General features: G+C 41.1%; 1 protein-coding gene across 2 annotated transcripts; it reads right to left on the reverse strand.

Annotated features, from left to right (window-relative positions):
* Window positions 1-30,358: 30,358 nt before the first annotated feature.
* PARP6 (poly(ADP-ribose) polymerase family member 6) lies at window positions 30,359-102,129 on the reverse strand. 2 transcript variants are annotated; one of them, XM_089671405.1, is made up of 23 exons: window positions 101,340-102,129; window positions 99,181-99,313; window positions 82,657-82,734; window positions 75,453-75,547; window positions 74,609-74,669; window positions 73,525-73,615; window positions 73,125-73,191; window positions 72,434-72,583; window positions 70,920-71,097; window positions 66,499-66,552; window positions 66,206-66,301; window positions 65,994-66,086; window positions 65,774-65,899; window positions 63,848-63,913; window positions 63,704-63,771; window positions 59,613-59,661; window positions 58,091-58,200; window positions 54,419-54,491; window positions 54,069-54,138; window positions 53,047-53,126; window positions 48,634-48,697; window positions 40,826-40,910; window positions 30,359-30,835 (listed from the first exon to the last, which is right to left on the reverse strand). In XM_089671405.1, exons 2-23 carry the CDS (start codon window positions 99,181-99,183, stop codon window positions 30,733-30,735), a joined length of 1,860 nt encoding a protein of 619 aa, XP_089527531.1. In that variant the 5' UTR covers window positions 99,184-99,313; window positions 101,340-102,129; the 3' UTR covers window positions 30,359-30,732. The 2 variants fall into 2 exon arrangements, with proteins under 2 accessions (XP_089527531.1, XP_089527530.1); XM_089671404.1 differs by having other exon boundaries at window positions 58,091-58,203.
* Between the last annotated feature and the right edge of the window lie 22,094 nt (window positions 102,130-124,223).

Here is a 124,223-nt window from a genome sequence, read left to right on the forward strand (position 1 = left end):
TTATCTACTACAAATCTGAAATTGAGCTGTCCTTCAAAGAAGCTTGGTCCGAGGTACCTGGAACCATTTACAATTAAGAGAAGGATTAACCCTGTGACTTTTGAATGAATGCTACCAAAGAATATGAAGATCCATCTGGTATTCCATGTCTCCCTATTAAAACCAACAATACCAAGTTTATTTCCGGGTCAAGATCCGGAAACTCCTGCTCCACTGTTGGTCGAAGGTAATGAAGAATATGAGGTGGAGGCTATCCTGGATTGTAGAAAGAGGGGTGGTCAGACCCAGTTCCTCATCAAATGGAAAGGCTACGGTCCAGAGGATAATTCCTGGGAACCGTCCACTAATGTCCATGCTCCACGATTAGTTCGAGCTTACCTTCATCCTCATCCTGAAAAACAAGCTTTAGTAGGCATCCGGAGGTTGCCCCTAAGCGGGGGGGGGGGCAATGTAAGGGAATCCCGGTGAGACGATTGGCGAATAGAAGTGTGCATGCGCACAAAATGTGCGATCGCGCACATGCACGTTGAAGATTGGCACCAGACGGACTATTTAAAAAGTGCCTCTGCCTGTGCTGAGTGCTGACTGGTCTTCAGCTGTTCCCCGTTTCCTGCTCGTTCCTGTGTGATTTCCTTGTTGCTGACCCGGCTTGTTCCTGACCTGACTCTTGATTACTCTCCTGCTTGATACTTGTTCCTGACTTTGGCTCTGCTCCTGACTTTGGCTTGCTTATGATTTGGTACCTCGCTGTCTGCCCGTTGATGAACCCGGCTATACCTATGACATTGCTCCTGTCTCCCATTCCAGCTTCCTGCCTTGCTCTGGTGCTCACCTGGCAACCTACCATACCAGCTCTGCATATCACTACTGTTCCTGAATCGGAGGTTCATCAGTCTTCCAAAGTCTCCAACTGCAAGAGCTGTAAACAACATCTGCTGGCGCTCTTGTCCCCCTGGTCCCTAGACACCCTCTGTTCCACTTCCAGTGGGGTCAGGGCTAGTGACACAAGTGAGGCCGACCTCGTCATTTCAGTCTCCAATCAGGTACGTGACACTGTCATATCAGAATGTACATTTGTTCATGCAAAGATGACAGCCTTAGGTGCTCCGCCATGCAAATTCTACTTTAGTTTTCTTTCTTGAAATCTAATATGACTATGTGATTCATGTTGTGTGGCGATATCTGTTGACTCAGTGAACAGATATAAATTATATACCTTTTTGATGTGGTCTTCCAAATGATTACCCAATCCATATGTTGATAAAGTGGAGGACTTGAACCAGAGGGGTGGTTCGCCAATTGCAATGGCAAACAATGTAGCTCCAAAGGCATACCAATCTACAACTTCGTTGTTGGGCTTCCCAGCATAGGTCTGTCAAGAAAAGAGAGATGATACCTGTAAGCTGTGCAATATTACACAAATTATCATAGCAGGCACCAACTACAATAGTAACAATCTTTATATGTGATCAAATCTATTATAAAGCCTGCTCTTCTGAATGTTACAGTGAAGGCTTGGCTATTTTTGCGAGGGAGGGGGGCAGTAAAAACAAGAGGATGAGGTGTGTTTTTACCACCCCTTTAGGCTGCAAAGGCAGCCGGATCAGGGTGTACATATGCTGCAAGCACAGCAAAAATTATACCCCCTGGTACCACCACCAACTACAAATCATTCAAGTGAATGGTCCCATACCACAACTGCCCAGAGCGGTGGTGCAACGTTATAGACATGACAAACAGAGTTAGAACAGGCAGTGAAGAGATAACATAATGCCTCTTCACCACCTGTCAAACATCTCTGAAAAGTTATCCACAACAGATTGCTTATCAGAGATGCAGCAATGTTAGCCAAACATCTAAATGTTGCCTTAGTAAAGGCTCCTTAAGATATTGTGTTAAATATTTAACTGAAGAAGCATTATATGGGAAAAACTTACTTTACCTTACTATGCATCTCAGTTACTAGATTGCTAGTCCACATGATAAGAGAAGCACCCCCACTCCTACTAATATAAACAGTGCTGACATAGGAAGTAGGACTAACATGTAAACAAATAAAAAGTGCTGCGCTATAACCTAGCATATGCCCAAAACCTAAATAGTCAATATATAAATGTGAAAAAATAAATATGAAAAATAAACACCCGACAGAGCCTACCTCTTGGGCTATGAACACAGTATCAGTGTAAAGTGTATAAAAGCTAAATAACCCTGTGTAAAATACATAAACAAGGTGAAAACAATAAAGTATAAACAAAAAATGAACACCTGGCTGACGCCTGTATTAACAATATAGTAAACACCCAGCCGACCAATAATTCTTAGTCGTGCAGGTGAATATAGGTGCTTAGCATGAATGAACAATGACAAAGCAAATAAATAATATAACATATAATGTAACAAAGTGATCAAATTAAGTGAAAATTAAGGTGATCAATACACCATAACAGTCCCATGTAATTATAATAAGTCCCACTCCCACTTGAGTGGAGCATATGCATGGAGCCTTACAAACCACTTTGCAGCTGGATGACTTACCACATTGGATATAAACTTAACTGTTTAGGTGGTCCTTTGAACTACAGTTTTTGATAAATCTTGTTGATTAAAGCCTAACTCCATCTTTATTGTCCCTTTTAATGTCCCCTTTATCCCAGTCTTAGTCTGTAGGGTTCAACATTAGGTTGGCCCACCCTTTGCAGCTATAACAGCTTCAACTCTTCTGGGAAGGCTGTCCACAAGGTTTAGGAGTGTGTCTATGGGAATGTTTGATCATTTTTCCAGAAGCGCATTTTTGAGGTCAGGTACTGATGTCAGACGAGAAGGCCTGGCTCACAGTTTCTGCTATAATTCATCCCAAAGGTGCTCTATCGGGTTGAGGTCAGGACTCTGTACAAGCCAGTCAAGTTCCTCCACCCCAAACTCGCTCATCCATGTCTTTATGGACCTTGCTTTGTGCACTGGTTATGTTGGAACAGGAAAGGGCCATCCCTAAACTGTTCACACAGTTGGGAGTATGAAATTGTCCAAAATGTCTTTGTATCCTGACGTCTTAAGAGCTCCTTCCACTAGAAGGCCAAGCCCAACTCCTGAAAAACAACCCCACACCATAATTCCCCCCCACCAAACTTTACACTTGGCACAATGCAGTCAGACAAGTACCGTTCTCCTGGCAACCACCAAACCCAGACATGTCCATCGGATTGCCAGAGTATGATTTGTCACTCCAGAGAACACGTCTCCACTGCTCTAGAGTCCAGTGGTGACATGCTTTACACCACTGTATCTGATGTTTTGCATTGCACTTATTGATGTAAGGCTTGGATGCAATCGCTCGCCCATGGAAACCCATTCCATGAAGCTCTCTACACACTGTTGTGCTAATCTGAAGGCCACACAAAGTTGTGAGGTCTTTAGCTATTGACATTTTACATGACCTACCACTTTGTGGTTGAGTTGCTGTTGTTCCCAGTTTCTTCCACTTTGTTATAATACCACTAACAGTTGAACGTGGAATATTTAGTAGCAAGGAAATTTCATGGATGGACTTATTGCACAGGTGGCAACCTATCATGGTACCTTTCTTGAATTCACTGAGCTCCTGAGAGTGACACATTCTTTCACAAATGTTTTTAGAAGCAGTCTGTATGCCTAGGTGCTTGATTGTATACACCTGTGATCATAAAGGTGATTGCAACAACTCAATACAATGATTTGGAGGGGTGTCCCAATACTTTTGGCAATATAGTGTATATGTGGTGTGCATTGTATTCTCCCCAGATTTACAATAATATAGAGCTAGAGGTGTTTTTAACGTTCTGCCAAAATACGAAATGTGCCTGTAATTTAAGGCAATGGTCATTTCTGAGAACGTAATACTTCAGGAAAAAGATTTATATTTATACCTTATACCGCCAGTTTAGATAGTATTGAATGAGAAAAGGATATTCAATGACCTCCTCAAGATCCTTCTTCTCCATATCCACTTGGTATTCCTTCAGCCATCTTGATGCGTTTAAGGGCCATTTTCTGTTTGGTTGCTCGGTCTTTTTACCAGATACACCTATATTTGACAAAGAGAAACAGAGATATTACACTATCTGAAATATAAGTTGATAGTTCCTTATACTATGGTTATGTAGATGATGATATATGAAGGTGAACAGAGATGTTACTATATTAGGGGTATTGTTTTCCTGCAATAATATCAGTGATATATGGGTGGTATTCTTGTCTAAATGCAGATTCATTCATATGCAAATACAGGTGAAACTCGAAAAATTAGAATATCGTGCAAAAGTTCATTTATTTCAGTAATGCAACTTAAAAGTCGAAACTAATATATGAGATAGACTCATTACATGCAAAGCAAGATAGTTCAAGCCGTGATTTGTCATAATTGTGATGATTATAGCTTACAGCTCATGAAAACCCCAAATCCACAATTTCAGAAAATTAGAATATTACATGCAATCAATAAAACAAGGATTATACATAGAACAATATCGGACCTCTGAAAAGTATAAGCATGCATATGTACTCAGTACTTGGTTTGGGCCCCTTTTGCAGCAATTACTGCTTCAATGCGGCGTGGCATGGAAGCTATCAGCCTGTGGCACTACTGAGGTATTATGGAAGACCAGGATGCTTCAATAGCGGCCTTCAGCTCTTCTGCATTGTTCGGTCTCATGTCTCTCATCTTTCTCTTGGCAATGCCCCATAGATTCTCTATGGGGTTCAGGTCAGGCGAGTTTGCCGGCCAATCAAGCACAGTAATCCCACGGTCATTGAACCGGGTTTTGGTGCTTTTGGCAGTGTTGGCAGGTGCCAAGTCCTGCTGGAAAATGAAGTCAGCATCCCCATAAAGCTAGTCTGTGGAAGGAAGCATGAAGTGCTCCAAAATCTCCTGGTAGACGGCTGCGTTTACCCTGGACTTAATGAAGCACAGTGGACCAACAACAGCAGATGACATGGCTCCCCAAATCAACACAGACTGTGGAAACTTCACACTGGACTTCAAGAATCTTGCAGTGTGTGCCTCTCCATTCTTCCTCCATACTCTGGGTCCTTGGTTTCCAAATGAGATGCAAAAGTTGCTCTCATCAGAAAAGAGGACTTTGGACCACTGAGCAACAGACCAAGTCTGTTTTTCTTTAGCCCAGGTAAGACGCTTCTGACGTTGTTTGTTGTTCAAGCGGCTTGACAAGAGGAATAAAACATTTGAAGCCCATGTCCAGGATCCGTCTGTGTGTGGTGGCTCTTGATGCATTGACTCCAGCCTCAGTCCACTCCTTGTGAAAGTCTCCAACACTTTTGAATGGCCTTTTCCTGACAATCCTCTCCAGGCTGCGGTCATCCCTGCTGCTTGTGCACCTTTTTCTTCCACACTTTTCCCTTTCAAATAACTTTCTATTAATGTGCTTTGGGAACATCCAACTTCTTTTGAAATTACCTTTTGAGGCTTTCCCTTCTTATGGAGGGTGTCAATGATGGTTTTCTGCACAACTGTCAGGTCAGCAGTCTTTCCCATCATTGTGATTCCTACTGAACCAGACTGAGAGACCATTTAAAGGCTCAGGAACCCTTTGCAGGTGTTATGGCTTAATTAGCTGATTAGAGTGGGACACTTTGAGCCTAGAATATTGCACCTTTTCACAATATTCTAATTTTCTGAGATTGTTGATTTGGGGTTTTCATGAGCTGTAAGCCATAATCATCACAATTATGACAAATCACGGCTTGAACTATGTTGCTTTGCATGTAATGAGTCTATCTCATATATTAGTTTCACCTTTTAAGTTTCATTACTGAAATAAATGAACTTTTGCACGATATTCTAATTTTTAGAGTTTCACCTGTATATTATGCAAATATAATAACCTTTTTACATATAATTTTTGCAATAGAATAGTGGTCTCCAAACTGTAGTCTAAGGACCAGATATGACCCTTTGCTACTGTTTATCTGGCCCTTGGGCCACTGGACATCAACAGTGGAGTGTAATTCCTTCTGCTGACACCAACAATGAGATACTTTTCCTCCCACTGACACCAACGATGGGGCACTGTTCCTCCAACTGGACACCAACACTGACCACAGACACCAATGATGGGGCACTGGTACGAATGATGGAACACTATTCCTCCCACTACTACAAAGCACTTTTTCTTCCACTGGACACCAACATTGGGGTATAATTCCTCCAATTGACACCAATGATGCTGCACTCTTCCCTCCACTGACACCAACAATGGGGCATAATTCACACCAGTGACTTGGCATTATTCCTTCCATTGACACCAATGATGGGGAGCTATTCCTCCCACTAATACCAATGATGGGGCACAATTCCTTCCTAACTGACAACATGCACTATGATTTTATTTTTAACGCCCACAAACACAAAGAGTGAGGCATTGGTTACTTACCAGTGATGCAGGGAAGTTTTCTATTCCGACTGGCCACAATCTCCCACCACCTAAAGTCTAAAAGACAGTAAAGTGGCCTTTGTTTAGAAAGCTTGGAGACCCCAAGGATAGAAGATTGCTAATCTAGTGCGACAGGCAAGATATTTCCTTCTATAAGTCTTTGGGGAACATTTATCCTCAGTACTGACAAGCAGGATCCACTGACTGCTGGACCAAGGCCACTCAGGTTAGTAACATTCTCTACTCAGTTTCTATGAAAGCAGTATATAAGATCATGGTATTTTGATGGTTCTTGGAGCCCCTTCATGCTATTGCAGTATTGTGCACTGCCTTAACATCTGTTATGCTGTGTGATAATTTTCTTCACATTAAGGCAGCCTGTTTATTTGAAAAGGCTGTCAAAGCATCAGAATTCACTAAAAGACACGCCTTGCTTTTTTTTTTAATGCAAGGGACCCATTCATGGTAGGGAATTACCATATGTTGCAGTGTGCTTAGTGAAGCTGTATTGTGGTGACATTCAGCCTGGCACCATAGCACATCAGCATGCATATGCCATGCAATAGTGTGAATGCGTTGTTGCAACAGTAGAGTGTACAGCAATAGTGCGCACGGGTCCTTACTCTTGGCTAGGCTTATTTGTGCAAACAGTAACACCACAATATCTGTGCTAAAATAAAACATCATAACAAACTTGACAAAATTTCAAAATATAACGTTAGCTGCCGGGAGAAGGACCAACATATGTGTCCCTATAACACAAAGCAACTGCAGCTCTAATAAAAAAAAGTCCTTAAGCATAATATGAATAGAAAAGTGCAGCAATGATAACAAGACTTCTCCAGAAGGTATCCTCTAGCATGGTGTTCAAAAGGAAGTCCCAAGGCGCAATTGTGCCAATTCCCAATCGAATTTCCACACCATAAGTGAAACTTCCATGAGAATCAAAATGGAACACTGCCATCCCATTTAAATCCAAAGCTTACCAGAAGGTAAGTATGGTTCAGTCCCCATACAGGATTAACAAATGGGCAGCAACCACTTCATCTGTCTTCAAATGCCATATTTGGTAACCAACAACTGCAATAGTGCAGATTACCCAATGCTTTCTTTATGCTTAAAACCACATATAAAACCGTTCTGAGGATGCAGAGTATTCAAAATAGGCCGTTGCTTGCATAACTCATGGTGGGCGTACAGGTGTTACTGTCCAGAAACTCCTTCCTTAGTGTTTTATCCTAATAGGACGTCCTTAGGGGCTCTGGATGCTGCTTTCACATTGCTCCATAGGAATGCTAAAGAGTGGATGGAAACAATCAGCCAGTAAGGAATACCAGACCCCACCACATAGCTTATTCAGTGCACTACCATCAAGTGGAAAAAATAAGTACAAAGGAACAAGGCATATGTAAACAGAATATTTGCCATCAAACTCCCCCACAGTGGTCAACAAGCATTATATGAAAATGGCATAATTATTGCCAAGCTGCAAATGACACAGACAGCCAGCTCTGTTAAAGTATAACTAAAGGCAACACTTCTTTGTGTAGTTTTGGATAGAGCAGAGAAGGATGAGAACATCTGTCTGTTTTGATTGCGGTCTGTGCCCATATTAGGGAGATTCATCCTTTCTCCATTATCATTGGGTAAAAGTCAAAGTCAAAGAAAATCCCAGATTTTGGGTTGACACCAGTACAGTAACAGAATAGAAATCTTCCAAAGGTAAAATTAGTTCTGGTGACATCCTGGGATTCCCTCACTGGAGAGATTTAATCTCACATCCTGCTTCCTGGCTATGGGGTTATGACCCTCGACTGTATCCAAAATGAAAAAAAAAAGTTTTGCTTTTCTTATACTTTTACCACTAGCCTACAGGGCACTTATACCCCCTTCCTGCCCAGGCCAATTTTCAGCTTTCAGCACTGTACCACTCTGAATGACAATTGCGCGGTCATGCAACACTGTACCCATATGAAATTTTTATAATTTTTTTGAGACAGGGCTTTCTTTTTGTGGTATTTAGTCACCTCTGGGTTTTTATTTTTTGCTAAACAAACCAAAAACAACTGAAAATTTTGATAAAAAACAGGTTTTTCCTTAGTTTTTGTTATAAAATGTTGTAAATAAGTGATTTTTCTCCTTCACTGATGTGCACTAATGAGGCTGCAGTGATGGGCACTGATAGGCTGCACTGATGGGCACTGATGAGGAGGCACTAGTAGGTGGCACTGATGGGCATTGACAGGCATCACTGATGGGCACTGAAAGGCAGCACTCATATATGGCACTGATAGGTGGCACTGATAGGAGGCACCTAATAAAGTGGCTGGTGAGTGTATGTATGTAGATACAGTATATATATTGTGACAGTGTGGCGATCTGTCACCCTGGATTCTCAACAAGGCAGGTTGAGGGGCTCCAGGGTAAGTGTTTGATACGGAGGAAAGTGGCTTTTCACTTTCCTCCTTTGTTTGTAAGGTCTGTTTTGGGATCTGGAGCCTGGAGATTTCAAAGAGATCTGGGAGGGATGAAATCTCCAATCCTGGGACCAGGTTTTGGGAATGGCCATTACACTGATTGCACAGGTGTGCGCGGCTCTTTTGTAGGGTCAGGACCAGGGTTCTGGGCTCCACCCTGGCAGCTAGGAGTCAGCAGGGCTCCACCCCGGCAGCTAGGAGTCAGCAGGGCTCCACCCCGGCAGCTAGGAGTCAGCAGGGCTCCACCCTGGCAGACGGGAGGTCTCTGCCTTGGAGTCAGGTGGAAGCCAGACTAGCTGTGTGCTAGTGGCTATAATTTGGGAAGAGTCTGCAGAAGACTGACATTGAACTGTGTGTAAGCCAGGAGGCTGAATCTTTGTTTTGTTGGTGGATACCCCTGCGTGGGAAGCATTATGTTTGAACTTTCTTGTAAATAAAAGTGGGCTAAAAAGGCCCTGAAAAAGAAAGCGAGTAGCTGTTTGCGTTTCAAAGCTCTACCACGTTGAAGCGAGTTCCCACTATATATATATATATATATATATATATATATATATATATATATACATACACAGTGCTCAGAATAAATGAATAAATGAGTACACCCTTTTTAACCACTTGACCTTCAGAGGATTTACCCCCTTAATGACCAGGCCTCTTTTTGCTACTCGGCGCTGCACTAATTCAACTGATAATTGCGTGGTCATACAATGCTGCACCCAAACAAAATTTACGTCCTTTTTTTCACACAAATAGAGCTTTCTTTTGGTGGTATTTGATCGCCTGTGCGCTTTTTATTTTTCACGCAATAAACAAAAAAAGGCCAAAAATTTTTAAGAAAAACAATATATTTTACTTTCAGCTATAAAAAATATATAGTAAACTCAAAGTTGGTTATAAATTTAGGCCAAAATGTATTCTGCTACATGTTTTTGGTAAAAACAATCCCAATGAGTGTATATTGATTGCTTTGTGTGAAAGTTATAGCGTCTACAAACTATGGTATAAATACTGCAATTTACGTCATTTTTTTGCTATACAGCGCTGCGCTAGTTTAACGGACAATTGCACGGTCATGCAATACAGTACATAAATTAAATTTACATCATTTTTTTCCCCACAAATTGAGCTTTCTTTCGGTGGTATTTGATCGCCTATGCGGTTTTTATTTTTTGCGCTATAAAAAAAAGGCTGACAATTTTGAGGGGAAAAAACAATATTTTGGACTTTTTGCTATAAAACATGTCCAGTAAAAAAAAATTTAAAAATCAAATTTAGTCATAAATTTCTGCCAAAATGAATTCTGCGACATGTCTTAGCTAAAAAAAAACCCCAATACGTGTAAATTAATTGGTTTACGTGAAAGTTATAGCATTTACAAATGGCGGGAAAGATACTGGGATTTTTAGTTTTTTTTTATACTAATAATGGCGGCGATCAGCGACTTATGGCGGCGATCAGTGACTTATGGCGGGACTGCAGCGGACATTCTGACATTGGGGGGTACTGACTTGGGGTCACTGACATCCCCAGTGACACCAATACAGTGATCAGTGCAAAAAAAAAAACACTGACACTGTACTAATGGCACTGGGGAGGAAGGGGTTAAGTTTATTATTCGGGAAAGGGTTAACTGTGTGAGGGGAGTGTTTTACTAGGGGGCGGGGGTGTGTACTGCAGGGAACACCGCTGATCGGGAGAGAGAAACTCTTCTGTCCCGATCAGCGTGTCCTGGAGCTGTCAGGGAACTGACAGAAAGCACAGCAGCTGTGCTCTCTGTCAGCAATTGCCGCCGATCGCCGGGACATAGCCAGTAACGACCGGCTGTGACCCGGCAACTGACATCCGCGACTGTGATCGGCGGGACAGGTAGGTCGGCGGCGCGCCTCGCACGCGCCCCCTACCTGTTTACAAAACACACGTTTTAAAACGTGCTTTTGCCCAGCCGTGCCGCCCTGCCGCCGTATTTATACAGTGGCTATGCGGCATGTGGTTAAAAAATAAGATTTGAAACAATATCTCAATGAACACAAGAAAAATTTCCAAAATTTGCTGTAGAGATTTGTAAATAGTTCCAGGAACTAGTCCTCGGTTTCTCGGATCCATTGGGCATCCCATACACCCATCCAAGTTTAAATTCCCCTAATAAAACCCAAAAGCCCAAGCTTAATGACTGATTTCCTTTTCTATAGGCTCTACAGTGTGGATTCAGTTTATTTATACCCATAAATATTGTACCTCTAGGATCTTTGGTATGAAAATGTGCACAATGCATAGACAGACTGACTCCTTTAAAGCTCTTTCTCATGTTGCATATATGCTCCTCCAGTCCCAAGCTAACATTTAGTGCCCGTGTGGTCCTCCTCACGTTCTGTAGGCCCCAGGTACACTGGAAAAAATATACAACATGAGTGGAACTGCATGTATTAAACTCTGATATATTATAATTTTTATTCATTTGATTAGAACTAAGAGACCTCCTTTTCTGATTTGATTTTCCTCATTTACACATGGTACATCATTTATTTTACAGAAAAAAAAACTTTCAGGTTGCCAAAAAAAGAGGTTTTGATAGGAAGGTTCTATAACATTTGGGGCTAGCATGTCCCTCAAACTGGGGGCTTTCCTAATCAAAACTTGGAGACCATCTGGCAACAATGGCAATAGTACCTTGTCACCTTTTAAAAATAGGCCAATGTTTCATACTAAGCCTTTTAATCTGTCGGTGCTACATAGAGAAAAATGTAATAAAAGCACAGCCAAGGTTTTTCATATTATGAACCTTGTGTGCCTGATTCTATCCAAAATGTGACCTATATGTGGGAATCACAACTGAATATTTACACCTAGAGCTGAGCACTTGCCTCTCCGTGCACAGAACACAACAGTCCCTAACACTTAATTTCTATTCTGACTTCATAAAATACATAAATAAAGATTGGCAAACAGAAAATTTTTAGCTCCTACAGGTACTTGTAGGTGTTGAAAAATTGTAGAGGAGACAAGAACACTCAGAATAAAGCTCTGAGCAAGAACATATACATAACTGTTCACACCTTGTAAATCAAACTGGCAGTGTTAGTCTCTCTCCTCCTCAAATATAAGCTGTTCCCTGCAAGTCCTGAGAAAACATAGCACAAAAGAAAAAAATCACACTTAACTCCATCAACTATATATATATATATATATATATATATATATATATATATATATATATAATGCTCAAATGTTATTTCTTTTGAGTTTTTGTTTAACCACATTTATTGGTGGGGAGTTGGAGGGGTTCCTTTTTTTTCTTTTATGCTATATTTTCTCAGGACTTACAGGGAACAGCTTATATTTGAGGAGGGGGGAGACAAACACTGCCAGTTTGATTAGCATGATGGAGATGGACAGTTATATATATGTTCTTGCTTGGGGCTTTAGCCTGAGTAGTCTTGTCTCCCTTTTCCATTTTTTCAACACCTACACATACCTGTAGGAACTAAAACGTTTTCAGTCTACTAGTCTTTATCTATGTATTTTTTTAACTGATAATAAAAGTTATGTTTTAGGGCCTGGTGGGTATTGTGCGCAGACAAGCACACAGCTCTTGGTGTCATTTTTCAATTTTTATCCATAAGTACTATTTCTCTATCCAAGCTTTGCACTACTGAAATATCCCTAATCAATTTCTCCACCTTATACCTATTTCCATAAATCACTGTTTCAGCAGCCTTTTCCTGAAAATCAGTGATCTTCGTAAAGCTGCGCTTAATGCAAACAAATTGGTCTTTGGGCAGAGCTGTTTTGGACTAGTTGATATTTAATATGGCCACTAGATGGCACTTTGACTTTTGGTATTTGTTATGTAAGATTTTACAAACTCCAAGCAAGCTTTCGTGTGTTTTGCATTGAAGAAAGGTTTCTATCTATCACTCTGCCATAAAGCCCAGATAATGTAGGTGGAGGGCTGCAGTGATGGTTGTCCTTCTGGAACCTTGGCCCACCTCCACACAAGACATCTGGAGCTCAGTAAGAATAACCATCGGGTTCTTGGTCGCCTCTCTTACTAAGGCCCGTCTCTCCCGATTGCTCAGTTTGGCCAAGCAACCAGCTCTTGGTTAAGCCAAACTTCTTCCTTTCGAGAATTATGGATGACACTGTGCTCTTGGAAACCTTCAGTGCAGCAGACATTTTTTGTAGCCTTTGCTAGATCTGTGCCTTGCCTATAATCTTTTCTCTGAGCTCTGCAGGTAGTTGTCCGATCAATGTCCGATCAATTTAATTTATTACAGGTGGACTCCAATCAAGGTATAGAAACATCTCAGCATGATGAAGAGAAAAAAATGTCAAGTGTTGTTGCAAAGGGTCTGAATACTATGTCCAATGTGATATTTCAGTTTTTTATGATATTTTTAGTTTTTTTGCAAACTAAATCTAAAAATCTAATCTAAAATTCGATTTTCATTTTGTCACTTAACAAAACTGAAAACAGAAGGGGAGAGAGAGAGAGAGAGAGAGAGAGAGAGAGAGAGAGAGATTGGGCTACCTGTGTCATTTGCAGCTTGGCAATGATTGTGTTTTTTAATATGTTGCTTTTTCATCACTGGGTGACCACAAACCCAATTTACATATGCCTCGTTCCTTTATACTTATTTTTTTCCACTACATAGCAGCATATTGGATAAGCTATGGGGCAAGGTCTGGTATTCCTTAATGGCCAATTGTTTCCATCCACCCATTAACATTCATAAGGTGTAATGCGAGAACAGCACTTGAGGATGTACTATTGAGACAAAACGCATAGGGCTGAGATTCTGGATGCTGATGTCATGACACACATTGAGAGTCACACAAGTAGCAGCATATTTTGAATACTCTGCACACTCGGAAGTGTTCTATATGTGGTTTTTTAAAATGCAGTTTTAAAGAAGAAATACAGGATGGGCAAAATATCATCCATTAATACAGCCAACTACACAAAACAGTTAATAAAATATTCAAAAACCTTGCCGTTTAGGAGAAAAGTCTAATGGAATTTTCATGATGTCATTTCTGCAATTCAAAAAAAACAGCATCTGCCTGGCTGAGGAGGAGGTGTACCAGGAGGGATGACATCACATCCTCTCCTCTCTCTACACAGTAAAAGGAAACTACAGTTCCCATCATGCACAGGGAATTGTAGTGAATGTGGGTGGGTGCACTAGGCCAGTACATGGTGTATGTGTACTTGCCCTCTTCATCAGAAAACATGCCCACATATTCTCCAGCTGCCACTGCTGTCCTCACATGTGATCACTCACCCTCCAGTCACAACAGAATAGGAACTAATTGCCTTGACATTCTGTTTTTAATCTCGGAATAAGTATGGCCACATGCCCAGAATTAGATTGTTTATCTGATGTGGGCTTCTCTGCTTAACAGAGAGGCTGTTAGGTAAATTTAGTTGGTATTCTGCTGAACAGAGTTATCACGTACTTGGTGATGAAGGCCAGTGGAGAGAGGGCTTCCCTTGCGGATAAGTTCCAGACTCCCCTGAGAGTGGGACAGCGGGAGTCAGGCCCAAAGTTGCACAGGTCGCCTGTAGGAGTGCTGGTTGGTGGTCCACCCAGAAGCACAGCTGATGTACAGAGATAGGTCTGCAGACAGGTGGCGCCTGTGCGAGATATGCAAGCCCTTTCGGGATTTAAAGATTTACTGGATAGCCGGTTCAAGCCAAGGTCAGGTACCAGGTGGGAATTAAGCAGACGTAGTCAGATGGGATAGCCAAGGTCAGACACAGAGGATCAAGAGAGAGAGTATCCATAAGCCAAGCTGAGGTCAGAACAGGGGTTAAGCAGAGTAGATAGGTCCAAGAGCAAGCCAAGTTGGTATCAGGAAATCACAGGTCACAATAACACAGGAAACAGGAACAAGGCACGGGGAGCTAGAGATCATCCAGCAACTTGAAGAAGTGATGAGCCTCCTTATAAAGGCCATCTGGCACCAAACTGAGGCTGATGTGTGCTTCTGCGGCCATGCAGAGTACTGGCAGAAATGCCACATCTTCCAGAACTTCTGCTGTGGACAAGACCCTGACAAGAGTGCTGTAATTGATTAGTCAGGTCTGCTCATGATGCTCTGGTGTTGTTTGAGTTTGGAAGCTATGAGAGACTTGTGGTAATGAATAAGTGCTGTCCTTAGCGTGAAACACATTTACCTGCCAGTCCTCCACTGTATTTCCACTGTCTGTATTGGTTTTATTCAAGCTTAATTAATTGGAATGTTTGGAGTGCAGCCGATCGGGCCTTTTCTGTTCTTTCCAGAACATTATTATTGTTATACAGTTTTTATATAGCGCCAAAAAGGTTTGCTCAGCGCTGTACATTATAGTGGGGGACAGAACATGAGACAATACAGCAACAAACAATACACGAGGGGTTCAAGGGCCCTGCTCTTTCGAGCTTACAATCTAGGAGGGAGGGGATAGTGGCACAGGAGGAAGTGGCTGTCGGGGATGGAGTGGTAGGAGGAGTGGAGGAGATCGGCAGTTAGGTGAGGGTGGGGTAGGCTTCCCTGAGAGATGGGTTTTCAGGGTGCACCTAAAGGTGAGGAGGGAAGGTGACAGTCTGATGGATTGGGGTAGTGAGTTCCAGAGGATGGGGGAAGTCTTGGAGAAATCCTGCAGTTGGGCGTGGGAGGTGGAAACCAGGGAGCTAGAAAGTAGGAGGTCTTGTGAGGAGCAAAGATTACAGGTTGGGTGGTATTTGGGTATCAGGTCGGTGAGGTAGTTTGGGGCAGCGTTATGAATGGCTTTGTATGTCAGTGTTAGTAGTTTGAATTTGATGTGTTGGGCAATCGGGAGCCAATGGAGGGAATGACAGAGGGGGGTGGCAGAAGAGGAGCGGTTGGTAAAGTGGATGAGTCTGGCCGCTGAGTTCACGATAGACTGAAGCGGGGATAGTCTGTGATGAGGTAGGCCGGTGAGAAGGGAGTTGCAGTAGTCCAGACGTGAGATAATAAGGGAGTGAATGGGTTGTTTAGTAGTGTCTGGGGTTAGGAACGTACGTATTTTGGAGATGTTGCGGAGGTGGAGCCTGCATGAGCTTGCTAGCGATTGGACATGGGGTTGGAAGGACAAGTTTGAATCTAGAGTGATACCTAGGACTTTGGCTTGTGGGGTGGGACTGATGGTGGTGTTGTTGGTCGTGATGGAGAGGGTGGGGGCTGGGGGGAAAATTAGGAGCTCGGTTTTGGAAAGGTTCAGTTTGAGGAAGTGGAGCGACATCCAGTCTGATATGTCATTCAGCAGGTGGGTGATACGGGTGGAGACTGAAGGGGTGAGTTGAGGGGTGGAGAGGTAAATTTGTGTGTCATCAGCGTAGAGGTGATAGTTGAAGCCGTGGGAGTGTATCAGTTTGCCGAGGGAGGTGGTGTAGATGTAGAAGAGAAGGGGCCCGAGGACAGAGCCTTGGGGGACCCCAACAGAGAGGGGGAGAGAGGGGAAGGTGGTAGCGTTATAGGTAACGCTGAAGGAGAGTTGGGAGAGATAGGAGGAGAGCCAGGACAGAGCGGAGTCTCTGATACCAAGGGAGTGTAGTTTATCAAGGAGGAGGGGGTGGTCAACTATGTCGAAGGCCACGGAGTGGTCAAGGAGTAAGAGGACTGAGTAGTGGCCATTAGCTTTGGCAGTTAGCAGGTCATTAGTGATTCTGAGTAGGACGGTTTCGGTGGAGTGTAGGGGATGGAAGCCAGACTGTAGTAGATCGAGGAGGTTGTTGTCAGTAAGGTGGGCGCTTAGGCGATTGTAGACTAAGTGCTCAAGGAGCTTGGAAGTGAATGGCAGTAGGGAGATGGGTCTAAGGTTGTTCAGGTCAGTGGGGTCATAGGTAGGGGCTAAGCAAATGAACAGCATGAATATGGATGCAGTCCTGGCCAATTGCTGGGAGAGTGCCCCATTGCATGCTGGGAGAGGTATTTATGCTCCGAGAGCACATGGGTTCTGGGTCTTTCCCTGGAGAGGATTACACCAAGCCAGGCTTGCCTCGCCTGGCACTTGCTGCCATGTGGCCTCATGTGGCTGACCTGAGGGCATACAGTTAGGAAAAGTGACCTTGGTTCTACAGTAAGCTGACTGAGGAGAACCGTCTGCTAATCACTGGAGAGAGTTGTCTGGAAGTTTGGAAGGAGGCTGCTATTCTGTCCTTGGCCTTGTGAGTACAGACACTGAGAGATCTTGGGGACTGTGTGTTGATAGTCAGCATGGGTCTGAGAAAAAGGGAACACTGGCTGGTGTTCTGAAGAGCTTGTCAGTTGTGCCCAGCCCAGGAGGGGAGGATGATTCTTCAGTGCTGCCATGCTGCCTGGAGAGTTTGCACTGTCACTTCTAAACGCAGACGCCAACCGGGCTTCTGTATTTAGAAGTGACAGCACAGCAGCCAGTGAGAGGAAAACACAGGGCTAGCGCCGACTTTCCGGCCCATAGCCTGCTTCTAGATGGTGTCACCCCCCATGGCGGGTGTCTTTCGGGTGTAGTGCACACCCTCCACACTCCCTAGCGACACCACTGGAGCTTGTTTAACTATTGCTACTGCATGGGACTTTGCTCAGTTTCTGCTGGTTTTGGACTGTTACAGTCTGCCGTAAAAGCCCTGTACCTGAGGAGTTTTGCCCTGCTGCTACTACTACTACTGCTAAAGGGACTTTGCTCACTCCTAAACTACTTGTTGCTACAGTCTAAAGAGAAGTCTGCTATCTGCTTTCAGCCAGGACTTCAAAGGGCTTAATGAAGAGTTAAATGTCGTCAGTTGGGAAAATTTCTAATTTTGGAGTATCCCACTAAATTTCCAGTCCCTATCCCCAGTTCTACAGTTAAACTCCAAAAACAACATCCCCTATACTGGTCATTGAAGACAACAAGCAAAGGTGTGTGTTTACCTGGTTGTGGAAAATACTTTGTGCCTGACTGCAGGGCAAAGCACAGGGAGATCTGGGCAAAAAAAAGAATATAAGCGGCTCCTTCAGGGGTATTGTTACATTTGTGTAAAATTAATTTTAAAAGAGAAGTATTGGCTGATTAAAAAAAAACAAAAAAAAAAAAACTTAAACTCACCTAGGTGGAGGCAGCATCGATCCGGCTCTGCATAGAGAACTGAGTGATCAAAGACCGCGATAGATCAGCTCTAAGCAGAGAGCCAGGACTGTCAGTCTCCGACTCTCTGCTCTGCCCCTCCAGCGCTCACTAGAACACTGGGCTGTGCAGGGGGCAGGAGGGGATGCTCAGGCTCTCAAGAGATTGCTGAGAGGCTGAACTAGGTGCCAGTCCAGGGTTTTGGGTGGATTCTGACCATATCGCTGTCGGCTGAAAACGGATCACAGGAGTGCAGAACTAACTGCACTTCTGTGATCCATAGGAGAAGTATAGCCAGAAAAGATGTGATTTATACTTCTTTCATTTTCTGTATTTTCCAAAAACTTGTGGCAAAAACTCCTTATGCCTCTCAGATACAGTGGAGTGTTTGCATTCCAAAATGGGGTCCTTTTTTGAGTGTTTCCACTGTCCTGGTGTTCCAGGAACTCCAAAAATGTGATAGGCAGCCCGGAAATTAGACATAATTTATGTGTAATTTATGTTCCTTGAAAGCCCAAAGGTGCTCATTGAATTTTGGGCCCCTCTATGCATCTAGGCTGTGAAAAAGTCTCATATGTGGTATCCCCATACTTGGGAGGCATGGTAGAATGTGTTTTGAGGTGTAGTTCCAAGTATGCCTATGCCATGTGTGAGACATATCTTGTTAAAAAAAGACAGCTTTGTGGAAAAAAAAATTGCCTCATTTCTTTATTTTCTAAAAATTGTATTTGTACTGTGTCCTGGCATTTAGGGCCTCAAAAAATTAGATAGGCAGTAAGTACATCAGGAATAATCAATTTTCAAATATACTGTATGTACCATAGCTTTTAGACTCTAACTTTCACACAGACTAAATACAATACACTGATTTGGGTTATTTTTACCAAAGAAATGTAGCAATATAAATTTTGGCCTAAATTTATGAAAACAAATTACTTATTTGCAAAATTTTATAACTGAAAATAAGAAAAACATGTTTTTTTAAAAAAAAAATTCAGTCTTTTTCATTTATTATTTATTTAGTAACATATAAAAAACACATTCATGATTAAATATTACCAAAAGAAAATTAACTGTCTACAAAAAACTCCCTAAAAATGTAATTTGGGTACAGTGTTGCTTCATTGAGTAATTGTCATTCAAAGTGTAACAGCACTGAAAACTGATATTGTGTCTGATATTAAGGTGGTTAAAAGTTAATAATATGTTAATAATGACAATAAATTGACAACAACTTGAATGGGGTCTATTTATAAAAAAAAATGTTTTGCAAATGTTTCAGCATTTGCACAGTCACTGCAAATAATTCCCATAATGTGTCTAATATGTTTATTTCCTATGATCTTCAACTCCATCTAGTGGCCATAATGCAGTATTGTCCTGATTAACGTGTTTTGGGAAAATAACTAATTTGGCCACTAAATTAGGCTGATGAACATAGGAAATAAACATATTTGATGTATTACAGGGGCATTTGCACAGCCACTTTTTTTTATAAATTGACCCATTAGTGTACTTTATGTTGCTTATACACTACTCCCATTTTTTGCTGCATTTCTAGGAACCTGAACATTCATCCTTACACAGGACGTATGACAGTTTTTAACCATAAGGATTACTAGAAGTCTACAGAGTATATAGACTGGTGCCTAAAGATATCACTTTTTATCTATGCCTTCTATTTTGCAAAACATAGCTAGTACTTTCTTACGTTTTGTGAGTATAGCTCAATTTATAATCCTCATACACATGAAAACCATGACATGTAAGCAAGTATGAGCAATATTTAGGTGACAGTGAAAATGACTCAGCAGGGGGCAGATGAATAAAGGAAAACAATTATAAATGTTAAAACACAAGTAAGTGAACATAGACATAGTGACATCTACCTGATATGTCATGTTCCTAGAATGCAAGTGATGAACACCTGTGAGGACCGGAGGCCCTCATCATCTTCTTTTGGATACTGGAAAATCAGATCCCCATATAATCCCTTCCACTCCCAGCAATATTTCTTTTTTGCTAGTGTCCTTAAGTTATGGATGTGTCCTTTGTGCTGAGTGATCACTAGTTTCCTATAGAAGGTTTCTGAGTGATTTCTTTCCAGTACCAGGTGTACACCAGGATCTTGGTATAATGGCAAAAAATTCCAGGTTGGTACAGTAGGCAAGCCATTGGGACCATACCTGGTCGCTGCCAATTAGAAGATATGGGGCCGGCCTGTTAGCCACACATGGGAAGGTCCAGGTAAGTGGTGATCTGCACAGGTGTTACTCAGCCCAACTGAAGAGTACTCAGTTGGAAATAGAAACACAAAGACAGTTTTTAACAGGAGTAGATTGAAGGAAAGTCTGGGAGGTTGCACTAAAGCACATATCCACTTTATTGTATAGAAAAGCAGCTTTAAAACACCATACTGTATGCCAGTGTGGGGGGGGGGTCAGGGGGGGGGGGAGGGTTCACGCATATCGCGCTAACCTCAATGCTTAAATCATAACCCACAGTTTTTAACAAGTTCTTTTTTTTTTTAAAGTCCCTTGTTAAACATCCATTGTAAATTATGTCATCCAGAGACGTACCCCTTACTCACATGGGGGGGGGCAGAATCTGGGTGCTCCCTTATTGCTAAAGGGGGGCTTTCAGATTCCGATTCTCCACCTGCAGACCCCCACAACCACCAGGTCAAGGCTGTGGGAAAGAGGCCCTTGTCCTCATAGGAACAAGGTACTTTGCCAGCCCCCCTGGCATTGTACCCCCTTCATGTTGAGGGCATGTGGCCTGGAATGATTCAGGGGTGGGGCACACAGTCATCCCCCCCTTTACTAATCTGCCGGGCTGCATAAGGGTCTGGTATGAGAAATGGTTTGGGGGGGGGGGAAGGGACCTCACACCATTTTTGTTTTTGTGTGGGTGCCCCCTTATTGGATTGTGGGGAACCTAAAAACCTTTTATCTTTTATTTTTTACTGTTGGCTCTTTTGTTTAATTTCAGTGGGTGCCTAGGGTGGCATTTTTCAGTGGGGCAGCACCTCCCCCCAGAAGAAGGGACATGTGCTCCATGCGAACCAAGTGGGATCCGAGAAAGGCTGTGCGCTGCTTAATGGTGTATGTAGAGCCTGACTCTCATTCCCGGGGATGTCCAGAGATGAAGATGAGTGTCTTTCTCTCTATGGCTGGGGGGGGGGGGGGGTTGTGGAAGGCTCTCCCATGTGGGGGACAGGGGTGTTGTTGGTCAATGTCAGGCTTTCTCCATGAGAGGGGCAAGGGGGGGGGTTGGTGTTGGTCGGTGTCCATGGGGGCAGACGATGTTTGTGTTGCCTAGGGCAGCACAAAACCTAAATACACCAATGATTATACAGCTAAAATATTGTGCCATTTAAAGGAATACTGCATCAGGTAATGTAGAAATGGTTTTTAATGAATTGACAATGTTTTTGAGAAATACCACATTCGCTATTTTACTGCGATTCTTTGAGCAGTATTTTAGTTTTAGTGAATTGAGCCCTCTATCTCCAACCTATAGAAAATGAGAGGAGAGAGGGATATCAATTTTACCTCTCCATGCTCCATAATCAGGAAATAACAAATATGTTAGTAGAAATGAAGAGTTGTCGCACTTATGGGTTGCAGATGGCTCAATGACAAACTGCCCTACAAAAGAAAAAAACTGCTGATGTGAGCAGGTCATCATCCTAGTTTTCTTCACCGGTATTTCCTGTCCTGTTAAAAAACTTCAACAGCTACAGAAAAGGAAAACATATTGTAGGACAAAAACTATGCATAGCATTGAGCAACTATGTACATAACTCTTTTGTTGCCTTGCAGTATTCCTGTTTAAAGTGACACTGAACAATATTATTTGTGAAAAATAATCCATACACATCCACTGCTTAATGCCACTGTAATCTATTTTTCATGAAATCATTTCTGTTTTTCTGCCTTCTTGTATTATCGTCCATGAACTCCTGAACCTCTCCTTTTCCCTCCTCACTTCCATTTATTTGAAGTGAGCAGTGCATGATAATTGTGAGCATGTGCACTGCTCTATCCACACTGAAACATCCCAATGTTCATAGTCCATAGTTCCTAGTCCATCTTGGGAGTGAGCAAGAGAGAGTGGCTGTATTCCTATATACAGTGGGACCATGGAGAATAAACACAGCCACCCTCTAGCAGGGAGTCAGATCACAGCAGCAAAAAAAAAAAAGGCTGAGAGCAACAGAAGGTACTTTTTTGAGTTAAAAATACATACTTGAATAGAATTTTTTTAAGTCAGAATTTAGTGTCACGTAAAAAAATGCCTCTTGCGATGAGAACCTTAATTACCCTTGTAGAGAGAACTTGGAATATGCAACTGTGGGCGTTCCTAGTCCTAAGATCTGTCAAATGGCAAACTGAAAAATGAGTCATAGAGTTCTTGTCCAAATAATTGACCCTAAACCACCGCTAAACTTGGTCTGGGCATCTATGCTTCAAAAAACCCTGGTCATGGAAGGCGTAAACTATAATGTAAAGAGCCACTAGATGGCGGCAAGAAACAAAAGAATGAACTAATGAGCTTGTGTCTACTTCTTCAAGTCAAGCATCTATGTACTGTATATTTCTGTAGGAACAGGGGCGGACTGACCATTTGGAAACTCGGGCACTGCCCGAGGGCTCAGGGTCAGTAGGGGGCCCCATGAGATGCCCCTGGTACCTTTTTCATAGGCTTTTTTGAGTTTGGGCAAGGACACAGGGGCCCCATGATCCCCTATTGCCCGAGGGCCCCATAAGTTGTCAGTCCGCCCCTGTGTAGGAATTAAGTAAAAAACATAGAAGTAACCTTTTTAAGAGAAACACACAGGGGATAACATTGTTGACCACATTCTGAAAAATGTTAGCTGCCTGGCTGTTTTGCCTAAAGGGGAACTCTGGGGAAAAACAGTTTGGGCCATTTGCTGTGTTAGCTCTATTGATGCCTGTCCCACATTTGGCTGCTACTCTGTTTGGTAAAGTGATTACTTTCATTCAGCCCCCACACAACTGTAGTTTCTGAAGATTCAGCGCTGAGACTTGTAGTTCTGGCTGCAGCACATGACTTTCTATGATTGGAGGAAGGTTGGATAAACACCACAACATCATGGACTTGTTATTGAATCTTCAGTTTACACTTCAATCCTGCATACCAATCTACCAATGGGAACCTGTCAGAGTGGAAACAGTTTCATTACAATGTTGTTTTTTGAAGTTTGTCATCCATATCCTTGATTCATACAGTTGCAAGAAAAAGTATGTGAACCCCTTGGGATTACGTGGAGTTTTGCATGAATTGGGCATAAAATGTGCTCTGAACGTCATCTAAGTCACAACAATAGAAGAACACTGTCTGCTGAACATAATACTACACAAACATTAGATGTTGCCATGGTTTAATTGCACATAACATGTAAACATTCACAGTGCAGGGAGGAAAAAGTATGTGAGGCCCTAGCTTAATGACTTCTCCCAGAGCTAATTGGAGCCAGGAGTGAGCCAACCTTGACTCCAATCAGTGTGATGATATTGGATGTGTTGCTGACAGCTGTCCTGCCCTTAAAAAACACACACCTGTTTTGGGTTTACTGGTTTCAAGAAGCACTGTCTGATGTGAACCATGCCTCGCAGAAAAGAGCTCTCAGAAGACCTACGATCAAGAATTGTTGACTTGCATGAAGCTAGAAAGGGTTACAAAAGTATCTCCAAAAGCCTTGATGTTCATGTGTCCACGGTAAGACAGACTGTCTACAAATGGAGAAAGTTTAGCACTGTTGCTACTCTCCCTAGGCGTGGTCGTCCTGTAAAAATGACTGCAAGAGCACAGCGCAGAATGCTGCATGAGGTAAAGAAGAATCCCAGAGTGTCAGCTAAACACCTACAGAAATCTCTGGCACATGCTAACATTTTTGTTGACACATCTACAATAAGGAAAACATTAAACAAGAATGGAGTACATGGGAAGACACCACGGAGGAAGCCATTGCTGTCCAAAAAGAATATTGCAGCACGTTTGAAGTCTGCAAAAGAGCACCTGGATGTTCCACAGCACTACTGGCAAAATATACTGTGGGCAGATGAAACCAAGATTGAGTTGTTTGGGAAGAACACACAACACTATGTGTGGAGAAAAAAAGGCACAGCACAGCAACATCAAAACCTCATCCCCACTGTAAAACATGGCGGAGGGAGCATCATAGTTTGGGGCTGCTTTGCTGCCTCAGGGCCTGGACGGATTGTTGTCATTGATGGGAAAATGAATTCCAGAGTTTATCAAGACATTTTGCAGGAAAACGTACGACCATCTGTCCGCCAACTGAAGCTCCGCAGAGGATGGGTGATGCAACAGGACAATGACCCAAAGCATACAAGTAATTCAACAAAACAATGGCTGCAACAGCACAGAATACGCCTTCTGGAGTGGCCCAGTCAGAGTCCTGACCTCAACCCGATTGAAATGTTGTGGCATGACCTTAAGAGAGCGATTCACACCAGACATCCCAAGAATATTGCTACACTGAAACAGTTTTGTGAAGAGGAGTTGTCCAAAATTACTCCAGATCGTTGTGCAGGTCTGATCTGCAACTACAGGAAACGTTTGGTTGAGGTTATTGCTGCCAAAGGAGAGTCAACCAGTTATTAAGTCCAAAGGTTCACATACTTTTTCCTCCCTGCACGGTGAATGTTTACATGTTATGTGCAATTAAACCATGGCAACATGTAATGTTTGTGTAGTATTATGTTCAGCAGACTGTGTTCTTCTATTGTTGTGACTTAGATGACGTTCAGAGCACATTTTATGCCCAATTCATGCAAAACTCCACGTAATCCCAAGGGGTTCACATACTTTTTCCTCCCTGCACTGTGAATGTTTACATGTTATGTGCAATTAAACCACGGCAACATCTAATGTTTGTGTAATATTATGTTCAGCAGACTGTGTTCTTCTATTGTTGTGACTTAGATGACGTTCAGAGCACATTTTATGCCCAATTCATGCAAAACTCTATGTAATCCCAAGGGGTTCACATACTTTTTCTTGCAACTGTACATAGGGATTTCACTGGGTGTTACATATCGGGGACTCATTAAGTGGTAAACCAAGGATGAGGATGACACCCCCCAAAGAGTGCATACATGCCTCTCAAGTTTATTAGATGGAAATAGTCAACTAAGGTGTTTGCTACATGTGGCACAGTGGAAGCAAGCATGTGTTAAAGTGGAACATAAAAAATGATAAAAATTAAGCAGACTGTCACTAGCATTAACAGAGTATTGTTTGTTTTTCTGTCACCCCTGTAACATAACTTTAATACCTGTTAAAGTTGAACTAAACCCTCCTTTGCTTTACAGCGAGGGAAGCTGCCATCTTAGCCTCTGTTTCATCTCCAGTTGCTATGGTGCTGCACATGTGATCAGTTATGACTCCGACAATTTGATGGCTGGACAAGTCAGTTAAGGCCTCAAGTGCAGAAAAACTGATGGAAACTGATGTGCAGATTTCACTTGCAGAGACACGAGTTTACATCAGTTTTCATGCGTGATTTAGTGAGGTTGTTTAGACGTTGCAGATTCCTGTGCAGAAAAAAATTGCACATGATACTAGGATTGTGGTGTGAACAGGGCACACAGAGAACGATTGTTTTCCCTGTGCCCTTGCAGAACTCATATACAGAAAAACTCAAGTCTCTGTAGATGGTGTGATTGAGGCCCAAGGCTTCATTTCTACCATGGTGCAGAGACATGAGTTTTTCTGCATGTGTTCTGCAAGGGCACAATGTATGAATGTAACGGTCTTGGGAATGAGATACAGCTAGTAGATCTGTTATTTTTCCATTTCCTTTAACAGGTCATACTGTCCAGCAAAAGGATGGAAATTACGGGTGTCAGGACAAACCATATTACACTGGGCAGGTGTGCGTAAAACAGTTAGCTTTTATTCATGCGTTGAAAGCTTTTATTTATCAATAAAGTTTTTAAAGGATCTTTAAGCAAAAGGACAGCATATATGCAACTCACTTTTATTGCTGTCATGTTTATGGAGACCAATCTCAAGTACCAGGAGACTGTCACAATGGTGTAAATCAGGGGTGTCAAACTGGTGGCACTCCAGCTGTTGTGAAACTACAAGTCCCATCATGCGTCTGCCTTTGGGAGTCATGCTTGTAACTGTCAATCTTGCAATGTCTCATGGGACTTGTAGTTTGGCAACATCTGGAGGGCCACCAGTTTGACACCCATGGTGTAAATAGATTAGAAATTCAATATTGGACTTGAACACTGCTTAGTCACTGTCAATGTGACATTCTGATTGGAGACAGACAATCTCTAAGATTATCTAATATATTTCCATAGCTTTTTCAGAAGTGGGCATCTGCCCAAATAAGGGAGGACAACTCCAATACATTATGTACATCTCTGGATCCAACCTCAAGTTCAGTATTTGTATATGAACTGCTAAAACTGCCCAGATGCTATAAATACAGATTGCCAATACATTACAAGAGACTTTCAGCAGCTGACTATGTTGCAAGAGACGGTCTGAGACTACCTACACATTACAAAGGCTATATGCAGTCAGTGGTGTACTTAGGTTTTGTACTGCCCTAGGCAACACAAAAATTGTCTGCCCCCACAGACACCGACCAACACAACCCCCCCTTCCCCCTCCCGCAGAGAGAGCCTGACATTGACTAACAACACCTGGGAGCCTTCCACAACCTCCCACCCCCCACGGTGATAGAGAGACACTCATCTTCACACCTCTGGACATCCCCCGCAACATGAGCCAGGCACTACATACACCATCAAGCAGACCATAGCTTCTCTCGAATCCCACCCGGTTCCAATGGCGTGTCCCTTCTTCCACCCCTTCTTCTGGGGGCAGGTGCTGCCCCCCTTGATAAATGTTGCCCTAGGCAAGTGCCTTGTTTGCCTTGTGGTAAATACACCCCTGTATGCAGTACAATAGTTTTTTCATGTTTTTATTGATAAATTTGTTCAAGATGAATTCCTGGATAAGTTAATGTGCAGCTCAGTGTACATTCTAAAGAAGACTGTCAGCATGCCTGTAGGTTTATTTTATTGCAGAAGAGACATTGCAAGTCTCTTCCGCAATAAAGAGCCTGTCTTTTCTTAATTTAGGACTTAAAGTGGAGCTCCACACAAAAGGGAGCCTTTTCCCTCTTGCCGTTAAGGATTGGCACCTTTGAGGAGCGGGGGGGGGGGGAAGGTTGACAGGTACCCGCTCCCACTTCCGCCCAAGGCAATTGGAAGCGGAATTTGTCCTCCCCCTCCCTCCCCGTAGTCTTCTGGGACATGTGACAGGGACCATTCACAAAGCGCAGCGCTACTCACGCATGCGCAGTGGGCACCCAGCTGTAAAGCCGCAAACTGTAACAGCCAGGTGACAACACTGAAGATGCTGGTGCCAGGGAGAGAAGACGGCCGGTGAAACCAGCCATGGCGAAGACACCGCTGGACTGAGGGACAGGTAAGTGTCTGTATTTTAAAAGTCAGCAGCTACAGTTTTTGTAGCTGCTGACTTTTGTTTTTTTTTATTAAACTGGAACTCCACTTTAAGTTCAGCTTTAACTGAACAAGCTGAAGGTAGAAGCTGATTGGTTGCCATTCACAGCTGCTCCAGTTTTGACACATTCACCAGGAGTATTTACTTGTACTTGTCTTATGAAGAAAAAAACCATAGTATGCAGGGCAGGATTTATACTTCCTGCTCATTGGCCAACTACCCGCTCCTACCGCATACTACTGCCCCTGGCTCTGTGCATAGAGTAACTGCTGGATCTGCAATAGTGAGTGGGCATCATCGCTAATGTTGGCACCCAGCAGCCTTTACACCAGAGCACTGAAGAAAGCAATTGCTGAGTGTCCTTCAGTTTGTTTTTGATTACCATTGACCTTTCCTGCTGATTCTACCTGTTTCTCCTGGCTGTTAAAGATTTCGGCTTGTTTCCTTGACATTGTTTTCACTTCCTTATCTGGTTCTACGTTGCTTGGGTGTTCTTGACCCCAGTTTGTAACCTTACTTGCCTCCTGTCCTGCCTCTGGACTTTGACCTCCTCATTGTGACCATGGCTTGAATTCTTCACTTATTGCCTTCTGCCTTGAACTTACTTGCCTGGCTCTTACTGGCTTTGGTTGTTTCCTGAACCCTGTTTTTCTCTTCCTCGATTTACTGATCTGCAAAGGAAATCTAGTCCCTGTAACATGCTCTAGCACCTTGGTCTTCCTGCGCTCGGTTCCTTCCTTGGTGGTCCTCAGTCCTTTGTTCTACACATCTGGCAACAGCACAGATTGGAAACTGCCTCCCTGCCCTCACAATCTCTGTCACTGCATTCAGTCCCCTCATCTACTCAGTCACTACCAGGTACCAGGTCACTAGTGTTTGAACATAGAGGAGTAACAATATTTAGTCACAGTCAACAACAGGATGTGCGGATGGATGTGTGCCATTTTTGCAGTTGTTCCATTACTTTTACATTTTTCCCTTACAGCTTTCAGAGTCTGTGAAAGACCCCCCCCCCCCCCCCCCCCAACCATACATTTTCTGAACACATAGGACCAGTAGAATAAAAAGGAAGGTGCCACTAATTTTTTTTTAGGCCCTGTGATCTTTGGGCAAATTTTTATCAAAACAATATTTTCACTAAAAATACACTAAAATCATTATTAGTAGACACATACATGGCGAAATTTACAAAATTCCTGCCAAATTCCTACTAGATATAAAAGCTAAAACTGTATTGATTTAATAAATAACAAATACTTGTACAATTCAAATTGTGCCTTTTTGTGAAATAGTGAAAACTGGAGCACAAAACTGTAAATAAAAACAACTTACTCTAAAAATCTGGAGGTGTTCATTTTTCACTTACAGCTTTCAGAGTTTATAAAAGACCCCCCCCCCCCCACAACCATACATTTTCTGAAAGCACATGACCTGTAGAATGAAAAAAAGTGCAATGATTTTTTAGGCCCCGCAATAGCTGTGCATATTAATCAAATCACTATTTTCACAAAAAATACGCTGAAATCATTATTATTCGACATAAACACAACATAACTTACAAAATTCCTGCTAAATTCCTACTAAGGCCTCGTTCACATGGGGCGTACTAAAGTTTATTCCCATGGAGTGCCATGGCGATGCTCACAATCAGACATCCATGTAGGTGTGGTTGCACAACCCTGAATATAGACAGTGTGAGGTCAGGGACATCCACCCTGACCCACATGTATGTCAAATTGGGAGCAACTACTGTGTTTGTGCAGTTGCTACATTGCAAATGACATCAATGGGATTACCTGCACAGGGATGCACAGAATACCCGTGCATCCCTGTGCAGGTAAACATGGCCTTGCGGGGCGCATGCTGTAGTATGCCTTGTGTGAACAAGACTTTACAATGTTTTTATTTTATGTTATTTTTATACAATTTTATTTTTAATATTTTTCACTTTTTTTGGGGGGGGGTAGCTTTGGTGAGATATCTGAGCTCTAAACAGATCCTTAATTTCTCTTTTTTTGAGACAGAGAAAGGGGCTGAATTCATAGAGTTCTCAGTCCCTTTCTCTGCAGCTTTGACTGCACTGCATATTAACGAATATAAGTCTCCAGAGACTCCTATTTATTCACAAACTGAAACATAGTAAACACGGTTTACTATGCTGTAGCGATGAATGAACACAGCAGCGACCGTGCAGACTGGGCATCAAAAGGGTTAATGTTCAGTTACATCTGATGGGTATTTTTATCATAATATTTACTAATGGAAGGGAAGCAGTGCTTGCTTTAATTTTTTTTATATATGTATATAATTTAAAAAGAAAAACTAGTTTATGTAATACTATGTAATAATGTCATCCGATGTTCTTTTTATTTGTTGCTGACCTGAGTGTTAAAGGTTTCTTTCTTGAGTGCTATTTTAGACTATGGAAGGAACAAGCACACACTATAATTACTTTTTGAAATGTAGTGTAATTTCTGCCTTTGAAGCACAACAACTATTAGAAGACCCAGAATGGATTGAAATGGACATGTTTTTGAATGCCATAGGATAGCTGAACATCACTGTTTACCCTATACCTCCCTTCATGATCATCATGTATCCATTACTGATGTATTTTCCCTGAAAGTGAAGCATGAGGGCACGCACCATGCAACTAAAACTATCCAGATTCCACAAACACTGAAATAAAAGCTAAAAAGCGATGGTCAGTCTAACCAGTAATATGGGGCATGAAATGACATTTAACATTGCCTGTATGGTCCAGATGAAAAGTTTTCCTTCCCCCATTTAACTTCCATTAGTACAATAATGGAATCAACTCCAAATAAAATTTTCATGTCTTTTTTTTTAATTTTTAAACTTTTTGATTTTCTTTTTGTTAAACAAAGAGTTGTAAATGAGAAATGTTCAGAGTAGGGATAAAGCGAGGGAAAGGGATAGCACTGTCACAGGGCAGAGTCTGTATATTTCAGGTAATTGTTCCAGTTCGTCGACATCTCCACACAGAACAATATCTTACTGAATCCTGGAGAGCCTGATCAGTGCAAGACCCTCATCTCCACATCAAAGAGGGTCACAGAGGATGCCCAATCTCCTTCATGTGAAGCAAGAAAGAGACCAACATTTGCCCCATGATCTTGGTCCTAGAGAGGACAGACTGTTCCCCTCTGTAGCAGCTATAATCCTGAGGTAATATCCCTCATCCGCTGTACACCTGGGTTCCAATCACTCTCATGATCTCCTTTTGGATCTTGGGGTCCTGAGTGTTAATGTTGGCATCGCCCACCTGGCCATCTTCATACCTTAAATGAGAGAGGCATTTTTAGAATTGGAACAGTAACTTGAGTACAGCACAAATGGTAATCATATATTATACAAGACAGTTTGTAGATTCGGGAGGACAGTGCAAGAGGCAATGGTAATATATAAATAAAAGAAACCTGTAAAAGCCAATCAGACTTCACCTTTAAAGCCATCTGAGAACAGTAATCTGATAGCTGCCTGCTTGTTGTGGGATACGAATTTTGGGATGATTTTGGGAATTCTTTTTGAATCTTTGGGAATATTAACTACTAAACGCAAATGATGATTACTTAAACCCCTTGTTTCTATACGCATATTGATGTAACGTTTTTTAATTTGAAGTTCAAGAGTTGCATAATAGTAGAACTCAGAAAACAGTTGTACTACGGGGAATTCTACCACTGCTCATCTCAAGGACCCCATTGAGCTACAAAGCCAGGCACTCTCCAAAAGGAGATCACTAAAGGGGACCACATAGCCGTATGAAGCAGAAGGTCCAAGAGCAAAGTGGAGACAAGAGACGGGAACCTTCTAAAGCAGTGTTTCTCAACCTTTTTTTTAAGTTGTGGCACCCTTTAAAATGTAATGTTAAAAAAATGTAAATGTTACTTATCAATGGTAACCTGATCCTGGGACAACTACCTTGATGAAATTAACTTCAGAAACCCTCATCACATTAGAGTCCCCCATCACATCAGATACCTCCCCATACATCACAGCCCCCCCATGGGAAAGTCCTCCAATACTAAAGTCCTCTCAGCACATCAAAGCCCCCCCCAATCACACAACCAATCCCCCATCACAGATTCTCCCAATCATACTGTCCCCTCTTCACATTAGAGCCCTACATTTTGGCTCGAGCAGCATAGCAGGGGGCAGGCAGTAAAATAAGTTTGGAGCAAGTGGACATCTATCCTCTCCTAAATGCCTGCATACCACCTGGCCTGGATCAGTGTTATGTGTTGCCACCAAAACCACAGTAATGAATGATGCCAAACATTGTGGTCCTAGAGCGTCACTGGATGTTATGGTGCTGGAAGCCAGCCCACCTGCACCATGGCAACTTTTGACACTAACCCAGGGCAAACTGGGTCTCATGCATGTAGCAGCCCTGGGGTGTCCAAATGGCACCCCAGTTGAGAAACACTGTTCTAAAGGATAGCATTCCTGTGCCCACATAAAAAACCTGGCAGTAAGGACTTTTTCTCTGTAACATTAGTGTACAGAGCTCCCTAAAGTCACTGTTTTGACTAAATATTGTTGCCTTGTGCACTGTCAGCTAATATCTCCAGAGTGTCTCCTGGATGTTGGTTCCTCAATAGGACACTGACTTTTTACATCAGATCAGACACACCCCTACCCTAGCAACATTCCGTGACACTGTGATGCTTAAACACTATTCATTGTCCCACAACCATCACAGGCACTGATTAGGATCATGTTACTACAAGCTGGGAAGAACAGTGAGGCATCCACATGTGCCTACATCACTTTCCCAAACCCCTAACCAGAGGAATCCCATAGAATCTCATCTCATAAGGGCAACTAGCAACTTAAACTGTATGTTAGATTTTCTATTGTAAAGAATGCTTCTCTAGCTCTCACCCGCAGGGCTTATGTATAGCTATGCCAGTGGTGGGCAACCTTTTTTTTCAACTGAGCCAAATCTCGCCAAAACCACGATTGAAATTTATTTTGAGAGCCACATTTTTAAAACTGAAAATACATCTCCCATATAGTAATTCATCCCCCATAGTAATTCATCCCCCATAGAGTAATTCATCCCCCATATAGTAATTCATCCCCCATAGTAATTCATCCCCCATATAGCAATTCATCCCCCATATAGCAATTCATCCCCCATATAGTAATTCATCCCCCATAGTAATTCATCCCCCATATAGTAATTCATCCCCCATATAGTAATTCATCCCCCATAGTAATTCATCCCCCATAGTAATTCATCCCCCCATAGTAATTCATCCCCCCATAGTACTTCATCCCCCATAGTAATTCATCCCCCATATAGTAATTCATCCCCCCATAGTAATTCATCCCCCCCATAGTAATTCATCCCCCATATAGTAATTCATCCCCCATATAGTAATTCATCCCCCATAGTAATTCATCCCCCATATAGTAATTCATCCCCCATAGTAATTCATCCCCCATATAGTAATTCATCCCCCATATAGTAATTCATCCCCCATATAGTAATTCATCCCCCATAGTAATTCATCTCCCATATAGTAATTCATCTCCCATATAGTAATTCATCCCCCATATAGTAAGTCCCCCCCCATATAGTAAGTCCCCCCCCATATAGTAAGTCCCCCCATATAGTAAGTCCCCCCCCATATAGTAAGTCCCCCATATAGTAAGTCCCCCCCCATATAGTAATTCATCCCCCATATAGTAAGTCCCCCCCCATATAGTAAGTCCCCCATATAGAAATTCATCCCCCATATAGTAAGTCCCCCCTGTGTCAATTCACTTACCTTTGCTCCGCGCGTTCCTCTCGTCGTGCTTCCCGCGCCGTTCTGGTCTTCAGGGCGGACTGTGAGAGGAGAGGAGTTCGTCACGCTGCCCCGCCTACATCCTGGCTGCCCCGCCTACATCCTGACAGCTGCAGAGTCCTGACTTTTGGGGCGGCCGCCCGAGAGGAGGGAGGGGAGCGGGCGGCCGTCCGAGAGGAGGGAGGGGAGGTGAGGGGGCGGCCGCCCGGCACACGCCCATCCGAGAGGAGGGAGAGGAGGGAGGGGAGCGGGCGCCCGGCACACAGAAGAGCCGCATTTAAGCTTGTAAAGAGCCGCATGTGGCTCGCGAGCCGCGGCTTGCCGACCACTGAGCTATGCCAACCTCTTCATGGGGTATTGGGAGGAGGAATCAATATGGAACAACAACCCATATCGGGGCAATCTGGCCCTGTACGCCAGATATATAGACGATATCTTAATCATTTGGCAAGGGTCAGACGAGGATCTGGATGGGTTTCTTGCACACTGCCAAAATAACCCCTTTGGAATCGGCTTCACACATGTGGTGGATGCCAACAGACTGGTATTCCTAGATCTTGAATTACGGACAGACTCTGATGGCAACATCTGCTCTAAAACGCATTTTAAGCCTAGCACAGGCAATTCTTACTTGCACGCTAGTAGCCATCACCACCCGAAATGGATCCGAAATGTCCCTTTTGGTCAGTATTGCAGGTTGAGAAGAACATGCACCACCAGAGGTTGACTATGAGGAACAGAGCGCCATCTTGAGGACCATGTTCCAAGAAAAAGGCTACAGTGAGGTCCACATCGAGGAAGCATACCAGAAGTATTGGGGCCAATATGAAGAGAGTCCACTGCATATACCACACACAGCTGCCAAGAAAGCCACTAAAGACCCCAACAATAGATTTAATAACCAGGTCAGGTTTTGCACCAGGTTCAATACTAAAGCCTTTGACATACAGCGAAGCATTCAAAAGCATTGGAAAATTCTTAAGCAGGACCCAGTCCTTGGTCAGAGTCTTGCCCCCAGACCCGAAAATTGTGTTCAGGAAACCTAGGTATCTCAGGAGTCACATAGCACCCAGTAGAATTAAGAAGCCTTTTGCTGGTGCCAGCAATACGGTCAATCCTTGGTCTGCCCTGTTTGATCAAAGGGGCAGTTTCAAATGAGGTGTGAGCAATTGTGGAACCTGCAAATACATGTGCCACAGAAAGAAAGAGGTGGCTGGCACCAATGGCCGTACATATAAGATTAAGCAGTTCATCAACTGTGGCACTTCCTTTGTGATTTATTGGCTTATCTGCCCCTGTGGCCTCCTATATGTTGGTAGAACCATGCATCCCTTGAGAGTCAGGTATGGCGAACACAAATCTAACATCATTAATCACAAGGAGAGCAATATAGGCAAATACAAATATTCCGTACCACGGCACTTTTGGGAGGCACACAGTGGTGATCCATCAGGCATGAAAGTATTTGGGATTGAATCCATCACAGGAGATTCAGATGGTGGAAGAAAGTTCACCCACTGGGCTTAATGAAGATCTTGAGATACATGGGGTCATTCACTGACCCCCCGTTATGCATAGGTACCTTCTGCTGAGCTGTACATGTTCCCTAGAGTCCTACTCTCATCCTTTTTGTCTCTCTCCCAAACCCCCTCCCCTCCTTTTTTTTCTCTCTCTCTCTCCCCCCCCCCCCCCCCCCTCTTTGTGGCTAGTTCCATCATTTCCCTTGTGACCTATAGTGGGTATACCATCCACTACAGATGTATGCTTTAAATATATTAATTTTCATCAGCTATGATTACTATAGTATCATCAGTATAGCTACCATTACCCTGCATCCTTACACATTAGGTTGCTCACTTCACATTTATTATGTCACCCTTAGGCGCATGCGTTCGACCGCATTCCCAGGCTCCTGTGTCTATGGGTCATTCATTGGTCACCCATTTTTTCATTCAGTTTCCATATATGTGTGTGTATGTTTATGTATGTATGTATATACATGTTTTTTTACAAGAAAGCAGTTACTCATATGGACGTGTTACACACACATGTGCGCACGCATGTGCTCTAGTGATGCAAGTGCTTGTTCCATAACACCTTTGACATCTATATAATTCTTATATATAACACACACATATATATCTTTTACACATTTTTTATATAATTATTAATTTTTTATTTTTTTTTCTTTATTTCCTATATATTTATATTTCTTATGCTTCCATGTTTATGCATACACACGTATACCATACACTATACCAATTTTACCAGATATTATACTATATTGTAACAATACTTATTTCATTTTATTTTATTTAAACGTTGTGAACCATATTAAGAGGTTTTTTGTAACGTTTTATATCAACATTTATGTTTATACTAGTGATTTATCTCATTTGTCCCTGTATATAGTATCACATATGCATATCCATCCATGGTGCACCGCATTGCCACACGTGCCTAAGTTTCATCACATATGACTATACTAGAATGATAGTACACACCCTGTAGGCTGCATTTCTATGAATTAATTAAGTGTCTCTGCTGGGTTTCAGATCTACTCTCTAAATTAAATCCATGTCCCATGGTTGTCTATGGCAAGCAGAGCACTAGGCAGCTTCGTAGCATCGTTCATCCATCCATCCATCACCAGGGAAGGATTTTTAATATTTAATATATATGTGTAACTTTCTACTTATTTATTTTTCATTTGCACACTTCTGATGGTTCATATGATTTTATGATTGTCACTAGTTTTAATGGTTTTATTTATACATATATATTTATATATGTGTTGATAGATCTTTTGTGTTTACTTATACTATGTAAATTGCCCCTGTGACTCCTCCACCTGTATAGGGGAGTGTCCAGGACGGCCCATGTGACCTTTGGTTCAACTAGTAGTGAGCATATAAAAGAGGGAGCAGACATTTGGTCAGTTGGCTCTGAGGAAGAGGCAAGTCCTTGAAACGCGTCAGCCTATTGGATGTCTACACTCCCCATTGCGGACTGTTACTCAGTGCGGTGTTGACCCAGCTGTTCTTTATGATGTGCCTTGATTATATTGTCATTTGTGAGTACAACACCTACTTTAATTTTTATTAAACATTTTTTATGGTAATGCACTAGGCCTGTGCGCCCTCTGTTTTTTCTTTCCTCATTCAGTATATTTGGATTCCCCCGGTCTATTTGATGGCAGCAAGGTGTGCATGTTCCAGGACATTCTTAATGTGGTTGTAGCCTGCATCGAGTCTATCCCCAAGCGCAGGAGCATTTGTGTTTGCAGGCATCCACATGTGCCTACATCACTTTCCCAAACCCCTAACCAGAGGAATCCCATAGAATCTCATCTCATAAGGGCAACTAGCAACTTAAACTGTATATTAGATTTTCTATTGTAAAGAATGCTTCTCTAGCTCTCACCCTTAGGGCTTATGTGTACTTCTGTAGCTGACAGAGCCCTTTTTCACCCCTCACTTTGTGGCCATTACCACATGGCTGGGTGTCCCAGCTCATTGGCCACTATCTACTTTATATACAAAGCTGCTTCACAGCAATTTTCTGGTCTATTTCAATTGGAAGAGTAACCTTGTTTTCTTCATCACATGCATGAGAGTTCCTCACACAAGAAAGTTAGTATAGTATTTGTATACAGCCATGATTTCCTTGATGCAAAATCCATAAATCTTACACATAATGTGTTTTAGCCTACATGACATGTGAGATGCCCACTTGCTTGAAAACCTGTTTGCACTACACAGTGGCACTTTAGCTTTAAACAGTGGTGAGTGGGGGGAGGGGTGGAGATAGGGTACACTCTGGACTGAAGTATTCTCCTATGGCTTGCCCTCTCCAATTGATAGCATCTGCAGGCCAATTATATGGAATTAAGCTATAGACACTAAACTTCATTGCTCACTATCCCAATACCCTTGGTGGGGAAAAAAGAAATGATAGAATATTGCAGATGTCATTGTAGACATATTGCAGATGTTCGGTTCCCGCATGTGCAATTGGTCCCTCCCCTGCATTTGTGTCATTGCAAATAATAAAGTGAAATATCTAATTTTTCTTGTGTTATGCTTATGTGTTTATGTTTGACATGTTTTAAGTTTCATGAATACACAGAGTGCAGTATCTCCTACTTCACAAGATAAATATCTGAACCTTGGAAGGTCATTAGTTTCCTTTTACTGGTACATTGGTGTGGGATTGACGACCTGATAATGCTCTTCTCTACGGTGTCTCCTAAAACACAGTAATTTAACTACTCTCTTTCATCACAAAATGACTCAATACTCTGAGTAAAAAGTAAAAAAAAACTCTACATGAACTTCACAAAGAGTACGTGCAAGATGTTTGTTTTCTGCAGCAAACTCATTTTAAAAGTAACTCAATTCCTAGATAATCAAACTACAGATTCCTAACTGTCTCCACACCACCAAAACCACATACACAACTAAAGGGGACTCAGTCCTTTATTCTGGGCCCTTATATTTTACCCTTGCTAACATATACTGTACTTCAATAACTACAAATAGGTACCCTACCAATGCAAAAAACTGGAATGCTAATAATAGAAGATAACCTAAACATCCCTCTCAATTCCTTACTGGACACCTCCACGGGGGCTTCCTCTATCCCCCACAGAGCGCTGTATCAAATCAAGAAACACATCTCTACACTTTTGTTCCATGACACTTCCCCATGACACAGAAACAAATGAAACCCAGCAATACCCAAAGTCCTTATGGATTACCCGTCAAGTATTACAAAAGTCTGGAAAAAGCACCGAGTCTTCATTTTGTTACAGACTGCAAGTATCTCCCTGGTCAACCCATCTCCCCCTACCTATTAAAAGCACACAGTATTGTATTGCAGGACAGTATTGTCCAAAGAAGAGAAGAATCCCACTCAAGTATCCAATTACAGGACCATTTCACTTCTCAATGTAGATATACTGTATATGACAAGATTTTAGCAATTTACATCCTACTGTTCTTTTCTTCCTTAATCTCGTAAACACAAGCAGAGTTTCCCCAACGAAAGAAAGCATGATAACATGTTTTTCTGTCAATGGATGCCAAGAAGGCATTTGACAGTTTGGCCTGGGATTACATGGAGGCACTTTAAGTTTGAGTGGGCCTTAAACAAAGTATGGGCAAAAACATTTTATCACTACTGTATATTCAATCCCTGAAGTAAGAATGAAGTTGAAAAGTCACCTTCCTGAAACCTTTGTGTTCCAAAACGGGACTCGTCTGGGGTGCCCCCTATTCCCCTGAATAAATATAATCACTTTGAAGTCGCTCCTTAGGCATCTACTGTAAATGTCAATCCCAAAATATAAGGCTTCACCTTAGTCCAGACAGAATATACTGTAAACTTTGCTTCTGATGTTTTTCTGTTTGTTTGTTTTTAATTCCCACACCACGCTGTCCAATCTAATTTTGGGCATTACTGGAAGAACCCAAGATTATATCTAATTGAAAAACAACTATGTTAAATCTTTTGCACTTAGCATAACTCTATCCCAAGATGTGGTATTATGGCAACAAGCTTTCCTGTTTGTGTGGTAATCTGGCATGATTACCTACCTAGTTCCCTTATGATTTAACAAAATTACATTGAACTCCTTCAAGACACACAATATATTCAGGAGGCATGAGACAAAATATACTCCTCTTGGTTTGGGATATCAACCATCCTAAAGATGAACATTCTAACCTTTCTACTCTACATCTTTCAGATTATTCCAATACTACCCTTAGATTAAACCTTACCCATCTGACATTATCAAAACATGAAGGGGAATTTGGTCTTCTACATTCATGTAATTATTTTTGGGATAGTCAGCTGAAACATTCATTTTGCATAAAAAGAGTGGGTAGGTTCTTGAACAAGCCATTGTGGGTTGATACGTACAATCCATGACATGGTTTCACTCAAACAATCCCACTGATCTACCCAAGACCACCTCATAGATTCTACTTTAAAGTGCTTATCTGGCATCTTTAGGTCCCTTACTACCTCCTCAGTAGCAGGCCCTCTCACACCTATATGCATGAGTCCAGATTTTGAACTGGGCACATCCCCAAACATCTTAAAGGCCTACTAGCCACACACAAATTCTAGCATACAAGTTCTTCAACAATTCAATCTTTTGTGACAGAGCTACCTTGACTGACAAAAAAAACTTGCAGGCCAAATCCCCCAATTGACCTACTTTCAAATATGCCATTTTTTGAACAGCTCTAAAGCTTGCCATGTGTTCACAGGACCACTCATTCCTCTGGAATCTCAGATGACCCCCCAAAGATGTTTAATCTCCACCCTGTATTCTAACATGTTTGCTACTCATAACCCCTTACCCAACACTGGACCATCCTATAGGGCATGGGAAAAGGTCTGGCTCTTGTGCTGACAGAAGTGGACAGGGGTAACATTAACCTCACCATCTACAAAAGGTCTAAATGCCACCCAGGATAATGGCAAGTTATGCTTGCGATCGAATAGAACCCATCTGTTGTACAAAAATTCTTACCCTTGCTCTCTGACTGATGGTGGCGATATACCACTGTAGAAGGTGCTTGCTGATATGGTGACACTGCCCAAATGTCTTCACCCACTGGAAGACTGTCCTCAGCATTATTTAAGCAACCATAACCAGCAACACCCCAGACTTCACTTCAGCACAATACCTGCTTCACCTGCTCCATCACACCACTGCTCTGCAATCTTTTACCCTGCACATGATTAATGTGGTGAGAATGTGCATGCCCTTGTACTGGTTAGGGAGATTCACCCCCTCTAATTATTCTGTTGTTTACTTTTATCACTGAGAAATTTCACTCTGAGAAAGAAAAAAAATCACAAATTACACCAGAACAGGAATAGAGGGGAACTCTTACAATAGGGATACTAGTTCTGGTGGCCCTGGTGATAACCAGAGATTCCCTCACTGGAAGGGTATCCTCTCACTTCCTGTCTTATCTATTTGACAGGAAGTGAAATGAAATCTCCCCAATTGGACACACATGGCAAAATCAAAACTGACATGGGTTATAACTCTTATTTTACATGATGTAAAAAAAGGTTTTGCTTTTAGTCCTATTTTAAAGAGAGGGCATTTCTTGCAACCAGAAAACACCCTGACAGCTATAGGGATTTGGCTAACAACATTTAGGTTGTTTCCCCTCAAATGATGCCAGTAAAGTTGTCAATGTAATTATTTGTTGGCATATTTAAATTATACATGTCGTGTCGCTAAATAAATGCAGTTAAGGCAACAATGGAATCTGAGTTATCAAGAAGTCTGTATCATTTCATATGTAAGTTTCGAAAGAGGTGACATGTTGTAAAGAAATATTTTAATTCTACCACATATAGCCACCTAAAATACCAAAGTTCTAGGAAAGAACACATGCATCATTAATACTTAATATTGTATATGGCATAGATATAGCTACTTACACAAAGAAAAATCGTGTGCAGACATGGTCAGACACTGGGCACACCCAAATATTCCCATGCTTCTGCAGATCCTTTGATGTTATTACTATGAAAAAGCATAATAATTTTATGATCAGGATAAATCAAGAAACTTAGTAACATCTGAAAGAATGTTTAACTAGACAGGCTGTTCTGAACATCAGAAAGGTAATTCAGACATGTGACAAAGAGGCAGACATACTGACAATGAGAACACAAAGGTGCAAGGCTTGCCAGAATTCCTTTAATAAAGAGGAAACTGACTTAAAATGGAAAGTATATAGAATGTTCAATTGCTGCATACTTTGTGTTAATCAGTGTTTACCAAGGGTTTTTCAAGCATTTTTTAGCATTTTGTGGAGCAGAATTGTGCATTTTTACAGCTTTTGGCAGGCGTTTTTCAGCTAAAAGGTGCTGCTGAAAAAGAGGCAGAGAGCTGCTGTTTGAGCAGCAAATGCGCAACAAAACGTTTGAAAAAAAACGCTCAAAAAAAGCTGTGCTTTTTCATGCTTTTCAGGCATTTCCATTGAAGTCTATGGGGATAAACACTCAATTCTGCCTGAAAAGTAGCTTATGTACTTTACTGAGCAACAGGAAAAATGCTACAAGTGATAGGGCGCTCAGGGCTATTGCAAACAATAAGTTTTTGCTTGTTGAGCATTTTCAAGCTTCAAACTACCAACTGCAAAACGCTCAAGTGTGAACAGGGCCTAAAACGTATCTATTGTCAACAAATAAACTCATATTTTCATTTTCACATTGCATTTATAGTCTACTCTTATTAATCTGAATAATCTTGAATTTTGAAAATGTATTTTTTTAAAATCCCCGCACATTTACCTCTGTAAAGTAAGTGACACATACTCACTATGCCCTGTGAGTAGGCACTGCTGAGTCACACATTTCATAGAGCCTGCCTTCTGAACTACAGAGGTACTGAGAGGAGGAGTTTCAGGAGGCGGAGTCAGTACAGGAATCAATGCTTGCATCCAGCAAGCTACCATGGGATATGTAGTCCTTAGAAGGGTTTTTTTCTCAGACAATAGGTGCAGGAACTCTCCCTTTCTAAGTCACCCCTTGTCTCCACCCCCTAGCCACCTACAGGCAATGTTCCTTGGCTCCACCCCCTCCCAGTACCACCCTTTTGGAGAATACAGAATCAAGTATCACTTTGTGCTGCTAAGTAATTTGCATGGAAAAGCAGAAAAAATAGATTCCCTGCAGCCAGCATCAATAGACCCCCTTAAGTAACAATGGACCCCCCCCCCCTCCACCCCCAGAAACAATGGATCTCCCCTCAGCCAGCATAAATAGACCCTCCAGCAACCAGCTAAAATAGACTCCTCTCTCAACAGTAGATCCATCCTATCAACAAATGACCCCCCCCCAGCAGCAATAGATCCAACACCAGAATCAATAGCCCTCCCCAGCACAATATACCCCCTGCAACAGTAAAAACCCCAGCAGCCAGCATCAATAAGACCCTCCAGAACACTCCAGCATCCCTTGCCATAACATAAATTCAGTGCTGGAACTGTGTTCCCCCCGCGTTCCTGCTGAAAAGAAGCCTTGGTCCTTAGAAATTGAAAGTAAGCAAAGATATTCAGTGGTGAAGCTGCAGGGAATCCAGGAAGTTGTGGAAGGAGATGGCCAGCAGACAGGCAGCACTCATAACATGAAAGCAGATTTTTCAAGTAAGTTTAAATGTGTCAAATATAACTATTGTTTGTAATGCTATTATTATGATGATGCAGGAGGTATAGATATAGAGGAGGTATAGATATAGAGAAGGTATGGATATAGAGAAGGTATAGTTATAGAGAAGGTATAGATATAGAGAAGGTATAGATATAGAGGGGGTATAGATATAGAGGGGGTATAGATGTAGAGGGGGTATAGATGTAGAGGGGGTATAGATATAGAGGAGGTATAGATATAGAGAAGGTATGGATATAGAGAAGGTATAGATATAGAGGGGGTATAGATGTAGAGGAGGTATAGATATAGAGGGGGTATAGATTTATAGAGAGGGTATAGATATAGAGAAGGTATAGATATAGAGGGGGTATAGATATAGAGGAGGTATAGATACAAAGGGGGTATAGATACAGAGGAGGTATAGATACAGAGGGAGTATAGATACAGAGGAGGTATATAGATATAGAGGGGGTATAGATATAGAGGAGGTATAGATATAGAGGGGGTATAGATACAAAGTGGGTATAGATATAGATCACCTTTAGTCTGGGTTCACGCTAATGCGGTACGGGAAACGTTGTGAATCCTGTGCGCTTCCTGCACCACATTGCAGTCGCATGGCGTTCATGCTATCTTGTGTAGGTGTCAATGTAAATTAATGACACCCCAAAACAGATTGCAAAACGCAATGTGATTGCCAGAAATCGCATCACATAGGTGAGAACATCCATGTGATGCGATTTACGTGCGGGTAAAAAAAGTATCCTGCCCCTTTTTGGTGCGGATGAGATTTGAGCCATACAAAATGTATGGCTCAAATCGCACCACACAGACATTGCATGTCATTACATGCGGTGTACCGCACCTAATTAGTGTGGACCCAGTTTTAAGGTAATTTCTGATACAACTTTTACACTTTCACAAGCTTGCTCTTCCATATTTGATACTGTATTAAAGAGACACTGCCGATGATATATGTATCCTAACGACAATATCTCTTAAAAATAAACAGGTATTATGCTTAATACTCTCTTTCAGAGTTACAAGCGTCTTTACAATCTTCAGCATTCAACATTTCTAGGTGCGTCAGATGCCTGCGTATCATTGCTACCCACTGTTGTTTCCATGCTGGCTGCCATGTCATTAATGTGTCTTTGTAGGTGTGGATGTACACACTAATGACAGCAGCTGGGAGTAAAAGACAGAACATAGCGGAGAGATGCAGTCATTTGACACACCTGGAAGTGTTGGATACTGAAGACTCTGTATCGCTGGAAGAGAGTGCAGAAAGGATGGCAATGATAAGCATAAGGCTCCTTGCACATTGTGCAGTGCATCTCTCCTGGTGTTTTAGTGTTCCCAGGAGGGATAGTTTCATCATCCAGTCCCCCTGCATACAGCCATTCAAAGTCTATGGTAGGCTGCAGATGGCTGAATGCTGTACCAAGTGGTACCGATGATTAGGGTCCAGGAAAGATCTCAGAACGAACAGGTCCCTAAACGCCAGTACCACTCAATACAGCATTCAGCCCTGTCCAGCCACAGTCTGCCACAGACTTTGGCAGGCTGTCTGTAGTGGGGCTGGACGCAGAACCTGTCCCTCCCAGGCGCAACAAAGCACCGGGAGGGACGCAGTGTAGCTGAACAACTCAGTATGTAAGGGGGCGAATACATGAATTTTGCAGACAGTTTGTTTTTTTTCCAATCACTTCATGATTACAATGCTTATTTTTAAACCCTCAAGCACAATGCCCTGTTCCATAAAATTAATTAAATTGACTCTGTCATTAGAAAAGCATGGGGCTGCCATTGCTGGCCATTTTTTTGAAAATGCTACTGTCCTATCTGTGTCTGGTTTCAATACTTTTGAGTCTCAGATGCAGAAAAAGCATGCTGTAAATGGAAACATGTCAGAATTACTTATCTGTATATCTCCTAGATTGTAAGCTCTAAGGAGCAGGGCCCTCTGTTTCCTCTTGTACCAAATTGTATTGTAACTGTAATGTCTACCTTCATTTTGTAAAGTGCTGCGCAAACTGTTGGCGCTAAATAAATCCTGTATAATAATAATAATATTCTGTATATCATCATTGTATTGATCTATTGGCAGTTCACTGCAACTGCACCTGTTTTAATTATTCCTTTAAACAAGAATAGGAAGTGTCTTGTTAATAAAGATTTACCATCTGCCACTGCACCTGAATAAAACCATTCTCCCTTTGATACACATATGCCTGTAAATTCATTCATTGTATTTCTTAAAGTCACATATATAACTAGATCATAATTCAATATATTTACTGTGATTTGTAAGTAGCTGTTTGCACGAAATGTGTTCATTTTATGCAATTATGAGAGACATGTTTACAAGCATAATGTAACTTCAGTTTATGTAATTGAATTGCGGTTTTACAAAACTATTCACAGAAGTAAATTCAGTTTTGGAATGAAACACAATTCTGTTTCTGTCAGTTTTGTTAGCTAGCTGTTGGTTAACCGTTATTAGGACTAGAACAGTATACTTTTATAAGACTCAGAAAGCACTGAAGCCAAAGTATATGCATGACATCCAGGGAACTAGCATACCCAAAGGAGAAGTCAACAATGACAAGCCTCATTATTTTCTCATGACAGAGTCAGTTTAACGTTGTAGTAGAGAACTGGGAATGCATGTTACAAGTTCTCAGATCTGAATGTACATCTCAAAAATTGGATATAGAATAATAATAATGTTAACAAACACATACTGATGCAACTAAATTTTCTCTGGACATCTAAGATTCAATGGCCTCTGGTTTCAAAATGGTATTTCATGGATTGGCTACTAGAGGGAGATATCAGTGGCACAGTGCAATTACTCTGTCATTCTCTTAACAACTGTTTGAAATAATATATTGGCCACACAGGGAGTACTAACGACATATAGACTTACTATGTGAAAAGCAGCAGTAAAGCAAAGCCACTGTATAAAACTGCAAAGCAGGAAGGGCCTACAAATATAATAAGCAAACATGGCGGCCCCATGTATTTGTATTATAATGATTTCTACATCGAAAACCAAGCTTTTTAAAACATTAACACCTACTGATAAGATTTTGTTCTTTTTTCATCAATCTATACTCTCTTATACAAGTTTATCTAAAAAAATGTAAATACTATACATTCCTTTTTTAATTATAAAGAAAACCTGAAGGTTTGCCATTTCTAGCAAGAGTTGATCACTTGAAGTGGCTCAATTTTACTGTGCAGAGAGAGAGAGCGAGCGATTGTTCTATTCAGGATGTATCTGCAATGTAATTTTTATATGCTGTATTTACATGGTATTATCTGTACATACACAGTATTCATTTTCCAATGTCGGCCTAACTCTAAGACAATATATTTTTTTTATATTTTTTCTATAACGTAAGTTGTAATTTCAGAAACTTTGGGAAACAAGACCAAATATCTCTCTTCAATTCTTTACTTCTAGTTTTGGATAGAGTGAGAAAAGATACAAACTCTTCAGGTTTTTATTACTATCTGGGATTTTGCAATGGTGGCCATACAGGTAACAATCTGATTAAAAAAACTGGACAATGATTAAATCTATTAATTATCGGGGTTATAGGGGTCTTTTTCTAAATAAATTGCATAGCAATTTGCCCAGTGAAAGTGCATGCACTTTGTTTTGTGTGAATGGGGGCAAAAACAAATGTTATTAGGCTATTTTCTGTGTTGGTGGATTACTTTTCAATTTGTCAAAGCAGAAAATACAACCTTTGGCCACTAGATACAAAATTTCTATGATACTTTGTGCCATCTAATGACCAAATGTGGTATCTTCCATTCTAAATCAATAAACACAGCCCTTTTTTTTGCCCAGATTCGCACACAACGAATGTACCTGCACTTTCACGGGGCAAATTGCTGTTTTTTTATAAATACACTCCATATTGTGCCCTCATTGGATTTTGAGCACACCCTGCTTGGTCTAGATGGGAGGGGGGTCTCCAAAACTTTCAGTGCGGAGGTTACATCATATATTTTACAAATATTCACAGGCAAAAAATAAAAATCAGTTTCACAGATAAATCAAATTTAAATAAATTAATACGTTTTGATTTTTTTTTTATATTTAGAATTATAAGTAGAAAAAAATGTCAGTAAAACAAAGCAAAGCATATCCAAATGAACTTGAGTTCCCATCAGAGCCACCTTACATCAAATCTCCATCAAATCTCCATCAAAGTCTCCCTTATATGACAGTCGACACCATAATCCCCTCTTACAACAAAGGGCAGGGTAAAATCTTGCAGTGGGCCACATTTGGCCCACTGGCCCCAGTTTGGTGATTCCAATCGTAGATAGATCAATATGATAGTTAAGTGTATGGCACATTGGGGGAGACTTACCAAAATTGGTTCACTTGGAATCTGGTGCATTTGTGCATGGTAACCAGTCAGCTTCTAACCTCAGCTCATTCAATTAAGCTTTGGCAATAAAACCTGGAAGCTGATTGGTTTCAATACAGAAGTGCACCTACTTTTGCACTCTCAAGCTTTAGTAAATAAATCTCACTGAATGATGTTTTCTGTCTTCTAATCGTATTTTTGTTCCAGGCAATAAATCAATTGACAATACAATTATATATAAAATTGTTATATGTATGGCCGCCATTAACAAGACATACTCTCACTGTCTTTCCTGCTGACAACAGCTTCACCAGGCAGGAAATGAGGTAAAGTCTGCAACTGGGACACAGACAGAAAACAAATCTGACATCTACTCTTCTCCTACTTTACTTAAAGGCTAAGTTCACTTTTTGGAACATGTTACATGTTCCACCCATATTGAGAGTAGAACATGTAATTTATTACAGCTCCAGTCATCAATTTCCCCTCACTCCCCCACCCTTCCTGGTGTGACAGCGGGTAGGGAATTTTCTCCCCACACCCGCTGTCACAATTTAACATTGGGGCTCCGCCCACAAGGCCACATCTTTCATTCGCAGTTTCCTGTGAATGAATTAACTATAACTACCATCAAACACTGCGGTTGGCGGCTTGTAGTTCTGAATGAACTGTGAGGGTGCTGATGAGCACTCTTGTAGTTCATTCACTAGCCCTGCAGCTTTCAACAGACAGCTCGTATGAAGGTATAGGCACAAAGATTGTCCGCAGAAGCCTGACCATTGTACCACTGATCCACTGATTACAGATGCAATGCTTTTCAGGCTCCTGCAGTAAAAAATAATAAATGCTCATTTGTTTCCTGCAAAAATATGTTCATTTATTATTTTTTTCTTGAACATTGAATTTATCCTTAAAAGTGTTTTTTTTTATTTTGGATAGAGTAAGCAGGATTCTGTGTCTTATAAGGAAGATTTTCTTTCACTTCTTGTCCCATCAGAGAGAGTGAGAGGAAATCCCTCCATAGTGACGGAATCCCGGTATGTTACCAGAACTAGTGTCCCCATTGGAATATTTCCCCTCTATTACTGTTCTGGTGTCAACCCAAAATTTTGATGTTAGTGATAAACAGGGCAAGGATAACGGGGCCACAGACGGCTATAAAACCCGACAGGTGTCCTAATGCCTCTTCACTCTATCCAGAATGAAAAATAAAAGTTTTGCCTTTAGGTACAATAAAAAAAAAAACATTTTATTTCTGTCCATGTTGTTGCAGGAGAGCTCCCCTCATTTCATGTCTAGTAAAATGTCATCAGTACAGGAAGTGAGGGAGAATCTCTCTAATGGTGCTGTGGAAAGCAGTAAAAACCTGACAGGGGTTCTCTTCCCCACTATATCCAAAACTAAGACATAAAGGTTCTGGCTAGACATACACTTTACAGCATAACAGTTGTGGCAGGGAAATCTTAAGAAAAGTTGACTAGCTCCCATGGCAAGCAAATTCCTTGTGTCTTTTTCCTGTGAAATGAAGTATAGAACCCGGTGGTGACTTTAGGCACCTGCTGCACCTTTCTCCAGATCTTTGTTTAGTTTCTATGCATCAACCATTATGTACACTGCAACACAGCTTTCAAACCTTTTTCTTATTTCACTTATACAATTAATTTGAACCACAAAACGCAATTAAATAGATTCAGTTACCTTCACACAGTGCAATACAATTGAGATTCCGACTCTGCAAAAAACGGGACTGGAGACATCGAGTCTAATAGAGAGAGAAAGCAGAAACATAGAATGACAGATGTCTACTGTTGCAATTGTAAGTTACTTGGGTGGAACACTGAATTTTTTTTTAAATGACTGTCTACATTGAGATTCCAGTCTGTACTGTTGATTTAGATTTCATTTTGCTTATATCTATGGACAACTCTGTATGCTTTTGTTACTTTCTTTTAATAAAAAGTTTTGATTATGGAAAAAAAAAGCATGACAGATGTCAGAAATGACAATCATCATGGCAACTGACAGAGAGAGTGATATGGGCACACCAGCTAGCATGCCTGCTGTGCCAGACTGATGGCATAGGGGGTGATGATGGTTGTGTTTTCTGTAACATCTTTTGTTGAACAGAGTTTAAAAGAAATGAAACAAAAATTAGCTCTCCAAGTGGCGCATCTGTGTTTTTTACAGATTAAGCACTTGAAGGGTCATTTTTTTCAACTTCAAGTGTTGAATCTGTGTAAAAATAAACAACACATATTTGGCACTGTTCCATAAACAATGAGGCCTGGTTCACACCTGGGGTTGCACAGTAGCGATTCCTGTGTGGTGCGATTTTGCAGCCATTCATGTAAATGGCCCTTAAATCATGCCAAAATGCAGAAAAAGTCGTGTATGCACTACTTTTAAAAACATACTGCACCATATCACATGGTACTGCAGTATGTGATTTGATGCTTGCAAACCCATTGCGTTTGCGATCTCTGGAGTACTGGTAAAGTGTTACTAAACCCAGGTCCCTGCATTCACTATATCTGGTCTTCCACAGTACACACAACATAGAAATGCAATTATTTTAGTAAATACAAACTGCTAAATAGCTTTTCTCATCAGCAGTTAAAGCAGTCTTGTGACTTCTATCAGTGTCCAGCAGAGCACTGGTTTAAGTTTGTAGGAGGAGCTTTCATTCTCCCCTGATTGTCCTATGGGGCTGCATAACCCCTGACCCTTTGTCTGTACAGCACTGATTGATCCTGTGTTGATCACATGCACTCTCCCTAGATTTAAAAAAAAAAACCTCTCTAGCCATACACACCAAATTGAGCATGTACAGCTTGCGCCCAAGGCTCTGTTCTATGAGCAGATGAATTGGGACAGTAGAAGAAGGGGAGGATCAGAGAACACAGGATCAAACAGCCTTTTTACATAATGTGCAGGATTAACCCCTTAGGTTCCACAGTGAGTATAACAAGCATGTTTTACTGCATATACAGACTGATTTTATTGTTGTAGATTTAGTGACACTTTAAAATTACATTGGCACCTGCATGCAGAGTGCAAGGGCGGTATGTTCAAATCGCCTTTGTCACACTGCTTTCTGGAGTGATCTGGCCCTGTTACCATTTTCATTGCAAAATGCAGTTTTTCGCCAATCCTGACAAATATGAATATAAAAATGTGCAGAAAATGTAACACTTATCTTGTTTTAAACAGGAATATGCTAAAGTAACTAAATGCTAAAGTTCTCACTGAAGATGGCAGTAATGAATCTGTGTCTCTTGATGTACAGTAAACAGCTTTAGAAACATACCGTATCCTCATATCCTCATAGAAACATACCGCATATACCATAACTAAGAAATAATGTACTTCCATACATACAACTTTTATAACAGTCAAATCGGTACATTTATCCACCAATAAAATCACTGTTACACACATTTGTACCCATGCCTATGCAGCCATCCAGTCACTTGCCTTATATACATCATAGCAATACAACTGAAAGCTACATTTAAATTGTGTTTAGCATGTTTCTGAACCATATTAGAAGGGTATCTACATCCCAAAACCGAAATGTCATATAATATATATATGCAACTTATTATTCCTTAATTGAGATAACTGCATTAGTCCCTTTATTTAAAGTTTTGGCTTTATCTTCACCTAGTGACCCTGCCAGTAACATTATTCTTGTTCTTTATTGGAAAATAAATGCTTAAGGCTCCATGTACACGGGACACTTTTGAACGATGGAAACTGACTGCTGGAAAACGTAGGTTAAAAAAAGTCTGTTTAGCTGAATTTGCATACCGCGTTTATGCGCGTTTGCATTTAGAAGCGTTTTTTAAAGATACCCTCAGGAGACCTTCCAAAATGACCAGAATGCACTGCAAAACAGTCAAAAATTAACTATTTCAGACATTTTGAGAGAAATAGAGAGAGCAAAAGCAGAGAGAGCAGTATTTGTTGAGATTAGCTGTCTTTTTTTTCCGTGGTGTTTGGATGTGTTCCAGCTCATTCCTGTGCAGAAATTATTGCAGAAGTGTCTAACATATTTTCTTTCATGCGAAACATCAAAGTATGGTGTACCAGGTCCATATGAGTACCGGGAAAACGCTTTGCATGCATTTTCATGATGAAAAAAGGCTCTGGACAGCATCTGGAAATGGAAGAATTAAAAAAAATTTCCAAAGGCAAATGCTTATAAATGCGGTTAACGCGGTGTTTGGTGTTTGAAACGCTGATAAAATCTACTCCTGAACGCAAGTTTGGTGCGTTAAAAAAAATGACTGTAAACTCAACTGCCTGTAAAAGACCATGTGTGCATGGACACATAGGAAAACATTAGGGAGAGTTCAGGGGCTGCTGAAAAAAACGCAGAAAAGCTCCTAAACGTGAGTTTATCAGCTGCAGTGTACATGGAGCCTTACTGTAAAAAAATTGTAGTGGCCTACATTTTTTTTTCTATGCATTCTGGGGGTGAGATTTGTCTCGGATGAATCAATCACATCTATGGACTGGTAAGCTACATAGTAAGTAAGTCAGGTTGAAAAAAAAGACAAAGAGTACACTAGTTCAACCATTAAAAAAAAAATAAACCAAAAAAATACAAAAACCCCATATACAGAATTATATACCCACAGCTACAATACAATACATTTTGTTCTTTAGATCTTTTTTTAACACATATTTTATTTCAACATTTCTCTGTTTATTACTTTCAAGGAATGAACAACCTCGGCTAATTAAAAATTATTGTGAAAAAAATCCGTAAATGTGGAATTATTGTGTTTGAAAAACAAAGCCTTATATCACATGAAGTATCATATACTCATTATAACATTCTTGTTTCTAATTGTACTGCATATGATACTATTGAAAAGCACACAAAGTGGGTCATAAGTACCGTAGTCAAAGACACAAGAAATAAACAAAACAAGAAATAAAATATAACTTGTAAAAAGCTTGTTTAAAATATGAGAACTTACAGCATTACTTGCTTATTTTATTACATGCATACTAAAAACGGTGCAGAATAACTCTTAAGATCTTAGTAGCAAAATATATTATTCTGAACCCCCAGTGTTTATTCACACAGCTGTATTATGGTACAGCACACCTAAAATGAAATATTTAAAACCTAGTTATTTCAGTTTTACAATCTAAAATAAAATAGTTCCTGCAGCCGAATTTGCTTCAGTGACAGATATCTTCCGTTTCAGGGCCGGTTCACACTAGGATACGCAGAGGAACAGAATGAGCTTTCCTCTGCAATACACATGCCGTTTAGTGCAGTGTGATTGAAACCCATTCATTTTGAATGGGCTCAAATCGCACTGCACCACACCAAAAGTAGTGCATGCGCTGCTTTTGGAAATCTGATTGCATGGTACTTCTGTATCATGCGATCTGGTGCAGACAAGTGCACTGCATTTGCGACCTGCATTTGAAGTGCAGTTACCTTAACATCGAGAGAGGGAAACGCATATGGAACTTGGGTTTCCTGAACCGCTTTCTGGTGTGAATGGGGCCTCAATCAGTTTTTCTATATGTGTTGAATGTGTTAATGCATGTCAATGAATTCTCCGGTACAATTTAGCGAACATAGCTTAAAGTGGAGTTCCAGCCGTTTTTGTGTTTATTAAAAGTCAGCAGCTACAAAAACTGTAGCTGCTGACTTTTAATGAACACACACTTACCTGTCCCGGGGTCCAGCGATGTACTCACCCGCGCTGTCCCTTCTCTCCTTCTGTCCTCCATGGCACCGACATCTCTACTGTGGGCACCAAGCTGTGACAACTTATGGCTTCACAGCCTGGTGCCCACTGCGCATGCACGAGTCTTGCCATGCCTCCTGATTGATTCGGCAGTCTCCCGCAACCTGTGAAAGTTCCCAGGAGACTGCGGGAGCAAGGAGGGGGCCAAACGTCCGGCTCACTTTGCCACAGCAAACTGAGCTGGAAGTGGGAGCAGATACCTGTCAAAACCAGGTACCTGCTCCCCTCTCCCCCCCAAAAGGTGCCAAATATGGCAGTGGAGGGGGGGGGAGGAGGTAAATAAGCAGAACTTCCATTTTTGAGTGTGGAACTCTGCTTTAAGTTAAAGTAATACCTGAGGAATTGTGTTCATCCTATTGTATCTCTGTACCAGCTCATCCTTGGATGGCATCCGATGTTGCCCCTTCCCCATACCTATTGGGATAAAAAGAAAAGAAAACTCTATAACCTGGTACATAAATAAAAATGGGAATAAATATTTGTACGGTCTGACATAATAACAATTTCACACAGTCTACAAGGCTGATTTTACTAATAGTAAACCATATAAAATTATATTTTGATTATTTAGTAATGTAGTTTTTGACTCTGCTGTGGAGTAGCAGTCTATTTTTTAGGTTTGGTCAGGCTGACCTCAGCCAATCCCTAGGAGTAGGGGAATTCAGGAGGTGGCTTGGGAAATGTTAAATGTTTGGCAGACTTGTTCAGCAGTGTTTTTCTCCTGGGACTGCTGTCTTTGGGAGGCAGCCAGTATGTACTATTGAGAAGAGTTGCTGTTGGGCCTCAGCACTTGCTTGGCTGAAGGCCCGAAGGAAGTTTGACTAAAGGATCTTTGCTGAAGGGTAACCCCTGTGGAGGCTGGTCTGGAAAAGGATCCTTTTATTCCCTCACTGGAGAGGCTGGGTGACAGACAGCTGACCTTGGACATTGTGAGTAGGACCTTGATCTAAAACTCCAGGTGTGCTTGTGCTTTGGGGAGTGAATGCCAGAGGTTGCTATATGGACTAGGACTGCTCATATAGAGTCTCAGATTAGCTGGCTATTCCCTCTGTCTCCAGGAAAAGCTGCTGCTAAAGGATTTGTGCTTGAGAACCTGTCCTCCTGTACATGTACTGTGTTTTGGAGTATCTTGCAGCCTCCCCAGCACTGCAATAAATCTACTAAAAGACACCCCTAGACTGAGCCTGTGTTTATCAGTGTGCTTGGAGCTGGGCACTGGGCCTGGCAGCCTATGAACAGGGTAAGGGAGACCTGGGTCATTTCTAGTGGCCCCTCCAGGGATGAACACTACATATTCATTAGGCCTTAGAAAATCATATAATTTATATGGCTTTTTGGTACACTCTAGATAATTACCTGAGTATCCAAAAGAAATACTGGAGATGGGACTAAGGTAGATTCCTTTCCCGTATGCTGCTCCATGCAACTAAAGAGACAAATGATAACACAGTCAGAGGCCCCTAATGCCATACACTATCAATACTACCATGCATGGTTAGCAGATATTGTACTTATTAATTGTCTTTAAATAGTCTCTTTGTATGAACAGAAAAATACCCCATTTATCTACACCATTGAGTTAAAAAAATTATTGGACCCCATTTAGTATAAAAGTGATTTAAATATAAATCTTAACTCTTCTGTGAAGCCTCCTGATGACCCAAAATAATGGCCCACATGAGAGATCACAGTTTAGGGAAACCTACCTGCAGTTTAGTGTAGGATGCATTTACTAGCCCATTCCTCAGAATAGAGTGCCAGTTCTCAATATGAGAGCCGCTAGTGGAAAAGATAGAGATCCAGTTATCTTTGCAACATATATAGTAAAATAAATTGAACATTTTTCCATCGTTTTATGTCAGCTGCCCCTCCTTCCCCAATACCCATCTATACACACAGTACTGGATCAATATTGCTGTGAAGTTCCGGGGGAGATTACAGTAAACCACTGTGCCATTATAATTGTGACAGACAAAAGGACTGAATAAGGCTGAAGAGTAAGTACACATTACTTGTACTCAGGGGTGGACTGACAACTCATGGGGCCCCCGGGCAATAGGGGATCATGGGACCCCTTTGTACTTGTTCAAACTCAAAAAAGTCTATGAAAAAGGTACCAGGGGCATCTCATGGGGCCCCCTACTGAACCCGGGCCCTCAGGCAGTGCCCAAGTTTCCAAATGGTCAGTCCGCCCCTGCTTGTACTTCACAAACACTCTCACATATTGCCTCAGTTGTTGAAAAATTGGATCATTCCCATATTGCCCATCTAGAGCTAGGGTGTTTTTTTTTAGATGAACATAAATAAATGCTTTACCTTTTTAAGCACTTTAGACAGAAATTAGGCAAAGCAGTGTCTTTAAATGAAATTAAAATGTTGACATGAATTCATGTGTGTAAGAAAATATCCATTGCAATCTATTTTCAAGCATGTTAATTGCACCTTGGGATCTTGCCTACACGTCTGTGAAGTACAGCATAAAAGATACATGTGATCACTTCCATCCTAAATGCATAGAACAAGGGATTTCTTTTTACTTTAATGACAATGGGCAGACCCATGCAAATAATTACATTAGATTATTTCCTATTAAACTGTGCACTTCAAAATCGCTGGGTTATAACAGAGAGTCAGCAATATGGAGATGCATGCAGTCTGAAGCTGTATGTAAGTTGAGTAAATCACTCTCCATTGAGTTGTTTGGATCTGTTGGACACAGGAGTATAAATGGACAATTTGCATAACCCATCCTGCTATCCTTAAAGCTGTATTAAGCACCAAAAGCAAACATTTATATTTCAGTTTATCAGTTCTTTGATGTAATGGCTGCATTAGTTTTCTTTTTTTTCAGGCTTTCTTTTCTTTCTTTTAACCTGGTGATCAGGATAGTAAATATGTTTTTCTGGTACCAAATAAACTTTATTGCAGCAACAAGTCACATGCAAATGTAGGTGCTGATGTGTAAAGAGTAAATAAAGAAACCAAGATCTATAAGGCCTCATGTACACTGTAGCTGATAAACTCACGTTTAGGAGCTGTTCAGCGTATTTTTCAGCAGCCCCTGAACTCACCCTAATATCTTCCTATGTGTCCATGTACACATCATTGTTTACAGTCGTTTACAGGCAGTTGAGCGTACAGTTGTTTTTTTTTAATGCAAAAAACTTGCGTTCAGCAGTAGATTTTATCAGCGTTTAAAAAGCAAAACGCTTGTAAATGCGGCTAAGCGTGTTTATAGGCGTTTGCGTTTGAAAAAATTTTATTAACTCTTCCATTTCCAGATGCTGTCCAGAGCTTTTTTTCATCGTGAAAAATGCATGCAAAGTGTTTTGCATTAAAACAAATATTTTAGACACTGCTGCAATCATTTCTGCACAGAAATGAGCTGGAACACACCCAAACACCACAAAAAAATAAAAGACAGCTAATCTCAACAAATACTGCTCTCTCTGCTTCTGCTCTCTCTATTTCTCTCAAAATGTCTGAAATAGTTAATTCTTTACTGTTTTTCAGTGCTTTCTAGCAATTTTGGAAGGTCTCCTGAGGTTATCTTAAAAAACCCCTTCTAAACGCAAATGTGCATAAACGTGGTATGCAAACGTGGCTAAACAGGTGTTTTTTAATCTATGTTTTCCAGCAGTCAGTTTCCATCGTTCAGAAGTGTCCCGTGTACATGGGGCCTAAAAGTTTATTGTATACCCATGCAGGGGCTGTGTGATTAACCATAACACAAGTTTTGAGAGTGCATACATCCAAATACATTTGGAGATCAAAACAATGCTGGAGTGAAGCATTTGAACTCGGAAAGTTGAGTAATTTTTTACTTTATATTTTTGCAAAGAAAAAAAACTGCACTAAACCACTTTAATCTAAAAAGGGTGGTAAACTCTTACATATACCCAGTGAAGTGACTAGCCTCAGGTGATACACAGAGATGAAACAAATCCTCCTACATAAGTTATACCTGTTTATCTATAGTCTTCTCTACATCTGTTCAAGTCCAAAGCTTGTCTGAGAGTCCAGAAAAAAAGGGGACAGAGAGCTGAAATTACACACTGCCAAGCTTGGTGAGGAGAGCTCTGAGAGCTGATTGGAGGGAAGGGACACACACCCCTCCACACAGCTCACAGGAACAAGGTTGAGGCTGACAATCTGCTGGAGCTCTTTCCTCATCATCACTTTTATCTTGGTGTCAGGAAAATTTGTCAGAAATGACTTATGCTGATAGAGGAATGAAGCAGCAGACAGAAATGACTCTTATAATGACTCTTATATAGATATTGAGACAAGTACGCACTATAGAGGGATATGTTTTGTTCATGTTTCATGTCTTTCATGTCTGAGTTTTACCACCACTTTAAGATTCAGAGTCTGAATTGTACAAGTTGTGGGAGGGTATTCTGTAGTACTGAATTTCGTTGGAAAAGACAGAGAGTAGAGGAAGTGGAACCAAGCAGCAAGTGGATCATGGAAAGGGTAAGTCTGTTTTTCAAAATAACAAGCTATTCTGCTGATGTAGCAGTTGCAGGGTTGAGACAAACAATTTGGTATGTAAAACTTTTATCCCAAAAGGAACAAAACTTTTTCTGTAACTGCTTATGAAGTGTTAGCTAGAGTTCAACTTCAATTTGTTAGTGTATCTAAATCTGTTGCATCTACCAACCGCCCCCCTCCAGATTAATAATAATACTGTCCACAGGTGCCTCCCTACTCCTTCCTCCTGAGTGGGGCACTCTAATACAGGAGGTGTGTTACAAGCCAGATCACCAGGTGAAAACAGAGGTGAAAAAGAATACTAATGCAGGCATCACATCCAATGATTGGTAAGCTGTGATATATCACATTTTTGGTTTGGGGTTTAATTCTGTTTTGAAAAGTAAACCTATTGGTTCTGAATTTGTGGTGGTATTAATGACATATACTTGCACTCTCCTTGAAGAATGCAATGTTTAACTTTACAGTTTTTTTTACTGGAGGACTTTTTGTTTTTTTTTGTTTTTTGGTCCACCTCACCATAACTATTTATAGCTATTTTTTTGCTCTCTACATATCTGTGTTTATAAGTTTTAAAGCAACTTGTATTTAGGACTCATTGGTGTTCCTTTCCATAGTCATAAGCTGTTCTGTCCCTCACTCTTCCTTTGCCTAGCAACCATTCTTTGTAACAATACAATTCATTGCACCCACTCTACTTTTCATACTTCAGTGGAGCTGTCATGTCTGGTATCCACCAAATTTACTTTTGTTCTTCCTTCTCATCCTAATTTGCTACACATTCTCATAATCTCTTTGTGTGACACATATTTAACTATTTCAGCTCCCTCCCCTTCCAACCCAACCATTTTTGCCCCCACCACATGTCCCAATTTGTCTCTCACTGAAAGGCGAATGTGCTTCCGTAGAGTTTCTTGGCAGTTCGGAATCGGGCCTCCTTGGCTGGGGGGCTACTGAGCAGCAAAAACTGATGAGAGGTGTGCATGAACTTCAGCTGCTATCACAGGATTAAGGCAGAGAGAATGGATATGAGGGAAAGAAGGTACGATACACAGGTGTAAAATGAGGGCGTTTGTAAAAAATGTGAGCAAAGAAAAGACCAGAAAAAGAGCAACAATAGCAAGAAAAAAAAAATCAAGATCATCCAATTACAAAAATCAAGAAAAAGGTGAAAAGGGTAAAGCAGATACATATGGGATAGGAAAACAAAGATAAAAACATATTGTAATTTTGTACATGGGAATGGTTTAAATAAATAAAAAAAGCGAGTATAATAATTGATGAAAAATGAAACAAAATAGAGAAGGTAAAAAGGAGAGAGATAAGAAAGAGAGTAAAATCTGTGCAGCATATGATGTACAACGTAAAACACACTATATAATTTCATTTTTTATAAGAGATGCTTTTATCAATTTCTTGCCTTAGTAGGCATTTTCATTATATAACCATTTACTGTAGACTTTACATATGTATAGTTTCTGGTGCCAGTGTCAGAGTTGTAAGCACATACAACACTGGGGTCCTTGGTTCAAATTTTGGCAAGGACACTATCTGCATTAAGTTTGCATGTTCTCCCACTGTTCACATGTGACACCTCCCATACTCCAAAGACATGCTGACAGGTTAATTGGCTCTTATCTAAATTGGCTTTTGCATGTGTGTACGCATTCTGTATGCCAGTCACAAGATGAGCAACTGAGGAATGTTAAGGAAAGATTTGGCAACCTATCTCCTAAAAAAAATTGCCAAAAAAATTCTATGGAAAAAGGCTTTCAAGTGTATCAGACATGGTGCCCACACATTAGCCATGAGGCTGATAAGACTGAACAGATATATACACACACAGAACTTTCACTATAAAACATTTAGAGATTATATTAATATCTACTTTCCAAATTTTATTGGTTGCTTTCCATCAGTCCATTCGTCAAAACAAAATGCTTTATTTCTATCCTTTACCCAATATTGCACCTTACAACTATCACATGTCCTCATTTGTCACATTAACTTTAGAGATCTTCTATGAGCTCTGGAGACCTGGATTCTGATATATCTCAAAAAAATCAATAGAAGGACTAAGATCTAAGCTGACTTAATCTTCTAAGCATCATCACACATATTTGATTAAGCCAGCTTCCTTGCCTTATTTCCACTTACATCTCCATTATTCGGGAAGGATAGAAGTCTGGTCACTCAATGAATGCATCTAACTGTGTATATAGTCACCGATTTACAGCTCCTATTACCAATCTACCCTCTTGGCACAAAGTGGAAGTTTAGTTCTTGGCAGCATGAGTTTAACATGTACATATAATTTAATACTTATGCTATCTCCTTTATATTATAAATTTGCCTGCAACATCTTGTATACTTTTTTAAGCGCAATTAATATGATGAGACACTCACCCTGCTGAGGGGCAGCTTTACAATATGGGATCTGTTACTGGAAATGATCCTGCAATAAGAAAGATAAAAGTATGTGGCAATTTAGGTAGAATAATGTACTCAATATTAGTCACATTTTACTGAACAGGTTTATATGCTATGTATAGCATGTGATGATTTTGCCTATGGTCATAGCTAGCTGTCTCTCTATCCAATGGAATGCCTGCTTATATGGAAATATGTCTTTAGCATTATGAAGACTGGTTGTGTTTATGTAATATATATAAATACTGTATATACATTTTTATACTATATATATATATATATATACACACACACACACACACACACACACACACACAGAGTGAGGAACAGAAGTATTTGAACACCCTGCGATTTTGCAAGTTCTCCCACTTAGAAATCATGGAGGGGTCTGAAATTCACATTGTAGATGCATTCCCACTCTGAGAGACAGAATTAAAAAAAAATTCAAGAAATCACATTGTATGATTTTTAAAGAATTTATTTGTCTTGCACAGATAAACATAAAGTATTTGAACACCTGAGAAAATCAGTCTTAATATTTGGTACAGAAGTCTTTGTTTGCAATTACAGAGGTCAAACGTTTCCTGTAGTTCTTGACCAGGTTTGCACACACTGCAACAGGGATTTTGGCCCACTCCTCCACACAGATCTCCTCTAGATCTGTCACGTTTTGGGGCTGTAGCTGAGCAACACAGAGTTTCAGCTCCCTCCAAAGATGTTCTATTGGATTTAGGTTTGGAGACTGGCTAGGCCACTCCAGAACCTTGATATGCTTCTTACGGAGCCACTCCTTGGTTATCCTGGCTGTGTGCTTCGGGTCGTTGTCATGTTGGAATACCCAGCCACGACCCATCTTCAATGCTCTGACTGAGGGAAGGAGGTTGTTGCTCAAAATCTCACAATAAATGGCCCCATTCATCCTCTCCTTAATACAGTGCAGTCGTCCTGTCCCCTTCTCAGAAAAGCACCCCCAAAGCATGCTGTTACCACCCCCATGCTTCACAGTAGGGATGGTTTTCTTGGGATGCAACTCATCCTTCTTTTTCCTCCAAACACGACGAGTGAAGTTTAGACCAAAAAGTTCTACTTTAGTCTCATCTGACCACATGATTTTCTCCCATGCCTCCTCTGGATCATCCAGATGGTCATTGGCAAACTTCAGACGGACCTGGACATGTGATGACTTGAGCAGGGGAACCTTCCGTGCAATGCATGATTTGAAACCATGACGGCGTAGTGTTCTACTGACAGTAACCTTTGAAACTGTGGTCCCAGCTCTCTTCATGTCATTGACCAGCTCCTCCCTTGTAGTTCTGGGCTGATTCCTCACCTTTCTTATCATCAGTGATACCCCACGAGGTGAGATCTTGCATGGAGCCCCAGTCCGAGGGAGACTGACAGTCGTCTTTATCCTCTTTCATTTTCTAACAATTGCTCCAACAGTTGATTATTTTTACCAAGCTGCTTGGCAATTGCCCTGTAGCCCTTTCCAGCCTTGTGGAGGTCCACAATTTTGTCTCTGGTGTCTTTTGACAGGTCTTTGATCTTGCCCATGGTAGTAGTTGGCATCTGACTGACTGTGGGGTGGACAGGTGTCTTTATAGAGCTCAGACAGGTGTTACTAAGTTAGATTAATGAGTGGAGTAGAGGTGGACTTTTTAAAGGCACAGTAACAGGTCTTTGGGAGCCAGAATTCCTGCTGTTTCTTAGGTGTTCAAATACTTATGTTCAGCAGTGCAAGACAAATAAATTCTTTAAAAATCATACAATGTGATTTCCTGATTTTTTTTTTAATTCTGTCTCTCAGAGTGAGAATGCACCTACAATGTGAATTTCAGACCCCTCCATTATTTCTAAGTGGGAGAACTTGCATAATCGCAGGGTGTTCAAATACTGCTGTTCTTCACTGTATATATATATTATATATATACATACACATATATATATACACATACTGGCCACTTTATTAGGTACACCTGTTCGATTGCTTGGTAATACATAATGCTAATCAGCCAATCACATGGCAGCAACTTAATGCATTTAGGCATAGTAAAGACGACTTGTTGAAGTTCAAACCGAGAATCAGAATGGGGAAGAAAGGGGATATAAGTGGCTTTGAATGTGTCATGGTTGTTGGTGCTAGGTGGGCTGGTCTGAGTATTTCAAAAACTGCTGATCTACTGGGATTTTCACGCACAATCATCTCTAGGGTCTACAGAGAATGGTCCGAAAAAGAGAAAATATCCATTGAGTGGCAGTTGTGTGGACAATAATGCCTTGTTGATGTCAGAGGAGAATGGGCTGACTGGATGATCCGACATTCAGATGGTAGGGTCAGAATTTGGTGTAAACAACATGACAGCATGGATCCATCCTGCCTGATATCAATGGTTCAAGCTGGTGGTATAAATGGTGTGGGGGATATTTTCTTCACACTAGCAAGGTGTACCTAATAAAGTGGCCAGTGAGTATATATATCTATAGTATATCTATGTATATTATCTATCTATCTACTTACAAATTATAAATTAGGTATATGCTATAAAAATCTTTTGTGATACATAGTTACATAGTTAGTCTGGCTGAAAAAAGACAAAAGTCCATCCAGTTCAACCATTAAAAAAAAAGTTATAATCCTACACCCACAGTTGATCCAAAGGAAGGCAATAAACCCAGCAAACCATGATTCAATTTGCTCTTACAGGGGAAAAAATTTCTTCCTGATCCCGGAGAAGCAATCGGACATTCCCTGGATCAACTTTACCTATAAATGTTAGTAACCAGTTATATTCTGTATATCCAAGAAAGAATCCAGGCCGTTTTAAAAGCAATCCACTGAGCTGGCCAGAACTAACTCTTGAGGAAGTCTATTCCACATTTTCACAGCTTGTACCGTGAAGAAACCTTTCCGTACTTGGAGATTACATTTCTTTTCCAACAGACGTAAAGAGTGCCCCCTTGTCCTCTGTGATGACCTCAGGGTGAATAGCTCTACACCGAGTTCACTATATTTATGTCGTATTTATACATGTTGATCATATCCCCCCTTAATCTCCTCTTCTCAAGAGAGAATAAATTCAGTTCCTCTAATCTTTCCTCATAGCTGAGCTCCTCCATGCCTCTTATCAGTTTGGTTGCCCTTCTCTGTACTTTCTCCAGTTCCCCAATGTTCTTTTTGTGAATTGGTGCCCAAAACTGAACTGCATATTCCAGATGAGGTGTTACTAATGATTTGTACAGGGGTAATCTGATATCCCTCTCTGGGGTCTATACCTCTTGTAATACAAGAGAGGATTTTGCTCGCTTTAGAAACCGCAGCTTGGCATTGCATGCCATTATTAAGTCTGTGATCTCCCAGATCCTTCTGCACCATTGATTTCCCCAGTTGTACTCCCCCTAGTATGTATGATGCATGCATATTCTTAACCTTGCATAACCTTACATTTATCAACATTAAACCTCATTTGCCACATAGTTGCCCAATTAAACAGTGCATTGAGGTCGGCTTGTAAATTGGAGGCATCCTGTAAGGACGTTATTCCACTGCACAGCTTGCTGTCATCTGCAAAGACTGAAATACTATTTTTAGTCCCAGACCCTATATTGTTTATAAATGTATTAAATAGTAAGGGTCCCAACACTGAACCTTGGGGTACACCACTGACAACCCTAGACCATTCAGAGTATAAATCATTAACCACTACTCTCTGAATACAATCTTTTAGTCAGTTTTCTATCCACTTATATACTGATTTTTCCAAGCCTGTAGATTTTATCTTACATATTAGCCGTGTGCGGGGAACTGTGTCAAACGCTTTTGCAAAATCCAAGTATACCACGTCCACCGCCATCCCTCTGTCCAAAGTTTTGCTCACCTCCTCATAAAAAGAAATCAGATTTGTTTGACAACTTCTGTCTTTCATGAATCCATGCTGTCTGTTGCTTAAATGTTTTTTTCCAGCAAGAACTCATCTATGTGGTCTTTTATTAAACTCTCCAGTATCTTCCCAACTATAGAAGTTAAACAGTTTTAAATATTTGTAATAGATTATTATTATATGCAGTACCATTGCAATAATGGGTGAGCCAGTGGGTCAAGGCGGTCCATTTGTTTTTTGATTTCCAAGTATGACCCCTAGAAAACAGTAGATCATTATTAGTATTTAATTTCTTAAGCTTCCAGACAGGCATATATATCACTCTGAGATTACCTGGGTCATCTCTCGGATGGACATGACACTGTCTAAGGCTTTTTGGAGACGTTCATAGTTCTTCTTCTGCAGTGGAAAAATATAAGTACAAAATAATTCAGTGTGTATCCTTTTTATATATATGTTTTCCTTTATCACGCAGTGTTAGTCCCACAGCAGTGACAGCCACTGAATCACTAAATATGTACCTGCAGTATGTTCATTTATTTGCAGTATACTATATAAACATTTCTATGCAAACATTTTAAGTGATTTAAACCTTTTTGTGTAAAGCATATAGTTTTATTCTTCAGAAATTTGCCTGCACTTGGTAGCATTATGTGACCATGTCACAACAAATTCAGTATAGTTTTTGGGATCCAAAACAAATATATCTGCTTTTCTGGTAAACCCCCAAGCAGTCAAATGTTTAAAATAACACGTAAAGTAAGTAAGGTATACCAAAGTTAGAGGACAAAATGATTATACTTTGCCTGCTTGGTAAGGTAAGGTCACCCTAAGTCTTAACTCCCAAGGGTATATCAAGATTCACTAGGTCACACACTTTGACACCGGTAACTGTGGTTATTACTGTGCTGACATTTTGTGGCTCCTTTTAGCTACATGCCAAGAACCGTAGTACTGCTCAAGCACTTGCAAAGTGAAAGGTCAACATTTCTGAGCTCAGCTTTGGAAGTAAGCTTCTGTAGCTGTGTGTTCCATGTGCTGAGTTTCCATTTGAGGTCACTAAGGTTCCATGCACACTGGCTGAAAAATCGCTGCTTCTACAGGAGTTTTTTGCCTGTAGAAGTAGCTCAGTGTTATCCTATGGGTCCATACACATTAGGACGATTAGAGGTATATTTTAAACTCAGCGTTTAGAGGTAGGAAAAAAACCCTTCCGGTTTACGTTTTTGATTGGGGCTTTCTGGCAGAAAAAATGCTAAACTCTCCTAAACTGTGTACAAAAATATATCAGCGTTTTTTTCTGCCAAGTGAAATGGCGCTTTTTTTAAGCCCAGTGTGCATGGAGCCTAAAGATAACATTTTATACTCACTTCAAAGAGGAACAAGTCTGTGAAATGTATCTAATCCATATTACACAGTTTTCATTAAAATACGATTAGCTTTATGTATCATTGTATGATTGTCTTTTGTCATAAAGTTGATTTATCATCCCTTTCTGTTGGCAGAATTGCAGTGCAGAATTCATCCATTTTATCATTTCTCTAAACTTTGACAGAATTGATTGTTTTATTTTTAATTTTGATTGATGACATGACTGTAGGAACATTTATATACTTAATTATAAAGTGATGCTATTGAAATGTAGCATACAGATATAGTGCAAAATAATCCAAATGATTTGAAGATAATGGAATATATCAAGTTTAGGATTGCAAAATATTCCCATGGAAAAGTTGGAAGAAAGTCCTTTCAAATTTGCACAATTATCTAAGGATTATATGTTGCCATATTAACTTTTATGAAATATGAGAAAAAGTAGTACTGAAACTGAACCATGCAATATTACTAATAGGCAAAATCATCATAAACATATTGTGAATTCTGATTCTAATTTATATATTTTTTCACTAACAACCCTTGTGTAGCTGGTTGAAGAATACTAGCAGCTACATATTACTTCTTGAAATGATTCCATAGTGTAGGGCCCTCCTTACCCTCTTGTATTGAACCGTATTCTTGCTGTATTGTCTCCATTTATATTGTAAAGCACTGAGCAAACTGTTGGCGCTATATAAATCCTGTATAATAATAAATAATAGTGCTGCAGTAAAGTCTTCTGGCGGATTTATTATTCAATAGTGACTGGTCTCTGGAAAGCCTGCATCACATATTTTTTTAAATATTTGCATGCAAATATTTCAATCCTATATATGAAGGCTAGCTGTAAGGATCATATTTATAGGGAAAGTTTGAAGTCACCTTAGGGTTAAAGGCCAGTGTTTTAGGGTCATTAGGGTCCACTACTGAAGGGTATGGCTCAAATATGATACTTTTCCGTGGTGACTCCAAGGCCGCTCGACACATGGCAACCAGCAGACCTACAACCTGCAAGTGAAACCAAAACCACTCTTTAGCACAAAGCAGCACAATGACCTGATCACATGCTAAGAAGAGGTGACATCTCAAGAAGGATTACTACCTCAGCTCCTGTAGCCACTTCTTCGGCAGCCCCAGACATCACTCCCAGAGTGTAAAATGAGAAAACACAAAGCTCTCTAGTACACACTGCTGGCTGCAGGAGACAAGATGTTGGCCATGAAGAGAAGAATGAATAAAAGGAAGGAGCAACCAATAACAATAACCAACACTGAGAATTTGCATAATATTACAGTAACATTGTCAAAGACCTACCTTGAGCATGGATGCATTCTGGAAGACATGCTGCTCATCACATACTACACAATACTCATTTAAAGTTGGGAGGCGCTGTTCTGCATACTTCATTATCTAAATGTTAAAACAAAATAAAGAGATGCCATAATAAATTAATAAAGACAAATTAACAAATAACTGAGAAGGAGAGGAAGAATGGGGATGAATACACAAAAAGGACAGAGAAAATACAGGATTTTAAAAGGTGCTAAGAACCCTTATAATTATTGGTAATCAACATAAATGGACTAATAAATGGGCAGATAACTCACCTGTACCAAAAAGCCATATTCTAGAGTAGGAACTGTCTTACAGTGTCCACTGACCTGCACAAAGAAAAATATGTACAGACTTTATTTGAACTTATGTATGATCTTACAAGGGACAGCAGGACCAAACAGAAGCCTGAACCTGCGCACATACAGTAACCTCATAATGTCCTGTCAAAATCCTCCCCAAAAGCTCAATTTCACAAACAGGAGCTGGGGAGGAGGCCTTAAAGTGGAACTTCACCTTTTGGGTGGAGCTCCGCTTTAAGTCCAGAGAGTTAAGGAACCCCTATATGAGAATAGCTGGATAATACACAATAAATCTATCTTGTATTAGTGCAGGAAGCATGAGCTTTGCTGATTGCAGAGTTATACCACTGCATCCAAACAAAGAGAAAAAGTCTTTCCATGCATCTTCCTAGCAAGTGTCGGGTGTTCTACTCAGGCTATGGTTGTTGTGAGGCGCAAACAAACGGTAAGGCCTAATTCACATCTGAGCAATTTGTAGATTGAAGCTGGAACTTCCAAAAAAAAACCCATTCAAAATCCCATGTAATTCAATATTTGCACATGAACGTGAGCAATCAGATGTCTGAAGTCTAATGCTCCAAAAGCTACATGAGTTTCTTTTAAGGCAGAGTTTTTTTTCGCACAGATTTTTCAGGCATCTTTTAGCCTGCAAGGACTGGTGCCGTCTCACTAGTGTTTTTAATGACTAAAACAAAAATCCCTGTAGCTTGAATTTACATGTAGAACACTTGAAATGCACTTCTAAACACTTGTATACCTGCACTCACAACACCTAAAATTGCTATGCTCAGGTGTGAATGCAGTCTAAAACTGGCCATACACTAGTAGAAAAATCTTTTCAACTTGTTTTCAAATATTGAACACTTGGTCGTGAAAGCAAAAGATAATGCCATCATGTAATGACCAAATTTGGAACAATAAATTGGTCAAGGGACATAAATGAAAGTTTTTCACTAGTTTTGTCAATTATGCACAGTACGAACAGTTTGATTTTTAACGGCGAGAAACACATTAACCTTTCAATTTATCGTCTGTTCGGCAGAAGTTTTCCAAACTTTTCCTTTGAATTTGTGGCTCAAAAATGTCAAAACAAGAAAACGAATGAACTGTCCAAATGACAAGATTTTTGAACAATATTTCGTCTAGTGTATGGGCACCATAGGTTTCCCATTTAATGCACTTGGAATGTATTAAGCTGATTTGACCAGAAAGTTCAACTGGCTTTAGTTTCTATAGCAAACTCATAAACACACAGAGCTTATTTTCTGTATAGAATTACATCTACCACTAGACCTTTGTGTTATACTCTATTCTCACAGAACTATACTGTGCTGAGCAGGTGCCTGTGTCTTTTTAGTCTGTTTAATGGTCTTGCTATTTAAAGCTCCTTATTTTCTCAATGACACATACTTCAACTGCCACAATGACCTTGTGTCTCTGCTGCAAACAGTTAAAATAACTATGCCAATTGCTTGCTGCTCCAGAATATTACCGATTTCTTGCAATCACTGTATATTCACAATACAATAATGGAAAATATCAAACTTGCTCTCACTTTACTCTCTACTCTTGACAGAGGTTTCTGCTGCATATCTTTTTAATAATGTTTTTTTATCTTATGTGTTCATATCTTAAAGTAGTATTACACTTAAAAAAGTAATATATTGCAGCTTACAAAATCCTTAAATGTGGTTGCTGCAGTAGTTTTCTTTTTCAGGCTTGTTTCCTTTATTTTCACCTAGTGATCCAGCCAGTTTTGGGTGTCTCCGCTGTGAATGGAGAAGCAATGGAGACACCTTTGGACAATAGCATTGTCAGTTTGGGGAAAGGGGAGTGTTAGATGCACTAGCAGATTTTAAATGGACTTGCCTAATACGTTTAAGGGGAACTCCACCAAACACTTTTCAAGCAGTTACTGTGAGTTTATTTTTCCTTTTGGGATAATGGTTTTACATTAATGAATAAAAGCTGATCATTGTACGCTTCCCTGTCATTTAAATGGGTTGTCTTATCACTCTGATTGTCACTTTTGCTGGATTGCTTGACCTGGTAAAGGAAGTTGAAAAATAACATACTTAAAAGAAAATGAACACCTTCCCACCCAGCCTAAAGCAGATTGACGGCCAGGCAGGACACTCGCCATTGTGACCGGATGTCATGACGTCCTGTCAAAACAAGCCGCTCACGCGGATGAAGGGCCGCGCAATGGCGCGATCTGTCACTGGTTGGGGGACACAGCCGATGACATATAACTACACCGGCCTGTTGCCAGTGTCATGTGACCGCTGTGACCAATCACAGTAGATCACATGTCAATTGTATACAATGGATGGCTTCCTGTCATGTCATCCATTGTATACAATTATGTTGTTAGCTGTCACTGGTTAAGGCAGTCACATGATACAGACAGGGACAATCACAGCCCATCTGTATCATGTGATCAGCTTTGCCCAATCACAGCTAATCACAACAAAAGTCTGAATGAATCAGTTTCATTCAGTAACAATGATTGCAAATATCAATGAAACACATTGGTTATAGCAATCATAATGTGTTAAAAAAAAAAAAATCCTGATCACTTGCCCAGAGTAGTTCAGTGTTACTATGGTAACATTGTATTGCTTTGCTCACAGCGTGCTGAAAAATAAAATAGTAAAAAAAAGAAAAAACATTTAATAAAAAATACAAAAAATAGAAACATTTGAGAAAAAAAAACAAACAAATTAAATTATTATTATTATTTTCACAAAAGAAATGTAGCAGAATACATTTTGACCTACATTTATGAAGAAATGTTATTTATTTGCAAAATTTTATAAGTGCGTTTTTTTTTCAAAAGTTTCAGGTGTTTTTTGTTTTATTTAGCAAAAAATAAAAAAACTCAGTGGTGATTAAATACCACCAAAAGAAAGCTCTATTTGTGTGAAAAAAATGATAAAAATTTCATGTGGGTAAAGTGTTGCATGACCGCACAATTGTCATTCAAAGTGCGACAGCGCTGAAAATTGGCCTTGGCAGGAAGGGTGTATAAGTGCCTGGTATTGAAGTGTTTAAAGCAGCCACCACAACTAAGAAATGGGAAGCTGCAATAGAATACATTTTTGCTCTTGGGTTTAATGTGTGCCTTTCACTAGTCAATAGATGACCAATGTATTTTCTGAATCTTGACTACCCCTCTGTTTGTTCACTTAATTGCATCTTATCTGTGCTGTTTATCACGTGGTTATATCACTCTCTATTCAGTGCTTTGTCTTCTTTTGCATTATGCTACATGCTCTATACTGTAGTTCCACTGAATATACATTTTGTTTTTAGTATAATCTGGAGAGCACAAGATCACCAGCCAGCTTATTATAAAAGTAATAGTCTTTTTCGGAAATTCAAAACAAGCAATCAAAACAGCAGCTTTCTTGAAAAGAAAAAAAGTAAATTGTTCATAATCCTGGTATGATCAAAACCACATAACAGCTCACTGCCAATATACCAGTCCCACACTTGGGTTTAGGGTTCCCTTCCGCTTCGGGGTACAGGGAGCTCAGCAAAACAGTGTCTTGGTCTCCAGGTAATCCACACTTGTTCACAGCTGTGAACCACTCTATTCTACCTCATATACATGTGCTGACTCCTTCTTGCAATTTTTCAAGCCTCCCTTGTAGGCAGGCTAACCCTTTCGGGACCAAAGCAGTGTTTGGAGACTCTTTACCAACTAAAGTGTTCTGAGACTTTGAATTCCGGGTCCCAAATGAGGACTTACCAATCCAGAGAGTACTTATATCAGTCCTCTACACTTCAACCGGACTAACCTGGAACCCCTCACCCTGCTAGGGTGAGAACCTCTGAGTACTAAAAAATGTCCCTTCAATTCTCCCTTAAAGGGACCAAATTACGGGGGATATATCTCCAGTTCAGGGCCGATCCCTGGCGTCTTGTATAGTAGCTGTAGTAAAGTTAATTTAAATTAATTTCTGACACTTTTCATGGTTGTACATATTTTCATGAAGGTATTTCATATACAGTTTTGTAGATTCTCCCTTTACTCGCTACTTGTATGCCTAAGTTGTTCAATTTGGACCCTACATATAAAGAATAAGTTACCAACAGAAAATATTGTATTTGGCTAGTCTAAGCAAGGCAGCAGACCTATACTGAGAAAGGAACAGTGAAGCATAGTCACTGTGCAGTAGTACTAAGAAGGCAGCATGGCCTGCATGTGTAATAAGCAAATATGGCTTTTTACACATGTAGAAACAAGTTAGTTAACACATCAGTAAGTTTGCATCCAGATTATATTTGCATACGTCAAAAAAATTCAAAATAATATAATATCTCATCAAGCTATTTATTTTTTTAATATTTCCTGTTTGCACTTTGATGGATGAATAATTGTGTCTCACCTGTGTTGTGGTATGACTGCCATATAGCTCAGATTTAGGGTTTCTTAGAGTGCAGGACACTGATCTGTTCATGAGGCGGGGACCACGGAGATCTGTTCCTGCAAGACCACTTCTGAGATCTGACCCTGTGAGGCTACTCCGCACAGCAGAGTCCTGAACTCCTGGGAAACTGGGAGACCTGTAATACAGTGAATCAGGGGTGATATCTACATTTATAAAATAAATCTGATATGAATTCTGAACTATCTAGAGCATCTTAAAACATCAGATATCTATAAATTACCCAAACAAGGTCATTTTGTTGAGTTACATTCCTTAAAGTGTAACACTAGCTATTTTGTTTGTTACGTTTTAGATACGGTTGGATAACTATTTTAACCACTGTCAGGTTTTTTGTTGTTGTTTCACTACCCATTTAAAAGGATTATTTTCTCTATTTGTCCTGGTGACCAGGGTCACTGGGACAGAAAGTGATGTGAAATCCAACATCTTATGTTTGTCACCAAAACAGGAGGTAAGCAGATATCTTCCAATGTGGGCACTTACTTCAGGTACAACTGTTTGTCTGTTTAGGAGGAAACTTCCCCTCACTTGGAGAAATTTTCTTTTGTGTCTCAGTTTGGTAATCTTCCAAATGAGATACCATGTTAATGTTTTTTTTTTTCAGTTCCCTACTTTAGTCAATACTAAACTAACGGTAACTGTCGGTAGACTCTTTAAAGCAGAGCTTCACCCAATAAAGTAAATTTTCATATGTCCTTTCCTCCCTCCTTCTTCCACCATTACATTAAAAAAAAAAAAAAATTGTGTGTGTTTCTGACACTTTTTGTGCTGCAGCACGTCCGTCTTTCTCGCCTGAGAATTGTAGCACATCTGCACACACACGGGTGAGCAGAGGCGGACTGACCATTTGGAAACTCAGGCACTGCCCGAGGGCCCGGGGTCAGTAGGGGGCCCCATGAGATGCCCCTGGTATCTTTTTCATAGTTTTTTTTGAGTTTGGGCAAGGACACAGGGGCTCCAAGATCCCCTATTGCCCAGGGGCCCCATGAGTTGTCAGTCCGCCGCTGCGGGTGAGGGTTTCCAGTGCATGCACAAAGATGATGCACGTATGATGTCCTCAATCTTAGGGTATCTGTACAGATGTGCAGAAACCCCCTGCTAAATTACAGATCTGCTGCAGGTCTCTCTGCTGGGTCCTGAAGGTTGGTGGATCTACACACATGCTGGGATTTTAAAGATGGCAATGCTGGGGGGGCTAACAGATGAATCTAGCTGTCCTAAAGAATTGCCCTTCCCTCAGTCTGAGCTGTAATTTATAGGAACTTAAAAGAAGCAAGATATAGAGTTTCACTTGCTTACAATAGTTACATTTAAACACATTTAATGATTTTGAATGAATACATAACTGCATCAGATTATGTTCTGCTTGGAGTACAGGGGCAGAAACTGAGAGACAGCAGTGGCTAAGAAAATGGGTGCGAAAAGACATGAACAACTCTAAAGATGCTCACTTAGGGACTGGAGAGAAGATGCTCAACCCAGCTCGAAACCTTTTAATACTACCACTGACTCTAAGCCAACGTAGCCTTCTCTCCTGCTGTGAGCGTAAGACCTCATTACTGAGATACCGCCACTGGTGAGACGAGAACAGGGACAAGATCCTGAGGAAACAGAAAAAGGGACAGAGAAGAAAATAAAGAAGAGGGAGGAGGACAGAGAGTGTACTGTTAGAAAAATAAAAGGAGACAGCCTTAAAATGTTATCCAGGACTTAAAAGAACATGTAGACTCAGTAAAGATTGAATCAAGGCATAAGAAAAGTTCCAAAAATGATTAAAGAAAAGGCACCAAGATAGGTAAAAGCTGAAGATGGAGTGGTTAATTTGTAAAATGGAAAAACCATAGCATGCAGCAGCATGAAAGAAAATAGAAAATGGACAAAATGTATTAAATGGGAGGAAATTATAATAATTTTTATATATTACATTATCTTTATATTGTATTTATAACGTAACCAATCAAAGCCCTAGATATACAATCAAGGGCAGGTTGAAAATAAAAGCAAGCATCTGACTGGGGCTGAAGGCAGCACCCCCACCACTTGCCTCCAGCATTTAAAATGTAGTCCAACATCAGAAAACTAAAGATCAATTCTGATTTCATCTATATGGAATCTCCTATATATATCCTTCATCACACTTACTTCTTTAGCTGTATTCCCAGCCCAAAGTCATCTCTGTTTGATGGCTGAAAGACATCAATGGTAGGTTCTACAACAAAAGAGAATACAAGATGTCGAGCATTTGAAAATGATCTTTATTTAGGCTGATCTTCCTTTTCCTGTGCATGTGACACCAATTAAATTTTTTCTTCCATCATTACAAAATACATATTTAAACATCCTGGTTAGATTGTCTTCACTGCGTTTACATACTTGGGTAGAGAACGCAAAATGATCTAATGTAATAAAACTAAATAATACATGTTACATGCTTTCTAATACATTAGTATATTAATATTTTTTTAATACTGTAATTAAATGTAGAGATAAACCAAAAGAAATGATACAATGTAGAGATCAGTGTGTGACAGACAGCACTCACCAGGACCATCCAGATACTGAGAAAGTGAAAAACGCAAACGAAGGACTATAGGCTCTGTGCGAATTACTTTCCACGCAGTGGCTACCTCTTCCTGCAGGCAAGGGAAAAGACAGTAATGCAGGAATTAAAGAAAAATAAGCAATTGGTTAGTTAGTAATATGAAAAATGAACAGACTCTGTGTGATTTTACACTGCAGCATCAGAAATTTCACACACTATATTGCCAAAAGCATTGGGCAACAGCAGCTGCATCCAAGCCTTACATCACCAAGTGCTATGCAAAGTGTCAGATGCAGTGGTGTAAAGCACGCCACCACTGGACTCTAGAGCAGTGGAGACATGGAATGATGAATCACGCTTCTCTGTCTGCCAATCCAATGGACATGTCTGGGTTTGGCAGTTGCCAGGAGAACAGTACTTGCCTGACTGCATTGGGCCAAGTGTAAAGTTTGGTGGAGGGGGATTATGGTGTGGGGTTGTTTTTCAGGAGTTGGGCTTGGCCCCTTAGTTCCAGTGAAGGGAACTTTTAAGGTGTCAGCATACCAAGGCATTTTGGACAATTTCATGCTTCCAACTTTGTAGGAACAGTTTGGGGATGGCCCCTTCCTGTTCCAACATGACTGTGCACAAAGCAAGGGCCATAAAGACATGGATGAGTGAGTTTGGGGTGGAGGAACTTGACTGGCCTTCACAAAGTCCTAACCTCCACCCGATAGAACACCTTTGGGATGCATTAGAGCGGACACTGAGAGCCAGGCCTTATCCAGCATCAGTGCCTGACCTCACAAATGCGCTTCTGGAAGAATGGTCAAACATTCCCATAGACACACTCTTAAGCCTTGTGGACAGCCTTCCCAGAAGAGATGAAGTTGTTATAGCTGCAAAGGGTGGGCCAACTCAATATTGAACCCTACGGACTAAGACTGGGATGTCATTAAAGCTCTGTGCATTTAAGGGCAGGCGTCCCAATTCTTTTGGCAATATAGTGTACTTGGGCAAATGGAGGGGGAAGCAGTGCAATGCAATTATCTGAAAACAGCAGGAGAAAGAAAAGAAGCAGTAAAATAAAGGAAGAGTGTCTTACATCCAGGAAACTAATGTTAATGTGCAGGTCGATGTCAGCATCATCAATGGTCCCATACTCCCTGGAGAAGGATAAGCAATGTGAAGTGAAAGCATAAAGTCCAGTAATGTAGTAAAATTGCAGAATTCGGTAATATGACATTTCTATAAAAAAATTCTTATAAAAACAGCACTTCTAACTTGAAAATATTTTTTTATTCATAGCCATGAAGGCTAGGTTCACACCTGTGTAGTTTGCATTTGATCTGTCTGCAGTGCTTTTTGCGGTGCATTTTACATTTTTGCACATGCGTTTTTGACATGTTTTTGATGCGTTTTGTGGGGGTTTTTTTTCCAACTTGTTGCTGGGCAGATTAAAACACAAAACGCAACTGCAATGTCTTTTGAAGATGGTGCGGTAAACCATGCATGGAACGCGGGTTTCTCGTACCATGTTCTAATGTGAACCTAGTCTAAAAGATGAACTCCCTGGAAAAGGATAAGTAATAAGAAGTGAAAGCATAAAGTCCAGTATAAAATTTAGTAATGTTGTAAAATTAAAGAATTTGTCATTTCTATCAAAAATTTTTATAAAAATAGCACTTTTATTGTGAAAATATTTTGTTTTACTCATAGCCTTGAAGGCTAGGTTCACACCTATGCAGTTTGAACTTAGCCTTTAAATCCAGTGAGGAGCTGTGTCCTTTAAGATTTATGTACCATGTATTCTCTATGGAACAACATGCATCAATTCCACTTTTTACTGTATCATAGGATAACCACATTTTTAATGAGCAGAGATAAGGAACAAAACATTATACATTTGATAAATGGATAAGAGGGAGGAAGGTGCCAGCTTTACATACCTTACAGATACCGCATTTTCACCATATATCTCCTTAACAGCTTCAATGTCTGCATCTAGCTGAGGGTGTCTGTACAGGTCAGCGCAGCATGTGCCCTGTGATTTAAGAAGGGTCTCATTAGATTTCAAAAAAGTATAGTATTACAAAAGATTTAAATAAAAGAATACTGAGGTCAAAATAAAAGGTCTTCATTACAGGGAAGGTCAGAAATGAGCAATGTGACAATATTCCATGTTTTTGCAGTGCCCGGTTCTCATCATTATAGCCCCTATAGGCAAGCTTTTTTGGTAAAGTGCATTACGGAGGCAGATTTTACCCAAAATGTTACCAGTTTCCTTATCACTGTACTCCTACAATTCCCTTACAGCAAGCCTTTGAGTCCGCAAAAAAGTAGTAAAGTGACGCTTACTGCCAAAGATGAAATATTTAGATGGTAATGGTTTGGATTTTCTGAATAGCTTCCAGGAACCCCAGCAAACCAAGTAATTCTATAATATACGCAGCAATCAGCTTTCATTGTGGATGGCTTTGCCATGCCCCCTGCCAACTTTTGCAGTAGGAAGCAAGTGAAACCAACCACAAACTGCTATTGCTATCCTGCAACTGCTGCCATGGTGTTAAAGCTAGAATTCCCACATAATTTAACTTAAAGTGATACTAAATGATATCCTTATTCTCCAACAATAATCCATAAACAATCCTTAGTGATCCTGTAATCTATTTTTCATTAAATTGTTTCCTGCTGTGGTTTTCTGCCTCCTTGTAACATCTTCTGTGACCTCTCAAACCTCACCCCTCTTTTCCATTTGTTTGGAACAATCAGTGCACATTAGTTATGGTCAAGTACGCTGCTCTATGTACACCACACATCCCATAGTCCATAGTTCATAGTCATTAGACCATCTCAGGTAGCAAGCAAGAGAGTGTGGCTATGTTCCTACATACAGAGGTACCATGGAGAATGAACGTGGCCACCCTCTAACAGGAAGACAAATCACAGTAGCAAATAACAGAATTCAGTGATTTGGAAGAGGCTGATGGCAACAGAAGGTAACTTTTTTGAGTTAGGAATATTCAAAAATTTTGAATAGAATTTTTTCTTTTAAACCAGAGTTTGGAGTCACTTTAACTACTTGCCTACTGGGCACTGATAGGTGGCACTGACTGACAGCACTGATGGGCACAGATTGGCAGCACTGATGGGCACAGAACTGGCAGCACAGATTGGCATTTATAGGCTGCACTGGTGGGCACTTTTGGGGCTGCACTGATAATCATTGCATTGATTATTAGTGTAGATGTCTCCTTTCACATTTGCAGGTTATCGGCAGTACTTTCCTCACGATTAGACACACCTGATCACGTGGTAAAAAGCTGCTGTGATTGGCCCTTTACCGTGTCATGTGATCTGCTGTGCCCAAAGGATGCACGGGTGTGCGCCACAGGGGGCATCATATGACGCCCTCCTAGAACTTGAAGGCCGCGCTGTAGCCATCATCCGGCTATAGTGTGGTCAGCAAGTGGTTAATCTATACATCAAATTAAGACAGATGTTATAGGGCTCTTCGTATGCTGGGTGGAAGGTGGGGGTTTGCTTCCTCAAGCAGCAACCTCGCTGCTGTATTAAAAATCAATATCTTGTCTGTTTTGAATCTGATTGTTGACTGTAAGAACTTTTTTAGTAGTTACATAGTGATACATCAGGTATTGTAGGGTCTGTTTATCAATATTATCACCTAAGATTCATACAACTTTCAGTCAATACTCTTTTGGAATTTAATATAGTCTTAAAAATGTATGAATCGAAGGTGAAAGTTTAGTGACTCTTGGGTGAAAACATAGACAAATAGACCTGTATGTATCTGAGACACAGCAAGGATCCTGCAGTGGGTTTGTTACATTATACACTCACTGGCCACTTTATTAGGTACACCTTGCTAGTGCCAAGAAAATATACCCCCCCACAACCATTACACCACCACCAGCCTGAACCGTTGATACAAGGCAGGATGGATCCATGCTTTCATGTTATTTACACCAAATTCTGACCCTACCATCTGAATGTTGCAGCAACCAGTCAGCCCATTCTCCTCTGACCTCAAAAAGCCATTTTCGTCCACACAACTGCCACTCACTGGATATTTTCTCTTTTTCTGACAATTCTCTGTAAACCCTAGAGATGGTTGTGCATGAAAATCCCAGTAGATCAGCAGTTTTTTTAAATACTCAGACCAGCCCATCTGGCACCAACAACCATGCCACATTCAAAGTCAGTTAAATCCCCTTTCTTCCCCATTCCCCAAACCATGTTTGGTTTGAACTTCAGCAAGTTGTCTTCACCACGTCTACATGCCTAAATGCATTGAGTTGCTGCCATGTGATTGGCTAATTAGCAATTTGTGTTACCAAGCATTTGAACAGGTGTACCTAAAAATGTGTCCAATGGGTATATATTGTATTGTTTTTTAATGAAGAGGAATAATATATTGATGTGTATGATGTTCAACATCAATTGGAGGAATATCTTTTTGTGAAATGGTGGCCATTGTGAGGTTGTAAATGCTAGGGCTTGTAGTTCTACATAGACATCAGCTTTGCCGTTGCACCACATGGTCAGGCTTCTACTGAGACAGCAGTGAGACACAGCTATATAAAGAAGCCATAATAGTGGAACATGTTGGAATTACAAAGGCAGAAGAAACAGTAACCAGCTCTGCTGTCGTTTTGTTTGGGCGTTATGCTACAGAAGGGTGAGAAGAAGACACAGGATACAGTATTAATACATAAACAGAACACAACAGCCCAAGCAGTCCCAGCAGGGCCATGGTAAGACCTTTATTTGAGCAGCAGTTGGTAGGCACATGTTCTCCAGCTATATGACAGACGTGTTAGCGCTCTTATGCTTTGGAGTCTATAACACCAGGACTTCCTTTTGCTTTGAGCAGCTGATGGGAATAGAAGATTCTGTTGTGTACTGAATGGTAGTGGAGTCAGATTATTATTTATTGACTTAGGCAGCCCATACATTGATTGTTATTTTTGTTCAACCAGCAAGTTGAATTAAAAAACAGGCCCAATTCCCCTGTCTACACATTCCCCACCTTCAGAATACAATGATCAGTGTTGCCAGCTATAGCTGGTGCCTCATCATTCGGGAAAAACCCAACAGACTGGTGTGCAACCAGCCTGTGCATACATGAATCAAAATGCGTCCAGTTCCTGCTGAACCGGCAAAATTTTGATCCAAGTATGACCGGCTTTAGGCAAGCAGGTAATGCAATCATTGTAGGAGCTGTCTGTGTCATGGATTAAAGTGCCTATTAATATAGTACCGTGAAGGGGGAGAGCGGATACTTAACCTTTTACTACCAGAAACATTTTTGCATTTGTTTGTACACATTAACTAAATAAAAAAAAGTGGTAGTTACAATTTTTTTTGTCATATGATAGTAGCACACACAAAAATTTCAGCAAAAACACATTAACATTATTTTAAGACATAGAAACGCAATAAATTACCCATTTGGTAAAATCTAAAAGATGACAATCTGCTAAGTAAATAGATACCCAACATGTCAAGCCTTAAAATTGTATGCGCCCATCAAATGGTGTCAAACTTCGGCACCAAAAAATTTCAATAGGTATGCTTTAAAAGCCTCTACAAGTCATTAGTTTAGAGTTAACCATGCATAATGGCCCTAACATTGTTGAGCTCATTCTAGCATGTTCAATATGTGTAGCACAATCAACGTTTTGTAGACCTAGGCACCCCTGGCACATGTGTTTATGTTCGTATGTTTGTGTGCATGTTATGTGCATATATGAGGGGGGTGTCAACTTTTTTGGGGGGAAGGGGGTTAAGTGCTTGGGTATAACCTAAATTTATTTTGCTTTATTTTTTATCACATGGGGACCAAAAGTTTCCTATGTGATACTGTTTTGGTCTATTTAATGAGACATCAGCGGTCTAGTAGACCCTTGATGTTTCACTTGTCTTTAACTGAAGCTAATGAAGTGTAGATACCCTGACAGCGGAACCTGGAAGTGATTGATACATAGCAATTCCACGTTCTTACTAGGTAGGGTAGCTTCATGAACGGTCATTCACTGGTCTTCCTTCCCTCTACCCGGAGGCCCCTGTAATGCCAGTCCTGAATCCAGCAAAGCCCAGAAAACATGGTGTGAAAGGGGGGGGCAAGTATACCAGAAAATTACTGTACAGCTGCCCGATTGTTTCCATCTGATAGCCGACAATCGGTTTGTCAGATTTACACACAGTCCTGGCTGCTAATGCAGTGTAGACGTGTGTAAAACAACCACTGCTGTGACATATGGCAGCAAATGGGTTAAAGCCACCACATTAAAGGTAAAGTATATCTACAGCCAAAACCTTTTTTTTATTTAGATACAGTAGAGAATGTAATCTGTCTAATAGTCTGTGCATTTCCCTTGCTGAGGCTGAATCTTCCCAGCACTGACACAGTCAGCAATAAAAAACCTGACAGGGGTTCTAACCCCTCACCATGCCTTTCAAAATGAAAAAATAACTTTGCCTTTAGGTACAAATTAACCTTCCCTAGGCAAATGTCTTGAAGAAAACTCAAAAGCCTGTTTTTTTATAAACAAAGGGAAAGGTATTGTTCTTACTAAACCTCAATTATACAAAAGTCATATTGATGTTATCTGTAGGCAATGCTCTCAGTAGTGCATATATTTGGTTATACTGACTGTAGCCATAAGGCTGGTGCCTATTAGCAAAAATGTGAGTTAAAAGAGAGTATACTACTGACATAAAAGGCAATTCTGAATTGCCTACTATAATTCTTAAATTACAGCCAAACAGAGCTGTGCACATGCCATGACACTGATGCTTTGCTTCACAACCTTGGCAAGTTTGACTTAGGTGGCACAGCCTGTAAAACTTGCCCACTGAGATCAATGGGGCTGCACCGCAACCACGAGTCAAACACTTGACTTACAGTTGTGAGGTTCCGCAATGTAAATCTGCCATTCTGTAATTTTAAAAAAAGTAACAACAAAAAAAACATGCTCCAGAAGAGAGCAGTAGCACCTCCAAACACCTGCCAGCCACGGCTCTACCACCTTCTGAAAAGCAATTCACTACAGATCACTTTTCAGAGGGCAGTTAACATTATTGCCTGTCTGAAAGAGCCCAAAAAATAAACTTTGGATACAAAAGTAAAGAAGACAGAATAGGGTTGTACAGAGAAAATGTTGATTTCTACCTGAAATGCAATTTCTTGGAGTAAAATGAATGTGTTTTACTGAAGCAAAAAACCAATGGGAATGGTCCCTAAAAGGCAGATAGTATACAAATGTAAAAACCTTAGCTGCTCTGCTGCTGTCTCCAGGAATGGTTGCTCTACCAGCCTCTGTGCAAAAGGCATGGTGTACAGCAATGGTACTTAACATGCACCAAGCCCAGAAGCCGAATCGGTCAGCTGTTGGGAGGGGCAGTTCTAATCTTGAAGAAAAAAAACGCCATAAATATAGACAAAAAATACTTATATAAAATAAAAAATGATAATTAAAAAATATATAATCTCACCATTAATCCCCAGGTTCCAACAAATATGTTAGATGATCTGGATGACATTTGTGTTTACTGCATGAAAGTAAATGAGTTCAATCTAATTTAAAAATTTTAACAATCACAGGCTTTTGGAAATGTCACCACTGTGATTATTTCTGCCCACACAAAGCCAGTATTATATTACCTTAAAGTGACACGAAATTTCGGTTTAAAATAAAAAAAAATGTATTCAAGTATGTATTCTTTAGGCCTCATTCACACATGCGTAATTAGGCGTACACCCATGTGAGGGCCGTGTCTTATCTGTACAGATGTTCTGTGCATTCGAGTGCAGGCAAAACCCATTCATATTATTTGGGATGCAGTGTCTGCATGGTCACAGCCAGGGCTCTTTTTCAGAGGGAACATGGGGGAACGCAGTTTCGGCACCTCTAGCACTGAATGCACGTAATGGCAACAGGTGGTAAGGTGTGCTGGAGGATCTATTGTTGCTGTAGGGAGTCAGTTGTTGCTTGGAGGGATCTACTGTTGAGGGAGGGGTCTACTGTTGTTGGCTGCTGGAGGGTCTATTGATGCTGGTTGCTAAAAGATCTATTGTTGCTGGTGGGAGACTATTGTTGCTGGGGTGGATCTTGTTGCGGTGAGGGTCTATTGTTGCTGGGGAGATCTATTGTTGAAAGCAGGTGTGCTGTTGCTGGCTGCAGGGGATCTATTATCATTAACTAATTACTTAGCACCACAAAATGATACTTGGTCCTGTATTCTCTAAAAGTGGCAGTTCTGCAAGGTGGGTAGTGGGAAGAACCAAGGGACGGTGCATGGAGGTGGGTTGGGGGTGGAACCAAGGGACGGTGCATAGATGTGGGTAGGGGGTGGAACCAAGGGACAGTGCATGGATGTGGGTAGGGGGTGGAAACAAGGGACGGTGCATGGATGTGGGTAGGGAGGGGAACCAAGGGACGGTGCATGGAGGTTGGTTGGGGGTGGAACCAAGGGACGGTGCATGGAGGTGAGTAGGGGGTGGAATCAAGGGACGGTGCATGGAGGTGGGTAGGGGGTGGAACCAAGGGACGGTGCATGGATGTGGGTAGGGGGTGGAACCAAGGGACGGTGCATGGAGGTGGGTAGGGGGTGGAACCAAGGGACGGTTCATGGAGGTGGGTAGGGGGTGGAACCAAGGGACGGTGCATGGAGGTGGGTAGGGGGTGGAACCAAGGGACGGTGCATGGAGGTGGGTAGAGGGTGGAACCAAGGGACGGTGCATGGAGGTGGGTAGGGGGTGGAACCAAGGGACGGTGCATGGAGGTGGGAAGGGGGTGGAACCAAGGGACGGTGCATGGAGGTGCGTAGGGAGAGGAACCAAGGGACGGTGCATGGAGGTGGGTAGAGGGTGGAACCAAGGGACGGTGTCCCTGGACACAGCCACGACAACCGCACAAACCAGAAAACATTTCATGGCAAACCTTTTCTTCCAGCTTTATGTTTTTTTATATTGGCATTGTAATTGAGCTGTATGGCATTGTATTGATTTCTGCCTTGAGCCTCCACAAATATATGAAGCTTGTTGTGATGTAAGAGGCCCGCATGTACATTCTTCATGTAGTAGTTTTCAGTGGTATAACGACAACAGTTTATTAACAAAAATGATACCTGTACTCCATATAGGAACTCCCCACATTCGTTTTCCCCATCAGAGTCTTCCTCTCCCCAGTTGTGTCCCTTGATGTCCTGGAAGACACATACAAATAGGAGTGAACATGAAATGGTAGAAATCTTCTAATTAAAGATTGTGCTGTGCTTTGAATTTTTTAAATCACATACTACACAAAGCAAACATGGAGTAATCATAAATCAGCTTTTATTGCTTAACTACATTAATCTACTGTACAATGATTTGAGGCTGGTTATCTAGTCCAGTGTTTCTCAACCTTTTTTCAGTCAAGGCACCCTTTAAAATTATGGAGTCTTGAGGCACTCCATTCTAAAATGTAAAAAACTATTCTAATAGTTTTAAATAATGCAGCAACATCCACACATGTAAGACAGCCAACATTAGAGGTGATTTATTCTTCCAAAGCAAACACACTTTTGCACACTGGTACTGACTAGTATTCCAGTGTTTCTTTTCTCCCTCAGGTTTTCTCCATCACTCAGTTAACGTGACCCCAGCACTGATGGGGAGGGGCAGGGGAGGGTCAAACAAGGATGTTATGTGGGCAACTGACATCTTCCTTATCAACTGATGATGTCATTGGTTGTCTGGATGCCGGCGGATGCCTGGGCACCCTGGTTGGGAAAGGCTGATCTAGTCGTTAAATCAGCCTTCTATGCAAGTTATAACCATGTTCTAATGTTCAAGTATAAAGAGAAGCAGCTCCATTCGTTCCTGAGCCATGATCTTTACATGGTTTTTGTAAATTGTACAGTTCCCCAAGAAATTCCTCCAGTAGGAATTTAGATTTCTGCTATTGCAGAAAGCTGCCTGCTCACAGGTTCACAGGTACAATTTAAAGTGATTGTAAACGTATTTTTTTTTACAACAAACATGTCATACTTACCTGCTTACAATGACTTTGCACAGAGCAGCCCCAATACTCCTTTTCTGGGGTCCCCATCGACACTCTTGGCTCCTCCCCTCTGCCGAGTGCCCCCACAGCAAGCCGCTTGCCATGGGAACACTCATGCAGGCTGGATCCCAAGCCAGGTTCTGTGTCCATTGACACACACAATGCGGCCTGGTCTCGCCCCCATTCTCTTCTCACAGGGTTTGATTGACAGTAGCATGTGCCAATGGCTCCTGCTGCTGCAAGGAACAGTGAGGGGAGAGAGAAGAGCCGCTGCTCTTGGGTTCAGCACTGGATCGATATCAGGCTCAGGTAAGTATTTAGGGGGGGCTGGGGGGAGCTGAACACAGAAGGTTTTTAACCTTGATGCAGAGAATGCATTAAGGTAAAAAAAACTTCTACCTTTACAACCACTTTAAATCATATGTCCAGACAATTATTTATTTTATTTATTTCAGGTACTTATATAGCGCCGTCAATTTACGCATATATATTGTACATTCACATCAGTCCCTAACCCTCAAGGGGTGTACAATCTAAGGTCCCTAACTCACATTCATACATACACATACTAGGGCCATTTTAGACAGAATCCAATTAACCTACCAGCATGTCTTTGGAGTGTGGGAGGAAACCGGAGTACCCGGCGGAAACCCACGCAGGCACAGGGAGAACATGCAAACTCCAGGCAGGTGGTGCCGTGGCTGGGATTCAAACCAACGACCCTAGTACTGCCAGGCGGAAGTGCTAAACAATTTTTGTTTCTTAGTTAAAACCACTGTAACTGTTTACTTGTTATCTGAGGCTCCACTAGTGAGACGTGTCCTCAATTCCTGTCATGCTACAACATTTTAGCAGATACGAAGTAGGGGAACTCTCCAACAGTGATGATCTTGGGTTTGGAGTTGGGTTCGGTCTGAACACAAGTTCGTCCAAACCTGGAATTTAGCTGTCATTGCTGGGCCATAATTGGGTATTGATGTCATGAGCATCCCCGTCCCTTTGTATACATGCAGCTGTCTTCATCTCATGCACCAGCAATGACAGCTCTTACTGTTGGATTGAGATTGGAATCAAGCTCATCCCTTCTCTCCAACAGCAATGAAAGAAACCAATTTTTTTTTTAATAAAGCTGACTTCACTTGTTTTTCTTCTTTAAAGAATATTGCAAACACACACAAATCCACCCCTCTCTCTTTTTTCTTTGGAAATTACTTTTTTTGTGGCGCACAGCCCACACTTCTACCTTTCTTGTCTAGGTGAGAATGATGTCCCCAGATGCCCATAGCCTCCAGGAATACTTACGCCATACATCCCGGGAGACATCAGGGCAATCTAGAACACACTGAGCATTTGCTGCAATGCATCATCAGAGTGGTGGTTGCAAGAACCCAGAAGAGACTGCCAGCTCCCAATGACAGAAACAAAGAAGATGGTGGTGTGGCTCCTGGCACGCAACAGTGAAGCTGCAGATTAGAGCAGGACAACACTAAATTCGCTGGATATGTGACTATGTGTTTTGAGGATAACCCAGGAAACCAAGTGAAAGAAAAAAAAACAGTGGGGGTGAAGTCCCTTTTTAAAGTGGTTCTAAAGGCAGAAGTTTTTTTTTTACCTTAAAGAATTCTCTGCATTAAGATAAAAAAACCCTTTGCATACACCCCCCCTCAGCCCCCCCTTATACTTGTGCAGGAAAGCAGAGGCTCTGTCCCTCCTCACTGGCCCAGAGACAACAATGGCTCCCACTACTGTCAATCACAGCCATTGAGGAGGGATCAGGGGGTAGGGCTAAGTCACACTATGTGTATCTATGACACACATAGCCATCTCAGAAGTGAGCACGCACAAGTGCCCCCATAGCAAGCCGCTCAGAGGGTGGGAGAAGCAAGGAGTGCCGACATAAGGACCAGAGGGGAGGAGCAGCGGGGCTGCTCTGTGCAAAATAGAAATGATATATAAATGAATATAGCATGTTTGTTATTACAAAAAAATGTTTGATCCTTTACAATCACTTTAAGTAGAGTAGAGGAAAACAAGATTCTATCATTTCTATTTCTGTATGTGTCCCTGTTGCAGATTTTCTCTTACTCTTCACAATAGTAAGTGATATCAGTGTAAAATCAGCAGAGGTCCTTATAATTCCCAAAAAAGCTTTTGGCTTGACATGCACTTTAACTGTTAATTGACATTTTTACCTCAGCCTTTACAGTACCTACAGCTTTTTTGTTTGTTTGTTTGTTTGTTTTTTTTTGTTTTGCCACCATTCTTTTGTTTTCCTGGCCTTCTCACACTTTTTGAATTGTTTCTTACTTTGTCTACATTTATTTGGATTTATTCTTCTCTTTTCCACATATTCATTATCCTTCCTATTCAGTTGGTTTATATATTTTGGCTCTTAGCCGTTTTTGATCCCCCACTAAGCTGCATGCTCTTATTCTACACTTTCATAGAAGCTCCCTACGTATCCCCACTCAGGTTGGTTATACACAGACCCACTATAGTCATATGCACTTAAATTTTATATCAATTTCATCCAATTTTATCCTCCTTTTTATTATTCTTTTCCCATTCATTTTTCCCATTACCTTTTTATGTTTGCACTACTACCTTTATTCACCATAGTGCCAAACAATGATAATACACTTGGACATATCATACATCTATATTGCCTAGGTATAATACTAGGATTAAATGTGATGCACCACTCCTCACATGACTTTTTTGGTGCACAAATTAAGTTTCTATGCTATAAACTTCTCAGTCAGGAAAAACACTTTCCTTATCTAAACAATATTATTTCTTCTATGGAATTTAGACTTTTGCAATGTTTTATATGCCTGTGAAAAATGTATGTATTTAGAAAATGTATTTTCATAATAATCTGTACTGGCCTACCCCCACATCCACCCCCGGGGAGGGACCTTGCCCGGGTTCCACTTTTCATTTCTGTGTAGGTTCCTGACATTCAAGAGGTGGGTAAGCCTTATAACTATTTTTATTATTTTTTGATTGTCATGTCTGTGTTGTGCATTCATGTTGTTTACACAAACTGAACTTACGATGTAAGTTGTCTCAGTCCACACCGTATATACACTTTCAAACAAAATATTAATATCAATAAACTTTATGTTTTAAGGTACTTGGTATGCCACCATAAGTAACTACTTTTCTGGCCCACCCTAAAAGCAGTTTTTCTTTTCATAAACCTTATAACTCAGCCTGGAGTTTACCAATTTACTGATGATTTGTGTATGTGGTTTTTGTTACTATTATTAATATTTTATTACGTCTATTTAGATCAACTATTAAACTACGCCTCCATTTCTGCCTCCTGAAGAAGCAGCTACCACAATAAAACATGCAGAGGATCATATTTTTTTGGAGTTTGTGTTCCTTTGTATTGTACTTCACCCCGGGATTGCGGTATTCGATCTATACCTGTATGGTTGCCAAGGGAAATGCTCTTCATGATTGTACAGGCTGATTTTTTTAATAATGTATTTGTGATTCTTAACTGGATTTTTGTAATAAAATGTATATTTTGGAATAAATTGTTGTATGTGTCTATGGGGTATAGAGAAAGTCCAAGTATGTTTTTTCTTCAATCGGATTTGAGGTGGATGGGGGAATTCCCTCAATGGAAAATTGTATTTTGAAAGCGGGACTCTCCAATGTAAGAAAAAACTGATCAGCAGCTGCAGCCAATTAGCTGCAGATGCTGAGCCCCAAAACTTTTCTTCCTTTGACAGAAAATAAACAGGGAGAGCCACACATAGAAGAAAATTTGGCTAAACAGGCAAAATTTAATCCATCAAAGGCCAGCTTTAGACGCAAATGTCTATAGAGATATCCAGAAGATGGACACACACAAAGAAAAAAATTATAATTTAAAAAGGTAAGCCTTGGTGCTGTTCCCCTTACTCTACAGCTGGCTAGACATCATACAATTTCTTTGTTCAATTTCCTTTAGATTTACTTTCAACTATGTAGTGCAAGGGCCTGCCGGACTGCATACAATTGAAAGTGTTTAAGTGTAACCTCATATTATGTGTTTTTGGGTAAATCTAAAGGAAAATGTACAAAAAAATGTATAATTTGTAGCCAGCTTATTGCTCTGCTGCCCTGTCTTTATGGTAAGTACAACCTTAGTTGTAGGTACAAGCCAAAAGAATAAAAAACACTACAGAGTTTATTGTTGTATACTGTAGGAAAGATTAGGAGGTGGTATTCTAAGACTCTGTCTCAACACAACTGTGTCATAAAATGTATATTTTGTAACCTGCTTGAGGTTGCTAGTTGTGCAGCTGCCCTTAAAATTAGCTGTTGAATTTTTAAAAAGAAGTATGCACCCCCATAGCAGTTTAATAGCACACTGGAAGTCAACATATACCATATAAAAGTAGAACAACGCAGGTTGAACATTATTATATAATTCACACAATGCAACATTGAGCTAATTTTCTTGTCAAAAATCAAGTCACACTACATCCAAAGCATGCCACACTATAACATAAAATTACAGTTACTGTACATACGAACTGTTTGATTTGCAAATGGATTTGCAATTCTGTGCAGGTGCTTTTGACATTCAAGCTAATCTGCCAGATAGCACAACCACCACTGCAGCAGTCTCAAAGCTTGGTAAAGAAAGTCAGTCATCTGATTTTCTAATGAAGGAACAAGAGCACACTGGTGGTATCATCGCTCTGCTCTCTCCTCCTCTCAGCATGCTTCCTGGTAGCACATGTGAACTGTAGCAGAGCTTGATTGGCTCGGTGTGCCTTGTGCCAGTGTGTTCTTTTGCTGGGGTCTACAGAAATCTGGTTTTCTGTAGGGCTGGTTGGGGTGAGGAAGGAAACAGCAGTATAAAATCATAATTGTGGTGGTATTATACAGAATGCTACATGCAACCAGAACCTCCTATCACTGCTCTGTGTCTGCACACAGGAGATATTTATTCAAAAAAAGATTATACAGAGAACAAAATAAAGTGTGGATCCAACATAGGGCAGTTATGGCTTTTCACAGTGGATGTTCAAATACAAGTTTCCTGGATTAATGTTGCAAGAAGTATCCAAAAGAGTAGCCAAGAAAGAATGAGAGATGTTTGGGAAGGAAGCAGATTACCTCTAAAACAGATTTGTCCAACCTGAGGGCCATGGGCCGCATACAGCACCCCCGAGAGTTTGGCATGTGGCCTGGGAACATCTGGAGGGGCACCAAGGATGCAGTGGGTGCAAAGTTTGCAATAGCACCAGCAGCAGGGAATACAGAGGTGCCAGGTGGGTAAATGCTACATGGTCGGATCTAGGGGGGTGCTGGGCTGCTCCCCCCAAGAGTTCAATTGTTAGTGTATTTTATGGGCACCCCAAGACAATTCCTCTTCTTCCAATGTGGCCCAGGAAGGTCCACCCCTGCTCTACAATGTTATTTTACTACTTTTACTTTTACTTTTTTACAATACTTGCCACATAAAACCCAGTAATATCCTTTTTGGTGATTTTAATTTAAAAATGTTAGCTTGGATGAAATGCCAATCAAATCCAAGAAAAATTTCCAACATTTTGTTTACATGTGGAGACCAGGTTGCTGCATTAGGGTTGCTTGTGTGTACCATGTAACAAGAAAATAACAGAAGCAAACAGCTGTGACTGTCATCCATCAGTTTCAGACCCGATATTGACAGCACTCGTTCCTACAGCCTGACCTGCTAAATCTTTTAAAACTGCTGAAGACCTGGTTAATGTGCTTGCAAAGTTGTAACATCCGTCCACCGTGTAATTTCTATTGTCAGATCAATACATTTTCTACACTACTTTGTTCCTATTCTATACTTAGGTGTTCCATTATGAAAAGGAGAGTTTCATCAAGTATCGTGATATATAGGGGTTGACTTAATAAAAGGTAAATTTACTGTGCACTGCAAGTGAGTTTGCTTTAGATCCGAGGGAAAGCCCTGAAATGAAGCGAACTTTGCTGATTTCTTTCATCCAATCATGTGCAAGTAAATATGCTGTTTTTTTGTTATCCTTGCATGTTCCCCTTGGATCTAGAGGAAGTGCACTTGGAGTGCACAGCCTGTTTGCCTTTAGTAAATCAACCCCACTGTAATGTAATGTGTCTATAGTCAAAAATGAGTTTTAGGTTAAGCAGGGAATGGTTAAAACCCCTATTTTTATTTTTTATTTTGTGTTGCCTGTGTTGCATTGGGGAGATTTTCCTTCTTTTCATGTTTGAGACATAACAGGAAGTGAGAGTAGATCTCTCCAAAATGAAAGGAAATCCCTTCTTTGTCATCAGAACAAGTGTTCCCACTGGAAGATTTCCCCACTATTCCTGCTATGGAGAGAACTTAAAACTTTGGATGTTCCAGTTCCCTCATTTTCAGTCTAGGTGACAAGACAAACAAGGACTCTCCCCAACAGGGGATAGACAGACAGCAATACAAACTTTACAAGGGTTTAAACACTTTCAAGCTCTTGTTTGGGGATCGGCAACCCATCGATCAAGGTCTACCCGTCGATCACAAAGACATCCCCACATTTATATATAAAAAATTCCTCCTGTGCTTATAGAAGTGTCCTATAGACCAGCAGCCAACACTTAGAACTGATTCCTTAACAGTGTGAAACAATATAACCCACATTGCTGGTCCTGTGCTCTCCCCCACAGCTGCAGGCACATGCTCAGCCAATCCTAGGCTGCAGAGGTAGTCTATGTCCCTTGTATATGTGCAGCTGCTGGGTGGGGAAAGCCTCCGAAATAGCCCAGGCTTTTCCAATGTGTAGTGACCACCCCCAAGTACTGTGTCCGCCAAAACCCCAGTACCGCATGTTCCTGATTCCCCTGTGCCCTCCTGACATCTCAGTACCGTGCCCTCCTGAACTCCTTGTACCATACCCTCCTGACCTCCCAGTATCATGCCCTCCTGACTGCACTGCACCACTCTCTCAGCACCGTGCTTCCTGAACTCCCTGCACTGTACCATCCTGAAAGTCCTGTACCGTTTCCTCTTGACCTCCCAGTACCATACCCTCCTGACCTCCCTGCACCACTCCCTCAGCACTATACCCTCTTGACCTCCCTGCACTGTACCCTCCTAACCTCCCTGAACCATACCCTCCTGACCCCTCCTTCAGTGTGCCCTTCTGACCCCTTAGTACTGTACCCTCCTGACCTCCCTGCATTGTACTCTCCTGACCGCTCCTTCACCATACCCTCCTGACCTCCCTGCACCACTCCCTCAGCACTATACCCTCTTGACCTCCCTGCACTGTACCCTCCTAACCTCCCTGAACCATACCCTCCTGACCCCTCCTTCAGTGTGCCCTTCTGACCCCTTAGTACTGTACCCTCCTGACCTCCCTGCATTGTACTCTCTTGACCGCTCCTTCACCATGCCCTCCTGACCGCTCAGTACTGTACCTTCCTAACCTCCCTGCACCATACCCTCTTGACCCCTCCTTTATCATGTCCTTCTGATCCCTTTGTACTGTACCCTCCTGACCTCCCTGCAACATATCCTCCTGACCTCCCTGCATTGTGCCCTTCTGACCTCCCTGCACTGTACCCTTCTCCTCTGCCCTGCTCACCCATCTTCTGCTGTACTGATCTCCATACACTGCTCTTCATACAGATGACCTCTGTACACTTCTCTTTGTCCTATTCACCTATGCATACTGACCTACGTAGAGTGCCCTACATCCTATTGACCTCTGTATAGTGCCCTACATCCTACTGACCTCTGTACACTGCCTGACCTCTGTACACTGTGCCTACTACCGAGCCCTGGATGCCCTCCTACATACTACATACACTGGCCAGAAAGCAGGGCAGATAACAGGCCTCAAACTAGTCAAGCAAATCAGCTTGCAATACTAGGATCATTAACCTTTCATGATGAACTCCGGCATGTGGGGGTAACCAATTACTCCCCAGACATGAAAACAAAATTGTGAATGAAAGCGAATGCCATGTTTCTCACTGAAGGTAAATTTTAAGGTAGGATAAATTTATATTTCTACGGTGACATTGGTATTATAACATTTTTCTAAGTTTTCTTCATGCTGTCTTTGCATTGTAATGGGGGCTTGCTAGTTAATTAAAAAAAAAAAAAAAAAGGCGCAGAACCCTGGTGATCTTTGATCTCTTCCATGTTGTCCAGGTAGATCTCCACCTCTCAAAGTTTGCCTACCCTGCTCTAGTCTTTCCAGAGCTTAAATGGTTTTATACATCCTTTGAATTATGAACATTGAATACATGTATGTTTGTTTTTTTAAGGGGGAATTTTCTCCCCATTCCTTTCTCCAACTGTTCAGTGCCATTCAGAACCATATAATAGGATAGACAGTTTTTATTTTAGACACCTAAAAATAGACCATTTTAAAATGATACTACTCTTTCCATCTATTTCCCACCTTAAATATTCTCTTTCTTTATGAAAGCCCATTTTAAGTTTCGAATATTTTTATTACTTTAAGGCTGCATACTGTATACAGTATAAATATTGTTTGTGTTTTTTTTCTTTATGTTGTTATGCAGCAGTAGTTAAAATACCCTGCACTCGCAGTACATCAGAGTCAGTGCACTGCTCAACAGAGAGTGCATTGGTCCAAGTCTTCAGTGGTTTGACATGCTCTGTGCTTAGTGTCTCAAGTAATGGCACTGCTCAAGAAGTGTAGGCTCAGCTTTGTATGGTGGCAGATGAAGAAGGGGAGGAGCCCAGAGCACCAGCAGGGGACCCCAGAAGAGGAGAATTGGGGCTGTTCTGTGCAAAACCATTGCACAGAGCAGGTAAGTATAACATGTTTGTTATTTAAAAGAAAAAAAATGTTAACCTTTACAATCACTTTAACCAACTGTCTTACAGCATAAAACATACATGCAGCAGCAAGACACCACTTTTGTGTGTTAGGAGTGCGCTCATGTGCCATCCCAGAACACTGACTTAGTTGTCACAGACAGCCCCCTTAGAAATGCAAAAAGGAGAGCCAGACGAAAATCTGATAAGAGTCCAAAATAATTTTAATTAATTCTCGGAATCTCTGATGGACTCAGAGAATACAGTGATTTCACAGAAACAGAATCGAACCAGTACTGAGCTCTTCTTATGGAAGAACAACTTGACAGCTTTGCTGTTCAGCAACTGAAGTCAAGTTGTTCCTTTATGAGGAGAGTTCAGTACTGGTTCCACTATAGATCTGTGAAGTCACTGAGTCCAGCCAAGTTTTATCTTGTGTTGAGCCCTGATGAAGGGGGAGTGGTGTTGCCTCCAAAACATCTTGGCTGTTTTTATATGACTTTTTTAATCAAAATTAAAATTATCTTGGACTCTTATCTGAAATCGGTCTGGCACTCCTTTCTGTATTTCTTCGATTTGAATTACTGTTGGGTGCACTTTGAGGGAAGCCCTGCTGTGTGGGAGCTGCCTTTCCAAACAATCCACTTTATTAAACTAGGATAAAACCAATAGAGATAGTGGAAATACAGTGGGGGACTGGCAGGTAAAAGCGTTTCACACTAAAGATAGCACTTATTCATTACCCACAAGTATGAATATTGAGAACAGATAGTTCCTGGTAACTGTTAACAAATTGGAACCTGTGGAAAAGGCTCCTGATCATGTGACCATTTTGTCAGTCAATCACAGAGGCATAATACTCAGGAACACTGCCTCTGGTCATTCAGAGCCCCTATAGGGCTGTGGGAGGGTGTCAGCAAGAAGTTAAACTGCAAAGCAACAATTAAATAACAATTTGGTTTGAAAGGTGCAGGCTCCAGGTCCGGTATCCTTATCCTTGTGTCACTGCAAGCTGACCTGATCTGACTTGCAATAAATAAGCAGCTCAAGTGTTCTGATGTGTCACCCAATGCTTGTGTGTTCTGTGTTAATGAATGACTAAGTTGTTATAAAGGAGTATGCCAACAGGTAGGGATGAGATGAACATTATTATTATTATTATACAGTATTTATATAGCGCCAGAAAGGTTTGCTCAGCACTGTACATTATAGTGGGGGACAGAACATGAGACAATACAGTAACAAAACAATACACGAGGGGTTCGAGGGCCCTGCTCTTTCGAGTTTACAATCTAGGAAATACAGTACCTGGGATTAGTTCACAGGAGGTTGGCAGAACAACTCACAGGTTCTCTGTTAATCTGAACCTCACTGAAGTCAATAGGAACTGAATCTTTAAAATTAATTCTGGTGATTTCAAGGCTAACAGGCAAGTGATTTTCAAATAGCATGGGAGACCATTTAAATTGCCTGTAAATGACATTGTCCTGACAGCTTCCTATTCCAAAAAAACTGACTGCATGACGATCCCCCAAAACACATACTATCAGACAATTAAGGGTCTGAATTGTATTATGAGGGATATTTGGGGTGGTCCCCATGGTGTTTAAAAAAAAGCTGGTAGGAAAAATGTACACTGCTCAAAAAAAATGAAAGGAACACTTTGAAAACACATCTGATCTCAATGGGGAAAATATCATGCTGGATATCTATACTGATATGGACTGGGTAGTGTGTTAGGATTGTAAAGATGCCCCATCGTTTGATGGAAATGAAAATTACAAATCTACAGAGGACTGAATTCAAAGACACTCTGAAAATCAAAGTGAAAAAATGATGCAGCAGGCTAGTCCATTTTGCTGAAATTTCATTGCAGCAACTCAAAATGGTACTCAGTAGTTTGTATGGCCCCCACGTGCTTGAATGCATGCCTAACAGCATCACGGCATGTTCCTAATGGATGGTGTCCTGGGGTATTTCCACTCAGATCTGGACCAGGGCAGCACTGAGCTCCCAGACAGTCTGAGGTGCAACCTGGTGGCGTCAGATGGAATGAAACATGATATCCCAGAGGTGTTCTATTGGATTTAGGGCAGGCGAGCGTGGGGGCCATTCAATGATATCAATTCCTTCATCCTCCAGGAACTGCCTGCATACTCTTATGCGGAAAGTAGTACAAGCGCCTAAGTATATAAGTAACAAGCTGCTATGCACAAAAAAGGTACCAATATCACCCTAAAAACAACAATGGATATATGAAGTGCTGCGCTCGGTAAAAAACAAATATATGTATTGGAATGGAGGTTGATCCCATACAAATGCTCAAAAAACAAAGAAATAGTCCAGGAAATCAATATGAAAATTAAAGTGCTCAGGTGACATGAGAGTCCGGTATCTGTGTGGTAGTGATAAAGCAATGCGCACTCACTGGAAGCGCATATTAAATGCACTTTAGTGTATAAAAAATCCAGATGTCATCTGATAGTGGATGGTCCTCCTCCTATTTGGTATGAGGCTGATAGTCCTCTTCCACTAGGGGTCCCCCTATGTGCTCCTGGTAGGTGGTATCCCTCTGGTTCCACTATGTAGTAGAAATCCGTCCCAGGAACATGTCTGTGAACTAAAGTACTCCCCCAGGGGATGACAAGGACAAAAGTAGCCAGTTCCCAGGCTGGAGGCAGCTGAGCTATCACTTAGTCGTTCATGTGAAGTGCCTCTCTGTGAAGGTTTTGATTCTCTGTTCGGACTTTCGCTGTCACTGCCTCTGCAGTTGTTCTGTAGTGGTTTCAGCTGACATTAACAAGGGCTCCAGCATGAAAAGGGAGCAACAAGGGACCATGACAAGGGCAAGTATCAATAATGATCAACAGAGTATGGATGTTGATGGAGGTGGTGGGGTCCTTTAAGAGAATTTGCCAATATTTGGGGATTTTTGTTCACTTTAGCCTCAGTGACAGTAGTAACCAGGATAAATAGAGAGGGTAAATATACATTTGAAAATATATTTGCCGCAGTGCCCACGTCAAGGCTTCTCTGTATGCTGCAGTCCTAACAGAGAAGCCTTGACGTGGGCACTGCGGCAAATATATTTTCAAATGTATATTTACCCTCTCTATTTATCCTGGTTACTACTGTCACTGAGTCTAAAGTGAACAAAAATCCCCAAATATTGGCAAATTCTCTTAAAGGACCCCACCACCTCCATCAACATCCATACTCTGTTGATCATTATTGATACTTGCCCTTGTCATGGTCCCTTGTTGCTCCCTTTTCATGCTGGAGCCCTTGTTAATGTCAGCTGAAACCACTACAGAACAACTGCAGAGATAGTGACAGCGAAAGTCCGAACAGAGAATCAAAACCTTCACAGAGAGGCACTTCACATGAACGACTAAGTGATAGCTCAGCTGCCTCCAGCCTGGGAACTGGCTACTTTTGTCCTTGTCATCCCCTGGGGGAGTACTTTAGTTCACAGACACATTCCTGGGACGGATTACTACTACATAGTGGAACCAGAGGGATACCACCTACCAGGAGCACATAGGGGGACCCCTAGTGGAAGAGGACTATCAGCCTCATACCAAATAGGAGGAGGACCATCCACTATCAGATGACAAATATTAGTGGGAGGACAAATATCCAATTTAGTACATCTGTTCACTGAACTAACAAAGTTCAGGCCGAATACTACTTTGGTCCAAACCAGAACAAAACCACCACCTCATCCCTGCCAACAGGTTCCCTTTAAGACACTGTTAGAATTGTAGTGAGGAGATTTATAAAAATCAGCAAAATCAGTCTTTTTCTTTGAAAAATATAGAGATTTGTGTGGAGTGATCGCCATTTGATTATGTGCACTGCAGGCAACACCAGCAATTAACCTTCCTCTGAAAAACAATAATCTGTTCAACAAAAATTTCACTCACTGACAGATTTTCCCCCTAAGACAGGTTTGCTAGGGACTGCAGTACTAAGACATGCCAACCCCTGACCGATCCTGGCAGTTTTAGAGCTCTTTCACACAATATGCGCATGAAAACTGGCTTGAAAACAGCGCAGATTTCACTTGCAGTGACATGCTTTACATCAGTTTATATGCATGTTTCAGTGAATTTTTATGCAGATTGACATCAGTTTTCATGCACATCAGTTATGTGCCCAGTTCACACCACAGTGTTGATGTCACATCAGTTTTTTTCCCGCACAGAAAATTGCATACACACAGAAAAAAAACGCACATGATACCAATGTTGTGGTGTGAACAGGACACGTAGAGAACCTTTTTTTTGTACCCTTGCAGAACACGTGCAGAAAAACTGATGTCTGATGTCTACCTTCTGATTACCCAGAACACCATGCCTACTAACTGCTGCGGATCCACTTCCAGTCCGGGCCAATTCTGACATTCCTCTCTTATATTTACAAAACATTATTTTTTTTGCTAGAAACTTACTTATAATCCCCAAACATTATATGTTCATTTTAATCAGAGGTGCTAGAGAATAAAATGGTGGGTGTTGCATATTTTTATGTCACACGGTATTTGCGCTCCGGTATTTCAAACGCAAATTTTTTGAAACAAATACACTGTAATGAATTTTCATGCACAAAAACACTGTATAATACCCATTTTTTTGTAAAATACAAACAATGATGTTACGCCAAGTACAGTATCTCACAGAAATGAGTACACCTATCACATTTTTTGTAAATATTTTATTATATCTTTTCATGTGACAACACTGAAGAAATGACACTTTGCTACAATGTAAAGTAGTGAGTGTACAGCTTGTATAACAGTCTACATTTGCTGTCCCCTCAAAATAACTCAACATACAGCTATTAATGTCTAAACCGCTGGCAACAAAAGTGAGTACACTCCTAAGTGAAAATGTCCAAATTGGGCCCAAAGTATCAATATTTTGTGTGGCCGCCACCATTATTTTCCAGCACTGCCTTAACCCTCTTGGGCATGGAGTTCACCAGAGCTTCACAGGTTGCCCCTGGAGTCCTCTTCCATTCCTCCATGATGACATCACGGAGCTGGTGGATGTTAGAGACCTTGCGCTCCTCCACCTTCCATTTGAGGATGCCCCACAGATGCTCAATAGGGTTTATTTCTGGAGACATGTTTGGCCAGTCCATCACCTTTACCCTCAGCTTCTTTAGCAAGGCAGTGGTCGTCTTGGAGGTGTGTTTGGGGTCGTTCTCATGCTAGAATACTGCCCTGCGGCCCAGTCTCCGAAGGGAGGGGATCATGCTCTGCTTCAGTATGTCACAGTACATAGCATTCATGGTTCACTCAATGAACTGTAGCTCCCCAGTGCTGGCAGAACTCATGCAGCCCAAGACATGACATTCCCACCACCATGCTTGACTGTAGGCAAGACACACTTGTCTTTGTACTCCTCACCTGGTTGCTGCCACACAAGCTTGACACCATCTGAACCAAATAAGTTTATCTTGGTCTCATCAGACCACAGGACATGGTTCCAGTAATCCATGTCTTTAGTCTGCTTGTCTTCAGCAAACTGTTTGCAGGCTTTCTTGTGCATCATCTTTAGAAGAGGCTTCCTTCTGGGATGACAGCCATGCAGACCAATCAATTTGATGCAGTGTGCGGCATATAGTCTGAGCAATGACAGGCTGACCCCCACCCCTTCAGCCTCTGCAGAAATGCTGGCAGTACTCATATGTCTATTTCCCACAGAAAACCTCTGGATATGACGCTGAGCACGTGCACTCAACTTCTTTGGTTGACCATGGCGAGGCCTGTTCTGAGTGGAACCTGTCCTGTTAAACTGCTGTATGGTCTTGGCCACCGTGCTGCAGCTCAGTTTCAGGGTCTTGGCAATCTTCTTATAGCCTAGGCCATCTTTATGTAGAGCAACAATTCTTTTTTTCTGATCCTCAGAGAGTTCTTTGCTATGAGGTGCCATAGTGTTATAGTGACCAGTATGAGAGTGAAAGCGATAACACCAAATTTAACACACCTGCTCCCCATTCACACCTGAGACCTTGTAACACTAACAAGTCACATGACACCGGGGAGGGAAAATGGCTAATTGGGCCCAATTTGGACATTCTCACTTAGGGGTGTATTCACTTCTGTTGCCAGCGGTTTAGACATGAATGGCTGTGTGTTGAGTTATTTTGAGGGGACAGCAAATTTACACTGTTATACAAGCTGTACACTCACTACTTTACATTGTAGCAAAGTGTCATTTCTTCAGTGTTGTCACATGAAAAGATATAATAACATATTTACAAAAATGTGAGGGGTGTACTCACTTCTATGAAATACTGTAGATACCAAACATGTCACACATTAAAATTGTGTCCGCCCCGGAACAGCACCAAACTATAGTACCTAAAAATCCCCATAGTCGACACGTCAAAAGCCTTTACAGGTTACCAGTTAAGGGTTACACAGGAGGTCTGAAGCTAGAATTATTGCTCTCACTCTGACGTTTGTGGCAATCGCCATTTACATATGTGGGCAGGCGCATCCCCACACATTTTTGCACAAGCACAGGCAGACGGGGACACTTAAAAATGTATTTTATTATTTATTTTTTAAAAACATTTTAATTATGTCTCTTTAATTTTTTTTTTATCAACTTCAATGCTATCACAAGGGATAAACTACATCCCTTGTGACAGCATGGGTCATGACAGATCCTCTTCATGGCACAAAAGCATGGCACCTGAGTTGATTTCAGAAAACAATATAGCAGTAAGCAGTAATATGAGAAGTGAGGCGCTCTTGAAAATTAAATTCTCATTATTCTTAAAGTTTTGGACTCTCACCATTTGTGCTGAAGTGGAGAATCACCTTGTCGCTGTTTCAGGGCTGGAGGGCCAATGCCCCATGTACCACCAGTCCTATCATTATCAAATATACCGGCATACTGGGATACCAAATTGAGGGGATCAGTGCCCCCTGTGAAAAGAGAGCAAAGAAGTTACAAAGAAGAACAATGCACATCAGTAATAAAACAAAAGGTAATTGAGTATTGGAGGTGCATGCAAAGTATAAAAGACCCAATAGTTGCCAGCATGGCACAGAATGGAGTGGAAAGCAGAGTGGGTATCAAACTGTTACGCAGTTAAAGTGGAATGAAACCCATAAATTTAACTGTTTCCCAAAACAATTACTTTCCATGCATGCCATAAATGATAACATGAATGAGCTGCTTGTACTCCCAACCTGAATGTCAAGCCACCAAATGGCTGTTTTCATAACCCAATCACATGTGCAGCACCATGGCAACTACAGATCAAACAGAGACTAAGATGGTCACTTCCTTAGTTGTAAGGGAGAGAAGGGTTTAGTTCCACTTTTATAGGTCACATGATATATTGTATAGCTGACAGAGTATTTTGTATGTTCATAAATCTTCCCCATTTTGCCTCATTGGAATAAGGTGTTAAAAACTTGTAATTTTCTTTATTTTTCAGCAAGATAAATGTAACAAATCACAGTTAGTACAGAAGTGAGCAAAGGTGGACAGAGAGAAATTGTCAGAAGACAGTGTCCATGGCAGTATTATAATAATACTATATACAGGCATACCTCGGTTCATGAACGCTTCGGGTTAACTTAATTTGCGGTTTACGAATGAAAATCCATTGAAAATAATGGCTCGTTTTAAGAATTTTTTCGCAATACAAATGGATTAATTGGTTTTCAATGCATTTACAATTTTTTTTTTAATCATGTCCCTGTACAGTACTATGCCTTTAAAGTGCACTTTATAAAGCGTTTTGAACTGATAAGCTTTTTTTTACTTTTTTCTGACCACTGGAACGGATTAATTGGTTTTCAATGCATTTACGAATTAATTTTTACTCATGTCCCTGTACAGTATTTATGCCTTTAAAGTGCACTTTATAAAGAGTTTTGAAGAGATAAAAGACTTTTTTTAACTTTTTTTCTGACCTCCGGAATGGATTAATTGCTTTTCAATGCATTCCTATGGGAATCCAATTTCAGTTTACGAACTTTTCGCAATACGAAAAGTCCCGCGGAACTAATTATATTCATAAACCGAGGTACGCCTGTATAGGATATAGGAGACCCAACTCTTTCACTTCAAAGCAAGAATGAACAATTCATGAAACTTGGGCTCTTAGATCTACTTTCACCTTGCAAACATATTTCACCGTGGCCCACCTGTCTGAGTGGTGTGGTTCCCTTCCCTTCTTTTTTAACTTATCCTTACATCTACTCTTAACTGTATTCTTTTAATCCTTCCCTAAGCTCACATAGTTGGAAAGATTTAATAAAACTGGAGCACTCACACTCAGAATATGGTGCAGCTGAGCATGGTAGCCAATTAGCTTCCAACTTCAGCTTGTTCAATTAAACTTTGAAGCTGATTGGTTTCTATGCAGAGTTGCTCCAGATTTTGCACTCTCCAGTTTTAGTAAATAACCCCCACTGTGACAAGGTGACACCGAATCATATTTTCAATTCCATTTGAAGAATGAAGCATGTCTTTGTATGTATCCCTTTACAAGCATTATTTGGTGTGGATAAGAGTGATTCGATATATATTGCCATGCTGGTGTTACCCCAATATGTGTAATTTAATCACTCCTTTATTTTTGTCTGTACACTGTCATTAAACTTTGAAAAAAGTTAATTAAGATATTTACAAGAAAAAGAAAAGAACACTGTATAGAGGATGTTGCCAACCAAAATATTACAGGAAAAACAATGTTAAAACAGGTGAATATCCCAGGCTTATCCATTGCATAGCTGTTGTGATGAGGCCTTCCAGCCAGGGAGGAGTACTCATTACCATACTATAGACAACATTTCTCTCTTTTTTTGCTGTCTCTGTACATCTTTATCATCATCAGACCCTAGCAGAACCACATATAAAGAAAAACACGCAGTACATAGAAAAGCAGGCTTATATATTACATGCAAGCAAACACATCAGGTTCATTTGTATACTCACATCTTCTGGTGTGTTCACTGTAAGCTGTGACAGTGAGGTAGAAAATAATGGCCTGAGTATATATGTATGGTGCTATAATACAAATAAATATTTCTCTTTGGGAGTCTGTGTCTATATATTGATGTTGATTTTTGTAGTGATTCTTATACAAGTAGATAGATGGATAGATAGATAGATAGATAGATAGATAGATAGATAGATAGATAGATAGATCGATCGATGGAGATATTGATATGTAGCTGTGATGACTTGGTAAAGACGAATACAGAATGGACTGTCAGACAAAAGGAGCAGGACCAATCACAAACAAATGATGGGAGGAGGATGACTGAGAGTGAGCAGAAATGAAAGGGGAACAGGAGGAATGAGGGTGGGGGAATGACTGAGGGACCTCGGATGCTGCTGTCACTGTGTGTGGGAGAGAGGGACAGATCTTGGGAAGGGCAGGCAGGTGCTGTAGAACAGCAGACGATCGTCTTAGCGAAAGGACGTTTCTCAAACAGATTTGGAGGTCTCAGGCTGTCGCTGATGACTGTCTCAGGATTTCTGTCTCAGGTGACAGCTGTCAAGGAATTTCCTGAATATCTCTCAGCTGATGGATGTCTCTTCTGGATCAGCTGTAATCTGCTATCTCCTTTAAGTGAAGACTGTCTCTGGGACAGGGCTACTCATCCTTCACAGATATATCTCCAGATGAGTCTCTTAAAAGATGGTTATCTCTGGCTGTCACGGGCACAGCTGCTCCAGCCTTTGTTATTCCTGTTCTGATGGCAGCTGAGAGCCTAGTACGCATGTGCAGATTATCCTCTGCAAGTCACATGACTCTTCCTCTACAGCAGGGAATAATGGTACCCGATAATCATATATACATTTAAAGCATCGTCTTCATGTTTCTTTGTTTCTAATATACTGTAGGTGCTACTGTATATCGTGTTTCATGTTAAGCAAAGGAAGTGTTTAAATAATAAAAGTATACTATGCTATTAATATTGTATAAAACCTCAGTTTTTTAGCTGGTAACAGCTTGCAAGTACAGATTACGTAAATATCATCATATACAGGTACAAATGGACATGGATAAAATATACATGGAAAACAGAAAAATATTACATCCAGCAACTATCCTTAGAACATCTATTTAGTAAAAGCAATACATACAAAAGATTCTCTAAATACACTTGTAAAATAAATACAAAAAATATATAAAACTCATAATAGCAACGTATATGGCACAAAAAACTGGCATAGATGACAACCAAAATGTATGTACACTGATCAGCCATAACAATATGACCGCTGACAGGTAAAGTGAATAACATTGATTATCTTATTACAATGGCATCTGAAAGAGGGTGGAATATATTAGAGAGCAAGTGAACATGTTGTCCCTGATGGTGATATGTTGAAAACAGAAAAAAACTCAGTGACTTTGACAAGGACCAAGTTGTAATAGATAGATGACTGGGTCAGAGCAACCCCAAACCTGCATCTCTTGTCAAATGTTCCCAGTCTGCAGTGGTCAAGACCTACCAAAAGTGGACCAAAGAATGAAAACCAAACCAGTGACTGTGTCATGGGCAGCCAAGGCTCATTGATGCATGTGAGGAGTGAAGGCTGGCCCGTGTACGTTCCTTTATGTAACATAAAAGGACAGATGAATCACACAGACACAAACTCCCTTTTCATAGGGGTGTGAGTTACTAGTTTTGCAACCAACTAAAGCTTGACCATACAATTTTCCCCAATGCATCTGGAATCATTCAATATTCAGCCAGTATTGCCATGTTGCAACCCCACATCCAGAAGTCAAGCAGAAAAGTTGAGCCACGCACGTGCCCTACCTGCGCTGCCATTCGCAGCCACGGCTGTCAATCACCGAGTCCGGACTGGTGATTCCCCACCAGCGCCCGGTGATTACCGAGCACCTCCGACGGGGAGGAGAACTGCTTTGTTTACTAACAGTCCTCCTCTCTGTCAGCTCGAGCACACTGCTCTGGATGAGGAAAGAAAAAACAGAGGGCGCACAGGCCTAGTGCATTACCATAAAAAATGCTTAATAAAAAATAGAGTAGGTGTTGTACTCACAAACGACAATATAGTCAAGGCACCTGGCTCTGAGGAAGAGGCAAGTCCTCGAAACGCATCAGCCTATTGGATGTCTACACTCCCTATTGCGAACTGTTACTCAGTGCAGTGTTGACCCAGCTGTTCTTTATGATGTGCCTTGACTATATTGTCATTTGTGAGTACAACACCTACTTTAATTTTTATTAAACATTTTTTATGGTAATGCACTAGGCCTGTGCTGCCTCTGTTTTTTCTTTCCTCATTCAGTATATTTGGATTCACCTGGTCTATTTGAGGGCAGCAAGGTGTGCATGTTCCAGGACATTTTTAATGTGGTTGTAGCCTGCATCGAGTCCATCCCCAAGTGCAGGAGCATTTGTGTTTGCTGGTTCTGTACACTGCTCTGGATGGCTGTGCACAGCACAGCCATCCAGAGCAGTATGCTTACAGGGGAGCACCAACACACCGCCCCCCAGTAAAACACTCCCAGCACACAGTTAACCCTTAGATCGCCCCTCATGTTAACCCCTTCCTGCCCAGTGTCATTAGTACAGTGTCAGTGCTTTTTTTTTTTAGCACTGATCACTATTTCGGTGTCACTGGGGATGTCAGTGACACAAAGTCAGTTCCCCTCAGTGTCAGAATGCCCGCCGCAGTCCCGCTATAAGTCACTGATCGCTGCCATTACTATTAAAAAAAAAAAATTCCAGTATCTATACCGCCATTTGTAAACGCTATGACTTTCACGGAAACCAATTAATTTACAGGTATTGTGATCTTTTTTAGCAAAGACATTTAGCAGAATACATTTTGGAGTAAATTTATGACAAAATGTGATTTTTACACTTTTTTAGTGGACATGTTTAATAGCAAAAAGTCAAAAATATTGTTTTTGTTTCTCAAAATTTTTATAGTGCAAAAAAAAAACAACGCATAGGCGATCAAATACCACCTAAAGAAAGCTCAATTTGTGGGAACAAAAACAACGTAAATTTCATTTGGGTGCAGCATTGCATGACCGTGCAATTGTCAGCTAAATTAATGCAACACTGTAATGCAAAAAATGGCCTGGTAAGGAAGAGGGGTAAATCCTTAGGAGGGCAAGTGGTTAAGTACTTTATTACTATTATTATCATACAGGATTTATATAGTGCCAACAGTTTGCTCAGTACTGCCCTTTTACCTGGTAACTCTCTCTTCAATATGTATTGCTTACAAGATCATCATTCGGGCAAAGAGTTAAAGCTGAATTCAAGGCAGCTGTAGAAGACACAAATAATGCAGCTTTGCAATCATGCAGGCAGTGTAAATAGCTGCATTTGACCTACTATCAGCCTCTTGCATTTTTGTACAGTAGGGCTGGCTTGTGAGAGGAAGACGTAGTATAAGAAGCCAATCAGTTCATTGTCTGGCAAGAAGCATGCTGATAGAAGGAGAGAGCAGAGTGACAGAGATGACCTCATTATTGTGATGTTTCTCCTTTCTCTTTCCAGTCATAGGCTGGGGATGCTCAAGGACCTGGGTTCAGAGGAAGTGAGTTGAATGATGCTGGTTATCAGACAGAGAAAATCTAGGGGCAGAAAAGATGCTGTGGTTGAAATCTCTGAATGAAGGTGAATATTGCAGCAAAAACCCTTTTTTTTCCATTTTTTCTTTTAATGGGCTACTCATTTTAATCTTGCTATTTTTGGCTGGCGTTTCACTTTAACGTTAAGTTAGGACAATCACATTAACCTGAATATGAAATTAAAGTTATAGGAGAGAAATGATCAACATGGAGACTCCTCTCCATGTCATTCGAATGAGTGGCCGGACTCTCACAAATTCACCATGACATCTCTATTGAAGTAAATGATTTGATACAAATGAATTTGTAGAAATATTAATTTGATAAACCTTTATTTTAATGGTTATATGATTAGAATTATGTTTTTGAAGGAAAATAAATTTTTTGGAATTCATTGAAAAATACAAATAAAACACAGCTGAATCACAGATGCCTGGGTGCGAATGGGTCCCTATAAGCCCTGGTTGACACTGATGCAGTGTGGAATTTGCAGCGTTTTTTGTGTGAACTCTGCACCGCATCACAATCGCACCCCGTTCATGCGAACCGCTGCGGGTGTGTATGTTAGGTTAACAACACCCCGAAAGCGGTCCGCAGAACGCGATGCGATGTGCAGAATCGGATCACATAGGTGTGAATACCCATGTGATCCGATTCTAGTGCGGACCCAAAAAAGGGTCCTGCACCTTTTTGGTGTAGGTGCGGTGCGATTAGAGCCATACATAATGTATGGCTCCGATCGCACCACACACAAATCGTATGTGATTTGCACAGGAATGCGGTGCGGTTCCTGTGCGAATCACATGTGATATACCGCGCTGCATATATGTGAACCCGGGCTCAAGGCTATGTTTTTATGCCCTTGGCTGCACTCAGACACAGAGGTTTGATATTGAGCAAACCTGCTTCATATAAAGGGCAAAGGGAGACCAATAGTTTGCCTTGCAAGTTATATACCTAAATGAGGATGACATTTTAAATGAAACTTCTGAAATCTATTGTAATTGACAAATGACTTCAGGGAAATATCAGAATATAAAAATAATATCTAAACGTAGCCAGTTCTTGGTTAACAAGCATACGTGTCTGGGTACCGAACAGAGAGTTTTAAAGACCAGCTCCAGGAAAATCCAGCCTTGGTTTAGGGCCCCCTGCTCTACAAGGGTTAAATGCTTGTTTAGTATAGGGGCAGAGGACTTTCCTGATGCCAACATGGCAGCATACATGTGATATAGCTCCGCCACTATATCCACCCACAGGACCTGTGTATATCTATAAAAGTCTGACTGAGAACAACCTCCCCATTCTACTTTTTGTCCTCAAGATCTCCACCTCCAAGACTGTGATAAGTCCCTACCTGCCGACTAAGTCGGAGTCCGTCTGGGTCCAGCCTCTCCCATCTTAGGTTGCTAAATGCACCAACAAGTTGGGCAGCCCCTTCTGGTGGTCTTTTGGGCTTAAGGCGTTCTCTAAGCAGAGATGTCAGAACCTCATATGCTGCACCAGTCCATGCTGCATGTGTTTCTCTGCACACCTGAGCAGAATCGTGGTGCTGGAGTTTTTGCTGCCTTTTTCTTTTCTCCCACAGGTTATTGCTATCCCTTTTTGTCTTCCTCCCTTGCCTCTACCTTCATTAGATTGTCATTTTTCCTTTGTGAGAGTGATTTGAGGGGTTTTCTTTTGTTAGAAGATTTTTCCTTTCATTATCAGCGTGTGTACACGATTCGGTCCGAGGTTTGTGGCTGTTTCCAGCCTCATAGCTGGCTATGGCATCCACACATACACTGTGAAGAGGGCCTCTTGTGGCGACCATCTTTGTAAGGCATGTCCAGGCTCACACAGATGCATGGTGGGTTTTCACTGGAAACATCTTCTGTTTTCCCTTGCTTATGCTGCAGATTAATGAATGATTCAGGGACATGTCTATGATCTGTTTGCTTCTTTCTTTGAGTCTTTCATTTGACTTTCTGCACAGTTCTGACATCCTTGCTCCAACATGAGCCTTCTGCCACATAACCAAGGCCTCCATGTGCTCAAGTAGGGACCATCAGTATGGCAAGTAAGAAGAGGAAAAAGAGTGCCTTTCCAGGAGCGTGGCCTTTATTTTCTGGTACAGCCCAGTCCACTCTCACTCTTACATAAGGGTCAGTTCATACTACGTGCATTTCAGATTATTTTTTTTTTTCTGCACCCAAAATGCACAGAAAGTAGGTTACATGGTTGTCAATGTCATAGTTCACAGCAGTGCTTGCAGTTCCAGAGCGTTCCAGTTGCAGAAAAAGAACAGGCTGCATTTTTTTTCTGCACAGAACTGTACTGGCACGTGGTAAAATGCACATGTCCCTATTTCAATTGAAGCAAGAGTGGAAAGAGGAACTGGAATGCATAAAAAAATGCACTAGAAAGTGTCAAACGCACATGTAAAAACACATCCGTAATGTATCTGGCCTGCATTTCTAATGTGTGAACCAGCCCTAAGGTCTAGCTAAAATAGCGTTGCCATAGCATGAGTCCAGTGGTTCTTCCAACCTCGCAGGTCTCACCCAGGATGCACACAAATTTCCCAGTGAGTGTTGGCATCTCTGCTTTCCTGAGCTCTAAGAGTGACAAAGGGTAAAGAGTGCTGAGCCTGCGGCATGGACCTAATACCAGACTAACATGTCTAATGATATTGCCACTGAAATCTCTCTAAGGACAAAGGCTGGGAGCCATCAAGTCATGGTCCTTCGTGGACAAATAGTTAATGATCCTCTGAGTTCTCCAGCCACTTATGCCAGCAGACTCCAGGCACAACGTCAAGAATGAAGCCCTGCAGAGGAGTACAAGGAACTACAGCCCTCCTTACCAAGGAGGCCCCAAGTCCATCATAGCCATCTTTATTTCTGGCTCTGGAGGCACCTTTATCCAAGCTGTTCACTTTTGCCTTGCACCTGGCTTCACCAGAGGTAGAAGGTCAATCATCCTCCTTGAAAAGGCTAAGCAGGGTTCAAGTGTCTCTTGAGTCCATTCATTCATTAGGGTAGCAGGCCTGATACGGAATGACCCAGAAGATGCTTTTCGAAGTCAGAACATATGTCACATTTTCAAGGCACATCCTTCCATTCTCCCCAATGAATGGAAGGATGAAGAGGTTGTTTCAAGAGGAGTGGCAATAGTGGTATGAAGTTTTTCAATTGTAAGCAGCTGCAAAATTATACCCTATCCAGGAGGAAAACTCCATTCTCTGTTGGCACTGCCACAATCTAATGCACTTAATATGCATTACAGTAACACATATTACAACACTGCACTCTACTGCAAAGATATAGACAATACTAATATTGGGACATCGACACAATTCTAACATTTTTGGCTCTATACACCATCACAATGGATTTGAAATGAAACGAACAAGATGTGCTTTAACTGCAGACTGTCAGCTTTAATTTGAGGGTATTTACATTCAAATCAGGTGAACGGTGTAGGAATTACAACAGTTTGCATATGTGCCTCCCACTTGTTAAGGGACCAAAAGTAATGGGACAGAATAATAATCATAAATCAAACTTTCACTTTTTAATACTTGGTTGCAAATCCTTTGCAGTCAATTACAGCCTGAAGTCTGAAACACATAGACATCACCAGACGCTGGGTTTCATCCCTGGTGATGCTCTGCCAGGCCTCTACTGCAACTGTCTTCAGTTCCTGCTTGTTCTTGGGGCATTTTCCCTTCAGTTTTGTCTTCAGCAAGTGAAATGCATGCTCAATCGGATTCAGGTCAGGTGATTGACTTGGCTATTGCATAACATTCCACTTCTTTCCCTTAAAAAACTCTTTGGTTGCTTTTGCAGTATGCTTTGGGCCATTGTCCATCTGCACTGTGAAGCGGCGTCCAATGAGTTCTGAAGCATTTGGCTGAATATGAGCAGATAATATTGCCTGAAACACTTCAGAATTCATCCTGCTGCTTTTGTCAGCAGTCACATCATCAATAAATACAAAAGAACCAGTTCCATTGGCATCCATACATTCCCACGCCATGACACTACCACCACCATGCTTCACTAATGAGGTGGTATGCTTAGGATCATGAGCAGTTCCTTTCCTTCTCCATACTCTTCTCTTCCCATCACTCTGGTACAAGTTGATCTTGGTCTCATCTGTCCATAGGATGTTGTTCCAGAACTGTGAAGGCTTTTTTAGATGTCATCTGGCAAACTCTAATCTGGCCTTCCTGTTTTTGAGGCTCACCAATGGTTTACATCTTGTGGTGAACCCTCTGTATTCACTCTGGTGAAGTCTTCTCTTGATTGTTGACTTTGACACACATACACCTACCTCCTGGAGAGTGTTCTTGATCTGGCCAACTGTTGTTAAAGGTGTTTTCTTCACCAGGGAAAGAATTCTTCGGTCATCCTTCACAGTTTTTTTCCGTGGTCTTCCGGGTCTTTTGGTGTTGCTGAGCTCACCGGTGCGTTCCTTCTTTTTAAGAATGTTCCAAACAGTTGTTTTGGCCACGCCTAATGTTTTTGCTATCTCTCTGATGGGTTTGTTTTGTTTTTTCAGCCTAATGATGGCTTGCTTCACTGATAGTGACAGCTCTTTGGATCTCATCTTGAGAGTTGACAGCAACAGATTTCAGATGCAAATAGCACACTTGAAATGAACTCTGGACCTTTTATCTGCTCATTGTAATTGGGATAATGAGGGAATAACACACACCTGGCCATGAAACAACTGGGAAGCCAATTGTCCCATTACTTTTGGTCCCTTAACAAGTGGGAGGCACATATGCAAACTGTTGTAATTCCTACACCGTTTACCTGATTTGGATGTAAATACCCTCAAATTAAAGCTGACAGTATGCAGTTAAAGCACATCTTGTTCGTTTCATTTCAAATCCATTGTGGTGGTGTATAGAGCCAAAATTGTTAGAATTGTGTTGATGTCCCAATATTTATGGACCTGATTGTATGTTATCTGCACATGCAAACAAGCCCTAATGCTTATGTTTGACAGGCAGCTCTGTATACCAATCAGCATCCCTACACTATTTCAAGAGCTGTCAATGGTTAGTTTGGCCTTCCTCTTCATAACAGGTCAAGGCTCAGGTGAGTTCTCTTGGCTAGTTTGACTCGCTTTACATTTCAAGACTATTTTGTCAGAATGAGAAACTTCAAGAGCTGTTGAAAGTGTGCAAAGGCATCTTTCTGAAGAAAGAACAGCCATGGTCCACTTCATTCCTTTCAACTCCTACAGGAGTTTTGTTGAGGACCCCCCCCTCTCCCCCAGGGCTAGTGTGGCTGATTCAGCGTGCAGATTATAAAGCCATTTTTTGGATCAGTGGGTGCCTTCTATGGTAAAACTCGGTAAAACTCGGTTACTTTTCGTGGTTTAGATATCACCCTTTAGAATTCTTCATCCAGACCAGAGTAACATTTTCTGCTCAAAAGGTGGATGTCCTCTTTCAGTACATCAATAATATGACTGCAAAGGATATTTATTCTAAGTCCTCCCTCAGACTTTATTCTCTTTGGTGTCTGTACGAAGAAGACTGAATATTTAACTGGTGAGTCTAAAGAAACTCTCAGTGGGGGATTAACAGTTTCAGTTTACATACCTTCCTTCATGGCTCTCCACCTCACAGATGACCTTTGCGAAGGTCCTAATCTGTGTAGCCACTCTGAGGAAATGGGGTGCTTTGCATGCATTATTTGGATGGTTTTCTACTATTGGCCCAGAGCCCCGATCACCTACTAGTTCAAAAGAGTATCTCATCCGGCCAGCCTGAAGTTTTGGCTGGATTGGAGGTGTCAAAACAGTGGGAGCAGACCCATCTAGTCCTCAATACAGAAGACCAGTTCAATGCTCCAGTGAGTACTTTCCTGCTTCTTCTCAGAATAGGCCAAGGATCAGGGAGCATCTTCGGAACGTGGTATGTCAGTTTTTTGTCAAGCTTCCCAATTCAGGGGTCTCCTGGAAACTATGCTACCCTGGTTTCTCTGTATGCTCCAAAGAATTTCCTTTTTGCAACACATAAGTCTGCACTTGAGCTGATTCAAAGTGCTTCTCAGATGTGCAGAAGTCTCTCGTTATGGGTGTGACAGGAATTCACTTAATCCCATATGGTAGGTTCATTATCTTGGACTATTGTAACCTTTGACGCCTGTGCTACAGGGCAGATCGCTACCTGCAGTTACTAAGTGCGCTGTCCCCTCGCATTCAGGCTTGACTCGTTATTCTGCATAATGTTAACACAGCAGCAGTTTCATGCATTTAGAAATAAAGGAAACTCAATGGCAGGTTCCAATGGAAGTGGAACTCGCGTCCATGGCCGAATTTAATCTTTAGAGGCTGTGGGCGCCAAGGAGCCAAAAGGGGCTGTGGCACCAGGTTTTTGGTTCCCAATTAATTGGGTCTTTAATCGAAAAGATCTTGCCCATTACACTCATATGGGGCCTCCCTCAGTTGATCCTATTTGCATAATCATCCTTTCATGAGGTGCCTCTCATGCTACCCTCACCCATTGGTGGAGGAAGCGGATGCTGACTCGGCCAAGGAATAGTTGTCTAGCAAATTGCTTTCCTCTACTACCTTTGATCATGAAGTTCCAGGGGGGACTGTTGTCTGAGAGTCTCACTGTGATAACATGCATGGCCGATTAGCCTCCAGGTCTGAGTTTTACCCTAGTCATGGAACTGGAGTGTGGACCAAGCACTTCAGATACCAGTGTTTCCACACCTGGCCCAGGATGGACTGGAAATTGAGAGGGAAGGTTTGAAGGATTAGGGCCACCCTCTTTCAGTGGTAAATCCTGCAGGGTTTCAGGAAGGATACCATTTACTTGAAGTCTGGAGCAAGTTCATAATCTTTGCAGCTGAGCAGGATTTTGATCCTAGCAACCTGGTGGTCGCCCAGTTGCTATAATTTCCACAGACAGATCTGGATTTGGGGCTCAGCTAGCTCTGTAAGGGCTCAAATTTCAGCTTAACCAGGGAATGTGTGTGAGCTGCCAGGGAAGTGTTTTCAGGAGGTTGGTCCTGAGACTTTGCCCTGAGGTGGAAAAACCTTTCCCCTGTGGGATTTTATTCTGGCACTGGATTTCCTTGCCAGGTCTCTGTTTGCACCAATAGATAGGAGTCTATGCCCCTCGAGCACCTTTTTGTCCCCAGGTGGCTTCAGTTTTCATCTTACAAATTGGTGATTCCATCCTTTCTGGACCAGGTATCTAAGATGCCTACCTTGAAATTGCTTCCTAGTTTAAATCCTCAGGGAGGCTGTTGGTGTTTCCAACAGGCAAATTCAGAAGAGGAAACTGCAGTAAACCTTGTCATCTTGGAGTGTCAAGGTCATCCTGAAAACATAATGCAGCCAGGCAAGAGCCTCCAGAAGTGGTAGAGACTCATTCAGCCAGGTCCATCTCTACATTTGGGGCAGCGCATACAAAGTGTCTATGAAGACTTTTGCAAAGCAGTAGGCTAGTTACCACAGTGCACCTGCTGCAGGGAAGATCCAGGGGCTTATGTGTCAATGGGCTTCAACAGAATAGTAGTCTATGCTTCCATGTCCATTGTAATGTAGTTTGATGATACAGTTTTTATCCCTCCCTGTTTAGGTAGTTATTTATCACATGTATGCTGCCATGTTGGCATCAGGAAAATGGAAAATTGTATCATACCGTAATTTCTTTTCCTGATGCCAATCCACGGCAGCATATGAACCCTCCCTCGTTTTGATCTTGATTGTACGGAGAATGCGGGAGGTTGCTCTGTGGTGCTTTTGTGATAATTAATTATAAATAAAATGGGCGGTGTCTGACTCCCGTATAGAATTATGATGCAGTGCCTCCAGCCCTTTAACAATATTAAATATAGATACTTGAATAAATATCACCACAATATAATTTTTCTTGCTTTTTTTTAACCAATTTTTGCTTTACCAATGAGATTTCTTACCAAATATACAAATATTGTCAATTTGATTAATACATTTATTTATGTACAAAATGTTTTTTTAATACAAACTAATTTACTGGTGATGAGTATTTCCTACACACAAAGAATAACCCACAATAAATTTCAATTCGGTCAATCACAAAATATATATTATAGCAGCGTAATCAACAAAACCTTGATTTTCTCAGTGATTAGCAAATATCATTTGTCCGCATTCAGTATATCGTTCCCAATTCCTGCGGCCGTAGAGAATTAGGAATTATATTTCTGATATAATACACACTGCAACACTTCAAGTGTGTCTTTGGAACAATGTGTTAAAGTATACCAATACAGAGGAAAAAATAAAACCCTATTCTATAATCAATACAACCCAAATATGAAAACTTAGCAACCAATTTCTCTATACACCATCCAATCTTGAAGGTTCAGTCAGATCAATACAATTTTGAAGTAATTAGCAGTATGTATGTAATCACTGTGCACGATTACAGCACAATAGAAATATTAGTGAAGTTCTAGCAAATTTTGAATGAATGAAAGTTTTGATACTTGGCCACAATATCTCATCACTCCCCAGGTATATCATTCTTTAACATCTTTGGGGTGGAACAGCAGGTTGGTAAAAATGTTGTTTCTTGCCAGCAGCAATCTCTCCAATCAGCAGCAGTTCTTCTCAGAAAGCAAACAAAAGTTGTGTTTCTTGGCAGGCAAAGGTTTTATCCAGATAAAAAATGGGGTCTTTTTAGCAGGCAAAAGATTTTTCAACAAAGTATCTCCAATCAGCTTTTCAAGTAAGTGTTTTTTGTTTTTTTAAGGTTCTCTCCTAATTTGTGTATATATACTGAGGAGATCCATTGCCTGCTGGATCCACCCATAGTACATGTCGATTGGACAGCCAAGCATACAGTTTATTCTGGATGTTCTTTACCTGTCCACTACAGGCAGTCATGTTCCATGAATGAAAATGTTATTATTATTATTATACAGTATTTATAAAGCGCCAATAGTTCGCTCAGCGCTGTACATTACATCACTTGGTCATGAGTAATCTCCGTTTATGTATGATCTTAAGGAGTATTGCATTGATAAAATGTCTTAATGGAGTATCAAAGTGGCTCTCATGGATATCCCTCTTGCTAATGTCCATTTGTTTGAGTTGGCTCAAGTATGTGGACTATCCTTATTGGATGAGAATTATATTTTTATGGATGTCAGGTATTCTGAAAATGGTAGATATTAAGACTATTCCCATAATTTGTCATGGTACTTGATCAGATAATGCACATGCACATGCGTTATTTCAGTCCATCATATATCTTTGCACTCCGATGTAGGTACATATTGTTAGTAAGTAATTTGTTTTAATACCAAACAGTCTACCCGAATCACAATCCATATCATATGTCATTATAAACTGGTATTTGGTTCATTCTTTTTATGCTTTTGTACTGTAGTTGAGTGATTCCTGTGATCATAATTATGTATAAGTTTAAGACCTTGGTACCCATGAATGAAATTATATCTTCCAGTCTATGTACACACCTGAGGATTGTAAGCATAGCTGGGGCCATTGTCTATTAGCTCCCTGGTAAATATTCAGTTGATCTCCCAGCAGATATTTGACTGATGGTTGTTAAAATTCCCGAGACAGGCTAATATCTTTGTCCTGAATTGAAAATTGTAAGTTTTCTTGGGAACTTTACTTATTTCTCAAAGTTCAGGTATCTAGATGCTATGTTTTCACAATGAACATTTTATGACTTTTGGTCAACACTGGTCAGGTTATGTGGGGTCAGGGCTGTCTGACTTCATTGTGTTTCACAGCGTTAAATAGGTCATTCATTTATATTCAGTCAACAGTGTTTTAACATCATAAGTGTATCTGGTCGGTCAACCATTTTGAATGTCTTTTTGTTTTAGGAGGTCTATTGTAAAGGAAAGACGCTTCTGTTCCTGGGAAATTGCTGGTGTTTTAGAACTCTCTTATTGAGTGGTATTTCTTTGGTAACCTGTGTATCAAAATCATAACCACACTGTCAGGCTTTTATGGATATACACGGGTCCTGTGGGTGGATATAGGGGTGGAGCTATATCACATGTATGCTGCCATGGATTGGCATCAGGAAATGAAAATTATGGTAAGTATGATACAATTTTCTGTTAAATAGTAAATACGTACCTTAGACTCTAGAAGGGTCCATCCAGTATTGTAATCAGTCCCAGGCAGTCTGCTCTGTATGCTGTGACCATTTAGATCACATGACAGCCTCTTTAACATACAATACAGGGTTAAAGTGGTTCTAAAAGCAGAAGCCTTTTTACCTTAACCACTTGCCCTCCTGAGGGTTTACCCCCTTCCTGACCAGGTCATTTTTGCGTTACAGTGCTGCGTTACTTTAACTGACAATTGCGCAGTCAAATTTACGTTTTTTTCTGCGCTATAAAAAAAGAACCTGACAATTTTTGAGAAATATTTTTTACTTTTTGCTATTAAACATGTCCAGTAAAAAAATTGAAATCAAATTGCGTCATAAATTTAGGCCAAAATGTATTCTGCTACATGTCTTTGCTAAAAAAAAAAAAAAAAAAAATCCCAATACACGCAGTGTTCAGTTCCCCCCCTTCAGTGTCAATGAGCTCCCTCCTGGTATCTTAATGATTCCCTTTCTTTTTCCTTCTGTAGTTGAGGCTGTTTGGATCCATTCCTTGGATTACTTACGGAATAATTTGGGTACGGTCTCTTCATCTGTTACTCTTTGGGAAGCGTATAAAGTGGTTATTAGAGGCCATACCATACAATTGGCCTCCAGATGGCATAAGGAATGGGATCATCGGCAGGCTTTGGAATGTGAGCTTGAAAGGGTTATGGTGCTGTTTAAGCGGTTTCCCAACAGGTCAATTCTGATGGAAGGTGGATAGTCTTTGCACAGATCTCTGTGTCTGACTGACGAGGCTGAGCGCCATCTGCGATGGTCTCATCAAAAGTTTTATGAAAATGGCAACAAAATAGGGACTGTTCGCTAATAAGTTATGATCGTTTGCCCCTCAATTACCTCATTATACTCTGAAAACTAGGAAGTGTCTGAGAACCTCTAATCCCAGGCATATAGTGGATGAGTTTTCTCATCTTTCAAAACTTTATGCTGGCTCGGGGGATGCCCCAGCAAATGTCATTGATACATTCCTTCGGGAGACTCCTTTACCTCATATAACAGACTATCAGAGGGACATGCTGGGCGCTGATATTACACAGAACAAACTTCAGCAGGTTTAATCTCTGAAGCAGCATAAGCGCGCTGGCCCAGATGGTTTTATAGCTCCTTTTTTTATAAAAAATGTTGTAGTCCTTTTTTGGCCCAGGTATTTAACCAGCTTAAGCGGGATGGCCAGCTGACCACGGAAATGCTCAAGGCTCAGATTGTGATGATTCCTAAACCGGGGAAAGATCAGCAATCATAGTCTAATTACTGCCCTATTTCTTTGTTTTAAATGTGGACTTGAAAATTTTGACAAACTCTGGCCAATAGATTGAATGTGTTTAATCCCTACCTTAATTGATAAAGATCAAGTGGGTTTTGTGCCTCGGCGCCAGGTGGCCGATAATATTCGATGCTCTATTTTAATTGGTCATTTCGCTCAAATGCAGTCCTGTCATCTTATGTTTCTGTCTTTGGATATTACTAAAGCCTTTGATACTCTTTCCTGGACTTATTTATGGAGGGCCTTGCAGAGGTGGGGTGTGGGAGAGAATTTTCTTCAGTGGATTTATAAACTTTATAGTATTCTGTCTGCTACAGTCCATTATCGTGGGGTTGAATCCTCTCGATTTTCAATTGGGGGTGGTATGTGTCAGGGTTGTCCCATCTTCTCTTCTCTTCATCATGGCCTTAGAACCCTTCGCTGTTCGCATTCAACTTTATCCGGACATTTCGGGTCTTGAGTTGGCAGGATTGCATCATAAGATTGCCCTTTTTGTGGACGATATTCTAATGTATCTCTTGTCTCCACTTGTTTCTCTCCCCAATCTCGTCGCTTCTGATGGATTTTGCTCTTCTTTCGGGTTTACAAGTAAATGCTACTAAATCAGCGACTATGAACATTTCCCTTCTGCGGTGCATCCAGAGCAGTGTGCCCGAGCTGATAAAGAACTGTTGGTAAACAAAGCAATCCTCCATGTCAGAGATGCTCGTTAATACAAAATCGTGTGTGTGTGTGTTTGTGTATATACGTGATTTTGCGCACCCCTGCTGCCCTTTAGCACTATCTGCTATAGGATGGTCAGGATGTGGTTAAAGGATAAGTTCTCTTTTGGGAACATCTTGCATGTTCCACCCATTTTAAGGAACATTTTTCCATAGCTGTAGCTGTGCCCGCCACCACCCTCCCTCTGACAGTATGGGGAGTAAGTCCCCCGTACTATTTGTCAGATTTGAAAACCGCGGGGCGCTGACCACATGGCTGCATCACTCATTCACAGAGATCTGTGAATGAGCGCCTACAAGTCCCGACATCCATAGCGGATGTGGGCTTGTAGTTTTTTCAATGATCTACCACGGAGCTGTGGAGTGCCGTGGTAGTTCATTGAAGCTTCCGGTCAATATATCTGCTTGACCATACATCCCATACGGCAAGCAGATATTGTGACAGGTCTTCATGAGACCTGCATGGCATCAGCGATCCACTGATAGCTGGTGCAATGCTTTCCAGGCTCCTTTTGGACAAAAATAAATGCACATTTTTTTTTTTACCTGCAAAAAAAAAGTGCATTTATTATTTTTGTCCAAAAGGAGAACTTATTCTTTAATGCATTAAGGTAAAAAAACCTTCTTGGTGCAGCTCCCCCCTCAGTCCCCACTTATACTTACCTGAACCCCATCTCGAGCCAGCGATGTGCATGAGAGCTGAAGCTCTCCTGGGTGTCTCTCTCCTCATTGGCTGACACAGCAGTGGGGGCCATTGGCTCCTGCTGCTATCAATAACAGCCAATGAGCCAATTAGGAGAGAGAAGGTAGCAGTGCTGAGCTGCGTTCTGTGTGAATGGACATAGTAACGTGGCTCGGGAGCAAGCTTGCTCAAGTGCCCCCCCCCCCATAGCAAGAGGCTTGGTGTTGGAGGACACTTGACTGGGGGGGGGGGGGAGGAGCCAGGACCACTGGTGGAGGACCTAAAAAGAAGAGGATTGGGGATGCTCTGTGCAAAACCATTGTACAGAGCAGGTAAGTATAACATGTTTGTTAGCTTTTTTTTTTTTTTTTATATGCTCTTACAACCTATAGAACCACTTTAATGTCCCTGTATTGTAAGTGATGACACCAAGCCTCTATTCACAGACCAGAGCTTCAGGTAAAGGAGGAGAGCATGGTGTAGGATGTAAAGTGAGTGCCTAATTTCTCCCCTAGATTATAAAGAGCATTTAAAGTGGTATTAAACCCCAAAACAAAAATGTAATGTCTCTTATCAATTCGTGTGTGTGTGGTATTTTCACCTGGTGATCTGACCAGTAACTCTCTTCCAGTCTTGGGGTGGCTCCACTCTAGATGGAGGAGCAACGACACCTTTGGAAGACAGCAATCTGGGGAAAGGCTAGTGGTTGATGCACTAGAATATTTAGATGGACTTTAACAATATAAAAGCCAAACTCCAGCTCACATTTTTTAAAAAATATTTATTGAAACCCTTTTATTCTTTGTTTGTTTTTTTGTTTTTTTGTTTAAATTGTTTACATAAATGCATAAAATCTGACCATTGTAAGCACCCCTGTCAGTGTCAATTAGTTTATAATTTAACCACTTGCCTACCGGGCACTTATACCCCCTTCTTTACCAGGCCAATTTTCAGCTTTCAGCGCTGTCGCACTTTGAATGACAATTGCGTGGTAATGCAAGATTGTACCCATATGACATTTTTATCATTTTTTTCCTCACAAATAGAGCTTTCTTTTGGTGGTATTTAGTCGCCGCTGGGCACTTTACTTTTTGCGCTATAAACAAAAAAAGTGCAAACAATTAAAAAAAAAAAAATAATTTCTTTGTTTCTATTATAAAATTTTTCAAACAGGTAATTTTTCTCCTTCACTGATGTGCGTTGATGAGGCATCACTGATGGGCACTGATAGACAGCACTAATGAGGTGGCACGGATAGGCGGCACTGATAGGCAGCACTAATGAGGTGTCACGGATAGGCAGCACTGATAGGTGGCACTGACTGGCACAACTGCTGGGCACTGACTGGCACAACTGCTGGGCTGCACTGATGGGCACATATGGGTGGGCACAGGTGGGTGGCACTGCTGGGCACAGGTAGGTGGCAATTCTGAGCACAGGTGTGTGGCACTGCTGGGTGGCACAGGTGGGTGCACTGCTGGGCAGAGGTGGGCTGAACTGGTGGGTGGCACTGCTGGGCACCGATCATCAGGGCACTGATCATCAGTGCCCTGATGATCGGTGCCGATCCCTGCTCTGACAACTGCCGGTTTTCGGCAGTACTTTCCAGTGCAGCCAAGAACCGGCAATTGCATTTCCCGGTGATCAGCGTGTCATTGGACACGGCTGATCACGTGGTAAAAGGCCATTGCGATTGGCCTTTTACCACATCATGTGATCCATAGGACACAGCAATCACGGAGATCGCCGGGGGAGTGCAGGAGAGCGCGTTCTGGGAAGACGTCATATGACGCCCTCCCAGAACTGGCTGGCCGCAGTGGAGCCGTCATTCGGCTATCTGCGGTCGGCAGGTGGTTAAACAACTGTGCTGTGCTTCCAACTGTAATATTACACAATTTGCATAAACCCCTAAAACTATGAGTTTACTGATTTTATAATATAAATGTACATAACATAAACGCTGCTTTCATCTAAAAGTCCCACTGATGTGCATAGTGCTTCATAGGGTTATCTTGTTAAACATCACTCTATGAATTTTTCATCAATACTCTTCTCTCAATAGTGTACACCACCATCGATGCACCCGATGTGCTTTCACCTGGAGCTTTTAACCTCACATGTATGTTTGGTCAAATATAGCATGTGTCCCTTTTTTTATATGGATTTAGTAGAGGTATATCCTGGGATGTATTTCTCATCTTTGGTCAGAACCAGGGGCGTACTGACAACTCATGGGGCCCCCGGGCAATAGGGGATCATGGGGCCCCTGTGTCCTTGCCCAAACTCAAAAAAGCCTATGAAAAAGGTACCAGGGGCATCTCTTGGGGGCCCCCTACTGACCCTGGGCCCTCGGGCAGTGCCTGAGTTTCCAAATGGTCAGTCCGCCCCTGGTCAGAACATCCACTGTAAACAATCTCCTCCAAATTAACCCTGTGGCGTAAGGTGTAGGGGAGGGGCTTGGTGATGTCGCTATGCTTGCGGTACCAGACAGAGGATCCATGAGGACGCTGACTGTATTGTAAAGGGGGTTTCAACAGGCTGACTATATCTGGTGTGGTTGAGCACCAAAAGAATGTGAGTGGTTTTTGTTTTACATAAAGGTGTTTTTTGCAATAAAGCAATATGTTTTGCTTATTCTGATTTTTATGCTGAGCAGTGAAATTCGAAGGTGGAAATGTTTTGCAGTGGATGTTCTGACCCAAGAGGAAAAATATATACCTCTAAGCCCATATGAAAGGACACATGCGATTTGACCAAACATTGTATAGTTGAGGTCAAAAGCTCCAGGTGAGGCATATCGAATGTATCGGTGGTGGTGTACAATATGGAGAGAAGAGTGGAGTGTATTGATGAAAAATTTATAGTGATTAACAAGATGACCTTATGAAGGACTATGCAAATCAGTGGGACTTTTAGATGAAAGCAGCATTTTATGTTCCATGTACATGTACATTTACTGTATATTGTATATTAGAAAACTCAGTTTTAGGCATTTTGTTATGCAAATGGTCTAGTTACAGTTGGGGGCATGGCACATTTGTTTAAAATGTTTTTTGCACATTAATATGAATGTGTAGGGTGTGAGCCGCTTTCAAATTGGTATTTATAGGTGGAGTATTAACATTGGGTATTGGTGTTATTAAATTTTTGCCTTTTCTTTTATTTTTTGCTGCTTGCAAGATTTTATTTTGTTTTTGTGTTACTTGGCTTGTTTCAATCTTCTAGCTGTCACTTTTCAGGACGACCTGACCTGTTAAATAACATTCCTACTGGCCAGATCACCAGGTGAACATAAAGAAAACTGATGCAGCCATCACATTTTTCAGTTGGTAAGTTGCATTATTTTTTTTTTTTTCTTTAGTTTTAATACCACTTTACCCCTTGCAGGGCAGGGAAGCCTACAGGTGGATTTCTATCATTTTCCTGAAGTTGGGCTATAAATATTATCCCCTTAGCATTGTTGCGCAACTAAAATAAATAACCTTTGCAATGTTAGCCCCCGTTCACACCAGTACAACTTGTCATGTGATTTTGAAGTTTCAAATCGCATGAGAAGTTATACCCTATTGTCCGCAATGGATCCATTCAAATTGGTGCGATTCCGAATTTGCGGCGCCACACCGATTTGAAAAAAGGTTTCTGCACTATTTTTTACAATTTCACTGATATGCGACTTTAAAATTGTGTTACTTCACTTGATTTCAAAGTCGTATTCAGTGTAAACCGGGGCTTACTTTGCTAGCTCATGTTGTGATATGAGAGAGCACAATGTGTAATTAGCTAGCGCTATCCTTAGTTCTGTTAACAGAATGTGGTGCAGGAAAGGCAGGTTCCATGCGTGTTTCCTGCACCATATTCAAAATGCACTGCCTTTGCAATCTGCTGCAGGTGCCAATACATGGTTATAAGCACCCTAAACAGACCACAAGCGCAGTGCATTTGCCTGAACCAGATAGCATGGATCTGCAGTACCAAGTGAATTGGTGCGGTGCATTTTGAAAAGTAGTGCATACCTTATTTTTGCAATCCATTCAAATTAATGACCACGTTCCTGTACAACTCGGATATGAATTGGCCCTTACACAACATATTGTCAAGCATGATACAATGTATCCAAGGTAGCCAGTCACACATTCATTCAACTCTAACTGGTATATTCATGTTGGTTGTGATTTTATTGCACAGCATACAGAGACATTCTAATCTCACTCCTTGTAAAAGGAAATCTAACATTCATCTGGGTTTTCATGCCAGTAAATAGTTTATTGGGCATGGCTGAAACTCCTACAGAAAGTGAAACTCTGTAGTAAACCAGTAAAAAAAAAAAAAAAAAATGATGTATTCCAGAGAACTATAAAATTGAGGTATGTATTATGGGGTTTTGGCTTCCTGTTACAGCTCACCTACGTCACTGGAAAATGTGTAACCAGATCTGGTGCTTAAATATCAAAGCAAGCTTTAGAAATTGAGCTGGATGAATACACAATTACAACTTTTAGACTCAGATCTGTATACTTTGTTAACCTCTTGCATCCCCAGGCATTTTTCACCCTAAATCCCCTGGTGTGCCAGTGGAATTTTTTTTGGACAAATTGTACCTTTTTATCATGTGTAGTCTACACTAATGTATGATACATAATTTTTTTTTTTTTTTAAGACGCGTTTAATTTGGTTTCAGGTATGGATACATATACTATTTATTGGTTTATATTAGGAATAAATAGTAACAGATTAACAACTTTTTTTTTTTCTACATTTACCTGTAAAAATCCATTTTCTGGAGAACATCACAGGACACAGAACAAGCGATTTATGACTGTGGGTTATATGCCACCTATAGGTGAATGGACACTGGCCGACCAATCAGGAAGTCCTCCCCCTTGGTGCACAGGAAGTACTTCAATTTTTGTAGTAGGCAATGAAATTCCAGAAACAGGGGCGGGACCTTTGTGTCCCATGATGTACTCCAAGAAATGGATTTTACAGGTAAGTAAAGAAAATTGGATTTTTTTCTACATAGTGTACATCATTGGACAAAGAGCAGGCTATTCATGACTGTGGGATGTCCTAAAGCAAAGCAAGAACTCTGAGGGGAGTGTGACACCATGATGGCCACTGCCAATAATCCCTCAAGACCTACACAGCTGTTTGTAAGATGCTGTGACCAAAGGCAGAGTCCTCTGCAGCTCTGACATTCACCTGGTAAAACTGTGTGACTTTGTGAACTGAAGCCCATGTAGTGGCCTTGCAAATCTGAATGACTGATGGCGGATTGCCCAAAATTATTATTATACAGGATTTATATAGCGCCAACAGTTTGCGCAGCGCTTTACAATATAAGGGAGACAGTACAATTACAATACATTTCAGTACAGAAGGAATAGGAGGGCCCTGCTCGTGGAGCTTACAATCTAAAGGAAGGGGGAGGTGATACAAAAGGTGATAACTGCGGGGGATGATCTGGCGGAGGTGATTTAAGTACAGTTCTTAGGTGGAGGTGGGGTAGGCTTCCCTGAAGAAGTGAGTTTTCAAAGATCGCCTAAAGGCAGACAGGGTGGGGGCTGACCGGACATGCTGTGGTAGGGAGTTCCAGAGAATGGGAGAGGCTCTGGAGAAGTCCTGGAGGCAAGCGTGGGAGGAGGTGATGAGGGAGCTAGAGAGGAGGATATCATGGGAGGAGTAGAGTGGGCGATTTGGGTGGTATCTGTGGCTGAGGTTGGTGATGTAGCTAGGGGCAGTGTTGTGGATGGCTTTGTAAGCTGTGGTTAGTATTTTGAATTTTATACGTTGGGTTAGTGGAAGCCAGTGGAGGGATTGGCAGAGAGGGGCAGCAGTTGCTGATCGGTTGGTAAGGTGTATGAGTCTAGCAGCAGCATTCATAATAGACTGAAGGGGGGATAGCCTGTGTAACGGTAGACCAGTGAGGAGGGAGTTGCAGTAATCGAGGCGGGATATAACTAAGGTGTGGATAAGTTGTTTTGTGGTGTCATTGGTCTGGAAGGGGCGGATTTTGGAAAGGTTGAGGTGGCAGGATTTAGCCAGTGGGTGGATGTGGGGCCCAAAGGAGAGGTCAGAGTCTGGGATTACGCCTAGCACCCTGGCATGAGGGGGAAGGACCAATGGTTGTGCTGTTGATCTTAATGGTAAAGTCATGAGTAGGGGATCGGGGAGGAGGAAATATTACAAGCTCAGTTTTTGAAAGATTGAGTTTAAGGTAGTGATGTGACATCCATGTTGATATGTCGCTTAGTAGATTTGTGATACGTGAGGGGGTGAGCTGGGGAGTTGAGAGATAGATCTGGGTGTCATCAGCATAGAGGTGGTATTGGAAGCCATGGGAGGTTATCAGTTGACCCAGGGAGGAGGTATAGAGAGAGAAAAGGAGGGGCCCAAGGACAGAACCTTGGGGTACCCCAACAGAGGGCGCAG

This window comes from Staurois parvus, unplaced genomic scaffold (genome assembly GCF_062004578.1).
Source record: "Staurois parvus isolate SC_StPar_1 unplaced genomic scaffold, SC_StPar_1.0 ptg000105l, whole genome shotgun sequence".
In the NCBI taxonomy this organism is placed as follows: Eukaryota; Metazoa; Chordata; class Amphibia; order Anura; family Ranidae; genus Staurois; species Staurois parvus.

What these genes read in the sequence shown, in the direction of transcription:
- PARP6 (XM_089671404.1), bottom strand. An exon ending in AGAATGCATCCATGCTCAAG is followed by an intron (nt 66,087 to 66,205) that starts GTAGGTCTTTGA and finishes TGTCTCCTGCAG; the next exon opens with CCAGCAGTGTGTACTAGAGA. An exon ending in CACTGGCCTTTAACCCTAAG is followed by an intron (nt 63,914 to 65,773) that starts GTGACTTCAAAC and finishes TTTCCACTGCAG; the next exon opens with AAGAAGAACTATGAACGTCT.